At 38.9% G+C, this 121,896-nt stretch overlaps 1 protein-coding gene across 1 annotated transcript; it reads left to right on the top strand.

Annotated features, from left to right (window-relative positions):
- Positions 1-5,579: 5,579 nt before the first annotated feature.
- Positions 5,580-96,532, top strand: OXSR1 (oxidative stress responsive kinase 1). The gene is made up of 18 exons (XM_034662234.1): positions 5,580-5,987; positions 19,214-19,326; positions 29,465-29,573; positions 37,420-37,561; positions 50,053-50,108; positions 63,186-63,295; positions 66,760-66,861; positions 68,344-68,477; positions 73,895-73,943; positions 74,595-74,660; positions 77,461-77,583; positions 82,249-82,284; positions 85,557-85,703; positions 87,095-87,159; positions 90,994-91,046; positions 92,472-92,540; positions 93,390-93,454; positions 93,859-96,532. Exons 1-18 carry the CDS (start codon positions 5,918-5,920, stop codon positions 93,931-93,933), a joined length of 1,584 nt encoding a protein of 527 aa, XP_034518125.1. The 5' UTR covers positions 5,580-5,917; the 3' UTR covers positions 93,934-96,532.
- Positions 96,533-121,896: the final 25,364 nt, after the last annotated feature.

The following is a 121,896-nucleotide window of genomic DNA, read 5'->3' as shown; positions in this document are numbered from 1 at the left end:
CATCTCCCAGAACTTATTCTATATATTCACATACACGTATGTTATAGACTTAACGTTTGTGCCTCCCCCAAATTCATATACTGAAATCCTAATCCTGGACGCGCTATTAGGATTACCGCTGGAAGGTAACTGAGTTATAAGGGTGGAGCCCTTGTAAATGGGATTAAGGCTTTCTCCTGCTCTCTGCTCTGTGCCATATGAGGAAACAATGAAAAGACAACCATCCACAAGCCAGGAAGCAGGCTCTCACCAGACACCAGATCTGCCAGCACCTTGATCTTGGACTTCCCAGACTCCACTCCAGAACTGTGAGAAAAAGATGTTTGTTGTTTAAACAAGCAGTCAACGGTAATTTGTTATAGTAGCCCAAACTAAGCAACGCTGAAATCTAATTTATCCACAACTTGCTTGTTTACCTTATTGAAGATCATCCCATTCCAATACGCATAGACGTACTTCACTCTTTCTAACTGCTGTCTAATAGTCCACGGTATGGATGACCCATAATTTCAGTCTCCTCTTTAATTAATTTTTGAACAGGTAATATTTGGATTTATAAAATACAATGTGTACAAAAGCATATTCTTTCTACTCCTCTTCCTCAACAAGTCAGTAGCACTGGCCTGGAGACAACGAAAGTTAGCAGCTGCGGTAGAAGATTGGCCAGATGCTCACCACTCTTATTTCTTCTTCCTGAGCACAGGGGAAGCCATGTCCCAGTTTCCTTGACTTTGGTTGGGGTCAGACAACCCGGTCTGACCAACAAAACATGGGAGGAAGTAACAGACACAAGTTCCAGTGTCCGCTACCTTTCGTGGTTTTCTCTCTCTTAGCTAACCAGCTGGCTGAATGCAGAGTCCAGTGGAGGACTCCAAGGAGGCCCTAGTAGGTGGCTCCAAGGAGGCCCTAGTAGATGGCTCCACAGACATTAGAATCCAACATCTCTGATTCTCTGCTTGGAGGAGAAGAACTAAGAATATCTGCATTGGACTTTACGTGAGAAATAAGCTTTTGGGTTAAACCAGTCAACTTTTGGGGCTGTAATTTCAGCTAGCATTAATTATAACGACACACACATTTCTTATGTACCCTGAAATGTTTCAAGTAATATATACAAACAATTGCCAGTCCTCTGTCAACAGACATGTAGATTATTTCCAGTTTTTCCCTATTACAATGATGCTACAATAAGCACCCTAATGAGGTAGGTTTTCAGACATAGTAAACTTAAGAGTAGTGTTTGAAATGGAGCAGGCACCTAGCAACCTGCTTTACCTCAGTGAGGTATTTCCCATCTTTTCCTTAACTCGGCTTGAGCTCATCAAGTTGGCAGCAAGGTGCCAGTCTGAGGTGAACCTCAAGCTACTCCCTGGCTCAGAATCCAGCGTGATGCTGAGATTCTCCTTCCTACACAGACTGATTATTTTCCTACAGTAACCTTCGCACCTACCTATTTCTTACACGCTCTGAGTGCCTGTCCCCTTGGACATTCATTTCCTGGGTTTGCCAAGATATCAGCTTCTCACCAGGCTCCACTCTCCTAGTTTGTGCATGTCTCCTATAGTCTCATGCTCCATCTATTTATTCACCACAACACCTGAATATGTGCCTGTATGGGGTACTGTTCCAGGCACAAGGGGGGAAGCACACCTACGTAAGGTATGGGTGTTGTCCCCTTTCATAACAAGAGATGATATTATACCACATGTGACATGTGATAGGGACTGATGAGGTGGGGGGCAGACTCTAGCAATCTACAGCTGGTCCTGGCACTGACATTGGAAGTGCTGAGAAAACTGGTTTATAACAAAGACATAAAATTGTGCTTTTCTTTATTCAGGTTACTTATATAGGATACACATCGATTTCTATACTTCAAAAATTTTCTTTCATTAAAGGAGCCTAAAAAACTTGAATTATTACAACTGTAATTACCACTTGAAAGCATCACTAGTCCTGAAATCAGTCCTTTTTCCTCTATCCTGCAGGTGCTAAAAGCAGAACACAATGCAGGTAAGCTGCTTAAAGGCAACAAAAAAAGGTGAAGCCTGAATATACTTTCCCTCTGGGTTTCTCAGTCCAGGCAGTGATTCTCGACTTTTGGGTTATACACTGTAGTAGATGCTGTCTATACCTTTTGGGCTTACTCTGGAGTTTGCTTTCAGAGCATTCCAGTACATGAGGAAGACTGCCTGTGTCTGTAGCCCGAGTGCATTCTCTGACTTCAGGAGCATGTTTTTCCCAGCACTGAGCTGGACAGAAGTACAGGAGCATTAATAACCTAAAGAGGGAAAGGAGGTGGTGGGTAAGTACCTCAGCTACCTTGCTTCTTCGTGGGACAATTCTGGGGCGTGTTCCTGTTTCTCAGGCAGTTCACCGCATGATTGAGCCCACACAGTAACCCCTCATTAATTCATCCTTTAATGACTTTCCTTCCTGTCTCACTTCTCCACTCTGTCAGAGTGCCTCTTGGGGACACCTCCTAAATAAACTATTTGCATCCAAATCCTGGTTTCAGTGCCTGATTTTGGGAGAAACCCAAACTAACACAAACACTTTTTTGAAAATGTGAGGGAAAAACAAGGTCTCTCTCCCCAGGAAAATACGTCATACTTTCAAGAAACCTAGGTAGGATTTAGTAAAATTTTGAAATTAGGGCCAGGCTTCCAGAATCACCCTAACTTCTCTCCCTCCTCCCACTTCCATCTTCCAAAACATTACTGAGGGAGCCATATACAAGGACCAGCAGCCTAAGAGGAATGAAAGTATCACTTTAATAGATTCAAAAGTGCCTAAAACCCCTTTTACCTGTTTAAAATATTCTCTGTATGAATGGCGTCCTCTACAGTTTTCTCATAGAGGGTGTTTGCCAAACTCCTTAAGTATTTTCTAGCACGGTATACAGATGGTCCCCAATTTACAATGGGTCAACTTATAATTTTTAGACTTAATGATGGTACATTCTACATTTGGTAGAAACTGTACTTCAAATTTTGAATTTGGATCTCTTCCCAGGCTAGTGCTATGTGGGACAACCCTCTCCCGTGAAGCTGGCCAGGGGCAGCTGTTGCAGCTCCCAGTCAGCCACGCAATTACCAGGGTAAACAACCATACACTTACAACCATCCTGTACCCATATGGCCATTCTGTTTTTTACTTTCAATACAGTATTCAATTAATTACATGAGATATTCAATACTTAATTATAAAACAGGCTTTGTATTAGATGATTTTGCCCAACTGTAGGTGAATGCAAGTGTTCTGAGCATGTTTAAGGTAGGCCAGGCTAAACTATGATGTTTGGGGGTTAGGTGTATTAAGTGCCTTTTCACTTACAATATTCAACTTACGATGGGTTTATTGGGACATAACCCAATCATTAGTTGAAGAAGATCTGTGCCGGCCTTTTCCGCATGATGCCTTATGACATAACTATTTATCTACGTATATGCTTAGTTGTTTGCTGTTTCTCTACTAGACATATATGCTCCATGAAAACAGGAACTATGCCACTTTGTTTACCACTGTATACCCGGTGTTTATGACAATGTTCTCACATGGAAGATACTCCATAACCAGAGAAAGAGGTTGAGGTTTGGGCTCCCGGGCTCCAATAGACACCAATTCCTTGCTCATTAAAAACACGGACTCTTAACCTCTTCAGGCCACATGGAGAAAGCCCCAGAGCAGGCAAAATAAAATGATCAGACCTGCAGAGCAGATTCGGCTCAACTACACCATCAAGCTATGTGTGTGGAGGAGGGAGACAAGAACTCATTGATGAATGTATAGTGACCCTCCCCACCCATCAAGAATGTGGGTCAATTAATATACTAATTTTCACTATTAGGTTAGTAGCTCTTTTCCTTGGGGAAGGGGGAGAAAGGAAGGTGGTCAAAATCTCACCCTGAAGTATATACTATTCTGCATGTAATTTCAAGGGAGTAAAACAAAACTTACACAAACTTCTGAAGTCTGTCCACGGTCCATGCAGGCCAACAATCCCAGGTTAACAATCTCTATGGATTTGTTTTTAACCAGTACAAACCTTGAGATCTCTAATCTTTACCAACAGATTTAGCTCCTATCTGATATATTTGATCCTCATCCCTCTTCTCCCTGCAAAAAGAAAGGCAGCACATGGCTGTAAAGGTGTCAGTGGTAATGGCTGAAATCAATTCCTGCAGCAAGGCCTGTGTTCTGCTTTCAAACTTGGGAAATGGCCCTTTGGCTGCGACTGGAATATTCTATCTTCTAAATTTCCCACCTGTTGAAATCATGTTACCTTTGCAGGGCCTGGTACAAATGCCACGTCTTCCACAAGAAACGTTCTCCAATCCCACCAACCAGGTGGAAACCTAACAGTTCCATTCTCGCAGCTCCTAGTTGACTACTTTTGTTTTATGGTCAGTGGCACTCCTATAGCAGACCTCAGCACAGGACTTCCAGGGCCTGGCAGGAAGGTCTCAGCGAAGGTCTCTCTTCCTTAATAACTACTGTCATTAACGTCTGAAAGGTGCTCGAGGGAACAGTTTTGGACCAGGCACAACTCATGCCGATACTCTTTCTTCCATTTTACCAAACGCGTTCAATTTTCACCTCAGGAATTTCCCCAATGGACTTAAGTGGTCAACCTGAGAAAACTCAGGTTCAGGGAGGTCACACAAAAGTCAAGGCCCTTGCAACGACGCTGAACCACATGGACAGAATATCACTTCTTTAATGGCCCAAGCCGCGGCAAGACAAAAAGCTCAACTTTTCGAGGGCCCCAAGACAGGTTTGAGCTCTGGACCCAAAGTTGAAAATGGACAAGAACTCCCTCCGTGCCCAATAAGGTGACAGAGAGGGCGGCGATAAACGCTGAAGAGAGCACTTCCGCCTTGAGAAAAGTGTCGTCAAGGGGCAAGCCTCCAGTTCCATTCCGGGCCCACAGCTCAAGGCCTTTCATCCTAGCAGGCAGTTGTCCACACCCCAAGGCTACCCCACCCAGCTGCGCCCTCCAGCTTCTCCACACCCTGCCAAACCGTTTGCACGTCTCGAGGGTGTGACGGTTACGCAGTGACATCACTCCGGGAAAAGGGCAAAGCTAGCAAGGTACTGGCGATCTTCACGCGGTCCTGGCGCTGAGAAGCGTGCGGAGAGTCTAGAGGCGGGACTAACTTTGACTGACGTCCACACCCACCCATTGCCTTTCTGATTCCTTCTCAAACAAACCAATAAATGAGACGACGGAGACGGCAACGTGCCCCTGACCCAAGGAGTGGCTCCGCCCCCTCCACTTGAGCATCCTTTGGTCTCCATGATTAGTGTGGCTACCCCCTTTTGGCTACTTTAGGCCCTCTTCTGGCCTTCCGATACCCTCTCTGAACTCCTTCCTAAGCATTTGTTCCCTTCCACTGTCAACTTCCACCTTCTCGGGATTCTTGCAGGCTCGGTGCCTATACAGCCACACTTGAGATGGCGGCCGGAGGCGGGACCAAGGCGGGGCCTGCCCGGCGCGGTGACGTCAGCGCGCTGCGTGTCGGCAGGTGGAGGGAGAAGGGAAAGTTTGGCCCGTGCGTGGGGCTGGGGTGGAGGGCGGGACAGAGGGGTTGGGCCCAGGCGAATACCCTGTCGCTTCTGCAGCGGAGGCCGAGGCCGGGACTTGGGCCGGGCGGGGAGTGCCGAACGCGGAGGAGCAGCAGGCGAGGTCCGCCGGAGCTTCGAGTCCCCGCCGCAGCTTCGAGTCCCCGCCGCTTTGCCGCGCGGTGACCCCGCGCCCAGACGCCGTCCGACCCGAGGCTGTTCCCAAGGCGGTTGGTGGGGGCTCGGCGGCGGCGGCGGCGGCGGCGGCGGCGGTTGGGGGTGGGGAGAGGCGCGGCGAGGAGACGAGAGAGGTCAGCGAGTTTGAGGGAGGATCGCGATCCGTGCGGCCGTCATGTCCGAGGACTCGAGCGCCCTGCCCTGGTCCATCAACAGGGACGATTACGAGCTGCAGGAGGTGATCGGTGAGAGCTGGCGCCGCTGAGGGGGGAGGCGCCGCGTGGGGCGGCGGGTGACACGCTGGAACGTGGGGACCCGCGGGAGCTCGGGGAGCGCAGGACTCACAGATAACTCGTGGGCGCTCGTGGGGTCCGGGGTTTGTAGGGTGCGTGGGTGAGCCTCCGGGTTTGTGCAGCGCGTGCGAGGCGGGGAGGGGATTATGTGGCGAGCCTGTGAGGCTGGTGGGGTGGGGTTTGAGGGGCTCGTGAGCGATTTGGGTAGTGACAGATATTTGAACCTGAGCGATAGATGGGTCTGGGAGGGGAAGAAAAGTGCAGGCACTGGATAGGCCTTTAGGAGGCTGTATGAGGCTGTTGAGTTGTGGGCACAGCCACCTATTTTGGGGATTGTGGGATAGGGGGTTTTAGTTCAATCCCGCGCGGGTGTGAGAACACTAGAGTGCCCACGAAGTGCCAAACATTGCTGGCGTGGAGCTGAGGATCCTCTCCAGATGAAGCTGAAGGTACCGGGCACCGAGGCAACGTGGACACAACTTCCTACTGTTCGGGAGTGACATTGTAGTCAGGGAGGTAGACATTGAATAAGTAGACAAATGAAAAGAATTTCAAGGTTTGGCAAGTGCTAGGAGGGAAATAAACAAGATGTTTTGATAGTGAGTGACCTGGAGACCTAGTTAGGGTGATTTAAAGGAAAATTCTTTTTCTGAGGCGTTGACATTTAAGTTGAACGCTGAAGGATGAGGACTCTTAGGATTCCAGGGAAGATTTTTCCCTACTGAGGGATGAGGAAGTGCAAAGGACCTGAGGAGGGAAAGAGCTTGATGGGTTTCAGGACCTGAAGGAAAACTGGCAAGGATAGAAAGGGGATCTTCTCAGGCTTGGTAAGGTTTTTGGAATTTTGTTCTAAGTGTATTGGAGGGCTTCAAGCAGAGACAGGTCATGATCTGAGGGATCTGGCTGCTGTGCGTGGAGTGGATTTGAGGTCCAGGAATACCAGTTGGCAGAGACCAAAACTTGCACAAACGTGGATTGTAATTCTCAGGCACAGTGACTGGGGGAGGGTGGGGACTTGGGATGAGGGGAGTATTTGTTGGACAACAATAATCCAATGACTTTAAAAATCAAAAGGGGGTGGGTTTAGCTGCACAGAAGCTCAATCTCACTGACGTGAGCAGACCCCTCTGTATTGGAGGAAGGAGATTGTCTCCTTTGCTAGATCAGCATCCTGTCCTAAAATTAGTTATAACAAAGACTGGCTGAAAACTCTTTAGCTGCCTTAAGAGTTGTGTTTATTGCAATGTGTCTGTATTTTAGACTTTATCATATTTCTTTTTTTTTTCTTTTTTCCTTTTTTTTGCCTCTTGTTTCAAAACAAATCTGGGCTAAGTTTTATCTGAAAGAAATCATATCTTTTTCCTTAAGCCACGTCATGGATGTCCTTGCTGGGTATTTGACATATACTGGTTGGTTCTAAAGACAGCTAGCTAGGTCTCTGTCTTGATTGATTGCTTCTGTGTGCCTCAGTCAGTTTCATATTGAAGAAAGAAATTAAGTGAGAGATTTGAAAATGATGTCTGAAAAGTAAGGGAAGGGGATCCTTTTCATTGTTTTGGAAGAGGAATTTTGCTTTCCTTTCTGGTAAGGTATACATCTTTCTGTGGTCATTTTTTATGCCCAGCTGTTAAAGGTGGCATAGGGTTCTAGACACTTAGAAACTTATTGATTTGGTATCCTCGTGCCAATAGGGGGGTCTGTGAGTGGGCAAAAGGGAGTCTTAGTCCTCTGGGTTAAGGTTAGTCTTCATCTCATTCTTAAAGTGGGTCCTGGGTAAAAGGTTAAGAACTCCAATGTGATTTGACCATTTTATTTTTAAAAATAACTTTACTGAGGTATAATTTAATGCTATTCACCCATTTTTAGGTACAAAATCCAGTGGTTTGTAGTAGGTTTACTGTGCTGTGCACCAGCCAGCATAATTCAGTTTTAGAGTATTTTCATCACCCAGTAAGATCCTTGTGCCTGTTTACAGTTAATCCCTGTTCCCACCCCCAACCCCAGGAACCGCAAATCTTTCTGTCTCTATAGGTTTGCCTTTTCTGGACATTTTCTGTAAATGAGGTCATAACAACATATTGTCTTTTGTGTTGGGCTTATTTCACTTAGCAAATATTTTTTCATTTGTAAAAACAGTTTTACTGGGTTATAATTTATATACCACAGAATCCACCTGTATAAGTTTACAATTCTGTAATTTTTTAGTAAATTTACAGAGTTGTTCAGTCATCCCCACAGTCCAATTTTAGAACATTTCCATCATTCCAGAAAGATGCCTCATGTCCATTTGCAGTCACTCCCTGTTCCCACCCCCTGCCGCAGGCAACCACAAATCTACTTTCTGCCTCTATAGATTTGCCTTTTCTGTATATTTCATGTAAATATAATCATATAATATGTGATCCTTTATGTTGATTTCTTTTTTTTTTTTAAAGATTTTATTTATTTGACAGAGATAGAGACAGCCAGCGAGAGAGGGAACACAAGCAGGGGGAGAGGGAGAGGAAGAAGCAGGCTCACAGCAGAGGAGCCCGACATGGGGCTCGATCCCATAACACCAGGATCACGCCCTGAGCCGAAGGCAGACGCTTAACCGCTGTGCCACCCAGGCGCCCCCTTTATGTTGATTTCTTTGACTTACTGTAATGTTTTCCGAAGTTCATTGATGTTGTGGCCTGTATCAGTGCATTTATTCCTTTTTATTGGACACCGCATGATGAACATTGGGTTGTTTCTGCTTTTTGGCGATTTGGGATAATGCTGTTATGAGTATTCACTCATCAAATCTTCATGTGAACATGTTTCATTTTCCTTGAGTGGAATTACTGGGTCATATGGTAAATTTATGGTTAACTTTTTAAGAAACTGATAAAACCTTTTCAGAATGACTGGATCATTTTTCATTCCCACCAGCCATGTATGAGGGTTCCTATTTATCATTGTCAGCATTTGTTGTCTTTGATTATAGCCATCCTGGTGGGTATGAAGTGGTATCTAGTGGTTCTGTTTTGCATTTCTTAAATGGCTAGTGAGGGTGAGTATCTTTTCATGTGTTTATTTACTAGCTTTTCATATATCTCCTTTGGTGAAATGTCTATTCAGATGTTTTGCCCATTTGGGTTGCACTTGGTTTATTTTCCTATTGAGTTATAGGGTGTGTGTGTATGTGTTCATTTGGTTGTCAGTCCTTCACCTGATACATGATTTCAAGTATTTTTCCCCTGGTCTTTAGCTTGTCTTTTCATTTTCTTAATGGTGCCTTTTAAGGCAAAAAAGTTTTGAATTTCGATAAGGTTTTATTTATCACTTTTTCTTTTATTGATTATACTTTTAGTGGCGTAGCTAAGAAATTTTTACTAATCCAACATTACAAAGACTTTCTTTCCTGTGTTTTCTTCTAAGTGTTATAGTTTTAGCCCTTACATTTAGACCTCCAGTACATTTCGAGTTAATTTTTTAAGGTATGGTGTGAGGTAAGATGAACCATCTGTTTCACAGATGAGGACATTGGGCCATAAAAAGGTAAAATGACCGTCTAAAGTCATAGAGCTAATTAGTGCACAGCTAACACCTGTGTCCAACTCTCCTGTTGCCTAATTCAGCATCCTTGTTTCTGTGTAGGAATTTGATTGGTTTTTGTATATAAAATGGAAGATAATAGTCATAGTCTGATGAAGGGAAATTTTGAGGGTTTAAGTGAAATTAATTAAAGGAAATATTCTTACAATGAAGGATTAAGGGAAATACTATTACAATGAAAAATTAATAGGAGCAGATACTTTGAAGGTGACCCTTTTGGATATAGTAGAATTTTTCTTTTGTGTGTCCTATTTTGTAAGTTTTAAATGTCTCCCCCTCATTTATAAATTCCCAAAAGTTCCCAACAGGGAGGGGAAAAAGATTCTTTTCCTTGAACTATAGCTTATTACAAGTAGTCAGCCTCAACAAAGTGGTGTATTCTTATTCTGAATTTGCTTCCATGCTGAAATGTTCGGAATACAATATTTTGTAATAAGCAATAATCTTCAAAATGAATCTTTGTGATTTCTTCAGACTACACTTAATTTTTTCAGGAAACAAATGATTAGAGTTCAGAAAAAGAAGTTTGAGGGATCATTTGAATTTTCTGTTTTCAAAGAATTGTATTTTAAGGTAGTGGTTAAGTGATGTTTCCTTTCTGATCAAAGCACATGCATTTATTTGAAATGTAATTGTTTTTTTACACTTTCTACTTAGCCTATAATATTTGTAGGGTTGGGGTGCCTGGGTGCCACAGTCGGTTGAGTGTTGGACTCTTGGTTTTGGCTCAGGTCTGATACTAGCGTCATGGGATTGAGCGCCTCTTCAGGCTCTGTGCTCAGAGCAGAGTCTGCTTGGGTTTCTCTCTCCCTCAGGTGCCTCCTCACCCCCTGCCTCTCACAAATAAACTTTTTTAAAGATTTTATTTATTTGAGAGAGAGAGAGAGATTGAGCAAGAGCATAAGCCAGCGGGAAGAGGCATAGGGAGAAGCAGACTCCCCCACTGAGCAAATGAGCCCTATGTGGGGCTCAATCCCAGGACCTTGGGATCATGACCTGAGCCGAAGGCAGATGCTTAACCAACTAAGCCACCCAGGTGCCCCCTTAAGGTCTGTTTTTAATAAGGTATGATTTCTCTAGCTTCAGTACTTTGGTGAGGGCAACTCATTAGCTTTATTCTCTACTTTCTCCTCTCCTTTTTTATTTTCATTATTGTTCACTAGCCACACATTTTGGTATCTGAAAGTAGTGGTTGTCACCTACAGATTCCAGGATCCTACCTCTAGCCCCTCCATAAATGTGAAAGACATCATGCTTTATCAATAGAATGATAAGCATCATTCTATTGATAAAGCATGATGGCTTAATGGTTAGTGTATTTTCTCCCCCTGATTGGGAGACTTAGCTATGGTGATACAGTCAATAAAGGCCAGCATTGGGCCAACAACCTCATAAGGCTATATCAGATAGGGATTGCATTGGCTGCATGTAATGGAAAACAAATAATAATAGCTTAGTAAAGTACCTTTTCCGCCTTCTGTAACTGGAGTGGCAGCCTCTGTGCCCTAATTAAGCACCCAGGCTCCTAGTTTTTACTCCACCGCACTTAGCATGTAACTCTCATTCTCATAGTTGTAGCGTAGTTGTTCTACTCCTAGCCTCATGCTTGTGTTCTAGGCTGGAAGAACATGGCAAAAGGACAAAGGCATGTGATGCCTGAGTTGGCTCCCTTTCAAAGAACTTTCTCTCCTGGAAGCCTTACCCAGTGACTTCCATTTCTAGTTTATTGGCCAGAACCATGTAATTTGGCCATTTGCAAGGGAGGCTAAGAAATAAAGCTTTTTAGCTGGGCACATTATTACTTCAAACAAAATAGGTCAAGGTTCTCTTATTAAAGAAGGGAAAATTTTGTGTTGAATAGGCAACTAAAAATGTTGGCTTTGGTGTTGTTTTTTTTTTTTAATTAAAATAGTTGAATACATTATGAGTAAGTAATTTAACCATAGTAATCAGTTAATAAGTGTTAGCTTTACTCTAAAGCGGCAGTTGCTAACCAGTTAAGATCATGGTATTGAGTCATCCTGTAGTTATGGTTTCTAGACCCTACTCTGCCTCTTACTAGTTTATGACCTAAGTCTTATTTTTGTAATTATTATTATTATTATTATTGCATTAGATGAAAAAGTGAAGTGCAAGTAAAAAAAAGTGCTCAGCGTGGCACACAGAATAAATGTTCGATAGATGTTAATGCTCCTGATGGTAATAATGAGCTCATGCCCATGAAGACTGGGCCATTTTTATGTTTGCTCTGCCTTAAGTGAGTAATTTTTTCCCTTGAACTTCTATTACGTGGCAGGTACTGTTCTGGATGTTAGGGATACAGCAGTGAAGCAGACAGAAATCCGTGCTTTTATGGAGTTTATAATCTAGTGGTGATAAAAGACAAAAATAAAGCAGAGAAAGGGGTTGGAGACTGCTAGGGATAGAGGTGAGTTTTTTTTTTTTTTTAAAGATTTGTTTATTTTAGAGAGAGCAGTGGGAGGGGCAGAGGGAGAGAGAGTCTCAAGCGGACTCCGCACTGAGCGAGCGCGGAGCCCAACACAGGGCTCAGTCCCAGGACTCTGAGACCATGACCTGAACCTAAATCAAGAGTCCAAAGCCCAACCCACTGAGCTACCCAGGCGCCCCTAGAGGTGAGTTTTAACTAGGTCAGGGAAAGCCTCACTGAGAAGATGATATTTGAGAAAAGACCTGAAGGAGGTGAGGAAGTGAATATTGTGGTTATCTGCAGAAAGCTTGTTCCAGGCAGAGGGAGCAGCAGGAGTGAAGGCCCTGACGTGGAATGGAAGCATGCTCATGTGACTAAGGAATAGGAGGCAAGAGTGGCTGGAGCAGAGTGAGATGTGCTCAGGAGGCAGACAGGGGAAGAGATCAGAAGAGAAAGGAGGTAGGGTTGTGTGGTCCTGACCATAAGATGAGGTGAAACCTTGTAAGTCATTGTGGGTACCTGGCTTTTGCTTTGAGTAAGAATGAAAATCATTGCAGGGTTTTGAGCAGAGGATGAATATAACTGTGTATTAAAAGGATAATTCAAATCTGCTGTGTAGAGAAAGTTTTGTAAGGGTGAAAGGGTGGGAAGAAGAGTTTATCCAGTGGGGAGAGGTAGTATTAGAGGTGGTGAGAAGTAATCAGATGCTGGATATAACATAGTTTGGAGTTAGAGAGTTGCCATTGGATTAGATGTGAAAAGATTCTAAGAGTTTTGGCTGGAGCATCCAGAAGGATGGAGTTACCATCCGTTGAGATGAGAGATTACCAGAGTGAATAGGGGACAGAAAGATGATTCATTACAAAACCATCAGGCTGTGTGAATAATCACTCAAAGCATATGGCAGTGTGTCTTTATTTTCATCTTTGTATGGAGAGAATAGCACGATTTTTATGATGATGACTATTCTTACAGCTGTTTTACCAGTTCTAGGAGCTTTAATTTGCAACATGACGCTGACAAGAGAAAAGGGTTTTCAAAATTGTAATTTCCTTATATTTCCCTTGATTCAGGTGACAGTGCCTTAATCTTTCAGAATGAAGAGTCTGGGCTAGCTCTTTAGTTGAATGCAAAACCTTACTAAAGAACACTTAAAATCTTTAGAATATGTATCTGTTATAATGATGGCTGGCCAAGATTTGGAGGAAATTATCTTCAGCTGATTTCCTTTATTTTTTCCCTCACAGTTAGGAATAATATCCATTTTTAACTTTCTTTCTTAAATTTCTATGTCTAGTAAAGTGGCCAGAGACTAAACATTTTTTTAGTCCTCCTCATGCCTTTGGGCATCTCCTTTTCTGTCTTGAGGGATATAGTTACCCAGTTTGAAGAATTTTAGGAGAAAGCTCATTCATATTTTCATATACTTTATCCATTCTGTATGTAATGTATGTTAAGACTGCAGTTTAAGAGCTCACTAGGAGGGACGCTTGGGTGTCTCAGTTAAGTGTCTGTCTTTTGCTGGGATTGAGTCCCACATCAGGCTCCCTGCTCAGTGGGGAGTCTGCTTCTCCCTCTGCCTGCCCCCCCCCTTGTGCTCTCTCTCACTCACTCTCCCTCAAATAAATTAAATCTTAAAAAAAAAAAAGCTCACTAGGAGAGGACAGAACAGTGGTTTTTCTTTCTTTCTTTCCCTGTGTTCTCATTTTCCAACATTTGGATAAAAATTGCTATTTGGGAAGGGGATGGGAAAAAGTAGAGAAAGGAGGAAAAATTTAATGATTGCTCATTTTTCCTTTTTTAGTATTTACAATTCAGTTTTGTTCAAGGCTGAGTATTTGTACAGGACGGTCTTTAGTCTCTGGTCATACCAGTGATTAAAACGGTGAAAAAAACCAATGTTAATGGAATGGGTATAGATGGGGAGTTGGTGAGGGTGATTTTTCCTCATGCATTTTGCTTAAGATTCAAGTACCTCAGAAGTATAAAACCTGCCCTGTGCCAAATACTTGAGACACAGCAATGTCTTTTAACAGTTTAAACATTTAACAAGAAGATAAAGGGTAAAGAAATGAACAGTAGTGATAATTATTGAGCATTTATGTGTCCCTGGCACATAGGCAGGAAATGAAGACTTACTCTGCTAACAGTAGTGGGGCTGAAGTTTGACTCTAAGTATGTTTTGCATGAAGCTTCCTGAAGTTGGCTGAGTTGTGTGTTGGGCTTTCAAAGGAGGGGCAGGTATGGATTAATACGTAGAAAGCAGGGTAAATGGCGTCTGCAGAGGCCTGGAGATGGGGATAAATAAATTGCACCTGGAATGTGGGAAACAAGTTGTTCAGTTATCAGGTGGTACAGTGTCAAGTAGCTGCTGTGGTTTACTGATCTGATGAGTGACATTGTGCAAATGGTGTTTGAAGATTATGTTGTTAATGGCAGAGGATGGGTTGAAGCCTCAGCTTTTTTTTCTCTCAAACCACAGAATTTACTCAGATTTTTTTGGTTATATGTATACTGTACTTATTTGTGTGTGTGTATCTATATAGTTCTATGCAGTTTTGTTACACGTGTGCTTTTGTGGAACTACCAGTAAACTCAAGATACAGAACTTTATCCCACCAAAGAGTTCCCTCAGACCAGTGATAGCCGGGCTAGTGATAGCCGTACTTAACCCCTCTCTCCACATCCCTATTCCCTGACAAGCACTCATCCGTTCTCCATCTTTGTTGTTATTTCAAGAGTGTTATATACAGGGGCGCCTGGGTGGCACAGCGGTTAAGCTGGCTGTCTCTATCTCTGTCAAATAAATAAATAAATAAATAAATAAATAAATAAATAAATAAATAAAATCTTTAAAAAAAAAGAGTGTTATATACAAATGGAATCCTAAAAAAGTGTAACTTTTTGAGATTGGCTTTTTTTACTCAGCATAATGCCCTTGTGGTTCATCCAAGTATTTGTGCATATTAATCGTTTGTTCATTTTTCTTGCTGAATAGTATTTCTCTGTATGGATGGTTCTGTTCTTCTGCCAATACCATATTGTCTTGATTACTCTAACTATATCATAAATCTTTTTTAAAAAAATTAATCAGTCAGCATTTATTTTTTGAGAACCTAATATGTATTTTTTTAATTGAAGTATAATTGTCAAGCAGTAGCCTGTTTCAGGTGTACATCATAGTGATTTGATTTTTGATCTTTTTGAAATGATCCTCGTGATAAGTCCAGTTACTGTCTGTTACCATATAAAGTTATTACAGTTTCATCGACTATATTCCCTATGCTGTACTTTATATCCCCATGAGTTACCTTTTTTATAACTGGAAGTTTGAACCTATAATAAGTCTTGAAGTTAGATAGTATGAATCCTTCAGCTTTGTTTTTCATAAAAAGAACTTCATATAAACTTTAGAATGAGCTTGTCTATGTACAAAATACCTTGCTGGGGTTTTGAAAGGAATTGCATTAAACCTATATATAGTCATTTTGGGGAGTATTGACATCTTCAGTATGTTGAGTTTTCTAATCCATGAACGTGGTAAGTTTCTCCCAATTTTTAGATCTTCTTTGCTTTCTTTCATCAGTATTTTATAATTTTCAGGATACGTATCCTCTTCATATTTTATTGGATTTATACCTAAGTATTTCATTTGGGGGGAGCAATTGTAAATGATACTGCATTTTAAAATTTTGGTTTCTACTTGTGTTTGCATATGGAAATGAAGTTGATTTTCATATGTTGATCTTGTATCTTGCAACCTTGCAAAACTGTCTTACAAATTCTGGGAGCTTTTCTTGTACATTCCTTGGGATTTTCTTTATAAACAACCATGCCATCTAAAATAAGGACAGTTTTGTTTTCTTCTTTTCCAACCTGTGTGCCTCTTATTTCTTTTGCTTTATAATGAAGGCTAGGATTTCCAGTACTCTGTTGCTTATGAGTGATGAGAATGGACATCCTTGCCTTTTTCCCACTCTTAGAAGGAGGTATTGGGTCATTCACCATTGAGTATGTTGTTTGCTATAAGTTTTTTTGTAGGTGTTCTTTATGAAGTTGAAGAAATTCCCCTCATTTCCTAGTTTGCTGAGAGCTTTTCATTATGAATGGTGTTGAATTTTTTTTTTAATGATTTTCTGTGTCAATGACATGATCATATGATTTTTTTCTTTAGCTTATTGATATATATTGCATTGATTTTTTTTTTTTTTCATATTGTACCAGCCTTGCATGCTTGGAATGCATGTTACTTGGTTGTGGTGTATTAGCTATTTTGGATTCAATTTGCTAATTTGTTAAGGATTTTGCAGCTAAATTCATGAGAGAGATTGGTCTGTAATTTTCTGAATTCTTGTGATGTCTTTGTCTGCTTTTGGTATTGGTAATAATCGGTTTCATAAAATGAGTTGGGATGTGTTCCCACTTCTTGCATTTCTGGAAAACGTGTAAAATGGCTATTAATTCTTCTGTCAGTGTTTGGTAAAATTCTCCAGTGAAACCATCTGGGCCTGGGGATTTTTTCAAGAATTTTTAAATTACAAATTTGATTTCTTTAATAGTGTTAGTATTATTCAGGTTATCTGTTTTATCTTTTTTTTTTTTAAAGATTTTATTTATTTATTTGACAGAGATAGAGACAGCCAGCGAGAGAGGGAACACAAGCAGGGGGAGTGGGAGAGGAAGAAGCAGGCTCATAGCGAAGGAGCCTGATGTGGGGCTTCGATCCCATAACGCCGGGATCACGCCCTGAGCCGAAGGCAGACGCTTAACCGCTGTGCCACCCAGGCGCCCCAGGTTATCTGTTTTATCTTGACTGAGTTTTGATAGTTATTTTGAAAGAATTGGCCCATTTTTTCCTAAATTGTGTAATTATGAGCTAAAGTTTTTTTGTTTGTTTTGGTTTTTTTGAAGATTTTATTTTCAAGTAATCTCTACACCCAACGTGGGGCTCAAACTTAAAACCCTGATATCAAGAGTTTTATGCTCTACCGCCTGAGCCAGCCAGGCGCCCCGAGCTAAAGTTGTTTGTAGTATTCTTTTATCTTTTTTAAGAAATTGGGGTAGAAGTTGTATAACATAAACCCCACCATTTTAAAAGTGTACATTTCAGTGGTTTTTTAGTATATTCATGCTATTTTGCAACCGCTGTCTAATTCCAGAACATTTTCATCACCCCAGAAAGAAATCCTTTTCCCATTAAGCAGTAACTTCCCATTGTCTTCTCTTCCTAGCTCCTGGAAATTAGTAATGTATTTTCTGAATGGATTTTCCTGATTTGGACATTTCATATAAATGGAGTCATACAGTTTGTGATTGGTTTATTTCGCACAGCATAATGTATTCGTGGTTATCCATGTTGTTGAGTATATCAGTACTTGTTCTTTGGTTCATGGTCCCATCACTCTGACCTCTGCTTTCATTATGTCATCTTCTTCTCAGACTCTCCTCCCTTTCTCTTTATAAGACCTTTATAATTACCTTGGGCCCACCCAGATTATCCAGGGTAATCTTCTCATCCTTAGTTTAACTGAAAAACACATGCAAAATATATTTTGCAATACAAGGTAATGTTCACAGGTTTCAAGGATTAAGACATGGATACTTTGTGGGAGGCCATTATTTTACCTACCACATGGACTTTAGATTTTTTATTATTATTCACTGCTCCCTGAGGCTCTGTTCTTTATTTTTCAGTCCATTTTCTCTCTGTTGTTTAGATCCAGTAAACTGTTGCTCTTGTCCTCAGGACCGAATTTATCCTGTCATCTCTACTGTTGAGCCTGTCTAACACATTTTTATTTTGGAAATTGCATATTTCAGTTGTATACATAGTTTCCATTTGGTAGTTTTTAAAAAAATAACCTCTGTTTCTTTGCTGAAATTTTCTATTTTTTATCTAAGAGAATTCTTAATTGTTTATTGAAGTATTTTTATGATGACAGCTTTAAAATTCTTGTCAGATAATTCCAGATTGTGGTTCATTTTGGTGTTGGCATCAACATGGTTCTCTTTCTTATTCATGTGTGTTTTTCCTAATTCTTGGTGTGTGAGTTTTAAAAAATTTTATCCTGGAATCTAAGACATTAATGTCAGGAGAGTCTTTATCCTGTTTAAATCTTCTATTTTTGTAGGCAAATAACTCTATTTAGGTTTAGTGTGTAGGTCCTGGACTGCTTTTGGGAGCTGTGTATTTCCTATGATAATTTAGTTTTCAGAGCTCTTGCAGTGCTATTCTCTTCTTTATTATTCTGGCATCACAGGAACTCCTTGATCTCTACAGGTGTTGCACGGGCTGACTGGTAGGTGTGGGTCCCCATCTCTGCTACTGCTAAGGGCAGATTAGCTGGACGTTGCCCCAAGTGTGGCAAATACGGCCTACTGCTGTCTGGGGATGGGGTGGAGGCCCTGCTAATGGCAATGTTGTAGTGAATTGGGGTCTCCTGCTATCCTGGATAGGGACTGGGGAGTCCTGGGGAGGGTCTGTCTCCCCTTTAGGTCTCTGCTAAGCTTCCCCTTTTACAGTCCTTTGGCCAGAAAGCAAGATTTTTCTCATTTGTTTGTCTGTCTGTGTTGGTGGTTCTGGGTTGCAGGCTTTTCCTCACATCCCAAGGCCCCTAGCTCATCTACCTTCTTTCCACCTGTCAGGGTCATTATATGATTGTTAAATTATTTCTAGGGTATTCAGTTGTATTTAGAGGAGAGGAACAGGGAAATGTGAGCCTGTGCCATCATGCGCTAGAACTGGAACTGTAGCCCTTCTGATTCTTCCTCCCAGCTGGTATTTATTAGCAATTCTATGAAATGGTCAAGGCTTTGGCTTTTATTGACACCCTACTTTTTAGAGTGTTATCTGTTGTTGAGTGTAGGAACAAGATAAGAACTATTCTCTTGTTAATTTTATTTTATTATTTATTTTTCTTTTTAGAGAGAGAGAGAGCATGTCCCCAAGCTGGGGGTGAGGGAGAGAGAAAATCTTAAGTGGAGCCCAGTGCAGGGCTCAGTCTCACAACTCTGAGATCAGGATCTGAGCTGAAATTAAGAGTCAGGCGCTTAATTGACTGAGCCATCCAGGCACCCCAAATTATTTTCTTGTTTAATTGTGTGGGAATTAGAAATGTCATGTTCTTACCTATTCATCTATTTATTTACTCATTTATGTATTTATTTTTAGGGAGTGGAGCAACAGCTGTGGTCCAAGCAGCATATTGTGCCCCTAAGAAGGAGAAAGTGGCAATCAAACGGATAAACCTTGAGAAATGTCAGACTAGCATGGATGAACTCCTGGTATGCATATTTCATATTTTTTATGTGAAGAAATATACTCGTATGTGTATTCATGTTGGAGTGGGAAATAACTTGAAATTTTTGATTACTTTTCCAAAAAAAAAGGTGGTGTGATTTGCTCATTAAGCAATGCTTATTGTAAATTTATAAAAATCCAGGTAAGTAGAAAAAATTAGTTCTAATCCTCTCATTCTGAGATTAACACTTGCTATATAGTCTTTTAGACTGTGCACATTTAAATCTTTGTATTTCTATGTTAATGTAATCATTTATTTATTCTTTTCATTGAAAAATTTATCAAATTCTTTCTGTATGTATAAATATGAATTAATATGCCTTTCAGTATGTGTGTAATGTTCCACTGCATAGGTAGACCACATTTTATTTAACCTGTTTCTCATATTGGACAATTACCTTTTTCCTCTTTTTTATTGTTTTAAACAATGCTTGTTTACTTCTCCCTTTCCTTAAAATAGTATCACGCAATCATGATACCTGCTCAAATGGAATATGCTTTAAAAGGCTTTGGCCTCCTAGGAACATGGTACCAATCTGCATTCTGACCATCGATGCAAGATGAGAGGTAGAAGGTGGCATTGCCTTCTCCAAAGTCTAGGGGAAAAGAGAAGAAAAGGAGTCTCAGGGATTAATAGCTGCAAGACATGTTCTGTGACATTAAAAGCTAGACGCACAGGGATTGTTTTATACTACTTTTATGAACCGTGACACCCAGAGTTGTTTTGAGTATATAGTAAGTGCTCAGTAAAGGACATGAGATAGATTTTCAAATCATTTAACTTTGTAAATCCTCAGTTTCTTTGGCTTAAAATGGAAGTAATAACATCTGCTTTGTGTACCTCCTGAGGTTTTCCTTCCTTTTTTTAAAAAAATTTTTAAAAAGATGTTTATTTATTTATTTATTTAGAGAGTGGGGTGAGGGGCAGAGGAAGAGAGAATCTCAAGCAGACTCCATGCTAAGTGTGGAGCCTGATGCGGGGCTTGATCTCACAACCCTGAGATCATGACCTGACCCAAAATCAAGAGTTGGATGCTTAATTGACTGAGCCACCCAGGCTCTCCCTTCATGAGGTTTTTCTTGAGGATCAAATGATCCAGCACTTGAAGACTATAAGCTGCCGTACGAATAGGGACTAATGTTATTTTATTAAGTATTTCTCTAAGGTCACGTACAGCTAGTGATAGAGAGGCAGGAGTTAGCACTGGGATGATCTAACACTCCAGAAGTCTTTCTGCTCCCAGGTTGGATTTAATTTCTGTTGGAGCCTGTGCTGAGTATTAAGGAATATTGGAATAAAAGGAAAAGAGATAATAGAATTACATATTGAACTTTTAGCAGATTAAAGAAATACATTTCTTCAGAGGTTGGTAATGTGTGAGCAGAAGCTAAAAAAGAAAAGTGCTAGAGTGATCTTGAGCCTCGTTGGTGAGAGAACATTACATACACTGGGAAAGAGATGCTGATGGAAATCCTGGGTAGTGATCTTGGATTTACAGGTGGCCACAACCCCTTAGAGCATCATTTGGGTATTTGAACTGCAGTGATCAGAAAAGAAGTCTGTAAATTGTAAACTCATTGTTTTGAGGAAAAACAGAATTTTTTTTTTTTTAAGATTTTATTTATGTATTCGACAGAGAGATAGAGACAGCCAGCGAGAGAGAGAACACAAGCAGGGGGAGTGGGAGAGGAAGAAGCAGGCTCACAGCGGAGGAGCCTGATGCGGGGCTCGATCCCATAACGCCGGGATCACGCCCTGAGTCGAAGGCAGACGCTTAACCATTGTGCCACTCAGGCGCCCCCGGAAAAATAGAATTTTTAACCTACATATTAAGACTGGAATTTGAGAAGCCCAGTATGAATTTGTATCATTTGCCAGTTATTTTACATAACCCATAAGGATAGCATAAAGGTGAATGAAAGTCTTATTTATTCCCTCATGATTAAAGAAATGGAGGTTCAAAGTTTACATAACTTGACTGTGCCCACATGATGGTAACAGCAAACATCTGTTTAGTGATAGGCACTTAAGTGTACTTTACCCTCATAAACGCCTCCATGGGACAGGTGGTAGCTCCAGTTTCGATGAAGGAAGTAAATCATACAATAAGTGACAGTCTGGATTAAAAATCAGGTCTTTCTGAGTGAAGTCTAGTATTTTCTACTTCATGTAATGGTAACTAATTATAGTCTTCGTTCAAAAGTAGAGAGACCATCTATTCTTGGATATTTGACATCTTATATTTGTGTTATAACACTAGGGCCTTACTTATAGAGGGATGCAAATTTGGTATAGCTTAGTAAAAGAAAAAAAATAAATTAGACCTCCATAATTTTGCCCACATAGTCCAGTAAGCTTTACATTACAAATATAGTATTTATATATTTAGCAAATAAGGAGGGGGAGAAGTGACTTTTATTTATTTGAGATAGAGAGAGCATGAATGGTGGGGAGGGACTGAGGAGAGGGACAAGCAGACTCCGTGCTGAGCACAGAGCCCCAGGTGGAACTCTATTCCAGGACCCTGCCATCATGACCTGCGCTGAAGGTAGATGCTTAACTGACTGAGCCACCCAGATGCCCCTTAATAAAACAAATTTAAAATAATAGTCCTTTTTGGAGGGCAAACAAGTTAAGATACCACTAAAGTCTGAAGAAGCATTGAGAATATAAAGAGGGTTGAATTTATATGTGGTGTTTGTAGTGTCAGGGACCTGAGATTTGAGTGAGAAGGGCTCCATTTCTAAGAGATAAGAAGCCCTTTAGTCTTAGAAAATCTATTAGATCCGCATACCAAACTTGTGGTATCGTGATTTTAAATTTGTTTTCAAAATGGTCTCTACTGTAATATAGAAAGGGTGCTGATGTGAACCAGGTTCTAGGTGTGTATCCTGTGTGACAGTTACTAGTGAGGAGGCAGTATATTGTTCCTTTCTCTTGTCAAAATGTTTTCTTGTCTGACAACCTTTGCTAAATGTGATGGGAAAATCGGCTGTCAAATCTTACTACGTTTATTTTTTCCAGAGATGTTACTCACAGGCAAACTAAGCAGTGTTTTGAGCTTTTTCTCTTCTCTGGTAGATGCTAGGACTAGACTCATTGGCCAGACAGCTGAGGGTAACATGAAGAGGCTTAAAATGTCTTTCCTTCTACTGGGAGGCTCACAGTCCAGTTGAATGAAGAGGTAAGGCTCTTGCCTCTTGTACAAGGCTGAGCATGATAGACTCCTAGGAGAGGTGTTAAGTACTGTGAAGTAAGAGGAGGAGGCTTGCGGGGCGCCTGGGTGGCACAGCGGTTAAGCGTCTGCCTTCAGTTCAGGGCGTGATCCCGGCGTTATGGGATTGAGCCCCACATCAGGCTCTTCCACTATGAGCCTGCTTCTTCCTCTCCCACTCCCTGTTGTGTTCCCTCTCTCACTGGCTGTCTCTATCTCTGTCGAATAAATAAATAAAATCTTAAAAAAAAAAAAAAAAAAAAAGAGGAGGAGGAGGCTTGCTTCTTGTATACCCAGGGCTGCTTTAGGTATGCTTTGAACAGACAGAGATAGAAACCCTACCAGGCAGGGGTTTAGAATTAGGAAAGAATTCGTTTTTATGTATATATTCATAAATATTAATATAACTGAAACAACATTTTCATAAAACAGTTCTTAATTCTGTGGAATGCACTCTGATTTTCTATTTCTTTTTTATTTCTAACTTTATCTACTTAGTTTGTGTCGTGGCCCATGTGGGTTGCAACCCTTGGTTTGCGGTACACAGGGCCACACAAAGAGGTATGAAGACTCTAAACTGAGGCAGTAACAGTGATAAGGGAAAGGAAAACACATTCCATAGACATTTTATAGATAGAAGAATTGTTAGTTTTATTTATTTATTATTATTTTATTTTTTGGTGGGCAGCAAAGCAAGGTTTGTTGAGCAATAGCAAAGTGATAGCACAAAGCTCCCGAGGAGGGAGGGGACCTGAGAGGGTTGCCCCAATTGTTAGTTTTAGAATGAACATTCCATGAGGGTAGGAACTTTATTGTGTTCAGTCAGTATGAATGAATGAGTAAATTAACATTACTTGAGGACTGACTGAATGGTGTGAAGTGGAGGAAAACTGCTTGCATTGGGGTAGTAAAAAACCAGGAGTAGGGGCGCCTGGGTGGCTCAGTCGGTTAAGCGGCTGCCTTCAGCTCAGGTCATGATCCCAGGGTCCTGCGATCGAGTCCTGCATTGGGCTCCCTGCTTTGTGGGGAGCCAGCTTTTCCCTCTCCCTCTGCCTGCCATTCCCCCTGTTTGTGCTCTCTCTCTCTTGCTTTTTCTCTCTTGCCCTCTCTCTCTGTCATATAAATAAATAAAATCTTTAAAAAAAAAAAAGAAAGAGGGGCTCCTGGGTGGCACAGCGGTTAGGCGTCTGCCTTCGGCTCAGGGCGTGATCCCGGCGTTGTGGGGTCGAGCCCCACATCAGGCTCCTCCGCTGTGAGCCTGCTTCTTCCTCTCCCACTCCCCCTGCTTGTGTTCCCTCTCTCGCTGGCTGTCTCTATCTCTGTCGAATGAATAAATGAATAAAATCTATAAAAAAAAAATTAAAAAAAAATAAAAAAGAAAAAAAAAGAAAGAAAGAAAGAAAACCAGGAGTAAATGTTAGAAATCAAGATGAGTGAGTTCCAGGAAAGAATGAAAGTCATCGTTAAGCAATGCTTGAGAAAGCTTCATGTGGGGGCGCCTGGGTGGCACAGCGGTTAAGCGTCTGCCTTCGGCTCAGGGCGTGATCCCGGCGTTACGGGATCGAGCCCCACGTCAGGCTCCTCTGCTGGGAGCCTGCTTCTTCCTCTCCCACTCCCCCTGCTTGTGTTCCCTTCTCTCACTGACTGTCTCTATCTCTGTCAAATAAATAAATAAAATCTTTAAAAAAAAAAAAAGAAAGCTTCATGTGGAGAACAGAGAAGTCCACACAAAAGCTCTGGCAGCAGCAGGTAACAGGACTTTCAAGAAGGCACTTTCAGTAGGAGGGGTGGAATTCACTTCCATGTGGAAGGGAGCTACTGAGAAATTTGAGTCAGAGTGAATATAGCACTCCTGCAAAGCACTTAGATATTTATTTTTGCTTGAAAGGAGAGGGAAAAGGATTACTCCAATGGGAGTTAAAATAAAGGAACCCCCCCCACACACACCCCACCTTTGAAGGAATAGAAGAGAAGGAAAGAAATATTTAAGGCCTTTTCAGTTTGAATTTGATGGTTCTCTGATAGTCTCCTGTTAGAGGACCTTTTGTGGTTCCCCCTCTCAGGGTAGAGCTGAAAATCCTTAGCTTCACTTTTAAAATTTCACCCCAATTCTGCGTGCGTGAATTGTTACCTTCTCTCTCCCCTCCCCCATTCAGTTGGTCACCAAGTCCTGTGATTTATACCTCTTCAGTATACCTCTTGACTCCTTCCTTTCTTTCCATTCATATTGCCATGTATTTATTTATTTATTTTTAAGATTTTTATTATTTATTTGACAGCATAAGCAGGGGGAGCGAGCAGGGAGAGGGAGAGGGAGAAGCAGGCTCCCCACTGAGCAGGAAGCCTGATGTGGGACTCAATCCCAGGACCCTGGGATCATGACCAGAGCCGAAGGCAGATGCTTAACCAACTGAGCCACCCAGGCGCCCTGCCTAGTATTTTTTAAAAACTATTTTGAGGTAGTTTTAAACTTCTAAAAGAGTTACAAAAGAAGTACAGAAAGTTCCCATATGCTGTCCACCCATCTTTTCCTAACAGTAACATGACCACAGTGTTTATCCATGATTATCCAAACTGAGTAGCTAGTTCTTTATCGATTTTCAGGCTACTGTTCATCTCTCACGCAGGTCATAGCAACAGTGTTCAGCAGTGTCGTTGCCTCTAGTCGTGCCTTCTCTCATTTATTTTCCATATTGCAGCCATAGTGATTTTTATGAAACGGTACATATAGTTGTTTTTTTTTTTTTTTTTAAAGATTTTATTTTTATTTATTTGACACAGAGAGAGAGACAGCCAGGGAGAGAGGGAACATAAGCAGGGGGAGTGGGAGAGGAAGAAGCAGGCTCCCAGCAGAGGAGCCTGATGTGGGGCTCGATCCCAGGACTCTGGGATCACTCCCTGAGCCGAAGGCAGACGCTTAACGACTGAGCCACCCAGGCGCCCCGGTACATATAGTTAAACCTTTGATGCCTTCCCTTTGCTGTTAGGATGAAGCCTAAATTCTTGAACACAGTTACATGGTCCTTTTGATATGGTCCCATGTAATTAAACAGTCAAACCCATAAAGTCTAGTTATCTTTCTTGTGTCAGTGTAGTAAAACTTCTTACAGGAAGCCTTCCCTGATTATCATTCCTATTTTCTGATAATTTGCCTCTCCAGTGAAATCATGTAGCATCTGGTACTTCTCCTATCCAACTGTTTATCATTGTGTGTTGTTAAATTAATATTTGTGTAACATCTTCACCAGTAGTCATTGTAGTCAAGCAGCTAGCACTGTGCCTGGCACATAGTAGGCACTTGGTAGATATCTGTTGAAAGCATGAACCACTTACCCTAGACAGGCTTACTCATTGTGTCCTAAAATATGTTTTGCATATTTTATCTTTTTTTTTTTTTTGTAATTATGTGTGCCTTTCACCTTACACTGCTGTAATTTCCCCATATCCTGCGAACTAAACCTGGTTCCCACCTCTCTTGAGAGGACTTCTTGCCTACCTTCACTGTTCTTTCCAATGGATTCTTGTAATATTTACTATCTTTACTACTCATTGGCAATATATGTTGTCATATATTTGTTCTCATATGTACTTCTCTTATCTCTTTTAATCTTGTATAACTATGTCAACAGGGAGGTGCTTACTTTAGTTTTACTTAGTTTTTAGTACAGAAGACTATGCTGGTGACTTTCGAGGTTGCAGAAATGTATATGACAAGATCCTTGCTATAAAGGAATTTACATTCAAGTAGAGAAGATGAGAAAGGAAAAACTAATGTTCATGGAGCAGTGCTTTTGAATCAGATTATGGGCAACTTTTACACAATTGATTTTTACTTAACAAATACCAAGGTCATAGGGCAAGTACAGTACTTGAATAAGTAAAAAGTTATATAAAGTACTATAGGATTTAATTCATTCAGTGAATATTTATTGAAGGTGTACTGTGTGCCAGGCACAGTGGTAAGTGCCATGAATACAGTCTTAGCTTTCACTGAGCTTAAAGTTTTGTGAAGGATACAGAAAAATAAGCAGTTATAGGATAATATAAGTTCTGCAGTGTTTAGGGAATCTACTTTTTTTCATGGATTTTTTAAATTCAAGTATAGTTAACATACGGTGTTATATTAGTTTCAGGTGTACAGTATAATGATTCAACAATTCTGTGCATTACTTAGTGCTCATCACGATAAATGTACTCTTTAATTCCCTTTATCTGTTTTACCATCCCCCCCCCCCNCCCCCCCCCCCCCGCATTTCCCCTCTGGCAACCACCAATTTGTTCTCTGTATTTAAGAGTCTGGTTTTTTGGTCTCTTTCTTTGTTTTTTTTTTCTTTTTTTTTTTTTTTTAAAGATTTTATTTGTTTATTTGACAGAGACAGCCAGCGAGAGAGGGGAACACAAGCAGGGGGAGTGGGAGAGGAAGAAGCAGGCTCCCAGTGGAGGAGCCTGATGTGGGGCTCAATCCCAGAGCGCTGGGATCACGCCCTGAGCCGAAGGCAGACGTTTAACGACTGTGCCACCCAGGCGCCCCTGTTTGTTTTGTTTCTTAAATTCCACATATGAGTGAAATCATATGGTATTTGTCTTCCTCTGACTTACTTCACTTAACATTATACCATCTAGGTCCATCCATGTTGTTACATATGACAAGATGTCATTCTTTTTTTATGACTGAATAATAGTTCAGTGTGTGCGTGCATGCGTGTGTGTGTGTGTGTAATATGCATCGGCTTACATTTAAGGATCCACTTTTAAGTACTTGCTTTATGGAGTTCTCAGTCCACCAGGGAGGGACAGGTAAATAAGTACCCAAGGTACTGTCCAGTACATATGTGCCATGATATAAAGAGATACACAAGGAGTTTGGAAGCCAAGAGACACCTAACTCAGCTTGGGAAGCTGGTGGAATTGATAGTTTGGCTAGATCAGAAGGAAGAATTAGCATTTTTTGCCAGGGTAAAATAATGAGGGATGTACATTTGAGGTAGAGGGAACAGTGGCATTAAATATCCATGGTTAGAAGAAGCATGCTCACCTGGGGTTTACTATGGCTGGATTATAGAGGGTGTGCTGGAGTAGAGGTCAGTGAGGGAGTAGGATTGAGACTAGAGAGGTGAGCAGGGCCCGGATCACTCAGGGCTCTATAAGTCCTTTTGTCACACCCAAGCTAGTCTAAATTCATAACCTGAGGTAGAATAAGCTTAGAGGGAGCTCAGGTTTCTACTTTGGACTTAGTTTCTGACCTTTCCATTTCAGTATATTTCTCATTAGGGTTAGAATGGTTAATCATTTCACCAAAATGGGAAGAAACTATTTTCAAAATAAAGTAAAACCCACAAACTAAAAAGCACCCTCTACCTGAATAGACATTTTTCCAAAGAAGACTTCCAGATGGCCAACACATGAAAAGATCCTCAACATCACTCATCATGAGGGAAATGCAAATCAAAACCACAATAACATATCACCTCACATCTGTTAGAATGGCTAAAATAAAAAAGACAAATAACAAGTGTTGGCGAGGATGTGGAGAAAAGGGAACCTTCATGCACTATTGGTAGGAATGTAAATTGTTGCAACCACTATGGAAAACAGTGTGACGGCACCTCAAAAAATTAAAAATAGAACTACCATATGATCCAGTGATTAATTCTGCTGCTGGGTATTTACCCAAAGAAAATGAAAATGCTAATTTGAAAAGATATTTGCACCCCTATGTTTATTGCCATAGCCAAGATACTGAGGCAACCCAAGTGTCCACCTGTATAGATGAATAGATAAAAAAGATGTAATTTTACACACACACACACACAGAGACAGACACACACACAGTAGAATAGTACTCAGCCATAAAAAGAATGGCATCTTGTCATTTGTGACAACGTGGATGGGCCTAGAGGGTATTATGCTAAGTGAAGCAAAACAGACAAAGACAAATAACATACGATTTCTCTTACGTGTGGAATCTAAGAAACGAAACAAGTGAACAAATGAAAAACAGGCTATTAAATACAGAGAACAGTCTCGCTGCCATGGGCCAGGGAGATTGGTGAGAGAGATAAAGGGGGTTAAGAGATATAAACTGACAGTTATAAAATAAGTAAGTCACAAAGATGGAAAGAAAGTACAGCATGGGAATATAGTCAGTAGTATCATAATGTTGTATGGTGACAGATGGTGACTACATTTGTGGTGAGCAGTGAGTACTATATAGAATTGTCAAATCACTATGTTGTATTCCTAAAACTAATACAACATTGTATGTCAACTGTACTTCATTAATAAAAGTAAATTAAAAAATAAAGTGGAGCACCTGGATGGCTGTGTTGGTTAAGTGTCCGACTTGATTTCGGCTCAGGTCATGATCTCAGGGTTGTGAGTTCGAGTCCCACGTCTGGCTTCCCATTCAGCATGGAGTCCGCTGGAGATTCTCTATTCCTATCCCTTTGCCCCTCCCCCTGCTCGTGTGTGTGCATGCCCTCTTTCTCTCACTCTGTCTGTCTCTGAAATAAAATTTAAAAAGAAAATAAAGACACTTTAAGACAAGCAAGATAAAACAAAAACCACCCTCTATTTATTAGTAATTATCCACTGTGGCTGCAAAACCAGATTTCCCAAGAGAGTTTTTCAAGGGCACCTTGAAGAAAAACGTGTCCTAGTGGAGGCCTCTGTGGTGCTATGTAATGCTGTGATTAATAGTGCATGTTTCTAGTTTCAAAGATTATGAATGGAATTAGCAGTCAGAATGGACTAAGGGAAACGGAGGGGTTTTTTGGTTTAACTGTTCTCGAAAAGGTCAGAGCCATGGCTCACAAAGGTTGTAATATAGTCTTGGGATTTTCAAATCTGAATTCACTAACTTGAAGGCTTGCATCTAATAAATTATCATGTTTTCTCTTCTTTGTAGAAAGAAATTCAAGCCATGAGTCAGTGCCATCATCCTAATATTGTGTCTTACTACACGTCTTTTGTGGTAAAAGATGAGCTGTGGCTAGTCATGAAGCTGCTCAGTGGAGGTGAGTAGAGTACAACGAAATGCTAACTTCCACTGCTTGGAAAATCACTAAAAATACTATTTTTTATCCTCGTTTGGTGTTCATGGACATTTGCATTTGAGGAAATACTGAAAATATAGTATCCGCTAAAGATGCTAGTTATGAGCAAGACAGTTTTCACACATGGCATTTGGTTGCCATGCCTCTTAAATCTCTCTTAATCTGTGATGATACCCTCCAGCTTCCTCTATTCCATGACAGAAACTTACTGAAGGTTCTGGTCTGGAGGGTTTGAGAATAACTATCTTGTAGAATGACCCACATTTTGGATTTATCTGCTCATTTCTTCCTGGTGATATTTCACTTGATTTGTATTCCTCTCTTTCTTGCAAATTGAAGATTGGACCTAAAGGCTTGATTAGATTTAAGTTAAAATTTTTTGACGATATTTTGTGAGTAATGCTGTGTGTTCATAGCGCATCATACTGGGAAGTATTTGTACCCTTGTTATATATTTAATGGTGATGTTACTTTTGATTGCTTCAGGTTTTGACAGCTAGGCCTCAGCATGGAAAGGTTAACTTTATTTCCCTTTGCAGCTAGCAAGTAATCTGTGAGGTGATACTTGGGCACTGTGAGTATCGAGTTCCCCACCTCAGGCTTTTTCTTTTTTTTTTTTAAGATTTTATTTATTTATTTGAGAGCAAGAGAGCGCACGAGCAGGGGGGAGGAGCAGAGGGAAAGGGAGCAGCAGACTTCCTGCTGAGCAGGGAGCCAGACGCAGGGCTAGATCCCAGGACTCTGGGATCATGACCAGAGCAGAAAGCAGATGCTTAACCAGCGGAGCCACCCAGGCGCCCCCTCGCCACCTAATAAGTCTTTCATTTAATGATTTTAGCATCTACTCATAATCCTTGTTTGAATCAATTATTCTGTCAGGGGTTGCACAATGGTAACTTATGGTATCCTTTCTTTTACACTTAAAAACTAGCATTCTTCTGTGTAAAGGAACTTTACCTCATTTACTGGGACTCTTTGATTTAGTAGTTCCTACTAAAAATGGAAGATATATAATTGATTCTTTTTTTAAGAATCAATTTTCAGAGTAAAAATTTGGTTTAATATTCACCTCCAACAGTAACAAATGAGAGGGTTTTCTTCCCCCCCCTTTTTCCTGTTGGGTAAGGCTTTTATTTTTTTTGAATATCATTATAATAAAGACACAAAGAATTTTATGTATTTAGTGATTTTCAGTCAGTTTTACTCTATTTTTTTTGATGCTTAGATTGTCCAAAATTTTGTCAGTGAGTCTCACTTTAAGCTTACTCTTGTGTCCTTTTGACATGAATCCATTAGTCTTTGGTTACTTCCTAGTTTTTTGGTTCAAGATTTCCTAGGGTCACATTTATATTGCTTTTACCAGACCCAGAAGCAGCCAGTATTCTAAGGGTTTTTTTTTTTTTTTTTAAGATTTTTTTATTTATTTGACACAGAGAGACAGCCAGCGAGAGAGGGAACACAAGCAGAGGGAGTGAGAAAGGAAGAAGCAGGCTCCTAGCAGAGGAGCCTGATGTGGGGCTCGATCCCAGAATGCTGGGATCATGCCCTGAGCCGGAGGCAGACGCTTAACGACTGTGCCACCCAGGCGCCCCATAAGGGGTTCTGATCTTTGTTAGGAGAAAGGTATTCAGAGAGCATAACTGGGATGTTGGGGATGTTCATTGCTACTACGTTGTCATCATTTCAAGTTGTAAGAACTTGGAAATATAGTGTATTAAAAATTATGATTTGAAATTAGTGTTTCCAATTCATTTAACATTATAGACTTTTAAGGCTTCTTTTTTAAATTATACTTGAGTCTCTTCTCTTACACAGAAAATTTTGATCCCCAATATTTAATATAATTAATTATGGTGCTTTATCCTGCAGTATGTATACAATTATTTCTGCTCAGGCCCTTAGAATAAAATGTAAGTATTGCCACTTGCCAACAGCGGGCCATCATCGTGTATAGATTTAAATGTTTTGTTATGGTTACCTGAATGCCCAAGTCACCTAGTAAATTAGACATTTTGCCAAGGCATGGATTTGGATCATGTGGCAAGATTGAGACAACCACCCAACCTCCCCATCACTATGCTTCTCGGTTTTTGTTTGCATATGAATTTTGTGTGGGAGCATGATTTTCCATTTTAGATTTGATAATATTGTACCTCATTGAAAGCCGTAAAGGAAAGAGCACAGGCTTTAGAATTAAATTCCACTTTTCCTACTTAGTAGGTTTATGTCATTGGGCAAACTATTTAAACTCTTTGAACCTGTTACTTTTCTGTCACATGGAGATACCTTTCTGTATTTTAGGGTATTGGGGCGTAGTAAATGAGGTGACGTATGTCACCATCTGTCATTGTGCTGACATGTAGATGCACAAGAAATTTAACCATTAATAATAATCCCTTGTTATTTGATGCTTTTCAGTGTAGCCAGAATCACCTTTTTGTTTCAATCCCATTAGTGTCACACTGGAGAAACTGGATGGCTTTGTTAAAGGCCCTGTTCATATGATGGTTGGAATCCTTGCTAACACCAACCACCTTTCAAGATGGTGGTCAAGCATGGTTCTTTCAGTATGGACAGATATGGGAATATTAGGTAATACTGTATCTTTCATTATTGATCACCTATAGCATAATTTTCTTTATTTATAATTTACAAAAATGTATAATACAGTTTTTAATGTTTTGCTAAAAAGTCCTCTGATGAATAGGAGTACATTGTCTTGCTTAATTCCTTCATCCATACCTGTATGCCAGCCCATCCTTTCTGCTACTCCTAAGCAGAATGAATACGTATTTTTAAAGAATCCCTGTTTCTTTCTCAAGGAGTATATATTCTGATCTTAGAAGGGACAGGACATGTAACTGGGTGGGATGTCTTTTAGAGGTACCACTCTGTCCTTCCTGGTCTTAGGTTCCTGGGACAGTGCCCAATTTTTCCAGCCCTGGGACTCAGCAGATTTCCTGGAGGATAATTTTCAAACATATTCCAGCCATTAGCTCTCTTTTTAATTACTTATATTTTTATGAGTCAGCATAATCTTATATTTAAACTTTTTTTTTTTTTTTAAAGATTTTATTTATTTATTTGACAGAGACAGAGACAACCAGTGAGAGAGGGAACACAAGCAGGGGGAGTGGGAGAGGAAGAAGCAGGCTCACAGCAGAGGAGCCTGATGTGGGGCTCGATCCCATAACGCCAGGATCACGCCCTGAGACGAAGGCAGATGCTCAACCGCTGTGCCACCCAGGCGCCCCTAAACTTTTAAGATATTAAAGAATTGACATCTCTTTTTAGGAAAATGAAGTCTTGCTTTTTTAGTTACAAAGCAAGTAAACATTTAAACCGAAGAGGTACATTAAACACTTTTTAGAAAACAAAAGATAGAACTAAGCACAACTTTAAAATGTTTTCAAAATACAGAGAAACTGTGCCAAGATTTAGAGCTCAGTTAAAATTCCATTCATCAAATACTTACTGATGACCAATATATTGGTGAATCATACTGTTAGTTCCTTGCTCTTAGGGGCCTCATAGCTAATAAGGAAAAGTTACAATTAAATAATTATAAGTATGTAGAGGACCAGGAAGAAGTATCAGGTGCCAGGGGTACAGGTACCAGGAGAACGTGACCTTACTGAGGGAGAATGGATGCGGTGGGGTTAACAAAGACTTCCCTCAGGAGGTGATGTTTAGCTGAGACCTAGAAAATTGGTGATAATTAGCAACGTGAAGTGGGAGGTAGAGGTGGTATCAAGGGAAAGATGGGGGAAGTGATCCACATAGAGGGAACATCGTGCAGAGAAGGTTCTGGAGGCAGGATGGAGGTGTATGTTGTGAACTGATGGAGACCTACAGTTGGAGCCGAGAGAGTGAGAGAAGACCATTGATAAGCAGGGGCTCCCTTTGAATAATTAAATAATATAAATAACCAGAGTTAACAAAAGTATCTTTAGACTACCTTCTTTCACATCAACTTTTTTAGCCAAAATATTTAAAACAAAAGCATATTTTTCATTTAGCAACATTGCCCTGATGTAGAATTTATTAAGCTAATTAAATCATAAACTGAATTGCAGCTATCACTTTTAAACCTATCAAGCAGGTGGACATTATGGTTAAAGTAAGTTTAGATTCAGTGTGTCAATATTATAGTCATTTCTTACTGCTTCCTTGTAACTGATACTCCTCTGTGAATTAAACTCTGATGTTGAATATTGGAATATATTAGCATAGGAAGTAAATCTTCAGAAATTGGAAGCAGTTCTGATCTAAATAGCTATTTCTGCAATTTACTAGTACCAAACTGCAATTTAAGAGTTTTAGAAATCAAAGTAATTAAGAAAGCTTAATTGCCAATTAAGAAGAGAGAGAATGCATTGTGGCATTGAAGAAACCTAATTTAAATTCACTATCTTAGTGAATTATTTTGTTGTTTAGAGATGCTCTCAAGTTTGTCATCTTCCAAGACATAAAAAGTATGGGAACTTCTTTAATCTAAGCAGGACCCAGGTAAAATACCTGGTATTAATAAGAGTGACCAGCTTTGGTTGTTAAAGCAACAGTAAAGTGGCATGTCTGTTTGAAGTGGAATACTTAGCCCAAGCAAATTTTGTCACCTTTGAAATCTTCCATGGCTTAGGAAGACACAAACAAAACCCAGTGGTTAAATAGTGGTTGAAGCTTCTTGGCAGAAATTCTAGTAACCAAAATGAGTGAATTTTGGATTCAAAGAGTGTTTTTTCATAAAAGTAAACTGAGGAAATGAACATGTTGACTGAGTAATTTGAGCTGTAATCATGAGACTTAAAACAGGTGTCTAAACCAACAGCTGTTCTGTCACTTTTTCAATATTATTTTAATATTTAGTAATGATTTTCTTGGGCAGTTTAAGTATTGCATTGCTTTTTAAATGTTCTATGCCATGGGCTAGGAAAGCAGACATGAGATGGATTTTTTGGAATAGGTGTCTACGTTTTGGCTTTTTGCTTTGTTACCAAATTTGTACCCATTCCCGCTTGTTTTCTAGTCTCCTTGATTTTACTAATGCTTAGATTTCAGTGGACACTGTTCATCAGGTAGCCAAGTTTGTTAAAATACATCTTCTAGGGCCCACTGTGGATCTCTTGAATGACAGTCTGCAAGATCTGGAAATCTGCATTTTTAACTAGTTTGCCAGCTAATCCCTTCATGTGTTAAAGTTCGAGAACTGATTATCCCTGCAGAATATTTCTTTCAGATTGTGCCCAAGGACATAAGATGGTGTGTGCTGTTATAACCTTCCCTCGTTATTACTGCTTTTCCTTAAGCGCTAATTGAATCATCCAGTGATAATATACAGTCTTCTTTTGGTTAACGTATTTTACCTTCACTTTTCTTAGTTGATATGAAGAGTTCTATGTAATTTCGATATTTGAGGAAGGAGAATTATAAGCAACATCATCATGTTAGATGCTGCAAGATGCTGAAGAAATAATTCAGGAAAAAATGGATACCTTCCAGGACCAAGATTTGTCAGTTAAAGATCAACGTCTTCCTGATATAATTATCCCTCCACCTGTAAGGGAAGACTGAAATGGAAAAGAAACTGTATATAAGAAGAGGGGATTTCTTGGGGTACCTGGGTGGCTCAGTTGGTTAAGTGTCTGTCTTTGGCCTAGGTCATGATCCCAGGGTCCTGCCCACATCAGGCTCCCTGCTCGGCGGGGAGTCTGCTTCTCCCTCTCCCACTCCCCCTGCTGGTGTTCCCTCTTTCGCTGTGTCTCTCTCTGTCCAATAAATAAATAAAATCTTAAAAAAAAAATCTTTTAAGATTTTAAAAAGGAGTTCCTGCTTCAAACTCTTTAAAAAATACAGATCTAATTTTCTGTATGCCCCAAGTCTCTCTTGCTCCATTTTTTTGATCCCTCAAACTGGAAGTTCCCAGAAAGTCAGCAGTTATACCATGTGTATCTTGACATAGTTTGTGGCATCCAGATCTAGTCTTGCATCTAATATGGCCAAATTTTTGAATAGATAAATTGTGTTAATTTTTAATTCCTAGTAGGAATTTCTTCCTTTGCATTCCTTATTTTAGATACTCTTTACATTACAAATGTGTAATTCAGTTGGCATTTATTTATACAACTGTCTTCTTACTAGGCAGTTCCTATGTGGCCTGGATTTCTCAGAAGAATGAAACATATAGCCTGTTGGTATAGTTACTTTGCTTTGGGGACTAATATGTGATTGATTAAACTAAGCAGAACAAAATGTCTCCTTTAGGCCTCTCCCTGTGTGAGTCATAGTCTTGTGAATCCCAGCAATAAAGAGGGGAAAGTATGTAATAATGTATTTGAAAATGCCACCTGGAATCTGGAGCCTTCTTAGTTCATTGTCTCTAGAGTAAACTGCCTGTCTCCTGGGGAGTGGCAGTGGCCTGGCTTCCAGAGAGGGGGGAGGAATTTGGGCATCTTCTTCCTGGATAAATGAACTTTCAACCAGTTTTCCTTTTTTCAGCCTTTTCTTCAGTCTCCTCTCATTTCCCCTTAGGTAAGACCTTGCTGTATGTGCTCTACAGGGATATGTTGTTTCCTGATTGGCACACTCTCCTCCACAGGCATCGCAGTTCCAGATAGCTCTGCTCTGCTTAGTTAACTTGTTCTGTGTTCCTTCCTCCAAAAAATGATTGTTGTTTCTCTTCCTTATCTTCTTTGTTTTCTTTTTCATCCTGGATTTATGCCCCCCTTTTTTTTTTCTATTGAGTTTATCAAGTTAGTGGATTTCAAGTGGGAGCTAAAGTAAATGTGTGTGTTTTGAAGGACTTCATCTAGACCTTTCCATCTATTTGGAAGTACTTTTTTTCTTTTTTTTCTTGTAAGGGTGTGAAATAAAAGCACACACTAGGGCAAGTTTTCACCATAAGTGTGTGTTTTAATTTTAGTCTTGATCATGGAGGTCTTGAGCCAAGAAATGGAAATCTAGTCTTTTCTGTTCTATTTACGTTATATTCTACTTCTTAGCACAATTTCTGAGATCAGAGATTGTTTTGTTTTGGTTCTGTGATCTTTATGGGCCATTGTAGTGTCAGAAATCGTGTGAATCTCTAGCAAACTTTTTTTGATTATAATAATTAGTTATGGTAGTCAACATTCTATGATTTTAATTACTACGTAGGTGTCTTTTCCCTGTCTCCCCCCAGTTTTTAGTCGGAGCATTATTTCTGATCTGGGGAAGAATAAGAGTGAAAATACATCTGGGCTATTATCCTTTTTTTTATCCTTTTCATTTTTTCTTGCCTAACCTATTTTATTATTATTTATTAATCTGAAGAATAATTTTAACCCTTAGGTTAGTTTGCATATACATGTGATCTTTACTTGCTAAGCATTTCTTCTGTAATTTGACCTGCATTGCTATTGTATTTTTGTATATTTATTCGTACAATGTTGCATAATCTGATCCATTGTTGGAAACCTAAAGTAGTCGATGATATCTTACCACTAAAGTGTTATTGATGGGTATGGTTTAGCTGGGTATTCTTCAGATGTGGTTAAAAATCCTCTTACCTTTTCCAAATTCTTATTTTAAAAGTCTAAAGGAGATGCTGGTGTAACACTGCTATTTGGATATTAGGGTGCTTTCTGTTTTAGATTGCAATCAAGAATAAGTTACTAATATTAAACTTCTGTATTTCCTTGTATTTGCTATTTTTTCCTTTCCTACACAGTTAAATTTATGAAAAGGCTTACATGTGGTTTGATTTCAAAATGGCTCTGAATTACACTGAATGAGTCAAAAATTTATGGCAAATTTTGTCTTCTGTTTTCAGGTTCTGTTCTAGATATTATTAAGCACATTGTGGCAAAGGGGGAGCACAAAAGTGGAGTCCTAGATGAACCTACCATTGCTACAATACTCAGAGAAGTGCTGGAAGGGTTGGAATACCTGCATAAAAATGGACAGATTCACAGGTATGTAAAAGACAACACTGCTGTTTTGGAAAACGTAGTAGTTGTGCTGTATCATTTTGTTAAGACTATTCCCCATTCTTCTGCAGAATATCTCTGAGTGTTATGGCTTTTTGTATCACTAGTTTTAGCACATTGTGGTTAGGGTTTTAATTACACAGCTAGCAAGTATTTAAAAAATAACATATTTTAGTCAAATTGGAAAATACAAAAACAGGAAAAATTCATCATTTCCTGTTGGGAGGCAATCATTGCAATCACTGATGACATTTCGTGATATTTCTTTCCAGTTTCTTTTATATGCTTAAAAGATACTTAAGACAAAACTATGTATAGGTTTTATTGTTTGTTTGTTTTTTTTACCTTGAGTATTTTCTCAAATTATTAAAAGCTCTTTGTAAAATAACTTTTTATTAAGACTTTTTTTTTTTAATGTAAAAAGATATGTATCATTTCATAGTCCAAGTATTCCTAGCTGTCTCTATCTAGTCAGTCCCTGGGTAGGGATAATAAGAATCCAAATGGTGATGGATGGTATGTTACCCAAATCTGTTTAATCCCTGGATTTAGTTTTCCTTCACATCAGGCAATCTTTTCAGTCATTCTTAAGGATAGTCTCACTGGATATAAGAATTTGCCGTTGGCATGGCTTTTCTCTCAGCAATTGAGAGATGCTGTACTACTTAATTCTGGCCTCCAGAGTTTCAGATGAGAAGTCTGTCGTTTGAATTGATGTTCTAATATGTTATTTTTCCCTGGCTTCTTTCAAGATTTTTTTGTCTTTGGTTTTCTGAAGTTTAATTATGATTTCTCGGTGTGGATTTCTTCAGGTTTATTCTGTGTGTGGTTCCCAAACTTCTCGAATCCGTAGGATTTTGCCTTTTACCAAGTCTGGGGAGTTTTTAGCCATTATCATCTTTGGGTAGTTTTTCAACCCATTTTTTTCCTCCTCTTTTTTATGGGGCTCTGATAATGCAAATGTTAGCTGTTCTGTTATTGTACTGTAAACCCGAGGCTCAGCTTAATTTTTGTCATCCTGTTTCTTTTCTCTGTTCAGATTGAATAAATTCTCTTGATTTGTTCTCAAGTTCTGATTCTGTCCTCCGTATTCTGCTCTAAAACCCATTGAGTTTTCTATTTGTTATTGTAATTTTTTAGATAATTTGGGTTTTTTTATAGCTTTTCTTTGCTGATATTTTCTGTTTTTTCATTTGTTTTGATAATCCCAAACTGCATGTTGAAGCATTTTTATAATGGCTGCTTTAAAATTCTTGTCAGATAATTCCAAGATCTGATTCATTTCAGTGTTGATGTCAGTTAATTGTCTTCACTTATTAAAGTTCTTCCTGGTTCTGGATATGATGAGTGATTTTTTAATTGTACCCTGGATATTTTGGATATATGTTAGGAGACTCTTGATCCCATTTAAATATATATGCTAGCAGATATTTACCCTGTTTGGGGTTAGTATATAAGTCTTGGTCTACTTTTGTGGGCTGTAGTTCCAGTGACAGTCCTTATGGTGCTGTTCTGGTTTGTTTTATTACCTGGCACTGCTGGGACTCTCTACTCAATCCGTGCTGATACAACCGTTGAGAGCAAAAATGCACGACCCCAGCCCTGGTGCTGCTAGGTGGAAGGTGGAAGATAGATGCTATACCTGTGGGTCTGTGAGCACTTTTATGGGCCTACTCTATGGGCCAGGCCACTTGGTGCTAGTGGGGCTCCCATTCATTCTCTGATGGTATTGTCTGTGGGGATGAAGGCATTTGCCTGAGCCACCTTTTGCTGCTGGATAGAGAGTTGGGAGATACTGGGCCTGGGTTGTCCTTTGCCACTGTGTGGAGGGCCAGGAAGTGCCGGGCCTGGCTTGTTCTCTGCAGCTGGATAGAGGCTGGGGGTTGCTGCGGGTGTGGGCAGTATGGGCCTACCTGCTGCAGTGGATGTGGGGTGGAGAATGGAGTTTCCCATTTGGTTCTTCATTTAAACATCTGGTTCTGGCATAGTGAGCCAGCCTGCAACTCCAGCTATGTGGTCCTTTGCTAGGTTTGTGCTAGGTTGCCCCTTTCTTGCTCCTTTGGCCACAGAGAGCAGGCTTGGAGGGTTTTTTTCTGTTTTTTTTTGTTTTTGTTTTTGTTTGTTTGTCATCTATGCCTGTTGATACTAGTGCCAGTCCAGGATATGTGAGATTAAAAGAAAAGTCAGAGAAGCCTTTGAAAGTGGACTTGGATTAGTGTAAATGTTTATAGCAAACTCTAGTGCAGCCACTAAAAAAAAAAAAAAAAAGAATTGATATTGCAGAGAGGAGAGGAAAATGGAATCATGTAAAATGCTTAGTTAAAATCAAGGCAGAAAAAAGTTGGAAGACACAACAAGATTGTAATCTTAAAAATCACCTACCTTTAAGGAACTAGAAAAGAAAACTAAGAACAAGCTAGCCCAAAATTAGCAGAAGGAAGTAAATAAAAAGATCGGAATAGAAATATATGAAATACAGATGTTTTGGATGTGACACTAATAGCAAAAGCAACAAAAGAAAAATTAAACAACTGGGACTACACCAAACTAAAAAGCTTCTTCATGGCAAAGCAAAACCATCAACAAAACGAAAGGGCAACCTAGGAATGGGAGAAAATATTTATTTATAAACCGCATTATCCAGATAGTAAGGGATTAATATCCAAAAATATACAAGGAACTCCTACAACTTAGAGACAAAAACGATAAATAACCTAACTAAAAAGGGGGGGGAGAGGCTCCAAATAGACATTTTCTCAAAAAACTATATGCAAGAAAAAGTACTCTATATCACTAGTCTTTGGGGAAATGTAGTTAGAACCACAATAAGATACCATCTCACTTCTGTTAGGATATCTGTTTTCAGAAAGACAGATAGCAGATGCTGGATGAGGATGTGGAGAAAAGGGACCTTTAGTGCACCAGTGGTGGCTATGTAAACTAGTACAGCCACTATAGGAAACAGTAGGGAAGTTCCTTATAGAACTACCATATGATCCAGCATTTCCACTTCTGGGTATATACCCAAAGGAAGTGTAAAATCACTGTGTCGGAGCCAATTTGAAAACAACCTAAGTATCCATCGAAGGGATAAAGATGTGGATTATTATTCAGCCATAAAAAAAAAAAGAAGGAAATCTTGCAGTTTGTGACAACACGGATGAACCTGGAACACATTATGCTAAGTGAATTGAGCCAGACAGAGAAAGACAAATACTGCATGGTATCACTTATAAGTAGAATCTTAAAAAAAAAAAAAAAAGTCAAATTCATAGAAACAGATAGTAGAAAAGTGGTGTCCAGGGACTGGGGATTTGGGGATATAGGGAGACATTGGTAAAAGAGTACAAACTCAGTTATAAGATGAGTAAGTTCTGCTAAGAGAGTAGAACTTAAATGTTCTCACCAAAACGTAAATATGTGAGGTGACAGATGTGTTAATTAACTCAATGGTGAGAATCCTTTCCCAGTGTATACATCTATCAGACCATCACCTTGTAACACTTTAAATTTAATCTTACAATTTTATTTGTCAGTTATACCTCAGTTTTTAAAAAATCACCTAATTAACTCTAATCCTTCAGCAAATAGATAAGCAAAGGCCCAGAAAAGTAACTGATTAAAGATCAGGCAACTGGGACTCCTGGGTGGCTCAGTTGGTTAAGCGTCTGCCTTCAGCTCAGGTCGCGATCCCAGGGCCCTGGGGTCGAGCCGCATGGGTCTGCCTGCTCCCCCTGCTTGTGTGCTCTCTCTTGCTCTCTCGCTTTCTCTGACAAATAAGTAAAATCTTAAAAAAAAAAAAAAAAGATCAGACAACTATCAAGTGCTGAAACTGAGGTTTTAAGGAATAGAATATGGAGGGGAAAAAAAGCAAGGTATCTCCCCACCCCCACCACACACACACCTACAAACTTTTAATTAGGTTATTCTGAGAATAGCACCATTTTAAAGAAATTATGTCAGTGAAATCAGCCCATTTATAAAAGTATCTTAGTCTAGGAAAAAAATAATGCCTCTAGTTGTGTAAATTTTCCAACCAGCTTACATCTTAACAAAGAAAGGTGAACTCTTTTTATGGTAATGAAGCAGAACAGTTGACTCTAGGGAATAATATATAAACTAGAAATCTTGGAAACATTGAAGGCATATTCTTCAGACAGTAGGATTTTTCATCTCAAATTATATCCATTTGTTTCGTACCTAGTTAAAATAATGTGTTAACAGATAACTGAAAAAGGGCATGACCAAAGATGAAACATTTGGGAATATATTTCCTGTGCTGTCAAGAGGAAAAGGTGCCCTGAAAAACAGGATTCCCGTCCTCTGGACAGTGATAACCCTATGGATATATACCTTGATACTAGCAATAAACATAATTCAGTTACTACCTCAGTTCTGATTTCATGTTCATCAAGCAACCTTCTAGAAAAAAAAATGTGCCAGAAACTGCTAATTGGCCCCTAGCGTGTCTCCTTCTTTTTGAATTATAAAAACATGACATTTTTACAGGGCATATGACCATCCAGAAGAAAGGCAACATTTCATGGTCTCCCATGAGGACCAGATACAACTGTGTAAATTAGTGTCTAGCCACTGTGATGAGAACAAAAATGTATATACTACTTCAGAGTTGTTCCCATAACAGGTTTTGTCAACCCCCAGCCCTAGTGACATTAGGGCTGGACAGTGCTTTGTTGCAGGGGCTGTCCTGTGCATTGTAGTATATATTTAGCAACATCCCTGGCTTCTACCCATTACATGCCAGTAGCACCTCCCCCGCCCCAATCCAGTATAACAACCAAAGATGTCTCCAGACATTGCCAAATGTCCTGAGAACCACCGCTAATAGAAAGTGGCATAATCTCTATTTCGCCTTTCCTTCCTTCCTTTGAAATGTGGATGTGGTGATAAGCCATCTTGGACACCGTAACAGGAACTTAGGGATGGTAGAACAATGTGATAGAAGGAGCCTGAGTCCCTGATTCTGTGGAGTCACCATGCTGGACCAATGTCACTTATGCCTAGACTATTATATGAGAGAAAAAAAAGCAATCTTCTACAGCCATGTAGATCATCAGGGATTGATAAACTATAGCCCACCAGTTAAATCCAGCCTGATGTCTGTTTTTTGTAAAAGCAGCAACAAAGCAGTCAATGCCCATTCATTTACAGATCGCCTGTGGCTGCTTTAGCACTATGAAAACAAAATAATGGTGGCAGAGAACATCTGGCCCATAAAGCCTAAAATATTTACTCTCTGGCCCTTTAAGAAAGTTTGTTGACCTCTGGTGTAGATAATAACAAGCATTCACTGAAACTTGTGTGCCATATAGTATTCTGAGTAAATCGTGTATATTACCTCATTTAATCTTTACAGTTAATTGATGAGGTAAGCTACTCTCTCATCCCCATTTTACAGATGAGGAAACTATGGCAAAGAGAGGTAAGTAATTAGCCAGAAGTCACCTACCTAGTGACATAGCTGGGACCCGAATTTAGGCAGTGTGCTTCTAAAACCTGCTAGGAAGGAAAGACTATGCTAATCCATGAAGCTGGGTATACATTAATATCAGTTACATTTTTTTAGTTACTAAATAGAATTTAGATCTGTCGCTGGAGTTATTTTCTTTAAATACACTATGTGTTGTCTCTTTTATTTAATATATCCAGTCCCTATTTTAAAAGTCGAAATCTTCACTTCGGAACACAGGAAAAAGTATGTTTTTTATCCTAAAACTTTACATATACAGACTTTATATAGTTAAAGGAATACACATTAAGGTCACTGTCTTTTTTAGAAAGCAGTGGATAGATTCACATCAAGTTGAGGCAAAAATTCAATCTGTGTTCAGTTTTGTATGATTATAACATCTACTTTGAATATTTATCAGCCCTCATTTAGCTAAATGAGTAAAAGAGCCAGAAAAAATACTGGAAGAAAATAATGGCCCAAAATTTCCAAATCATGAACCATGATGAGGATGAATACAAAGAGATCTGAGTAGACACACTGTAGTTACACAGTATCTTGAAAACAGCAAGATTTGGAAAACAACTCATCATGTAGGGAGAGTGGGAAAGACTGAATGCTTGTGTCTCCTCAGAATTCGTATGTTGAAACCTTATCAGTATTGTGATGGTATCTGGAGGTGGGGGCCTTTGGAATGTGATTAAGTTATAAGGGTGGTGTGCCCCCATGAATGGGATTGTCCTTATAAAAGAGACCCTAGAGAATGCCCTTGCTCCTTCTGCCATGTGAAGACATAGTGAAAAGATGGTCACCTATTGTTAGAAGGTGGAAGAGGGTCAGTAATCTGTCCTTCACACTGAGAAGGCATTTGGAGACCGAAAAATGACATGCATCACTCCATACTGTTTACACAGTTTTATTTGGAGTAACTTCCTGATAGGGGATTGCATGGACTGGCAGTCCAGGCAGTGGTGTGACTGTTCTCTGCCCCCATTCTCTGTCTAGTTCAGATCTTAACCAACAGTTTTTATAGTGTGAGGGGCATGGGGGTGATATCAAAGGGTAGTTACCTAAATTGGCGCCTTCTCTGTGTGTCACTTTAGGGAAGATCAGAACGAGCCTTCCCATAATCCGGTCAGGGCATTCATTAACCTCCACGGGGCCTGGAACACGTGGCTCCACGGGAGGTCATTGTGCAGGCATGGACAAAAATGGAGGGCCAAAGATGGAGTCAGTGTTGTCAGCACTCCTATGCCTATGAACCAGGAAGTGGATCCTCAGCAGACACCAAATCTGCCACTGCCTTGATCTTGGACTTCCCAGCCCCAAACGTGACAAATAAATGTTCGTTGTTGAAGTCACCCAGTCTGTGGTATTTTTGTTGTAGCAGCCTGAACAGAACAAGCTAAGACAATAGCAATATGATTGACAGCTGACCTATCAGAACAGTGGAGGCCAGAGATTAGTGAGAAGGGGCCCAACAACCCAACAACCCCTTCAGGATTCTTATCTTCCTGGGGAATTATTCCTATTTTTTAAAATTATATAATGGCCCTTTCCATTCCTAGAAATGCTTTTGTATTAAAGACAATTACATCTTATTTTAATATGACTGTACTGGCTTACTTTGCTAAGCATGTCTTTCACTGTGGCTCATTTTTTCGTAGGGTCCTGATTTTATGAAGAGGTCTCAGTTCTACTCTCAACCTTAAACTAGTCCAGTGCCATGTGTTCTGTTTAGGGGGTGGGTTTTAAAACCTGAGGTTTTAGCCATTTCTTCTCTCTCCCAAGGCTTACTCCTCTGGCTCCTAAGTGTCCCTTTCATTTTTGAAACTTGAGGATTTCCTTGTCTTTATTTCCTGTTCAGCTATGTGACAGTTTCCCTTCCTAATTTATCCAGCATTTCTTTGTAGCAGGGAAATGGTGGGTTTTGCAGCAAAGCCCTGGGCAGTAATGATGAAAGACTGTTTGCCATGTTACCGGAATGGATTCTCTATCTCATTCTTTAAATCAGAGACTCTCAACCTTGGCTGCATATTGGAATCATCTGGGAAACTTCAGCGAGTACTGATTTCCTGGATCCATTGCAAGACGTTCATTTAATTGGTCTGACATGAGGCATTGGCATTCGGGCTTTTAAAAGCTCCCCAAGTGATTCTAAGGCAGCTGAGGTGGAGAACCCCTGCTTATATTTCAGTAGGAACCACTCTGAGCTGTGAGCTTCACTGAGACTTCAGCACACTTGGGAGATGTTGGTCTTACTGGGAAACAGACGGACCTATTTAGTAGGTTTCTCTTGCTACTCCTCATCTTTATTTCTGGTCCATTTGTGTGTTAGCCTGGTGGCTTGGGTCAGATAATTTTCCTTCGTCTTCTCTATGATCCCCGCTGACCCTCTAGGCTTTAGAGGTTTTGACTAGGGTGAACAGGTCTCTGAATTAGACTTCTGCTTTTCTCTCTGTATCTACCTGCTCCAATATTTTTCCTGTTACAGAGATTAGCTCTAACAGAAATGTTGGCTAGTTTAAGATGCCTAAATGTAGTATATTTTCCAGCTTTAATTTTGATTCATTGCTTGTCTTGACTTTTTTCAAATTTTCCACAAACTGTGCCTATTGATGAGTCATAAAAATGTCCTGGGCAGTAACTTTTGCTGTGTGCTAATGAAAAAGTCAAGCATGTCTATGATACTCCTTTTAATTTTACAAGGAATTTGTAACTTTGGTGCAATAGCGACACATGAGAAATGGCATTAAGCTGTGAAAAACAAAACTCACTGTTCTTATTTAAGAGTGGATGGTAGATTTAACTGGTGGGGGTGCTGGGTTGCTTGATATTCTTTGTGGCAGAGTAAAAAAATGGTTTTTAAGGACTCTGTTGCTTTCCAGATATTTAGTTACAAATCTTTTCCTTGAAAGGTCAGTCGTCCTGTTGGGTAGGAGGGCAGACTGTTGTGTTTGATTGTCCAGTGAGCCATTTAGCTTCGTGATATTCCTCTGCTTTTATTCCTGGAAGCTGTGCTACAGATTGCACTTTGGTTTCTTTCTTTTTCTTTTCTTTTCTTTTCTTTTCTTTTCTTTTCTTTTCTTTTCTTTTCTTTTCTTTTCTTTTCGATTTATATATTTGAGAGAGAGAGTGAGTGCAAGTGTGAGTGGGGGGAGGATCAGAGGGAGAGAATCTCAAGCAAACTCCCTGCTCACCGATCTCATGACCCTGAGATCATGACCTGAGCCAAAGTGAAGAGTTGGATGCTTAACCAACTGAGCCACCCAGGAGCCCCTGCACTTTGGTTTTAAATGGGAAACAAGAATTGATTATCTGAGGAGTTGATCAGGAAAAGTAGTCACCCAAAGTGCAGGCTCTACTGAAAATGGATTACTCCCTCTTTGCTTATGAAAGACAAAAGCTTATGAAACATTTGAATAGGTAATACATATATGTGGCTTAAAAATTGAAAAAGCACAAAATGGTATATGATAATAAACAAGTCCTGTCAATATCAGCTGTGCTAAGTCATGTTGATACTATGTACTCTTGATATGATGTGATGAAAGTGGCACTTTACTTCTCTGGCCTTCCTTCCAAAAACTCCTAACACCAGTCTCATCATGAGGAAAATTCCATTAGAGGGGGCATCTTACAAAATACTTGGCCATTACTCCTCAAAACTGTCAAGGTCATCAAAAACAAGGAAAGTCAAAGAAACTGTCACAGACAAGAGGAACCTAAGAAGACAGTAATTAAATTTAATATGGAATCCTGAATGGAATCCTGGGACAGAAAAAGGACATTAGGTAAAAATTTTTAAAAATATGAGTAAATTGAGGATTTGAATAGTGGTGCATCAATACTGGTCTCATTAAATGTACCATACAAATGTAAGATGTTAACAATGGCAGAAACTGTAAGGTGTAGGGAACTCCTCTGCACTATCTTCTCATTTTCTGTGTAAATCTGAAACTGTTCTAAAAACTAAAGTATTCTTTAGGGGCGCCTGGTGGCACAGCGGTTAAGCGCCTGCCTTTGGCTCAGGGCGTGATCCCGGCGTTATGGGATCGAGCCCCACATCAGGCTCTTCTGCTATGAGCCTGCTTCTTCCTCTCCCACTCCCCCTGCTTGTGTTCCCTCTCTCGCTGGCTGTCTCTGTCTCTGTTGAATAAATAAATAAAATCTTTAAAAAAAAAAAAGTTTAAAAAAAAAATAAAAAATAAAGTATTCTTTAAAAAGTCTTCTTCCTTTCCTGAACCTCTAGTACCCTGGTCTAAAGGGAACCACTTCTTGCCATTTTTCTTGTGTCTCCTTTGAGAGAGATTTTATGCCAATATAAACATAACATGTATATTCTTCTTTCTCCTTAAAAAAAAAAAAGACAGTGGCAATGTACATGCATAGTATTATTTCACTTCTTATTTGTTGATTTTTCCATATAATCTCATATATTCATTACCATTCGTAGTATTTCATTATAAAGATATACCACAGTTTAACTGGTCTCCTGTTGTTGGATAGTTAAGTTGTCTTGTTTGACTGCCGGCGTATTAGTTTATAACCCTATCATTTGGAACAGAGTTGGGAGGTGGGAATTGGAGTTGGGGATGACGGGAAGGGGATAGGATAGTCAAGTTTTATTTTGGTATTTAGCTGGATTCATTCATTCATTCATTTTTTTAATTTAATACTCCACTTATATCTGGGAGAGGATTTGAGGGAGATTGTTTAGTTATTTAAATCTGTTTGATGCATATCTTGGAGATGCCTCCTGTGCACTAATCATAAGTGCAGGTGATACAGAAATCTGTTAAGGTATAGGTCCAGATCTTTTTTTTTTTTTTAAGATTTTTATTTATTTGAGAGAGAGATTGAACGAGAGAGAAAGAGAGCAGAGAGCGAGCATAAGTGGGGGAGGAGCAGAGGGAGAAGAAGAAGCAGACTTCCCCATTGAGCAGGGAGCCTGATGCAGGGCTCAATCCCTGGACTCCAGGATCATGACTTGAACTGAAGGCAGATGCTAGGTGCCTCAGTACAGGTCCAGATCTTAGCTCATGGTGAAAGAGACAGCCCCAAGAATATAATGATATTTTTATAGTCTCCGCTAACACTGTGCTGCAGAAACACAAACGAGGAAGTAACTAAACTATACATTTTGAGTTTCAGATGTCATTCCAGATGAGCTCAAAAGGCAGTTGAAGGTTCATGGTTGACTCAGTTGGATGGTTTTTGTCATCAAAGGAAGGGAAGGTCCTCAATTTTCTCCTGTTTGTAGTATCTGGAGTCAGAGACTTTATGTTTGTAGAACAGACTTAGCCTGCCTCCACTCTAAGTTGGCCTCTGGGAGAATGTCCTGTAAATTGCTTAGATGCATAAGCAGTGAAGAATACTCAGTAGCATGATTTCCTTATGCTTCAGTAGGCATTTAGGAAAAGTACTGTATACTGTGGTTTGGTGAAGCTGCTACACACAGTTGTGAAACTATTGTTAATTTTTTCCCAACGACTGGTTATATCTAAAGATGCAGGAGGGGATGCCTGGGTGGCTCAGTTGGTTAAGCTGCTGCCTTCAGCTCAGGTCATGATTCCAGGATCCTGGGATCAAGTCCTGCATCAGGCTCCTTGCTCAGCGGGGAGCCTGCTTCTCCCTCTGCCTGCTCTGCCTACTGCTCCCCCTGATTGTGCTCTCTCTCTGACAAATAAATAAAATCTTTAAAAAAAAAATAAAGATGCAGGAGAACACAGGGACAGGGAAAAGGATGAAGTGTTGTGCTTTTCACTGGTTCTTTTTTGTGGTAGAGCTTTCCTCCATGAGCTAGTCTTGTTCTTCTTTCTTGTCTAGCTTCAAAGACTGACTCTCTTTTGTTTATTTAATTATATATTTATTTTTAATTACAAAATAAATACGTGATTGCATTTCCACAAGATATTTAAACACTGTTTCTCTTGACTCCAATTCCATTCTTTTCCACAGAAGGAACCATTTCTTGCTCTCATTTGGTATATATGAAAAGTGTGTGTGTGTATGTGTTAATGTTTTACATTAACAGTGTCCTACAGAATGCACTGTCCTCTTATTTGATATGTTCACTTCGTAGGATGTATTAGACGATATTTCAAGGCATAACATGTTGATTGACCTTACTCCATTTTTATGGCTATAACAAAATTAGTTCAATATTTCTGCTATTGTTGGCCTTCTGGGTTGTTACCATTTTTGCTTTGTTATTACAAACAACGTTGTAGTGACCCCCCCTTGTACATTTGGGGGTTTCTCCGGGTTATTAAGAAGTGAATTTGCTGCTCTTAAGATACTTCTAACACATTGTTACACGGGAAAAACAAGTTGTAGATTTGAATGGCTAGTGTCCTATCATTTATGTTGGAAGAAAAGCCCAGATACGTCACAGGAACATATTCTGTTGACTAGACTGGTAATAGTTGGAAACTTTGATACTAGACTTGAGAATGGTGGTCAGAGGGACTTTGGGCTTTTCAGTGATGTTTAGGTTTTTATAACAAGACTGTGTGCATGTCCTATTTGAATTATAGCTACCAATAAAAATATAAAGATGTTTGAATAATTTATATCCATCTTTATGCCTCAGACATAGAATAGACCCTGTTTTCAACCACATACTGACCATTTAAAAATTTTCATCACGTATTAGGCTGTGGGAAAACAAATCACTATATTTCAAAAAGTAGAATTAGGTGATGGTAGGTGAGGGTCACATTCTTTAGCCATTGTTATCCCAGTCAAGTATTTAATCATCTTGGGTTTTCTGAATTTTACAGTAAAAAGCTATCTGTTATTGTAGCTTTCAGTTTATAATATTTAGATTCTAGTACAAGTGACTGAAATTTAAAAATTTTTTACTATAGACCTTAATATTCTTTATGTAAAATAAGAGTATTTAAATATTACCATTGTTGTGTGAATACAGTAAACAATTGCTTAAATTATGTGACTCCAAAGAATAGGTGTTTTTTAATATGTAACTTTTTTTTTCTTAAAGAGATGTGAAAGCTGGAAATATTCTTCTTGGAGAAGATGGCTCAGTACAGATTGCAGGTAATGATTAGTATTTCTTTTTATTTTGATTTAATGGTCAGTAGAACCACCTTACTTTTCTTTTGTGTTTTCAGAGCCAGTTTTCTCTTCTAGTCCCTGGACTGTCTCTAGTCAAGCAGACTATGTTGGCATACCCCTGCTGTCTCTCAAGATATCCTACACTATTCATCTTTCATTTTTGATCTCAGACATTTTTCTGTCCATTAGTCATTACCTTCCAGTTATCACTCCTCATCCCCATGGAGTCATCTTCTATGAGTTCTCATAGCATTCTGTGCTTTCCTTTGAAGGAGAGATACTCAAGAAACCTCACTGTATTTATGAATTAATATGCTGTAGAGGGGTGATACAGAGCTGCTTCTGTCTGGAGATGATTGGGGTATTTGCTAGTGAGGAGAAGGCGTCTGAGAGGTGGAAGTGCACTTTTTGCAGCTTCAGAGCTGAAGAGATAAGAGCTGGAGTCCAGGGCCTGCCAGAGGTGGCCATGCTGGTGAAATACCCCTCCTCCAGGCTGAGACTCCAGAGTGACTGTACTGCAGGATTGTTGAGCAAGCCACTCATCTGAGGCCTCCGCTTGGTCCCACCCTGCTGGGTAGTCAGGTGTTTGACAGGAGGAAGATAATCGCCCAGACCATAAATTATTTCTTAAGCTTTAGAGGATAATTTAGGTGCACATTTTCCTTCATGCCCCAACCTAAGGAAATATTTTAACGAAGCCACATAATGCTTCAGATAAAAGAAAATATTGATAAATTTGACTCCTTTAAAATTCACAGCTATTTATTGAAAGAGGAACAAATAGTTTATTATCACTAATAAGCAAAAAGGCAAACAGAGTAAGAAGATATTTGCAGCATAATAACTGAGATAGGGCTCAGATTTAGAATACATAAAGAACTCATTAAGAAAAATCAGATAAGGTTGGTTAAGCATCTGCCTTTGGGTCAGGTTATGATGCCAGGGTCCCGGGATTGAGTCCCGCATTGGGCTCCACCTGCTCTGCGGGAAGCCTCCTCCGCGCTCTCTCTCTCTCTGTTTGCCGCTCCCCCTGCTTGTGCTCTCTCTTTCTCTCTGTCAAATAAATAAATAAAATCTTTAAAAAAAAAGAAAAACAGATAAAAAAAATGGGCAGACAACTTCCCAAAGGAAGACATCAAAACATAAATGTAATAAAAGATGTTCAACCTCACTATAATCAGTTAAATGCCTATATTATGGGCATGCCTTGTAGATATTGTGGGTTTGGGTCCAGACCACCAGAGTAAAGCAAATATTGCAATAAGGCAAATCAGATGAATTTGTTGGTTTCCCACTGTGTATAAAAGTTAAGTTTACACTCTACTATAGCTATTAAATGTGCAGTACAGTGTTTCTAAAAAAAACCGTGCATACCTTAATTAAAAATACTTTATTGCTAAACATGCTAACCATCCTTTGAGCTTTCAGTGAGTCATAATCTTTTTGCTGGTAGAGGGTCTTGTCTCCATGTTGATGGCTGCTGGCTGATCAAGGTGGTAGCTGCTGAAGGCTGGGGTGGCTGTGACAGTTTCCTAAAACAAGACAACAATGACATTTGCTACAGCAGTTGACTCTTCACAGATGATTTCTCTGTAGCGTGCAGTGCTGTTTTACCCACAGAAGAACTTCTTTCAAAATTTGAGTCAGTCCTCTCAAACCTTGCTTTATCAACTAAGTTTATGTAATATTCTAAATCCTTTGTTGTCATTTCAACAATCTTCACAGCATCTTTACCAGGAATAGATTCCATCTTGAGAAACCATTTTCTTTGCTCAGCTATAAGAAGCAATTCCTCATTCGCTCAAGTTTTATCATGAGATGCAGCAATTCAGTCCCATATTCAGGCACCACTTCTCATTCTAGTTCTCTTGCTGTTTCCACTACATCTGCAGCTATGTCCTCCACTAAAGTCTTGAACCCCTCAGAGTCGTCCATGAGGGTTGGAATCAACTTCTTCCAGATTCCTGTTAATGTTGTTATTTTGACCTCTTCCCATGGATCATGAATGTTCTTAATGGCATCTAGAATAGTGAATTCTTTTCCAGAAGGTTTTCAGTTTACTTTTCCCAGACCCAGTAGAGGATTCACTAGCTGTATAGAATGTATTCAATAATAAGACTTGAAAGTCAAAATTACTCCTTGCTCCAAGGGTGCAGAATGGATGTTGTGTTAGCAGGCATGAAAACAATATTAATCTCATTGTACGACTCCATTGGAGCTCTTGGGTGACCAGGTGCATTGTCAATGAGCAGTAGTATATATTTTTTAAAAGATTTTATTTATTTTAGAGAGTGTGCATGTGAACAGGGGGAGGGGCAGGGGGAAAGGGAGAGAATCTCAAGCAGATTTTGGACTGAGTGTGGAGCCCAACATGGGTCTTGATCTCATAACCCTGAGATATGACCTGAGTCAAAACCAAGAGTCAGTTGGATGCTTAACCAGCTGAGCCACCCAGGCGCCCCAATGAGCAATAATATTTTGAAAGGAATCTTTTTTCCTGAGTGGTAGGTCTCAACTTAAAATATTTAGTAAACCTTGTAAACAGATGTGCTGTCATCCGGGCTTTATTCTTCCATTTACAGAGCACAAGAAGAGTAGATTGAGCCTCATTCTTAAGGGCCCTAGCATTTGTGGACTGGTAAATGCATATTGGTTTCAACTTAAAAGTCAGCAGCTGCATTAGCCCCTAACTCTTAAGAGAGTCAGCTTGTCCTTTGAAGCTTTGAAGCTAGGCATTGACCTCTCTAGCTAATAAGTCCAATTTCTTCCAATAGAAGTCTGTTTTGTCTTCAGGGAAAATCTGTTGTTTAGTGTAGCCATCTTCACGAATTAACTTAGCTAGATCTTCTGGATAACTTGTTGTTGTACTTGCTGCTCCACCTTGCACTTCTGTGTTATGGAGATGACTTCTTTCCTTAAACCTAATGAATCAACCTCTGCTAGCTTTGAGCTTTTCTTCTGCAGCTTCCTCACCTCTCTCAGCCTTCCTATAATTGAAGAGAGTTAGGGTCTTGCTCTGGATTAGGCTTTGGCATAAGGGAATGTTGGGGCTGGTTTGATCTTCTGTCCAGACCACTAAGACTTCATATCAGCAATAAGGCTGTCTTGCTTTTCTTATTTGCGTGTTCACTGGAGTAGCACTTTTAATTTCCTTTGAGAACTTTTCTTTTGTATTCACACCTTCCCTAACTGGCACAAGAGACCTAGTTTTTTGCATATTTCGGCTTTCAACATGCCTTCCTTACTGAGCTTAATCATTTCCAGCTTTTGATTTAAAGAGAGAGACTGTGTGACTCTTCCTTCACATGAACACTTAAAGGCCCTTGTAGGGCCTAATAATTTAATTGGCCTAATTTAAATATTATTGTGTCTCAGGGAATAGGGAGGCCTAAGGAGACAGAGAAGGATAGGGGAATGGCTGGTCAGTGGAGCATTCAAAACACACACATTTATTAAGTTCTCTATCTTATAAGGACCTGGTTTGTGGTACCCCCAAAGTAATGACAATAGTAACATCAAAAATCACTAACACAGATTACCATAGCAAATACAGTGATAATGAAAATCTTTGGAATAGTGCAAGAATTATCAAAATGTGACAGAGACAAGAAGTAAGCAAATGTTGTTGGAAAAATTGTGCCAATAGACTTGCTCAATGCAGGGTTGCCGTAGACCTTAAGTTTGTTAAAAAAAAAAAAAACCCAAAAAACAAAAAAACCACAGTATTTGTGAAGCATCGTAAGGCAAAGCATTAAAAAACGAGGTATGCCTATAAAATAACAGCCAGTTATACTGGCTGACCTGGCAAAAACATCTGACACTACAGTTGTTGGTGTCATTATAAAGCAAGGAAAAATCTCATTCCAGTGGTGGGAGAATTAAATACATGAAGTATGCATACCCTGAAACTTTGGCTTCTAGGTGTATGGCCTAGAGAAGATCATGCTTATGTGTGCCACAGTGCTCATAAGCATTGAAAGGTTGAAACAGTCCCAATACCCTTCAATAGTAGAATGGATAAATATGAATAAATTGTGGTTAATTTGCACTCTTGAACTACAACTACATTCAAAAGCTTTAATAAGTTATACAAAGATAAGGTGAAAGAAAACAGTTGAAATAGAATATATAGCATATGATTTCATTTATATAGGTTCAAAACCAAGTACAATTATGCTGTATTGTTTAGAAAGGTAAAACCAAGTGGTAGAAAACTAAAGAAGAGAGGATTCTGGGAAGATGGTGAAGTAGGAAACACCAGGAATCTCTCCACATCTAGACAACAACTGAACCAGCAGAAATCTATCTGATGTAACTGTTTTATAATTCTGCAGTTCCTTTGAAGGTTCGTAAGTTCTAGGGGAAGGTTTGGAAGGTAAATTGTGGTTAATTTCAGTCAATTTCAGAGCTACCTATTCCTTAGCCATCAGCCTCCTGGCAGGCCCTGTGCACCTGTTTTAGGAGCAACTTGCACACAGGTTGTGGGACCCACAGTGGGGAAAGTGGACCCTGTCTTCCAAATATGGATCTGTGCTCTGATCACTGATTGCTGCTCCTGATCACATTGGTGCAGATAAAGAGGCAGACAGCCATTGTTGTGACACCCCCTCCCCTCCAGATGACTTCCAGGGACTTAAAGGAACAGCACCTTTTTTTCCTTCCCTTCGTTTTTTTTCCCATTTTTGGAGCCAGACATTTAAAAACAATTACATTGGTGGGGAAAATTGGAAAATGACTGCACATGCCAGGAAAAGGTACAGAAAAGTCCTGAGAAGAGCTTGTTTATACTTAAGGCTGATGCTTGACACAGAAATAGTCTATAACAACCAAAATAAAAACAGCAACAAAATTTAAGCATCAAACCTTGGGAAAGGGAGATGCTCTGATTTCCAGAATAACTATATCATTAAACTCAAATGTCCAGTTTTAAACAAAAACAAATCACAAGGCATTCAATGAAACAGTAAAGTATAACCCATTCAAAGGAAATAAATAATAGAAACTGTCACTGAAAAAGCCCTGACGGCAGATATACTAGGCAAAGAAAACTAAAGGAAGATGTGAATAAACGCAAGAAAACAATGTGTGCATAAAACGGAGCTACCAATAAGGAGAAAGAACCAAAAAACAAAAAAATTCTGGAGCTAAAAAGTACAGTAGCTTGTATTATGAAATGAAAAGCCCACTAGAAGGGTTCAAATGCAGATGCAGATTTGAACTGGCTGAAAAAAGAATTGATGAATTTGAAGACAGGAAAGTGGAAATAATAGTGTCTAAGGAACAGGAAGGAAAAAGATTGAAGATAAGTGAACAGAGCTGAAGGGACCTGTTTGACACCATCAAGCAGACCAACACACCTGTGGAAAGTTCCAGGAGGAGAGAGAAATGGGCAGAGAGATATTTGAATAAATAATGGTTGTAAACTTTCCAAACTTGATGGAAACGTGAATATAAACATCCAAGAAGCTTAGTGATCTCCAAGTAAGATGAACTCTGAAAGACCTACACATTATAATCAAACTTATGAAAGCCAAAGGAAAAGAATTTTGAAAGGAGGAAGATAAAAGTGACTCGACACATACGAGGGATCCTCAATATGGCTGTCAGCAGATGTCTCATCAGAAACTTTGGAGGCCAGAAGACAGGAGGCCAATATTTTCAAAGTGGTTAAAGAAAAAAAATTGTCAATCAAGAATCCTATATCTGGTAAAACTATCCTTCAGATTGAGGGATAAATCTCAAGACATTGCCAGATAAACAAAAGCTGAAGAAATTTGTTTCTGATAGATCTGCCTTCAAGAAATGCTCATGGGAGTCCTGCAAGGTGGAATGAAAGGACACTAGACAGTAACTCGATGCAGTATGAAGAAATAAAGATCTCATAAAGGTAAATACATGGGCAAGTATACAAGCTAGTATTATTGTAACAGTGGTTTGTGACTTCACTTTTTTTTTCTACATAATAACATTACTAAAAACAATTAATGGTCTAAAAGTTAATATTACTGTAACTGGTTTGTGAATCCAAAACATGTTTTCTCCTTAAGAGACCAGTGTATTTAAAAGAATTATCAGTTCATGTTTTTGAGCATACAGTATGTTAAGATATAATTTTGTGACAGTAACCAGCAGGGGTGGGGATAGTACTATAAAGAAGAGATTTTGTGTTATTGAAGTTAGGCTGGTATAAATTCAAGATTTTAAAAAAAATTTTTTTCTTTTTTAATTAAGTAATCTCTATGCCCAACATGAGGCTCAAACTCATGTTGCATGCTCTACTGACTGAGCCAGCCAGTGCCCTAGGCTGGTATAAATTCATATTCGAGTATGATAACTTTAGAATGTTAAATGTAATCTCTATGGTAATCAAAAAATAGTTACAGACTATAAACAAAAGGAAATGAGAAAAAAATTGTTTCACAACAAAAAGTCAACAGAAAAGCAACACAGGAAATGAGGGACAAAAAAGCTATAAGACATATGGAAAACAAATAGGACAATGACAGAAGTCAGTCCTTCCTTATTGGTAATTGCCTCAAATGTAAATGGATTAACTCTCCAATCAAAAGACAGAGATTGGTAGAACAGATGAAAATACTTGAATCCAACTATATACTGTCTGTAAGGGACTCATTTTAGATCCCAGACACAAATACATTGAAAGTGAAAGGATAGAAAAATGATGTTCCATACAAATAGTATCCAAGAGAACAGAGGTGGCTATTCTAGTATCAGAGAAAATAAACTTTAAGTCAAAAAGGGTTACCAAAAAAAAAATCCCAAAACACAAAAAGGGTTACAAAACAAATAAGGACTTTACCTATTAACAAAAGATTCAGTACAGCAAAAGGATATAACAGTTATAAATATTCATACACATAATAACATACTAACAAAATATATGAAGGAAATACTACTGACAGAACTGAGGAGAGCTTCACATTAGCAGTTGGAAACTTCCATACTCCATTCACAATAATGGATACAACAGGAGATAAGGAAATGAAAGACTTAATACCATATAGTACACCACCTAGAACTAACAGACATACAGAACTCAATAGGATCAGAATATACATTCTTCTCAAGTGCACATGGGGCATTTTCTGGGGTAGACCATGTTAGACCACATATTAAGTCCCAATAGATTTTACTTTATTTATTAAGATTTATTTATTTATAGAGAAAGAGTATGCATTAGTGGGGGGGGCGAGAGGGAGAGAGAATCCTCAAGCAGACTCCTCCCTGCTGAGCATGGAGCCCGACTCAGGGCTCTATCCCAGGAACGTGAGATCATGACTTGAGCTAAAACCTAGAGTTGGCTGCTTAACCAGCTGAGCCACCCAGGTGTCCCAAGTCCCAAAAGATTTTAAAAGATATTATACAAAATACTTTCTCTGACCACTGTGGATAGTGAGAAATCAATAGCAGAAGACTAAAAAATTCACAAATTTGCAGAAATTAAGCAACACATATTCAAATAAGGAATGGAAAAAGGAAAGCTTCACAACAGAAATTAAAAAATACTTAGGAATGAAAACAAAATCACAATATATCAAAACTGTGGGTCATAGCAAAAGTATTGCTAGGGGGCAAGTTTATAGCTATAGACATTTTATTTAAAAAATAAGATAGCAAACCAACAACCTTACTTTATACCTTAAGGAACTAGAAAATGAAGAAACTGAACCCAGTGCTAGCAGAAGGAAGAAAATAATAAAATTTAGAGAAGAGATGAAGGAAATAAAGAATAGAAAAGCTGTAGAGGTGATTCTTTGGAAAGATCACCAAAATTGACAAACCTTTAGCTTGATGGACTAGGAAAGAAGGAGAGAAGACTCAAATGACAAAAATTGCAAGTGAAGTAGATACATCAGACAAAGCAGACTTTAGAACAAAGATCATAATAAGAGATAAAGAAGGGCATTACATGGGATGCCTGAGTGGCTCAATTGGTTAAGCATCTGCCTTCAGCTCAGGTCATGGTCCCAGAGTCCTGGGATGGAGTCCTGCATTGGGGTCCTTGTTCAGTGGGGAGCCTGCTTCTCCCTCTGCCTGCCGCTTCCCCTGCTTGTGCTCTCTTTCTCTGTGTGTCTCTCTAACAAATAAATAAATCTTAAAAAAAAAAAAAAGGAAGGGCATTACATAATGATAAAGGGGTCAATCGAAAAAAGGATAAAACATCTGTAAATATTTATGCACCCAACATTAGAAGCATCTAATTATAAAAAGTAAATATTAATAGACCTAAAGGGAGAAATAGACAGTAATACAATAAGATTAGGGGGCTTAAATACCCCCACTTAAATCAGTGGATAGATCATCCAAACAGAAAATCAAGAAGGAAACTTCAGCCTTAAATGATACATTAGGCCAGAAATAGACTTAATATACATTTACAAAACATTCCATCCTCAAACAGTAGAATACACATTCTTCTCAAGTACACATGGAGCATTTTTCAAGACAGATCATATGTTAGGCCACAAAATAAGTCTTAATAAATTTAAGAGGCCTGGAATCAAATCAAGCATTTTTTCCAACCATGCTTGGTTGGAAACTAGAAATTCATGTGAAGAAAATGGGAAAATTTACAAATACCTGGAGCTTAAACAACATGCTACTGAACAACCAATGGGTCAACAATGAAACTTAAAAAAACCTTGTGACAAATGAAAATGGAAATGTAACATGCTACATTTATTGGATGCAGCAAAAGCAGGTCTTCCCACCCGAATCACCAGTCTCTTTGTTCTGAAAACAAAAGCAGTTCTAAAAGGGAAGTTCATAGTGATACATGCCTACCCCAAGAAATAAAATATCAAACAACTTTATACCTCAAGGAACTAGAAAAAGAAGAACAAATGAAACCCAGTTAGCAGAAGGAAGGAAATAACAAAGACTAGAACAGAAATAAATGACATAGAGACTATAATGACAATAGAAGAGATCATTGAAATAAGAACTAGTTCTTTGAAAAGATAAACAAAATTGGCAAACCTCTAGCTAAGATTCACCAAGAGAAGGAGGATTCAAGTAAATAAAATGAGAAATGAAAAGAATATGAAAGAGAAGCTACAACTGATATTAGAGAAAGGATTGTAAGCAACTACTGTGAACAATCATATGCTAACAAATTGGGTAATTTAGAAGAAATGGGTAAATTTCTGGAAACATACAACCTACCAAGACTGAATCATGATGAAATAGAAAACCTAAGCAGACTAATTCAGTTACTGAATTCAAGAGATTGAATCAGTAGTCAAAAACCTCCCAACAAACAAAAGTCCAGTACCAGACAGCTTCACTGGTGAATTCTACCAAACATTGAAAGAATTAATACCAATCCCTGTCAAACTCTTCCAAAAAATAGTAGGAGGTGGAAACTCTTTTAAATATATTTCATGAGGCCAGCCTTACTCTGATACCAAAACCAGACAGGAATGCCACAAGAAAAGAAAATTACAGGCCAATATTCTGATGGATATAGATACAAAAATCTTCAACAAAATATTAGTAAACTCAGTTTAGCAATACATTAAAAGGACCATATACCTTGATGTAGTAGTGGGTCTTATTCCAGGGATGCAAGGATTGTTCAACACCTGCAAATTAGTCAGTGTGATGTACCACATTAACAAAATGAAGGATAAAAATTATATAATCTCAACAGATGTGGTAAAAGCATTTAACAAAATTCAGCATCCGTCTCTGATTCTCTATAAAGCCAGTATAGAGGGAGCTACCTCAACATAACAAAGGTCATGCATGACAAGCCCACAGCTAACATTATACTTAGTGGTAGAAAGCTGAAAGTGTTTCTTGTAAGATCATGAACCAAGACAAGGATGCCCACTCTCGCCACTTTTATTCAGTTTAGTACTAGCCAAAGCAGTTAGGCAAGAAAAGGAAATTAAAGGCACCCAAATTAGAAAGCAAGAAGTAAAACTGAAACTGTGCAAATGACATGATATTAAATACAGAAAATCCTAAAGGCTCCATCAGAAAACTGTTATAATGATAAAATTTAGTAAAGTTGCAGGATACAAAATCTGTAAATGCAAATCTGTTGCATTTCTGTACATTAATAACAAACTATCAGAAATTAAGAAAACAGTCATTTATAGTTGCATCAAAAAAAGTAAAATACCTAGTAATAAATTTAACCAAAGAGGTAAAAGACCAATGTGTGGAGAACTATAAGACATTAAAGAAAGATGTTGGAGACATAAATAGATACTCTGTGCTTATGAGTTGGAAGAGTTTATATTGTTAAAATGTCTATACTGCCTGAAACAAAATACAGATTCATTGTAATTCCAATCAAAATTATAATGGCATTTTTCCAATCCTAAAATTTATTTGGAACCATAAAAAACCTCAAATAGCCAAAGCAGTTTTGAGAAAGAACAAAGCTGGAGGCATGATGCTTCCTGATTTCAAAGTATAGTGTGAATCTATAATAATTAAACAGTGTGTTACTGGTGTAAAATGGACACATAGATCAATGGTACAGAAAGCCCAGAAATAAACCCCCCCACACATATGGCAATTAATTTATCCTAAAGGAGTCAAGAGTATACAGTGGGGAGAGGATAGTCTCTTCAATAAATGGTGTTGGGAAAATCAAACAGCCAGATGTAAAAGAATGAAGCCAGAGCACCATCTAAGATCATATGCAAAAATTAACTCAAATGAAGGACTTGAATGTAAGATATGAAACCATAAAATACCTAGAAAACATGGATGGCAGTCTCCTTGATATAGGTCTTGGTGATGATTTTTTGAATCTGACACCAAAAGCAACTAAGGTAAAAATGAACGAATAGGAATATCAGACTAAAAATCTGCACAGCAAAAGAGATCAACAAAATGAAAAGGCATCCTACTGAATGGGAGAAAATATTTGCAAATCATATATCTGGTAAGGGACTAATATCCAGGGACACCTGGGTGGCTCAGTTGGTTAAGCATCTGCCTTCGGCTCAGGTCATGATCCTGGGGTCCTGGGATCGAGTCCTGCATCGGGTTCCCTGCTCAGCGGGGATCCTGCTTATCCCTCTTCCTGTAGCTCCCCCTGCACTTGCGCATGCCCTCTCTCTCTCTCTCTCTGACAAATAAATAAAATCTTTTTTAAAAAGGGACTAATATCCAAAATACATCAAGAATTGGTACAACTCAGTATCAAAACTGAACAATCTGATCAAGAAATGGGCAGAAAATTTGAATAGACATTTTTCCAAAGAAGACATACAGATTGCCAACAGATAAATTGAAAAGATCCTCCATGTCAATAATTACTAGGGAAATGCAAATCAGAGCCTCACACACATCGAGATACTGTCTTACACCTGTTAGAATGGTTATTATCAAAAAGACTGAAAACAACAAGCATTGGCAAGGATGTAGAAAAACCAGAACCCTTATGCAGTGTTGGTGGGAATGTAAATTGGTACAGCCAGTGGAAAACAGCATGGAGATTCCTCAGAAATTAAAAATAGAACTGTTATATGACCTAGTAATTCCACTTCTGGGTACTTATCTGAGGAAAGTGAAAACACTAACTCAAAAAGAAATATGCATGTTCATTGTGGTATTATTTACAGTAGCGAAGAATACACAATGGGGAAAAGGACAGTATCTTCAGTAAAGTGGTATTGGGAAAATTGGACAGCCTCCTGCAAAAGAGTGAAGCTGGATTGGATCACTCTCTTACACTGTAGATAAAAATTAACTCAAAATAGATTAAAGACTTGAATATAAGACCTGAAACCATAAAGCTCTTAGAAGGAAACATAGGTAGTAAGCTCATTGATGTAGGTCTCAGAATGGATAGAGAAATTGTGGTGTATACATACGGTGGAATATCATTCAGTCATAAAAAATAATGAAATCTTGTCATTTGTGCCATTGTGTGTATAAGACCTTGAGGGCTTTGTGCTATGTGTAGTAAGACAGTGAAAGACTAATCTTTTTTATATATGGAGTCTATTATATATATTAGACACTGAGCTCATAGATACAGAGAATGGATTGGTGGTTGCCAGAGGCAGGGGTGGGGGATAGCAAAAATGGGTGAACTGGTTTTTAGTTTAAGTTGTATTTTTTTGAGACTATGGGCTTAAGTAGACTTTTCTCCAGAGAGGACATACAAATTGCTAATAAGCACGTGAAAAGATGTTCAACATCACTAATCATTAGGGAAATGCAAATCAGAACTACAGTGAGATCCCACCTTGCATACATCAGGATGGCTACTATCAAAAAACCCCACAAAACTAGAAAATACAGGGGATGTGGAGAAATTGGAATCTTAGTTCACTCTAGGTGGCCGTGTAAAATGGTACAGCTGCTGTGGAAAATAGTATGGCAGTTCCTCAAAGAATGAAAAACAAAATTACTGTGTAATCCAGCAATTCCACTTCTGGGTATAGAATCCCAAAGAACTGAGAGCAGGGACTCAAACAATTATTAGGACACCCATTTTCACAGCAGCATTTCTCCATGGCTAAAATGGGGAAGCAGCCCAAGTGTCCATTAACAGATGAAAGAATACACAAAATGTGCTATATACATACAATGGGATATTATTCAGCCTATAAAGGAAGGAAATTCTGTAATACGCTACAAAAGTGGATAAACGTTGAGGACATTATGCTAAGTAAAATAGCCCAGCTACAGAAAACAAATACTATATGACTTGACTTATATGAAGTCCATGGAGTATTCAGAATCACAGAGGCAGAAAGTTAGAATGATGGTTGCCAATGACTGGGGAGAAGAAGATTGAGGAGTTATTGTGTAATGGGTACAGATTTTTTGTCTGGGAAGGATGCTAATAGAATGGATTGACACAGGGAGGAAAATCTGTTGAGATGGTGATGTGTGAGGGTAGAGAGTGGAATGAGGGACCCGTTAAGCTATGTCTTAATTTAGTCAAGAATTTCAGTGGAAAGAAGAGAAAGTGTCATGTTGTTTGTATGTAGGACTGTATTATTTTCCTGTCCACCTATGTTAGTTATTGTACTCCTAAATACTTTGCTCTTGTATCTATTTCAGACTTTGGGGTTAGTGCTTTTTTAGCAACTGGTGGTGATATTACCCGAAATAAAGTGAGAAAGACCTTTGTTGGAACTCCTTGCTGGATGGCACCTGAAGTTATGGAACAGGTACTTTGTCTTTCGTTTTTTTAAAAATGGTTTATGGTTTTGTACAGAACGGAAAAAAAAAACAGTAGCGTTTGCTTTTGTTTGGTGTACAGGTTTCCCCCACTAATGGAAAGTAGTTCTGTGAAACCTTTTGTAAGCTGAAATGGCACAAAGCAAAGAAACAGTTACCCCTAATTTATTTGTAAAAAATTTTCAGCATTTCCAGACCCAAAGAATAACCTCTTTTAGGCCTTTCTGATACCATAGAACACCTCTTGCTACTGGATACACAAAATAAATTGAAATAAAGCACAGATGCTCACACAGTTCAAAGCTCTGGTGGCCTGAGCTGAGTGTGGTTCCCTGAGAAAGAGCTGAGCGGCAGCAGTCTCGCTGCTCGGCCTGGGGCTGCCTCCATGAGGGCTGGCTGCAAAGCAGTTGCTCAACATCATTTTCACTTTTTTCGTAAAAGCGAAAATCCTCTTCTGATTTCTTTCAATAGCGTAAACAGGAACTACTGTAGGTCTTTCGTATAAGCCAAATGGCTTAATGGGAACTTTGAAACAGTAGGGGATACGTGTGCTAGGTTAGCTTTGGGAAATGCATGTTTCTGTTTCTTGGTTAAGATAGCGATCCACCCTTAACAACAACAGACCTCTAGATCTTTACAAATGATACATGAAACTCAGGATTTATACCACATACAACCTAAGGAACAATATAATGAAGATTGGTATTAAACCAATACCATTAGTAATAGTTTCCTTGTTTACAAATTACATGACCTAATCTTTGTACACGTAGATTCACTGCTGTGGTTCTTGAAGGACTGGTTTTGCCCACAACCCCATTTCCCATTTGCTTTCAAACAGCTACAGTCAGAAGTTGCTCATCTAGTCATCTTATGGAAACTCTGCTAATTCTCAAATCAGTGCTTATTTCTTATTCCTTGCCTTACTTGTTCTCTTGTCATTTGAAACAGTTGATCATTTCCACCTTTACTTACATCTTCAGCTTCCCTAGTATAGTTTCCTTATTCTTCCCCTGTCGGTCCAGGCTGTGTCTCTGACTTCTTTTCTGCCTTCCTTCTACTTCCCAGGACCTTGTTCTTGAATTCTTCTCTCACTAGTTAGTCTCATCTCCACTTCCCATCTGTTATATTTTCTTTTTAGTTTTTTTTTTAAGATTGATTGATTTGATTTGATTTGATTTGATTTTTTAAGTAGGCTCCACACCCACTGTGGAGCTTGAGCTCAGCAACCCTGAGTTTGAGAGTTTCATGCTCTACTGACTGAGCCAGCCAGGTGCCCCTAAAGACTTTTTTAAAGGTTTTATTTATTTGAGAGAGAGAGAGCATGCACGTGAGCTAGGGGAGGGGCAGAGGGAGGGGGAGAGGGACAAGTAGACTCCACACTGAGTGCAGAGCCCAATGCAGGGTTTGATCTCATGACCCTGAGATCATGACCTGAGCTGAAATCAAGAGTGGGATGCTTAACCACCCAGGTACCCCCCCAAAGATTTTATTTTAAGTGATCTCTGTACCCAATGTGGGGCTCGAACCCACAATCCCAAGATCAAGAATCATATGCTCTACTGATTGAGTCAGCCAGGCGCCCCCCACCTATTATATTTTCTAAAGTATATCCATGCATAGTCTTATTTCCTAAGCTCCGAGGTAGAGGTTTCCAGCTTCCTATAGATGTTTTACATAAATGTCTTTTAAGTTTATCAAAGTCAGTATGTAGAACTGAATTCACTTTTAACTCTGTTATAATGCCTGTATTCACCCTGTTGGTGAGGGAAGCATTCCCACCTTAGGGTTATGCAGTTGCTGAACACCTGACACTGGACTGGTGGGACTGACAGCAGTTTATTAGTCATGTACACACAGAGCTGCAGGGAGGAGGACACTACACGTCACATGTGACTCCACTCAGGAAGAGAGTGAATGAACAGTTGCTGTGGGAAACAGGCTTTGTAGTATCAAGAGAGTGAGGCGCCCCTCAATTTCCTTGCAAGGGTGATTGGCTCATTTGAATAATTCTGAGGGCTGGTGGGGAGCTGAAACCTGCTACTCAAGGCTGAGCAGCAACTTTGCCTGATCCAGTTGATAAGCAGGGTTGTTGGGATAGGGAATCTTACCCTTAGGAGCAGACTGGGGAGGGGAACTTACACTTAGCTCATTAGAGGCCCACCTTCTTTTACCAAATGTCAAGGCAGCACATTATATGGAACTTCAATTTCTGGTCCCAAACCACACATTCCCCCCACCTACTTCTTCTCCTGTGTTGCTTAGGATAGAAAATGAAAATATTTAATTTTATATTGTGCTCATGACAGTATAAAAGGACAGAAATTTGGCCAGTTGTTCATATCAACAACTTGGAAAATATTCAAACCCCTTGTATCTTTTTTCATTATAAAAATTAAGGTGATAAAACAAGATCATAACATAGAAAATTTGGAAAACCAAAGACTTAGCACTACTGCCTAACAATTTTGTTCTAGTTCTTTCCTTTTTCTAAAAAAAAAAAGATTATATACTTTCATAATAAGTATCAAAACTTGTGAAGAATTTTGTATTTTTTCTTTATAAATGCTTTATCACAAGTGGTTTTCCATATTTTCATATAGAATTCATTTACATTGCTTTTAGTTGACTATATAACATTTTTTTTAAGTGAGTATTCCATACTTAACAATTTTCCTATTGTTGGGGAACATTCATTCAGATTGCTTTTTCTTTTTTCTTTTTTTTTTTTTTTAAGATTTTTATTTGTTTATTCGACAGAGAGAGACAGCCAGCGAGAGAGGGAACACAAGCAGGGGGAGTGGGAGAGGAAGAAGCAGGCTTATAGCAGAGGAGCCTAATGTGGGGCTTGATCCCATAACGCCCCATTAACGCCGGGATCACGCCCTGAGCCGAAGGCAGACGCTTAACCGCTGTGCCACCCAGGCGCCCCAGATTGCTTTTTCTTTTTTCTTCAGTTACCAAGTATATTTATTTAGCTTTTGCCTACTGTAGATTACTTTATTGGTTTAAAGCTCATGAACACTTCATGGTTCTTGATACATATTGGAAGCTACCTTTTAAAAGTGCTTTTAGGGGGCGCCTGGGTGGCACAGCGGTTAAGCGTCTGCCTTCGGCTCAGGGCGTGATCCCAGCGTTATGGGATCGAGCCCCACGTCAGGCTCCTCCGCTGTGAGCCTGCTTCTTCCTCTCCCACTCCCCCTGCTTGTGTTCCCTCTCTCACTGGCTGTCTCTATCTCTGTCAAATAAATAAATAAAATCTTAAAAAAATAAAATAAAATAAAAGTGCTTTTAGGGGTGCCTGGCTGGCTCAGTCAGAAGAGCATGCTACACTTGATTTCAGGGTCATGGGTTCAAGCCCCACACTGGGTGTAGAGATTGCTAAAAAAAAATATTAATTAAAGTGCTTTTAGGATGTTAAAAATAATCATGTACATCTTTATGTTCTTTACAGGTCCGAGGCTATGATTTCAAAGCTGACATCTGGAGTTTTGGGATCACAGCAATTGAACTGGCCACAGGGGCAGCTCCATATCATAAGTATCCACCAATGAAGGTGAGATTTATAGTCAAGATACTACCCCAGCCCCATGTCCCAGTTTCTTTTCAGAGCCTACTCCTAGGAAATAAATGGATTTGAAAAGGATGAGTTTTTAGAACTGTAAAGTGGGAAGCTATTTTGAGGCCAAAGGAATGGTTTATTTTTTAAAAAGAGGTGGGGGAGATGAGACTTATTTTTCATCCACCACAGGCAGTGAGTACTGTAATTGTAGCCAGACATACACCTTAGCCTATTTGCTCAGAATGAGAAATACCTACATCCTTTAGTAATTCCATTTCAGTAAATATAAATTGAATCTGAAAAGCAAGTATTAATTCTGACTACAGCCCCCTTTATTCTTTAGTGTTGACATTGTGTTTAGAAAGTGGCTTATGGGGCACCTGGGTAGCGCAGTCGTTAAGCATCTGCCTTCGGCTCAGGGCGTGATCCCGGCGTTCTGGGATCGAGCCCCACATTGGGCTCCTCTGCTGGGAGCCTGCTTCCTCCTCTCCCACTCCCCCTGCTTGTGTTCCCTCTCTCGCTGGCTGTCTCTCTGTCAAATGAATAAATAAAATCTTAAAAAAAAAAAAAGTATCTTATGCTTTTATAAAAAAGTCACACAATATGGAAAAATCACCCCAGATCTCACTATATAAACATGACCTTCCTTATTAACACTTCTGTGCATCAAGCTAGTATGTTGCCATGAAAGTCAAAGAAGGAGGCAGAATAATCAAAATTGTCAGTTACTTCAGAGAAGGTAGGAGGAGTGAAAACTGAAAAAGGCTGCAGCTCTGTTAACTAGGCATCGTCAATGGTTTCTCAGAAGTGGCTGAGAAGTTCTGGGAAGAGAAGGCCAGATTACAAGGGGTCATGTTAAAACAGAGCCATGGATAGGTAAAATCAGCAAGATCACATTTTTAATTGTGCTGTGGTTTTATTTATTTATTTATTTATTTATTTATTGTATTTTATTTTTAAATTTGCTATGCTTTTAATTTTTTTATAAAGATTTTTTTAAGATAAGGGCTCTTTTTTTTTTTTTAAGATTTTATTTATTTATTTGTGCGAGAGAGAGAGTACAAGCAGGGGGAGCAGCATGCAGAGCAGGCAGAGGGAGAAGCAGGCTCCCCACTGAGCAAGGAGCCTGATGCAGAGCTCGATCCCAGGACCCTTAACTGATGGAGCCACCCAGGCTTCCCTGATTTTAATTTTTTTTAAAGGTAGTTTGGCAGTATAAGAATGGGGACAGAGGACATGAAGAAAGGACATTTAGTGCTGATACAGTTGAGCCCTTGCAGGCACTTTACCTGGGAAGCCAACTATCTGTAGGGTATTATTTGTGTGGAAAACACCTAAATAACTCTGTGTTCCAAATAACTGAGCTAAAGTGAACTGCTTATGTATTGGGAGGTTGTCTGTATTGAAGAATTTTGGGCACAATACTCAACTTTACTGAGTCATCAGAAGTTTATATTATATTGAAAATTCTTCCAGGTTTTAATGCTGACACTACAAAATGATCCTCCTTCTTTGGAAACTGGTGTTCAAGATAAAGAAATGCTGAAAAAATACGGAAAATCGTTTAGGAAAATGATTTCATTGTGCCTTCAGAAGGATCCAGAAAAAAGGTAAAATATGAGATCAAGCTTACGTTTCTCTTCATCTAATATTGTAACCATTGTGGGAAGTCTTAAGTATCACATATATGCATTCATGTGCAGGAAATTATTTGTGCATATTCAAATATATTTATTTAAATATAAACTTTAGAAAAAATATACAAAGACTATTACACTAGATTGGAAATGAATGAATTACTTTCTCCCTTCTTAAATTGTTCAGCTATTTCCTGGTTAATTTTTTTATAAATTTGTATGTTAAGAATTCTGTGTTAGTAAAATACCATGTTAGTGGGATGGCTTGTTTTCAAATGTATTTAAAAGTCATAAGCAAATATATTTTGATGCTGTTTACAGTTTTAATAACAAAAGAAATACACACAGCAAATGTTATATCTAATGCCAAATAATCATATATATTTCCTTATTGGAAAGATATTTTTTAATGAGTAAACCAAAAATGCAGAGTGCTTCCTTGTTAACACTAGACAATTAGAAGGCCAGTAAGTGAATAAACATGATCATCTAATGTCTGTATCTTTATGAATTGAACAGAATCAAATGATGTTGGAAGTCATTGAGTACAACCTTTTATCTTTGAGGTCAACCAGCTACCTAGTCATTGAGGTCGGACTTGAATCCAAAACTTCTGATTCCTTACCTAGGGCTCTGTTTCCACTGTATCTCATTTTTCTGTTTCACATATATATTCCACTCAGTTTTTTAGCACTAAGAGTTTTTAAATTTTGATTTCTCTAACAATCAACAAAAGTAAAAGATTTTAATTGATATCCTTAGTCATTTCTTTAGTATATTTCGTGGAATTTACTGTTGGAAATATTGGAAAGTGTAAGAAAAACAGGTAGCAAAGTTCAAACCTGTGCTATTAGAACTTTTTTTCTGTTTCTGAATAAATTGGTATAAAAGATAAGGAATACTTTTGCTTCTGCTTAATTGACTAAAATAACATTTTTTTTGTTACAAATACCCAGAAATGCTGAGTGAATTTATCAAACTTAAAAATCCAAATCCAGGGATAAGCTTGCAATAAAGGGAGATGCTCAGGTGCTAGAAATAATGAGGATGACCTAAATTAGAGAAGAAATATCACGAACTAATCCTGTGGCTACCCTCAGTGAGACACTGTTCATTTCAATGACATACTTAGTTAGATTTCTGATTTCCACATGGGGACTGGAAATGAGATACTGGGTCCAGCCACTGGGCATTCTGAACTGAGATCCCTGCTTATGGCTAGGACCTTTACAAGTCTGCCTTCTGAGTAAAAGGACAGACCAGAAAACAAAATATGGTTCATCATCACAAAGACAAAACAAAATTTCTCCTGAATAATCCATTCCCCTGACCTGGACATTCTGTAAGTTGACAGTCTGAATTTATATGACCCATATTATCCAGGAACCCACAAGATTAGAGAATAAAAAAATATTGCCAAGCCAGTTTTATTTCTGGCAGAAGCAATTAGAAAACTGTATCATTCAAATTGTTCCAAACTCCAGATCTGTGAGATTCCTGCAAATAATGCCCCACTGAAGAGATCAGAAGCTGAAATTATAAAACACACAGTAAAATACTACACGGCAGACTGGAGTCAGCAGATACAGGAAGCAGAAGGATTAGTGCTCTGAGAACTTTGGATAATGCAAAGATGCCTCAAAAAACTATAAAATAAGTATATTTAAAATAATTAAAATGCTAATGGAGGAAATTAAAACCATAAGATCTTGGTCACCATTTTGACCAAGAAAACAAACAAATGGAGCTGCTAGAAATGAAAAATACAGTAACTCAGCTTTCCCTTGAGTATAGGCTAGACTTAGTGTCTTGCTTCTGATAAATAGAATATGAAAAAGGAAAAATAGCAGCTTTAGAGTGGAGAAACCTGGTGGACACCTCCTTCACAAGTGATCCAGGTTAACATTAGCAGTAATAAGACATACGGATTATTACATACTCCCGGATATGATACAAGGCAAAGGGCATATCACTTCTGAGGTATTCCTTCCCCAAATCTTTCACTTTAGTCTGTAATGAGAAAACATAAGACAAAGCCAGTTTGAGGAATATGCTATTAACTCCCTGACCAGCACTCTGCGGGAGTGAGGAAAGGGATGACTGAGAAAGTGGCACAGATTGGAGATTAAGGAGACATGAAGACTAAAAGCAACATGGTGTCCTGGGTTAGATCCTGGAGCAGAGAAAGGATGTTAGTGCAAAAACTGGGGAAACCTGAATAAAGTCTATAATATAATGTACCACTATTAATATTTTAAAGTCTGTAGCAATGTTAATATTTTTAGTTATTTCTTGATAATTATGTCACAGTTATGCAAAATGTTAACATTGGGGGGAACTGGTGACAGGCATGTAGGAACTCTGTACTATCTTTGCATCTCTTCTGTAAGCCTAAAATTATTTCAAAAGAAAAAGGAGCTGTAGAATATCTTATTTCCAGTTCCTAAACCAAAATTATACCTTGTTTAGAACACTTCTAAGTTAAAAAAGAAACAAAACTTCAGTGGAGTGGTTAAACAAAACAGCCAATAAAATAAAAAAGAGATAATTATTTATTGGGGCGCCTGGGTGGCACAGCGGTTAAGCGTCTGCCTTCGGCTCAGGGCGTGATCCCGGCGTTATGGGATCGAGCCCCACATCAGGCTCCTCTATGAGCCTGCTTCTTCCTCTTCTACTCCCCCTGCTTGTGTTCCCTCTCTCGCTGGCTGTCTCTGTCTCTGTCGAATAAATAAATAAAATCTTAAAAAAAAAAAAGATATTTATTGACTGCTCATCAAGTTACTGGGTACTTTTGTAAACACAGCGTACATATCATCTCATTTAATTTTTACAGTGATCGTATGAGGGTGGTGCTGTTATTTTCTCTTTTACAAATGAAGAAACTGACTCAGAGTGGTTAAGTAACATTGCCCAAAGTCACACAGTTAATACATGTTGGAGCTAGAATTCCAACCCATACAATTTGACTATGGAGTTTTTGCTCTTACTTGATCACACTACATACAGTATACTGAGGAAGTTGCTCAGAATGCAGCATAGAAAGATTTTTTTTTTTTAAAGATTTTATTTATTTATTTTACAGAGAGAGAGACAGCCAGTGAGAGAGGGAACACAAGCAGGGGGAGCAGGAAAGGAAGAAGCAGGCTCCCAGCCGAGGAGCCTGATGTGGGGCTCGAACCCAGAACACTGGGATCACGCCCTAAGCCGAAAGCAGACGCTTAACAACTGTGCCACCCAGGAGCCCCAGAAAGATTTTTTAAAAATGGAAATATAAAAGAAAGATGACTATTCGGGGGATTGAATGGGAAGGTTCAGTGTGTGTGCGCACGCACATGTACATACACATATACATGGATATGTTTATGTAGACTTTCCAGGAGAGACTAGAGAGAATGGGAGAAGCAATATTCAAAGAAATAATGGCTGAGAATTTTCTAGAATTGATGAAATGCCTATATCCTCAGATTAAAGAACCATCGCCCCTAATTCCAAGCAGTATTCCCCTTTCCCCATTTGTACACAAGTGATGAAACTGCTGTATTCAAAGGCAAAGAGAATCTGTTAAATGCAAGCTAAGGGGGCAAATTACCTACTGAGGAATAGTAGGTAGACTGACAGCCACTTTCCTTTTTTTTTTTTTTTTTTAAGATTTTATTTACTTATTTTGACAGAGACAGCCAGCGAGAGAGGGAACACAAGCAGGGGGAGTGGGAGAGGAAGAAGCAGGCTCCTAGCGGAGAAGCCTGATGTGGGGCTTGATCCCAGAACGCCGGGATCATGCCCTGAGCCGAAGGCAGACGCTTAACTACTGCGCCACCCAGGCGCCCCTGACAGCCACTTTCCTAATAATAACAACAGTTGAGGCCAGAATATACTGGGACAATGCTGAGAGAAAATAGCTGTTAACACAGAATTCCCCATCTAGTGAAACTATTACCCAAGAATAAGCATGAAATTAAGATTTTTTCAGGCAGAAATTGAGTTTCCAATCATTTTTATCACTTAAAGAACTAGAAATTGTACTCTAGGAAGAAGAACGTGAACCCAAAGAAAAGGATGAATCATAAGAAACAATGTTGTGCAAACTGTTGAACATACTGAAATCTTGACTGGATGAAAAAATAGGAAGGATAATGTCTACTTTCAGTTTGCATAGCACTTTTACATCTCTTCTCTTAATCTGTACAGTAATCCTCCGAGGCCCTAGTTCTTAAGTGTGAGTGCACGTTAGAATCTCCCGGGGAGTTTTAAAAACTGCCAATAAACAGAAGGGGAAATGAACCATGAGAGACTATGGACTCTGGGAAACAAACTGAGGGCTTCAGAGGGGAGGGGGGTGGGGGAATGGGATAGGCTGGTGTTGGGTGGTGGGGAGGGCATGTATTGCATGGTGCACTGGGTGTTATACGCAACTAATGAATCATGGAACTTTACATCAAAAACCAGGGATGTACTGTATGGTGACTAACATAATATAATAAATATTATTTAAAAAAACAAAAACAAAAAACTACCGATGCGTTTCTCCCCCTCCCCCCCCCAGATTCTGCTTTAATTGGTATGGGGTACAGCCTGGGCATTGGGGTTTGTTTTGAAAGTCCCAGCTATTATAATGCACAGTAATGTTTAAGAACCACTGCCTTCGGGGGCTTGAGCAGGTAATACAGAACCTTAGAGAAGAGATTTGCTTAGGGTTACCTGGTAGGTGTGTGATATAATCAGGTCCAGTCTCTTAAAGTGTAGTATGTTTATTCTTTCTTCCCAGTCATACTATTTAAAAGTTTGTAAAATTGACAATGATAATACCTTTATTCAAACAAAGAAAGACTGTCCAGCTGAGTTAAGAACTGAGTGTAGATTCAATTTGGGGAATATATACATTACTTTTAGAATCTTCAGTTTTTAAAAGAAAATTGTTAGACCTATTTTTAAGAATATGTAGTTTCCTAAGTTGAAGGCTGGCAGGCAGGCATATGTCAAGAGGCACAGGACTTGATTTGGTTCATTTCCTCTTTGTGAGGTTAAATGTATTTTTATGCCTTGTTAAAGTAGATATTGTCTACTCTTCTTGGGAAATGATATTCTTGGGAAAATAATAGCAAATATTTTGGAAGCCACTAAGGAGTCATGATTCCAGAAAAAACATTTCACTAATGAATATTGCGGAGGACCTATGATAATTATCAGAACATTTCTGTTTGAGTTTTCTTCTCTACTCAGTGTCTTATACCGAGTTAGTTTATCCTGCTTTTTGCTTTTTAGCCCGTTAAGGAAAGTGGAGAACACTGAGATTTTATCTTGCTGCTCAAGAAATCCTTTTCTCATTTTTGAAGATGGAAACCCACAATTACACTTGAATTAACTGTTAAAACGTTCTTTTCTGGTTTTAGACCAACAGCAGCAGAACTGTTAAGGCACAAATTTTTCCAAAAAGCAAAGGTAGGAAACTTAATTTTGATTTTGTGTGTTCATGTGATCCTCCTCAGTTACCTAAATTAGATTTACTGCTCAGAAGTTGCTTTTGCTTAATATGATAATGTTTGGAAAAGTGGTGGTAGATCAAATAATTGCTGGGGGCATTATCTGTACAACCTTTTGTAATTAAGACACATGCTTTAGAATTAGTAAGTGTATTTTTCATATAAATTAATTTAAACATAAGTTTAAATTTATAACAGGAACAATGAATATTAAATTTTGCCATTAGTAGTATAATCTGTGAAAAATACTCAACTCTCATTTCAGGGTTCACTACTGAGTTAGTAAACATCTCATTTCCCAAAGAGAACAGATAAGTGGGATGTTACTGTAGTTGGAAATTTGGGACCATGATCCCAAAAGACGTATGGTAAAGCAAACTTCTCATAGATAGTGGTTCATACAGAACACCAAAGCTCTGTCTCAGTTTGTGAAAGTGTGGTAGTAATGTACTAAAGGAGCTTCAGAATTTAAAAAAAAAAGAATGGAAGCTTTCCTCAAACTTCTTTATAAAACAGTTACTATATCACATTTTAATTGTAGTGACTATTTCTGTGTGTTTCTTTGGTTCAATAAAAACTTGTAAGAAGAAAACTTATTTTTCCTCTCCAGAATAAAGAATTTCTTCAAGAAAAAATACTGCAGAGAGCACCAACTATTTCTGAAAGAGCTAAGAAGGTAAATGAAGATTTAACTCCGGTTTCCTAGGAAATTGGTTAAATTTACTTCTGCATTTTGAAAGTATATGTTAAGTAATGCTTTGTTAATGGTCGTATTACTCATTTTTCCCCAACCCTTTCTTTAGCATTCTTTGATATATTCATTCAGTAAATATTATTAGTCTATAGTATGTCTAGGTGTGCTATCTACTAGAATGAAAAGGTATGTTACACAATTGATTAATTAATTCTAGACTCTGTTATATCACTGTTTTTAGCTACCAGAGTGAGTTGTGAAGTTTGGCCCTTTCTTCACACTACACAGAAAACAATGAAGACCCATTAGGATGACTATAATAAAAAAGACAGACAGTAGCAAGTGTGATAAAGATGTAAGGGACTTGGAACCTTCACACGCTAATGATGAAAATGTGAAATGGTACAGTCACTTTAGAAGGTAGTCTGGCAGTTTCTAAAAAGACTAATAAACAAAGCTGCCATCCGACGCAGCAATTCCACTCCTATGCATACTTGGGAGAATTGAACACATGTACACACAAAGGTACGTACATGGATGTTCCCAGCAGCATTATTCATAATAACTAAAAAGTGGAAACAGCCTGATTATCCATCTATGGATGAATGGATATATAAAATGTCATGTGTCCATAAGATAGAATATTATTCAGCAATAAAAAGGAATGAAGTACTGATATATGTCATAACGTGGATGAACCTTTAAAACATTATGCTTAATTGTGGAAGCTGGTTACAAAAGGCCACATATTATATGATTCTTTTTATGTGAAATGTCCAGAATAGGCAAATGTGTAGAGACAGAAAGTAGATTCGAGGTTACCCAGGACTGGGATTATACAGAAATGGGCAGTGACTACTAATGGGTCTGGAGTGGTTTTTTTGCCATGTGGAGGAGTGATGAAAGTGATCTAGATTTAATTATGGAGATAGTTTCACAACTTGGAATATACTAAAAAGAATTGAATTGTGTACCTTAAATGGGTTAATTATATGATACATGAATATATCTTATTAAAGCTGTTACATAAAAGGAGCATTTCGACACTGACACCACCATGGACAAAACGCTCTTGGAAATGGAAAACATTATAGAAGAAATGAAAATAGTTAATACACAAGTTGTATGGTAAAGCTGAGAAAATTTCCCAGAGAATATTCCTAAAGGCCAAGAGAGAGATAACAGGAGAAAAAAGATAGCAGCATTAGAGGATCATTTAAGAAGGTTCAGTCTTTGAATAAAGAGTTCAGAAAAGCAGAACGGTGAAAAGTAGAAGAAAGAAAATCACTGAAGAAATAATTCAAGAAAAATTTCCAAAATGGATAGTCATGAATTTCCAGATTGGAAGAGCCCAAGTACGGAGCAGAATGAATGGAAATAAACCAGCACTAAGACACATTGCTGGAATACTAGAGGCAAAAAGAAGATCGTGTAGCTTCCAGAGAAGGGGGAAAGATGATGGACAGGTTTGGAAATCATAATGACATTAGTAGCTCCCCTGCAAGCCAGGTCACAACAAAACAGTTGTATACAGCGTTATGAAAGAAAATGATTTCTACTAAGCTGAACTTTTTTTTTTTTTCTTTAACCAGGCCAACTAATAAGTGTGGGGATGGAATCAAGAAAGTTGAGAAATGCATGGCTTTAATTAGCGTGGCATGCTAATAATGGAGGAAGTGCTTAAACTGAGAAAGAGGAAGTCATATGACAGGTGATAGAGGGAGATCTGAAGTCCAGACTTGGTGTGAAACCAGTCTAGGGTAGAGCAGATGAGGAGGCTCGGTGAGGGTCTTCCTCTAGAAGGTGACCCTGAGGAGTACCTGATGTGTATGAACATAGCTGAGAGACAATTTGGGGGTAAATATGACAAGTACATAGAAATAAGCAAATGTTATTATTCCAAGGAAATAAAAAAGTTACACAGGAGAGAAAAGTAATTGTAATATACAGTAAGGCTTAACTGTCTCAATATAATCATGTGGTGGAAATGCTGATTTAACCAAAATTTCACTGTATCTTGAGAAAAGAGTTATGGGGGTTGATAACAGGGTTAAATTCTCATCTTTCATAGTGGGAGGTCCAGTAGATAATTCCTACAACCAAAAAATCAAGGGATAATAATAACACATTACTTAGAGGAATATAAATTTAAAAAGGATATGCTAGAATGAGTTGAAAGTGATTCCCTGTAAGAGGATAAAAGTTAGAGGGTTGCTGTTTTTCTTAACAAAACTTGCACATATACAGTATTCTTGAAACTGCAGGTATAATTATGACTTTTAAAATTAAAAAAAAAAGAATCTTCTCTATCTTGGGTTTATTTTGAGGCTGAAAAAAAAATTTTTTTTTTAAAGATTTTATTTATTTATTTGACAGAGAGAGACAGCCAGTGAGAGAGGGAACACAAGCAGGGGGAGTGGGAGAGGAAGAAGCAGGCTCCCAGTGGAGGAGCCTGATGTGGGGCTCGATCCCAGAACGCCGGGATCATGCCCTGAGCCGAAGGCAGACGCTTAACGACTGTGCCACCCAGATGCCCCTGAAAAAAAATTTTTTTAGACCTCTCAGAACATGAAACTATTTATAAGATTTAGTCTGTGACTTCGCATAAGAAGGATTTGGATGGTGTTTGGGCCCACAAGTGTAGAGGTATAGGGAAAGTCAGTGGTTGGAGTAAAGACAGGTAATAGAGTACAGAGAGCAAATGAGGAGTGCAAGATATGTATAGTATATATAGTAAATACCAAACACTATCATAATCCTTGTCTCTCTTCCCAATGTGCAGGTTCGGAGAGTACCAGGTTCCAGTGGCCGCCTCCATAAAACAGAAGATGGCGGCTGGGAGTGGAGTGATGATGAATTTGATGAAGAAAGTGAGGAAGGGAAAGCAGCAATTTCACAACTCAGGGTAAGTCTTGTTAAACTCTATGCTTAAGATAGAGCTCTATATTTTTGTCCGAAGCCTCTGAGATAATACTATATACTCTGGTTCTGTCTGGCTTAACCGCCTAAAATATAAAAAATACAAGTAACTGTTAGTGACAGAATTTCCTTGAACAAGTTATTAACAGTAGGAGCCCATTTAATCCTACATGGAAAAGTGGACTGACACATCTGTTTGAATATGATATTTAGGGTATATAAAAATGGCCAAAATCTAGAGGTGTAAACTGTGTCTGAGATGAGAATACACTGGATAGGATTGATGACTGATTAGACATTGCAGAAGAAGAGATCACTGACCTAAAAAACCTATCAAAACTTTGTCCCTGAAGTCTGCTAACTTTCTACCTGAAGAGGAACAGTATGCCTTTCTTTAGTTGCTATATCCTAGGTGGCGTGTATTTGTGTGTGTGTGTGTTTACTAGAAGCAGTAAAGACAAAGGTCTTGTATTGTTTTGTTTTGTTTTCCCATCACTCTTTCCTAAAGTTAATGCCTCAAGTTGATTGTTTGGACTCATTCCCAGGAGTAGAAATGTGTATGGGACATATTAATGTTTGAGATTCATTAAGCCTTCACTGCCTAAAACTTTTTTGTGGTAATAGTGGTGGGTAGGTGGTGTATCTCTGCCGCTTGTAAGATCTGCTCTGCCATAGCACTTACGACTTCTGATAAACACTATTTGTTGATCTTGTAAAAGGAAGTCTTTGAGTCTAGTCTTTTCACAGAGCAAAGTTTGTAAAGACCTTGCCAATGAAAATTGGCAAAAATTTTTTACATTCTAACCTTGGAAAGTTCTTCAGAAAATAACAAATATAAACATTTGTTTATGTACAATTGTGAGTTTATTAAAATGTGAGACTGGTTTCTTTTCTCCTTATTTTTTCATATGATTCCTCCTTAAATTGGTATTGTTTTATAATGTTACATTAAAGTGATCAGAGGAAGCCAGAGGCACATGAATCTTGTAGTTCTAGCTTCCTGTGAAAGAGATTTTCATAGGAATTTTTCCTCTGACTAACAAATTATATTTGGGAAGATAAATTACAGTGTTTCAGTGTCTGATTATTACCCCCTAGCTATCTGCAAGAGAAATTTATTTAAAATTTTGTAGTTCTGAAATACTTACAGTAGCTTTTTTATAACCTAATACACTGGTATATAAATAGCATAGAAAATTATATACTTTGTTATCTGAATAAATAACTTTCTGTATTTCTCATGTTATCTTATAACCATTTCTGAGGACATGAATTCTTTTGTAAAAGAAAAGTCTTTTAAAACTAAATTGAATTACCTTGAAAATACACACCATGATCCAGTGGGGTGGTCTGCAAGGATGGTTCAATATTAGGAAATCTTACAATATTAATAGGCCTAAAGATAGATGAAAAAACTTTGACAAAATCTAATAGGCCTAACGAGAAGACAAATCATATTCTTACTTTCACATTTTCTGAAAAAACTTTAACGAGACTCAGCACATGTTCACAATAAAGTCTCTTGTGTACATCCAAATTTCCATCTTTATATCATTTTCTTTCTCCTGAAGAACTTTCCTTAACATTTCTTGTGGTATGGATCTGCTGGTGATGATTTCTTTGAGGTTTTTTTGTCTGAAAATGTCTATATTTCACTTTTGTTTTGAAAAGATATGTTTGCTAGGTATGGACTTTTAGACTGATAGGCTTTTTCTTTCATTATTTTAAAGATGTTGTTTCACTGTATTCTTGTTTTTATTGTTTCTGTTGAGAAATCTGTGGTATCCTTGTCTTGTTCTTTTATAAGTTTTTGTCTTTTTACTCTGGCTACTTTTAAGATTTTTTTTTTCTTTTTGAATGGTATTGAGCAATTTAATTATGATATGCCTGGGGTTTTTTTTGTTTTCATGTTGTGTTTGGGGTTTACTGAGCTTGTATCTGTCAGGGTTGATAGGTTTCTATCAAGTTGGGAAAATTTTCAGCTATTATATTTTCAAATAGTTTTTTCTGCCCTTCATGCCCCTTGGAGACTCCAGTAACATGTATATGAGGCTGCTTAAAATTGCCAGCTCACTGATTTTCTTTTCATTTTTAAAAAATTCCCTTTTTACTCAGTCTCATTTTTCACAGTTTTTATTTCTGGCTTTCAGTTCTGCAGTGCCTAATTGCTGCTAATCCCATTCAATCTATTTTATATCACAGACATTAAATATTTTAGAAGTTTGATTTTGTGTTCATTTTTACACCTTCATGTCTCTGCTTTTTGAAGATAATGTGAGATGTAATAACTCTAGTATAGTTATAATAACCATTTTAATGTCCTTCTCTGCTCATTCTAACACTTACGTCAGTTCTGGAGCAGTTTTGTTTGATTGATTATTCCCTTCATTATAGCTTGAAGAGTGTTTTCTTGAGTTAAGGAAATAGGGCTAAGAGTCCAGGGAGACCAAGGCAGATGAAATCGATAAGGTAGAGTACCAGGGAGGAGAGAGCTGTGCAGAGAGAGAAGCTTGGAAGTCTACAGAGCTTCCTTTTTGAGTGTTCAGCAGAACACTCTTCAAGAAATACACGTGAGAAAACCACCTGAGACTGGATAACAGCACCCAGCATTCACAGAGAGCCAGGAACAGTGCCTCTTCCCACCAGCCAGAGTGGAGAAGCCTGTAATTCACAAGGCTTTGGGTAGAGTTCTTAGAAAGGTCTTGTCTAAGTAGTGGGGAGCATATGGCCCTAGACTGAACACTGCTGCAGATCCAACTAACAACTCATAAAGCAAGATCCAGAAGGATTAAACCATTTCCAAGTAACAAAGCTCGAGAAGATTTATAGCAGTACAAAATTATCAGCTTGCAACAAGGTAAAATTCATAGTATTTGGCATCCACTCAAAGATTACCAGTAGGCAAAGAGTCAGGAAGACAATAACAGTGAGCACAATTTATACCCAGATCTTGGTCTTTAATGTCATTCTTTACCAAAAGAATGAGGGCTTCTTGGAGAAATAGCTGATTCTGGGGATTACATGGGAAAAATACAGGATGAATCTGGAATATCTTCTTTTGTCAAAAAGAAGAGTTTTTTATTAAAAGGAAAGGTCATAATTTGATAACACAAGGGCCAGGTTGAATGAGCTCCCACTGACCAAATTAGAGAGAATTTGACTATCAAAATCATTAAGTGCAATAATAAATTGCTAACCATTTTAAAAATAGGAATCCGTGAGTCCATGCCAATAATGAATAGGTGGATAAATAAGTGGGGGTGGCTAGTTCTTCATTACAGTAATTGCCAATGCTAACTAGTAAATGTGGAGGAGTATTGGAGGGGAAAATCATTTTATAACCATGGTAAAGCAGTCGTAAAGACTAGGTCAAAGATCATCAGTGGTTGCTAAGTATAGGGGAAATTTTTGATGACCAGGTTATTTACAGGGTCTTGAAGTGTCCCTCCACAGATTGCCTATTAGTTGCAAGGAGAAAAATAATTACTGCGTCCTGGAGAACTTAGAAAATGTCTTTTACATTATTATGAAATTTACCGAAGTTGGTAACTTCAGTAGTGTGAAGTTCTATGAGAGAATATCCCTATTAAGAAATACACAGTGACTGTTCAGTGGTAAACAGCTAGGATATATGCAACTTATTCTCAAATTTGATTGGTTAAATATATATATTTAAAAAGAGAGAAAGTGAACATCTAAATAGGAAAGCAGATAAGGAGAAAAGGTTAATGATGGGTGAATCTGGTATACTTCTGTTCTTTGTACTATTCTTATTCTAATAACTTTTCTGTAAGTGTGAAATTTTTTCCAAATACTAAGTTTGAAAAAAAAAAAAAAAGGTTTTGTTTTGGCCATATACTTGCTGTGATATATTAGCTATCACCTGAACCTTGATTCTCCTTAATAAAGTGGTGATGAAAATTCACGGAAACCTAAGCTGACTTTTTAAGTAGTCTAAATTTATGCTTGGTAGAATTGACCATAAACTGATACTTGTTTAGAGATAGGGTAAAGGGGTTTTTTTTGTATTCTCCAGTTGCTTGTATCCAGAATCACTGCTGTTACAATTTACTAAAATAAATTTAGCTTAGATGTTCATATGACAGATTACAACTGGTTTTTCAATTTTGGCTCAAGAGTTTTCTCCATTGAAGTGCATAACCTGAATTACTCTGCTTTGAAGATACGTTGGGTAATTAGCTTGAAGGCTTACATTTGTTCATGATTACACTGGGTGTTATACGCAACTGATGAATTATTGAACTCTACATCTGAAACTAATGATGTACTATATGTTGGCTAATTGAATTTAAATAAAAAAATAATATGTTCATGGTTAGTAGAAAGAATTGTACTTTGAAGAATGTGACCTCCTACTGCCTTAGAACTCAGTCCCATTATGTTTGCTTATAAACCTCAAGTTGTGAACTCTTGAAATACCATAGGGCATTGATGTTTTAAAGGCTACCTAGAGGAAGGAATGCAATAGTATCATGATATTTTCTTTTTCCAGAAAACTTTTGCTAGAGTTACCAGTGACTTAACTTATGGATCACAATGAAATGGAGTTTACTTGCATTTCAACATTCTGTGCAGTTTGGAACTGACTCTAAGTTTTGAGTTAATAATCCTTTTTTTGTATTTCTTTTAGTCTCCCCGAGTGAAAGAATCAATATCAAATTCTGAGGTAAGTAGCTGTGGTTTTTGAATCATTAAAAATCAATCATTTTGTTTTGTTTTGGTTTTAATGTTAAGCATGTTTTTTTATATGTGCTTAAATGGGAATGAGAATTTACAGCATTCAGATTTCATCAGAGGTATTGATTCTGGGGGCGCCTGGGTGGCACAGTGGTTAAGTGTCTGCCTTCAGCTCAGGGCCTGATCCCGGAGTCCTGGGGTGAGCCCCACATTAGGCTCCTCTGCTGGGAGCCTGCTTCTTCCTCTCCCACTCCCCCTGCTTGTGTTCCCTCTCTCGCTGGCTCTCTCTCTCTCTCTCAAATAAATAAATAAAATCTTAAAAAAAAAAAAAGAGGTATTGATTCTGAGTTTAAAAGGACTTCTGCAGTAAGTTGGTGCCATTGTGCTATTTTTAAAAGTTGACCTAAAAGGCCAGAAAGTTGTTACTTCCTTACTTGCCTGACTTTATGATTTACTTTTCTGACTTGGGTAGCTTGAAGTGGAAAGTAGTTTTTTTGCATTAATCTGTCCAGGAATTTGTCATATGCTACCTTTTCTTTCTGTTTTTTTCCCCACCTGTTGTCTTCTCTTGTCATGTAGATTCTGTTATCTTTAGTTATTGCCTCATGGTGATAGGGAACCCTACTGAACAGAGTCCTGTTAGGCTGGCCTGCCTTATGCTCATTTCTTGAAGGTAACAATTATTTCAGGAGATATATTCTGTCATACATTCTTCCTTCTAGCAGCTTGCATTCCAAGCTCAGTATTTGGTTTAATGATACATGTCTTGCCCCCTTAAAAATCAGTTTGTTTTTGCCCCTGTGCTTAAAAGTACCTATTTTTCTACTTGATTTGTGTGTATAGCATACGATTTTTGCACACCATTATGTACAGGATTTGTGTACATAGTATTGCGTTAAGACTGAAAATAAATACTGTACTTCAGCATATTTACAGGCCAGTGTCTGACAATTTATATCAGAACTGCGGTTCACTAAGATTTCTGCTTCTCTGAGTCTTGCTGCGTGGTAGAATTGCATCTCCCCACCCCTTGAAGTTACTCATGGCCGTGGCAGTTGCTTTGGGCAATGAAGCGTGAGCAGAAAGAAGAGCCCTGGGTTGTCATTCCCTGGGTCCCCTGGTCCCTGCCACCACAGCCTGTATCCCCAAATGAGGATGATCCCAAACAGCCTCTGCTGGCCAGAGGTAGATGTGAAGTGTGAAGAAATAACTTCTCTTCTTGTAATCTCTGAGAATTTAAGATTATTTCTTACTCTAACTTTATCTTGACTAGTTATTAGTTTCTCCACAGTTGAGAGGAGAAGGCATGTTACAGATAATCCAGAGTTGTTCTTGTGGCCTTCTCCTTGTCCCTTTGCCTCAGTAGCTTCCCCACATGGACTCTCAGGCGTTCATCCTCACACTTCTGTGCTCGTTACTTTGTGGCTGTGCTTGAAATCCATGGTGAAGTACACATAACATAAAAGTTACCATCTTAACCTTGTTGAAGGGTACAGTTCAGTGGCGTTTAGTACATTCACACTGTTGTGCGGCCATCATCACCACCATCCATCTCCAGATGAGCAATCACCCCATTTTTTCCTCCCCCCCAGCCCCTGGCAGCCGCCATTCTACCTTCTCTGAATTCTACTATTGTATATATACCTCATGTAAGTGGAATCACGTAGTATTTGTCCTTTGTGACTGGCTTATCTTACCCAGCATAATGCCCTCTGGGTTCATCCATGTAATATGTGTCAGAATTTCCTTGCTTTCTTCCTTTTTGAGGCTGGATAATATTCCATTGTATGTATCTACCACATTTGTTTATCCGTTTGACTGGGCAGACACTTGGGTTGCTTTCACCTTTGGGCTGTTGCAAATAATTCCACTGTGAACATGGCTACATAATAAATATTTGTTTTAGTTCCTGCTTTCAAGTCTTTGGGGTCTGTACCCAGAAGGGAATCACTCTATTTTTAATTTTTTGAGGAATCACCTTATTGTTTTCCGTAGTGGCTGCACTATTCTACACTCTCACCTCAGTGCACAAGGATCCAGTTTCTCCCTATCAGCTCATTGCTTGGTTTTGTCTAACCTTTCTGTTCTTATTACAGGTAAACACATGTGTGTGCAATTTGGAAACTCCTTTTGAAATAATGCTAATACTTAACATTAACATCTTCAAAAATCTTAATGTTCTGTTTTTATATCAAAACCCAGAACCAGAGTTGCTTTTAATTTCCTCTGTATGAAATAAAATGAACACAAAATTGTACTACTCTGTCTCTTGATTTTGTTTATGTAATATCAGCTGTTAGACCTCTCTTGTTGCCCTTCCAGTTTTTTCTCTATCAATTCTAAATTTTAGCCAATTTTAGCATTTTTTCACCAACTTGTAATTTTGAATGTGTAAGTTGATTTTCTACTCACATCAGTCTTTTCTCCCCATGTTATATAATTAAAATTTATAAAATATTTGAAACACGCAAAATTATGTATATTTATAATGTCTGTGTTGGTTATAAAGCTTCACATCTGTTTTGAAAAGCATTTCAGATGTTAGTGAATCACTGATTGTCTTTCTTTTTAAATAATGGAAGGTTCCCAGACCTAGAAAAATGTAGCTTCTGTAATTTAGTATTACTACTTAATTCTGTGCCTTGGAGGTGCTGTTTTTATTGGGCAAAGGGAATAGAATAGATGTAGTTAAAAATAAATGCGATACAATGAAATGTTATTCTGAAGGAAAAAAGCGAACTATAGGCTATAACATGGCTGAACCTCAAAACACTGTGCCAAGTGAAATAAGCCAGACACAACGGAGTGCTTGCATTTTGTTTATATGAAAGATCCAGAAAGGGCAAACTGATGGAGACCGAAAGTAGATCAGTGGTCACCTAGGGCCGAGTGTGGGAGCAGGAATTAAATGTAAACGGGCACAAGAGAACTTTCTGAGTTGATGAAAATGTTCTAAAACTAGATTGTAGTGATGTTTGCACAAATATAAATTTTCTAGAAATCATTGAATTGTATACCTACAGTGGGTGCATTTAGTGGGATGTGAATTACACCTCAAAAAAGTTGTCATAAACAATAAAAGCCTCGTAGAACTATTTGACTCCATTTGAAATAGGTGTATTGAAGAGAGGTAGTGTTGTGGCCGTACACTACACAAAACCACTTTGAAGATGTCACCCCGTGAGGCTCTGCTTGCCCATCAGTACACCTGCCCCCTTTCCCCTCAACTAAAGCAGGCCTGTGTGGATGTTTTTGTTACAGCTATTTCCAACCACTGATCCCGTGGGTACTTTACTTCAAGTTCCAGAACAGATCACTGCTCATCTACCTCAGCCAGCTGGGCACATGCCGGCACAGCCAGCTCAAGTCTCTCCCCCAGCCCCCGCAGAGCCGGCAAAAACAGCTCAGGTAAAGCAGGCGTGCACGTTAATGGCCGGCCTTCTGGGTCGATGAAGAAAGCAGAAACTGATGCGGAACACGACGTTATGTAATAAAGTTGCTATTGTGGTAGATTTTAAAGTAAGTTAGAAATTGTATTTTCACAGTTTTCAATGTATGCAGATAAGAGAACTTTTCAAGGATCACATAGGTTTTTTAAGCAGCAAAATAAGTTAACAGTGGAAACGTTCCAAATATCAGAAATTTGGGGGATAATTTTTCATCAGCTTTTTATGAGATCATTATTGTGTCTGTAGCTGACAGAGTTCATCTTGGCACTAGGATTGTTAGCAGTTCTGTTTCCTTTCATTCGCTTATGCTTGTATTATTAATACATCTCAATCCATGATTTCCTTGTATCACTCTTTTTTAAACTATTTGTCAGTTTTGTGAGGGTTGATTTTATTGAAGTGATGTAATCTAACCTGTGCACATCCTCAGTCACACACAAACGTCACTAAATCCTCATGCGCTGAAAGCGGTTGAGGGAAGGAGGGCCCCACTGTGAATCACCCCCTCTCTTCCCTCAGGAAGCTCCAGATACTTTGCGCAACACATGATCTTATGCTCCCTGGTTGGAGTGAGGTTTTCAGAGTTTGTTCATTTATTAAATATTAGAGACTTCATTTTTTTTTCTAGCATTTTAGACTGAGAGAGGTAAAGATGGAAGTTCTGATTTTTTTTCTTTTGCATCCTGGTGGTGGTCTGCCTTTGAAGGCCACTGCTCTGAGAGCTTCCTGTTAGTCATGTAATCTTTTCATCAAACCCAAGCTTTCCATTTCTTTCCATCATATCCAAAAAGATACAGTTGTCTTATGAAAACTGATGGAAAGATTGGATTTGCTTTATAAACAACTTAAATAGAATATGTATTCTCTAGTAAGCAAGGGATAACTTACAATTCAGAGAGGATTAGTTTCCCCATTAAAAGACCAGGAATCTTGGGCTGGGTGGCTTCCTAAGGGGCAGCCAGTTTAGATCCTACCTTGTATATTGCTGTATGATACACTGGCAGATTTTTTTAAAGGGAAAAACCCAGCTATAGTGTCTTTCACTCTTGTGGAGGGAAAGAGGGATCTGAATAATACAAAATGTAAATGTGGCTATGTATGGAATTTCATGTGGGTTTGAGAATTCTCTTTTTAATTGTGCTTGACTCAGGCTGACGTTCAGCTCTTGTTGCTGCCTTGGAGTGCATGTCCTACCATAGCGGGGACTGTCCCAGCAGCTGGTCTGGGTCTGGCCTCACCCAGAACCGAAGGAAATTGCTGCCATGTGGACATTTCCTCTGCTGATGGCCATTAGTCACCTTCATGCTTCGTAGTCCAGACATTGACTTTATGCCTTTCAATGCTTTTTAGGCTCTGCCTTCAGGAGCAGGCTCACAAGAAACCAAGATCCCAATCAGCCTAGTACTCAGATTAAGGTGAGTAAACATCTTGTTTGTTTCCTGAATACGCTAAGCTGTTTTCTATTTGAAAGTGACTCTTCTTTCTAATAGTCTGTGCCTGAGAGTAACTGAATGAGATTGTGTGCCCTCCAGTGTTAAGCACTGGGCGTTGCAGGGGTACTGTTGCCCTCAGATGTAATAATAGCAACAGGGCGTCTGGGTGGCATAGTCGGTTGAGCGTCCAACTCTTGGTTTCATCTCAGGGTTGTGAGATTGAGCCCCGTCAGGCTTCACGCTGAGCATGGAGTCTGCTTAACATTCTCTCCTGCCCCTCTCTGCTCCCTCTCCTCTAAAATAAATAAAATCTTAAAAAAAAAAAAAAAAAGAAGAAGAAGAAGAATAGCAACATTGCAAGGACGCAACATAACCTGGACGTTAACTAACACACACATTCTCTTAGCAGTTTTTCCGTTAGTGGTTTTTTCAATATAGCTAGTTTAGGTTCTGTAATGGAGTATGGTCTGTAATTGAGGAACAGTTTTTATGGGAACAGCACTGCTTGGCTTATCTGAAGATTAGGCTTGTAATTTTGACCATATATCGTGGACTCTGAAGTCAACTGACCCAAGAGTGGAGTGCTTTCTGATTGTGATAGATCATATTAAGGCCTTGTTCTTAAAAGATGAAAGGAAAACCCTCTAAGGATATATTTGGTCTCTTTCTCTGTTTTACAGCAGGTGTTCTGAATCAGTGGTTTTTTGTGGCATCTTATAGACAGGCTCTGACAGATTGCTCACAGGAAGTGCCATAGGTGGTAATCTATTCATTCTAACCCTCTCCTTTGTCAGGCAGTTGTATTAGGATTGCAGAGCTTTCTTGTTAGAATAGCAATGGCTGTTGCATTGTTCTAATTGGGTCTCATTCTATTTGTAAAACTAGAAGTATTGCCTGAGACAACTCAGACCTTCTTTAGCTACCACTAACATTTTGTGAAAGGATTTCATTGAATTACCATGGACTCATTCCTCTTCCCACATATGATTTCCTACTCTTCTTCTCAGTATAACCATAGTTAGAGATAGAAGCAGCAAGACCTGTTTTGAGAATGTTTTTGATTCTACCACTGGGAGCAATGAAACTGTGCCATAAATGTGAAGAAAGCAGATTTGGTTACCTTTCCTTTACAAAAACCTATTCATCTTGAACAGTTTTGAACTCATTAGAATGTCTTGATAATCTTGTCCAATTTTGATTGTACAAAAAGAATACCACTTGTCTCTTTTAAAAGCATGTTTTTGAAATCATATAGCAGCTAATAGTACAAAAATTATATTTGACGTGTGCTTCAGGAAGGTAGAGAAGATACTTGTAAGTGATGTAGCCAGCTTTTTGAGAGGGTGGTTTTTTGATGTGCTGTGTTCAGACTTGTTATGGAAGAAGAGGCTGTGTTCTCACTCTCACTGGTGAAGACTTTGAAGTGAAACGACTAGAAGAGATGGTAGACATATTTAGTCCAGCTTAGTGTCTTGTTGTCTTTGAAGGCATTTGTGCATGCCAGTTAAATCACTGAAATGATGCTCAGCATTCGGTCTTCCTTTTATTCAGCGTTCAGACAGATGGATTGAACAATTACATATCAAGCAGGCTGTATATCACACTGTTGCTTATTGTGGCAGCCTACCAAGTAAAGAGCTAATAAAACGCCTCACTTGTTAATCAAGTCTAGGTTGGAAGCCAGTTTGTATTACGTACTTAGCATAGGTTAAAGACGTGTCAGGTGGTACACATGCAGAAGTACAAATCTGTATACAGGTGCAAAGAGAAGGCAATGCGCCATTTGGGGGCAGGTGTTAGAGATGGGTAGGTACATTCTAAACACAACTTCAGTAACACCCTCAAGTACCTGTCAGGTAGACTAAGCCTGTGCGTTGTTTAGGTAAGGTGGATTTGGGTCCTTAGTGATCAAGCATGTCTGCCTTTACACACAATATTCTAAATTCTCCACCTTTAACCAGAACCTCCAGGGAGCCTGGTTAATCTCAGTATGTGGTTTGCTGAGTGATCACTGTAAGTATCCCTCATCAGTCACATTTAAATCTCTGGAGCCATGTATGAACTGCTGCCTGTATGGTCCCACTCCTTTTCTCATCTTCTCTTCCTTCCCCCTCATCCTCTCACCTCCTGTGGAATTTGGGAGATCATGATGTATTTCATTTTGTGAATCTGCCAAGACTGAGCACCTGTGGTGGGCAAGGCACTCTTCTAGGCATAGAGAGCCCAGGGGTGGGAGTGAGGAGGAAAAGGGTATCCTGTATCTTTTTTTTTTTAATGCTGCTACATTTTTTAAAAAAATTTTAATTCCAGTATTAAAATAATTTAATTCCAGTTAACATATGGTGTTAGTTTCAGGTATATAATGTAGTGATTCAGCAATTCTGTTTATATTACTCAGTGCTCATCAAGGTAAATGTACTCTTAATCCCCATCCCCTATTTCACCTGTCCTCCTTCCCACCTCCCCTCTGGTAACCAGTATAGTTAAGAGTTTGTTTTTTGGTCTGTCTCTTTTTTTCCTTTGTTCATTTGTTTTGTTTCTTAAATTCCACACATGAGTGAAATCATATTTGTCCTTCTCTGACTGACTTATTTCCCTTAGCATTATACTCTCTAGTTCCATTCATTTTGTTGCAAATGGCAAGATCTCATTCTTTTTTATGGCTGAGCAGTATTCCATTGTATGTATACAAATCTTCTTATCCGTCCCTCAATTGATGGACACTTGAGTTGCTTCCATATCTTGGCTCTTGTAAATAATGCAACAGTAAACATATGGGTGCATGTATTCCTTTCAATCAGTGTGTTTCTGTTCTTTGGGTAAATACCCAGTAGTGTAATTACTGGATTATATGGTAGTTCTATCTTTAACTTTTTGAGGAATTTCCACACTGTTTTCCACAGAGGCTGTACCAGTTGGCATTCCCACCAACAGTGCACAAGGGTTCTATTTCTCCACATCCTCACCAGCGCATGTTGTTTCTTGTGTTGTTGGTTCTGCCATTCTGACAAGAGTGAGATGATGTCTCATTGTGGTTTTGATTTGTATTCCCTGATGGTGAGTGATGTTGAGCTTCTTCTCATGTGTCTGTTGGCCATCTGGATGTCTTTGGGAAAATGTCTGTTTCTGTCCTTTGCCCGTTTTTTAATTGGATTATTTGGGGTTTTTTGGTGTTGAGTTGTGTAAGTCTTTTGTATTATTTTGGATACTAATCCTTTCATCCCGTATCATTTTAATTATACCTTCCTGTGCACATACATTTTCCTCTTAGTTTATATGATATCTTAGTGGGACTAAGGATGGGAATAGGCATATAAGAATCTCCTCAAAAGCATGAGGGCTTTTTGTTTTTGTTTTGTTTTTTCTTACTTTGTGCTTGGGTGGTTTTTTCCCCTCATTTATTAATTTCCAGTATAATTAAAGTACAGTGAGATATTAGTTTCGGGTATAGAATATAATGATTCAGCGGTTCTATGCATTACTTGGTGTTCCTCACAACAAGTGTACTCTTAATCCCTTTCACCTATTAGCATGAGGTTTTTATATTGATTAATGGAGGAAATAAATCAAGACTAACATAATATAATAAAAAAACATTAAAAATAAAATAAAATAAAAGGGTTGTAGGACAGTTAGTTGTTGGTCACTCTGAGTAGTTTGCTCTGAGCCCTGCAGTGTGAGCTCATTAGGATAGATCATAGCATCTGTGAGAATAGAATGATCTTTTTTTGAGGCACAGCTTTCCTGTTATATGTTAGCAGAGTCAGTATGCATAAATCCTGAAATTTATTTTACCCATTCCCTTTTCTTTTGTAGGAATTCAAAAAAAGAACTAAATGATATTCGATTCGAGTTTACTCCCGGGAGAGGTGAGAAATGTGTTATGATGTTTTTGTTCTTTAGATATATTTTGCTTTTAAAAGATAATGAAAGTATTCCTGGTTTAAAGGGTTTGGGCAGCATATGAATAAAATAAAAATTCAATTTATTTACTACTAACCTAATTTATAAAACCTAGTATAATACAAACAGTAACGAATGTAGCTCTAATTTACTGCCTACTATAATAGGCCAGGCATTATGCTAAGCTTTCTGTCTCATTAAATTCTTAGAACAGACCCCTAAGGAAGATTATTGTTCCCATTGCACAGGTGATGAAATCCAGGCTTAGAGAGAGGGGAGGTAACTTGTCATTTCCACAGCTGGGAATAGGTGCAGCTGAAATTCATATCCACCCTTGTCAGGGTGCAGAGTTCTCACTCTCGTTACTGAACATGGTTGTCCTCCATGACAGTAAAGAAGAAACAAGGCTTCCAGGCTCCTCTTTCCGCAGGCTGAAGCTGAGTCCTGTCAGGCATAGTTTCTGGCCATGAACTTCTCCCTGGGATGAGGCTTGTTTCTTTTTTGCCTTTGTTACTCAAGGGTTCAGACTGGGGAGGTGGCCAGCAGCCAACACTTTCGTCCTGTGTGCCGTGCTCATTCTTCCTGCTGTCTTGGTATCATCAGCAGCTAGGTATGAAAGAGAAGAAGCAGGTGTGCAGAGGTGTTATCTGTTTCACTGTTTAAAACCAGGAACAGTCCCATTTTAAGGAACTAATTCAAGTCACTGGTCATCAGCACAAATGTGTCCCCACTCACTCCCCAGTGGTCCACCTGTTCCTCTCAGGGGCTCAGTGTTCAGCCCTCAAAAAGCAGCAGCACTGACTCAGTTGGAGATGAGATCAATTAGGGACGCTGTGTCCTTGTCTTTTCGTTTCTGTTACAACCATTGATCAGAGTGTATGATCTAAAATCACTAGATATGAAGAAAAGCCCACCAGAATAAAAAAGAAAATGACTTTAGCAAAAAACCTGGGGTGTGATCTCCAAAGAGAAGAGATTACAATTTGTTCTTTCAAGATGTATTTGAAAAGAAATCGTTGCATTGTACTAGCCCTGGAGATGTTGCACACACGTCATCACATCTCAGAGCTGATGGGACTTGGAGCCAGGGCTGCCCTCAGAAAGGGACTTAGCTCTGCAGCATCACTGTCAGCTACAAATTACTTTACCCTGAGTTGATACTGGCCATCTGGTTGGTAGAGATTCTGCCCTCTAGCTAGACCTAAGAGAACCTCCCACTTGCGATGAGCCCAGTGGTGAGAAACCTTTGTGTGGGAGGAAGACCCCACCTGCCTCCTTGGTTCTGTGAATTTAGCAGCTAGCTTGGGCCTGGCAATGCCAACATCCGCTCTAAGAGTTAGCAGTGACATGCATGCACAAGAAACGGAGCACTTTCTTTTTTTTCCTTGCAGATACAGCAGAGGGTGTCTCTCAGGAACTCATTTCTGCTGGCCTGGTCGATGGAAGGGATTTAGTAATAGGTAACTACTTTGTGCTCTGCCCTTTGCCCTGGTGTCTCTGTCTGTGTACTAAGGACCTAGAAAACACACTTTAATTCCATTGGGAAGGTCTTATGGGTCTTGGAATGGTCTTGGCGTTGCTGAAATGCAGGTATTGGGAACAGTTCCTCACAAAAAAGAAAATCTCATTTCTGAGTTCACTTCGTGACTTCCACGACAGTAAGTGAAAGCTGGGAGACTCTAGTAGAATTGATGATGTAAGTCACAAGTTAAAGTAAACTTAGCCATATCTAGTTCATTTTGGAGGGTGAAACTCTGCCCTTATAGAGCTAAGAAAGAGGTAAGCAAAACGCTTTTGAAGTTTTTTTCTAGAAAGTAAGAAAAGGTACAGTCGGCCCATGTGTACAATGTTATTGAAGAAGAAGCCCATTGTCTGGGGCTAGTCAGCAAAGTTTTCCTGTAAAGGACCATTTAGTAAATAGTTTAGGCTTTGTGGGTCATGCACTGTCTCCATCCTCTTTAAACCATTCTTAGCCCACAGCCAGACTAGAAGCACGGTGCAGGCCAGAGTTTGCCAACTGCCAGTGTAGGGCTTTCTGGCCCATGAGTAGGCAGATCCTTCCTCTTTCACCTGTGTGTCTTGCTCCAATTAATACAACATCTTAAAGAAAGCTATTTTGACCATGATTTCAAGATTTATTTGTGCTTAGAGTTGAGTTTAAAAGATAACTTTTGTTTGGGGAGTGATTTATCTTTCTGCTTCCATGTTGGTTGAACATAGAAGATTCTGAGCTATCATTTAAGTTTTTAAAATATGGTAGAAAGTGAATTTAGTTAGCTTCTCATTACTTTCTGTTTGTATGATTACAGTGGCAGCGAATTTGCAGAAAATCGTGGAAGAACCCCAGTCGAATCGATCTGTCACTTTCAAACTGGTACTCATCTTATCTTCCTCTTTATTAAACTGTTCTTACATAGCAGCTGCCTCTGCAGACCAGCTTCTATATTCCCTGAGTGATGAGAATATTAAAATATGGTGGATTGTGTTCATTTACCCTCCCCAAGGCCCTAGGCTATTGTCTCCTCTGAGTGGCCTCCCTCTGCTCTCCCTCCCAGGAAGTCTCCTATCCCAGGCCCTTGACTCTTCTTAAGAGAAAGCGTTAGCCGGTCTGACTCCAGCTTTGTACTCAGACCCCACCTTTTCTGGAATGTATCCTGTTTGTATCCCAGGGACCTGTACCCCACTGTCTTCCTTCCTATAGTCCTTATATCAGTTTTAATTGCTACCTGCAATTTTGTTCACAAATAACCACAGCTTCTCAATTTTTTTGGTTCTTAGGCATCTGGTGTCGAAGGGTCGGATATTCCTGATGATGGTAAACTAATAGGATTTGCCCAGCTCAGCATCAGCTAAACCACATCCCTGGAAGAGGCGGCCTAAGGAGATTCCACACATGCGTATCTCTGTTGCTTCTGTTGGCCTAAACCCACTACTGCCAAAGAACCCAGCAACAAACCTCCCGGCTAGGAGCTTTAGAGGTCTTTCTTTATGTTCTTCCTGCCATCATTCCCCCTTTTTCCCACAGGGAAAGAAAAGTTGGATCACCAGTGGCCAGCATCCCTTTAAAGAGTTCCGTTAGTAAACATACTGCACATGTCCCCTATCTTCCTCCATCTGAGAAGGGGACTGTGCCTCAAGGCTCAGGAGGGAGATCTGTCAGCTCATCTTGCCTTACTCCAATGATGGCGCTGGGTGGAAAGTAGCAGCTATATTGGGCTTCCTCATTCTGCCTGTTCTCCCACACCTGACAGGATGTGGGCATCTTGGGATATCTCTTTACCACTGAAGTAGCAATTAAAAGTTGATTGTTTATCTGGAGCCCAGAGAATTTAATTTAGTGATTTCTTTTTTTTAAATCTGATGTGAATTCTAGCAACCTTTGTTAGGAAAAAGCACAGCCTCAGAAAGAGGCAGCCTAAACTGTGTTCTTGTTTTGTTCATGTTTCTAAGCGTTTTGCTGAAGCTGCTCTCAGGCACCCCTCTTCATCACTCCCTCCAGAAAGGGTTGCTAGCCTTAACTTCAGCTGGTGCAAAACATCTGACTGTAGTCGAACTTCAGCCGTCAGATCCTTCAAAGTGGAACTTTGGACTGTTTTTAGCAAAAACATCAAGTAATGGCTTGTAAAAGTGAATTTCCCCAGCAGTGGTTTTGAACAGGAAAAATCATAACTCATATCATTGTGGAAGTATTTATTTTCAAATCTTAAAAAATTCAGTTGAAGAAAAACTGCTCCTCAATCCTCCCATGAAAATTTGCCTGGCCTCCATGTCATGAGGAAATGCAAGGCTGAGCTTTCTACAGCAATAAAGGAGACTCACAGGCCAGCGAAGCCTGCCTTCCGCCCCTCTCCTGCACTGACCCTTTGGAGGGGGTCCACACTTCCGTGCGCTGAACCTGACCCAGGATGGAAAGTGAAACCACATGTGCCGTGACTTTTAGGATTCATGAGTAGACAGTGTTCATTTGATTTTCTATAGAAATAATATAAATTATTCTTTAGGTTTAAAAAAGAGCACTCATAATGCAATATGTGAGTAATCGGTGGGGCCGATTTTCTTTCCTACTGTTTCACAGTCAGCCTCTGTCAAACTGCAAGTAGCCCTAACAGTTTTTGTATAAGAAAGGGACACTCAATCTGGCCTTAAAACGACACACAAAGGTGGGCTTTGGCCCCACGGAAAGGGGAGGACTGCCTCTTACAGAATCGCCCGAGCCCTTTCCAGCACTGTTGGTCTGTGAATAACAAGGTCGCTTCACCTAGTTTTCTCTTGGAGTATCTCTGGAAGCTTTCCCCACAACTGAGTTGTCGCAGCTGTTTCGTTCTGAGCTTGTTGTTTTAGTCATGGGCTTTCTTCCCCTGCCCTGGGTGCAAAGGCATACTTGGAAACGAGTGATGTTGGGGAGAGGGAGGGGGGCATGGTTTTGGGGTGGCCGTTTGGAGGAAAGTAGATGAGAGGATTGGACACCAAAGTCCAGGGTCCCAGCGGGATTGGTGAAAAGTGGGAGCCTGCCAAGCCTTGAGAGGGAAAAGATTGATCAGCTTGCTGGAAAAATATTTAGCTTTTCTTTTTCTTTTCTTTTTTTTTTTCTTTTTTCTTTAAGGGGTTTGGAATAATATATGAAAAAGAGATAGTGTCCTCTTTGGCACAAGGCTAGTGACTTACCTTTGAGTCTGTATTTTGGTTTCAAGCAAACCATCATCTACTTATTGATAAATCCGATGGGTGGTGGACTCAGTCTGTTCTAGCATTCTGTTTGGAAGTGGTCTAGAGCCCAGGCTGGAGGTGAGCAGCAGCCATTCCCTTGTTCAGTTTCTCCAGCCAGCCATGACTTTTAAACTGCAGTAGGACAGGCATGCCAATAGAAGTGGGCTGTGGCTTTCTCTTTCTTTTCAGTTCATTTTTTGCCCTGCTGGGAATTAGGAGCCAGACACCAAGCCCCAGGACAGTGTTATTTCTTCTGCATGATGTATGGTGGACTCCCTTTGCTGACTTAAGCAGCGATGCTGAGAGAATACGTGAACGGAAACTTCCCAGGTTGGACAGCACGTGACCTAGTGAGCAACCTTCTCCTTTCCAGGAGCAGTGGTTGAGGGTACACCTCTGTCTCTAGGTCTCCAGGATCCCTTGGTCTCTGGGGGTAGGGACTAATTTAGCACAAGGTAACATGTGCCAATGCTATTTGTGAAATGTATGGTCTTATTCTAAATGACTAATGGATTTGTTTGGGTTTTTTTTTTTTTTTAAAGTTTTGAACCAAATCCTAGAGCCAGCTGATACTATTTAATAATCTGAGGATAGAATAATGGTGTATCAATAAACGGAGATTCCTCCTTATGACGTATGCTAGATTATGGAAGATGTAAAATATTTGACCTTCCCCCTCCCTTTTTTTGACTTTGTATTTTGCTGCATGTTTCCTTCATTTTTAATCAATAAAGAGTAAATTGTCTGTGGTGGTGTAAGGATTCTTTACTTCAGCGCTTGCTGGTGGGGAACTGTGAGGAACGGGTCAAGGAGTCACTACTAAATTTTTCACACGAATGGAGAAAAACCAGAGTGCACATAAACTTAAAAATGTGTGTGTTGATCTACAAATTATCTAGAACAGCTTAAAGCCATTGTAGAAATGGGGAAACTGAAATCCCAAAAGGGAGAGAGAAGATAATGGCCAGGGAAATTTCATAGCATAGGGCGCAAAACTTGTACTATCTTTTCTGTTCGATTCTGCTTCTGCTGTTGGATAGGGGAAAGAGGCCACCTTCAAGCCCTTACGAGTCCCTTTCGGAAAATTCAGAGCAGGGCTGAACTTGTTGCTGTTTGACTTTGATATTGAAATGGTGGGGTTACATGTGAGAGTCTAGGCTCCTCTGTATTCTTCCACCTCCCAGATAAGTAATCTCCTTGATCATAATACCTTCTCCAAGAAGGTGTCCTTCTGGGACAGGACTGCTTATGGATCCTCATAATTCCGAGCCCAGGCACTGACAGGATTGTATCTGAGTGAATTTGCTTTCAAGATAAGCAGGTTGTAAAAGTGGACGCTGAGGCACCTGGATGGCTAATAATCTCATTCACTTTAATTAAGTGAATTTAAGTTATTCAATTTTTCTTCTGAGAGCAGATTGTAAATAATAGCACAGAATTTCAGTTGGAGTAGATAAAATTGTTTGATTAATTAAAAGTTTGACTAATGTTCTTTTTGTGTGAAATATGCTTAGCAGTTCAAAGTGGAAAAAAAATCTAATCCTGGAGAGGATTGTCATAGAACCTGAAAGAAATATTGACTTGATAGTTTCCTATTTTATGCTCAATAGAAAATTCCATTTCATTTGATTTCTCAGGAATTTCATATATCCTTTAAACATGAAAGATGTGAGAAGAAAGATGTCTTATGACCAGAAACCTAAACTTGAACAAATTCTTTATAATTTCCAAGATGATAAGGGCCACTCCTAGTTTACTGAGCTCCATACTGTACAGATGGCATGCTTTTTGTCCCTTAATTAAAAGACTAAAATCTCAAAAAAAAGCTTGTAAAGTGGACCCTGAAGCACCTGGATGACTGTTGGTTAAGCATCCTGCTCTTGATTGCAGCTGAGGTCATGATCTCAGGGTCAGGAGATGGAGCTTCTTGGGGGGCCCTGTCAGGCTCTAGCCTCGGGGCAGAGTCTGCTTGAGATTCTTTCCCTCTCTGCCCCACCCCCCACTCATTCACACTCTCTCCGTCTCTCGAAAATATATAAAATCTTTTCTAAAAAGTGGACTCTGACTATTGTTGGGACAGAGGGGGTGCTAGTTACTCAAAAGTGACTGTGGTGTATGTGGGGGGAGGTGGCAGGGCAAGAATAAATAGAGCCTTTCTGTTGCCCGTTGTCTAACAAGATCCGATGTTGTCAAGAGGCCTGATTCCTTAGCTCTACCTCCTCATAGTAGCAATTCTCAGTGCAACGGTTCATGGATTTCTCCTTTACATCAGTTCATCTGCAACACACTTTCTGCCTTTTTTAAAAATTTGGCTTCACTTTTTTAGTGTAGTTTTAGTTTCACAGTGAAATTGAGCAGAAAGTACAGCGTTCCCGTATACCCTTTGACCCCACACAGTCACAGCTTGCCCCACTGTCAACAACCTGCGCCAGAGTGGTACACTTGTGACAATCAGTGAACCCACATTGACGTCATTATCACCCAAAGACAGTAGTTGACATTCAGGTTCACTCTTGGCTGTTGTATGTTCTATAAATTCAGACAAGTGTATAGCGACATATATCCATCATTATATAAAATAGCTTTACTACTCTAAAATCCCCTGTACGCCACCCGTCCATCTCTCCCTTCCCTCTAGTCCCTGGCAACCACTCATCTTTTTATGTCTCCATAGTTTTTTGCCTTTTCCAAAGTGTCATGTATTTAGAATCCTACAGTATGTCGCCTTTTCAGAATGGCCTCTTTTGCTCGGTAATATGCACTTACAAGTCTCCGCTGTGTGTGTGTGCGGTTAAATAGCTCTTTCTTAGTGCCGAATAAGATCCTATGTCTAGATGTACCACAGTTTATTAATCCATTTACCTATGGGTTGCTTTCAAGTTTTGACAATTATGAATAAAGCTGCGGTAAACATCGATATGGAGGTTTTGTGTGGATATGAGTTTTTAACTCCTTTTGGTAATTACTCAGGAGCCTGACTGTGGATTGTATGGTAAAGGAGTAGTTTCTTAGGAAACCACGGTGGCTGTGCTATTTTGCATTCGCGCCAAGAAATGAAAGAGTTTCTGTTGCTCTACATCCTTGCCACCACTTGGTGGTGTCCGTGTTTAAGACGCAGTTCTAATAGGCCTATGGTGATACCTTGTTTTAATTTGCAATTCTTTAATGAGATGGTGTGGAACATCCTTTCATATGTTTATTTGCCTTCTGTATACTTAAGTGAGGTGTCTGTCCAAGTCTTTTTTCCATTTTTTTAAAAATTTTAATGTTTTTTTATTATGTTATGTTAGTCACCATACAGTACATCCCTGGTTTCTGAATAAAGTTCCATGATTCATTAGTTGCGTATAACACCCAGCGCACCATGCAATACGTGCCCTCCTTACTACCCATCACCGGTCTATCCCATTCCCCCATCCCCTCCCCTCTGAAGCCCTCAGTTTGTTTCTCAGAGTCCATAGTCTCTCATGCTTCATTCCCCGTTCTGATTACCCCCCCTTTCTTTATCCCTTTCTTCCCCTACCGATCTTCCTTTTTAATAAGGTTGTTTTCTTATTAAGTTTTAAGAGTTCTTTGTGTATTTTATATAAAAGTCCTTTATTAGAAAGAAACATACCTCATTCTACTGCACTTTGCTTTATTGTGCTTTGCAGGTACTATGTTTTTTACAAGTTGAAAGTGTGTGGCAACCCTGCATTGAGCATGTCTCTCAGTGCCATTTTTCCAATAGCATTTGCTCACTTTATGTCTTTGTGTCAATAAAGTATTTTTTAATTAAGGCATGTATATGGTTATTTTAGACATAATGTTATCGCACACTTATTACACTACCACATAGTGTAAACATAACTTTTATATGCAGTGGGAAACCAGAAAAATCATTTGACTGCCTTTATTGCAATGTTGGCTTTCTTGCAGTGACCTTGAACCCAACCTGCATTATCTCCAAGGTCTGTCTTTTTATGTCTTTGCAAATATTTTCTCCAGTCTGTGGCTTTTCTTTCCCCCCCCCCCCCCCCCCCCCCCGGCAGAGCGGGAGGTTTTAATCCTAATGTAGTCTTATCTATCCTTCCTTAAATGGATCATATCTTCCTGCTCTATCTTAAAAAATGTTACCATACCCAAGGTCATCTAGATATTTGCTTATGTTATCTCCAGCCCTACAGGAGATAAAGTTTTGAATTTTACATTGGGATCTACGATCCACTTTGAATTAATTTTCTTGAAGAGTATAAAATCTGTATCTAGAGTTATTTTATGGCCTACGGGTGTTCAGTTGCATGTGGGTGTCCAGCACCATTTGTTGAAAAGACTATTTTTCCTCCATTGTATTAATCTTTGCTCTTTGGTCAAAGGGCAGTTGAATCTGAAAGTCTATTTTTAGTCCCTATATTCTGTTCCACTGATAATGTTTATTCTTTTGCCAATACTATACTTGCTTGATTACAATAGTTTTACCTAAGTCTTGAAGTCAGGTATTGTCAGTCCTTTGACTTTGTTCTTCTCCTTCAATATTGTTTTGGCTGTTCTTGGTCTTTCATGTCTCCATATAAACTCTAGAATGAGTTTCTCAATTTTCACAAAAACTTACGGGATTTTGATTGGAATTGTTCTCCGTCAACAGATCAAGTTGGGAAGAACTGACATCTTAACTATCCATGAACATAGAAATCTCTCCATTTTCAGTTCATTGGTTTTCTTCATCAGAATTTTCTAGTTTTCTTTATAAAGATCTTTTACATATTTGTTAGATACTATTTCATTTTGGGGATGCTAATGTAAATGGTATATTGTATTTTTTATTTCAAATTCCACTTGTTTGTTGTTGGTATATAGGAAGTGATTAGCATTTGTATCTTTTTTTTTTTTAAAGATTTTATTTATTTATTCGACAGAGATAGAAACAGCCAGCGAGAGAGGGAACACAAGCAGGGGGAGAGGGAGAGAGAAACAGGCTCATAGCAGAGGAGCCTGATGTGGGGCTCGATCCCATAACACCGGGATCATGCCCTGAGCCTAAGGCAGACGCTTAACTGCTGTGCCACCCAGGCGCCCCAGCATTTGTATCTTAACCTTATATCCTGAAAACTTACTATAAACACTTTGTTCCAGGAGTATTTTTGTCAATTCTTTTGGGTTTTCTAATAGATACTAGTATCTGGTGGATAATCATGTCATCTATAAGCAAAGACCATTTTCTTTCTTTCTAATCTATATATACCTTCATTTCCTTCTTGTTTTTTTTTAAGATTTATTTTATTTATCATTAGAGAACTCAAATGGGGGGAGGGGAAAAGGGCAAGGATCTCAAGCAGACTGCTCCAAGTGTGGAGCCCAACATGGGGCTCAATTTCAAGACCCTGAGATCCATGACCTAAGCCAAAATCAAGAGTCAGACTCTCGATTGAGTCACCCAGGTGCCCCTCATTTCCTTTTATATTGCATTAGCTGGGATATGTAATATGTTGTTGAAAAGCAGTGGTGAGAGAGGGTATTCTTGTCTTGGTCCTGATTTTAGTGGAAAAGCTTCTATTTTCTCATTAAGTATGATGTTATCTATAGGATTTTCATAGATGTTCTTTTTTTATAACATTTTAAAAATTTAAATTCAATTAACATATAATGTATTATTTGTTTCAGGGGTACTGGTCTGTGATTCATCAGTCTTCTATAATAACCAGTACTCATTACAACTCCCCAGTGTCCATCATCCAGTCACCCCATCCCTCCACTCCCCCTCCCCTCCAGCAACCCTCAGTTTGTTTCCTAAGATTAAGAGTCTCTTACGGTTTATATCTCCCTCTCTGGTTTTGTCTCCCTCTCTGGTTTCATCTTCTTCCATTTTTTCCTCTCTTCCCCTGTGATCCTCTGCCTTGTTTCTTAAATTCCACAAATCAGTGAGATCATATAATTGTCTTTCTCTGATTGACTTACTTTTAGCATAATACCCTCTAGTTCCGTCCACGTCATTGCAAATGACAAGATTTCATTTTTTTGATGGCTATGTAAAATTCCATTGTGTGTGTGTGTGTGTATACACACCACATCTTCTTTATCATTCATCTCTCGATGGACATCTGGGCTCTTTCCATAGTTTGGCTATTGTGGATATTGCTGCTATAAACATTGGGCTGCAGGTGCCCCTTCAGATCACTACATTTATATCTTTGGGGTAAATGCCCAGTAGTGTAATTGTTGGGTCACAGGGTAGCTCTATTTTCAACTTTTTGAGGAACCTCCATACTGTTTTCCAGAATGGCTGCACCAGCTTGCATTCCCACCATCAGCCATCTGTTCTTTCCTGACTTGTTAAATTCAGCCATTCTGACTGGTGTGAGGTGGTATCTCATTGTGATTTTGATCTGTATTTCCCTGATGCCAAGTGATATTGAACACTTTTTCATGTGTCTGTTGGCCATTTGGATGTCTTCTTTGCAGAAATGAATGTTCATGTCTTCTGCCCATTTCTTGATTGGATTATTTGTTCTTTGGGTGTTGAGTTTGATAAGTTATTTATAGATTTTGGATACTAGCCCTTTATCTGATATGTCATTTGCAAATATCGTCTCCCATTCTGTCGGTTGTCTTTTGGTTTTGTCAACTGTTTCATTTGCTATGCAAAAGCTTTTTATTTTGATGAAGTCCCAGTAGTTAATTTTTGCCTTTGTTTCCCTTGCCTTTGGAAATGTGTCTAGCAAGAAGTTGCTGGGGCTGAGGTTGAAAAGGTTGCTGCCTGTGTTCTCCTTAAGGATTTTGATGGATTCCTGTCTCACATTTAGGTCTTTCATCCATTTTGAGTCTATTTTTGTGTATGGTGTAAGGAAATGGTCCAGTTTCATTCTTCTGCATATGGCTGTCCACTTTCCCCAACACCATTTGTTGAAGAGACCTGTCTTTCTTCCATTGGATATTCTTTTGTCGAAGATTAGTTGACCATGAAGTTGAGGATCTGTGTCTGGGTTCTCTTTGCTGTTGCATTGATCTATGTGTCTGCTTTTATGCCAGTACCATACCGTCTTGATGATTACATCTTTGTGATAGAGCTTGAAGTCCAGAATTGTGATGCCACCAGTTTTGGTTTTCTTTTTCAACATTCCTTTGACTATTCAGGATCTTTTTTGGTTCCATACAAATTTTAGGAGTATTTGTTCCAGTTCTGTGAAAAAAGTTGATGGTATTTTGATAGGGATTGCATTGAATGTGTAGATTGTTCCAGATAGCATCAATGTTTTAACAATATTTTTTCTTCCAATTCATGAGCACGAAATGTTTTTCCATTTCTTTATGTCTTCCTACTTTCTTTCGTGAGTGTTTTATAGTTTTCTGAGTACAGATCCTTTGCCTCTTTGGTTAGGTTTATTCCTAAGTATCTTATGGTTTTGGGTGCAGTTGTAAATTTGTTCAACTCCTTAATTCCTCTTTCTTCTGTCTCACTGTTGGTGTATAGAGCTGTAGCTGATTTCTGTGCATTGATTTTATATCCTGCCACTTTACTGAATTCCTGTATGAGTTCTAGCCATTTTGGGGTAGAGTCTTTTGGGTTTTCTACATGGAGTATCATGTCATCTGCAAAGAGTGAGAGCTTGACTTCTTCTTTGTTGATTCGGATGCCTTTTATTTCTTTTTGTTGTCTGATTGCTGAGGCTAAGACTTCTAGTACTATGTTGAGCAACAGTGGTGATAGTGGACATCTCTGCCATGTTCCTGACCTTAGGGGAAAAGCTCTCAGTTTTTCCCCATTGAGAATGATATTCACTGTAGGTTTTCATAGATGTCTTTATGATATTGAGGTATGTACCCTTTATCCCTACACTGTGAAGAGTTTTAATCAAGAAAGGATGCTGTACTTTGTCAAATGCTTTTTCTGCATCTATTGAGAGGATCATATGGTTCTTGTCCTTTCTTTTATTTATGTAGTGTATCACATTCATTTGTGGATGTTGAGCCAAACTTGCAGTCCAGGAATAAATCCCACTTGGTCGTGGTGAATAATCCTTTTAATGTACTGTTGGATCCTATTGGCTAGTATTTTGGTGAGAATTTTTCATATATGTTCATCAGGGATATTGGTCTGGAATTCTCCTTCTTGATGGGGTCTTTGTCTGGTTTGGGGATCAAGGTAATGCTAGCCTCAGTTTGGAAATTTTCCTTCCGTTTCAATTTTTTTGGAACAGCTTTAGAAGAACAGGTATTAACTCTTCTTTAAATGTTTGGTAGAATTCCCCTGGGAAGCCATTTGGCCCTGGGCTCTTGTTTGTTGGGAGATGTTTGATTACTGCTTCAATTTCCTTGATGGTTATGGGTCTGTTCAGGTTTTCTATTTCTTCCTGGTTCAGCTTTGGTAGTTTATAGTCTCTAGGAATGCATCCATTTCTTCCAGATTGCCTAATTTGTTGCCATATAGTTGCTCATAATATGATCTTCTAATTGTTTGTATTTCTTTGGTGTTGGTTGTGATTATCTCCTCTTTCATTCATGATTTTATTTATTTGGGTCCTTTCTCTTTTCTTTTTGATAAGTCTGGCCAGGGGTTTATTGATCTTATTAATCCTTTAAAAGAACCAGCTCCTAGTTTCGTTGATCTGTTCTACTGTTCTTTTGGTTTCTATTTCATTGATTTCTGCTCTAATCGTTATTATTTCTCTTCTACTTTATTTGTTGTTCTTTTCCAGCTCCTTTAGGTGTAGGGTTAGGTTGTGTATTTGAGACATTTCTTGTTTCTTGAGAAAGGCTTATAGTGCTATATACTTCCCTCTTAGGACCACCTTTGATGCATCCCAAAGATTTTGAAGAGTTGTATTTTCATTTTCATTTGTTTCCATGATTTTTAAAAATTCTTCTTCAATTTCCTGGTTGACCCATTCATTATTTAGTAGGATGCTCTTTAGCCTCCATATATTTGAGTTCTTTCCAACTTTCCTCTTGTGATTGAGTTCCAGTTTCAAAGCATCATCGTCCAAAAATGTGCGGGAATAATCCCAATCTCTTGGTATTGATTGAGACCTGATTTGTGACCCAGGATGTGATCTATTCTGGAGCATGTTCCATGTGTACTCAAAAAGAATGTGCATTCTGTTGCTTTGGGATGGAAATTGCTGAATATATCTGTGAAGTCCATCTGGTCCAGTGTGTCATTCAAAGCCCTTATTTCCTTGTTGACCTTCTGCTTAGATGAGCTGTCCATTGCAGTGAGGGGGGTGTTAAAGTCCCCTACTATTATCATATTATTATTGGTGTGTTTCTTTGATTTTGTTATTAATTGGCTGCTCCCATGTTAGGGGCATAAATATTTACAATTGTTAGGTCTTCTAGTTGGATAGACCCTTAAATTATGGTAAAGGGCCTTCCTCATCTCTTATTATAGTCTTTGGTTTAAAGTCCAATTTGTCTGGGGCGCCTGGGTGGCACAGCGGTTAAGCGTCTGCCTTCGGCTCAGGGCGTGATCCCGGCGTTATGGGATCGAGCCCCACATCAGGCTCCTCCACTATGAGCCTGCTTCTTCCTCTCCCACTCACCCTGGTTGTGTTCCCTCTCTCGCTGGCTGTCTCTATCTCTGTCGAATAAATAAATAAAATCTTTAAAAATAAATAAATAAAATAAAATCCAATTTGTCTGATGTAAGGATTCCCACCTCAGCTTTCTTTTGATGTTCATTAGCATGATAAATGGTTCCCACCCCCTTTGTTGATGTTCTTTACCAAAATGAGAAAGTTATCTCTGTTCCTAGTTTGTTGAGAGTTTTTATTATAAATGGGTGTTGGATTTTATCAAGTGCTTTTCCTCATTATGTGATTTTTCTTTTTTAGCCTATAGATGCAATGGATTATATTAATTGGTATTTGCATTTTGAACCAGCCTCACCTATCTGGGATAAATTGTACTTGGTCATGGGATATAATTATTATTTTACACTGTTTGATTTGATTTACTAATATTTTGTTAAGGATTTTTGCAACTTTGCTCATAAAAATCTCTCTCTCCAGTTTTCTTGCAAGTCTTTTGCTTTGTTATTAGAATAATGGCTGGCCTCATAGAATGAGTTTGGAAGTATTCCCTCAGCTTCTATCTTCTGGAAGAGATTGTAGAGAATTGTTATAATTTCTTAAGTGTTTGGTAGAATTCGTCAGTGAACTCATTTGGGCCTGGTGATTTCTGTTTTAGAAGATAATTAGTTATTGATTCAATTTCTTTAATTGATACAGGCCTGTTCAGATTGTGTATTTCTTTATAACCAAATTGTCAGAAATGGAATTCAGAGTAACAATGGTCAAGATGATGTGTAGACTTGAAAAAAGTATTAACGAAAATGTTAATGAGAATATAGAATCTCTAAGGGAGGAAATGAGAGCGAATCTGGCAGAAATTAAAAATTCTATGAGCCACATGCAGTCAAAATTAGAGGCTCTGACGGCCAGGGTGAATGAGGCAGAAGAACGTATCAGCGAATTGGAGGATGGGTTAGTAGAAGAAAAAGCTAAAATAGAATCTGGGCTCAAAAAAATCCACGCTCAGGAATGTTGGTTACGGGAGATTACTGACTCAATGCAACGTCCCAATGTCAGAATCATCAGCATCCCCGAGGGGGTGGAGAAAAACAGAGGTCTAGAAGAGATATTTGAACAAATTGTAGATGAAAAATTCCCTAATCTACCAAGGGAAACGAACATTCATGTCCAAGAGGCAGAGAGGACCCCTCCCAAGCTCAACCATGACAAACCTACGCCTTGTCAGGTCATAGTGCAATTCGCAAATATTAGATCCAAGGATACAGTCTTGAAAGCGGCCAGGGCAAAGAAATTTCTCATGTACCAAGGAAGGTATCAGAATTACGTCAGACCTGTCTATACAGACCTGGAATGAGAGAAAGGGTTGGGGGCGGGGGCATTTTTAAAGCTCTTTCAGAGAAAAACATGCAGCCAAGGATCCTTTATCCAGCAAGGCTGTCATTCAGAATTGATGGAGAAATAAAGACGTTCCAGATTGTGTATTTCTTCTTGTTTAAGTTTTGGCTTGTGTCCTTCAAGAAGTTGGTCCATTTCCCCTAGGTTATCAAATCTGTAGGCATAGAGTTATTAATAGTATTACTTTGTTATCCTTTTAATGTGCATTGGATCTGTAGTGATGCCTCTCTCATTTCTGATGTTAGTAATTTTTGTCTTTTGTCTTTTTTTCTTAGCTAGCCTGACTAGAGGCTTATCAATTTTATTGATCTTTGCAAAGAATCAACTTTTGGTTTTATTGATTTTCTCTATTATTTTCACTGATTTCTCTAATTTTTACTTTTTCTCTTCTGCTTTCTTTGGACTTAATTTGCCCTTCTTTTTCTATTTTCCTAAGGCTTAGAAATACTGATTTTGTATCTTTCTTTTCAGTGCCATAAATTTCACTCTAAACACTGCTTTTGTGGCATCCCATTGATTTTAATATGTTGTATTTTCATTTTCATTTCATTCAAAATATTTTAAAATTTCTATTGAAATTACTTTTGGGGCCCATGTGTTGTTTAGAAGTATGTTGCTTAATCTCCAAGTTTTTGAGATTTCTCATCTATCTTCATTTTGTTGATTTCTAGATTAATTCCACTGTGGTCTGAGAGAAGATATATGATTTTTTTTTTTAAGTTTCAGGGTTTTTTTTAAGTGTAAGATGTGTGTTATGGCCAAGAATGTGGTCTGTTTTGGTAAGTGTTCTATGTGATCTTGAGAGGAATGTGTGTTCTGCTATTGATTGTAAGTAGTCTATAAATGTCAATTGTATTCAATTGATTCATGGTGCTTTCGACTGTGTCATTACTGATATTCTGCCTGCTGGATCTGTCCATTTTCTGATAGAGGGATGTTAAATCTCCAACTATAATAGTAGATTAATATATTTTCTCCTTGAAGTTCTATCAGTTTTTGCCTCATGTATTTTGATCATTTGTTTTTGGTGAATATACATTAAGAATTGTCCTCTTGGACTCAAAAAAATAAAATCAGAAATGAAAGAGAAGAAACAACAATCAATGCCACAAAAATACAAAGGATTATAAGAGAATGTCATAAAAATTATATATCAATAAATTGGACAAACTAGAATTATATAAATTCCTAGAAACATGTAACCTTCCAAAACCGAATCAGAAAGAAATAGAAAAGTTGTACAGACTGATGATTAGTTGTAATGAAATTGATTCAGTAATCAAAAAACTCCCAACAAACAAAAGTCCAGGACCAAATGGTTTCATGGGTGAGTTCTACCAAACATTTGAAGAGTTAATACCTGTTCTTCTCAAACTATTCCAACAAGAAGAGGAGGAAGAGCTTCCAAATTCATTCTGTGAGGCCAACATTACCCTGATATCAAAACCAGATAAAGACACTACAAACAATGAAAACTACCAGCCATTATCTCTGATGAACATAGATGTAGAAATCCTCAACAAAATGTTAGCAAGCCAAGTCCAACAATACATTAAAAATTCACCAGGATTAAGTGGGATTTATTCCTGGGATGCAAGGCTGGTTCAATATTTGCAAATCAGTGTGATACATCAGATTAACAAGAGAAAGGATAAAAACCATATGATCATCTCAGTAGATGTAGAAAAAGCATTTGACAAACTACAATATCCATTCATGATAAAAAAATTCTCAACAAAGTAGGTTTAGAGGAAACATGCTCAACATACTTAAGGCCATATATGAAAAACCCACAGCTAGCATCATACACAATGGTGATAAACTGTGAGCTTTTCCTCTAAGATCAGGAACAAGAAAAGGGTGTCCACTCTCACCACTTTTATTCAACATAGTATTGGAAGTCCTAGCCACAGCAATCAGACAAGAAAAAGAAATAAATTGGTAAGGAAGAAGTAAAACTGTCACTATTTGCAGATGACATGACACTGTATACATAAAACCCTAAAGACTCCACCAGAAAACTACTAGAACTGACAAATGAATTCAGTAAAGTCTCAGGATACAAAATTAATATACAGAAACCTGTTGTATTTCTTTACACTAATAATGAAGTAGCAGAAAGAGAAATTAAGAAAACAATCCCATTTACAATTGCACCAAAAATAATAAAATGCCTAGGAATAAATTTAACCAAGGAGGTGAAAGACCTGAACTCTGAAAACTATAAAACAGTGTTGAAAGAAATTGAATATGGCATAAGCAAATGGATAGGTATTCCATATTCATGGATTGGAAGAACCAATATTGTTAAAATGTCCATGAAACTCAAAGCAATCTATAGATTTAGTGCAATCCCTATCAAAATACCAAATTTTTCACAGAACTAGAATAAATAATCCTAAGATTTGTGTGGAATCACAAAAGACCCCCAAATAGCCAAAGCAAATAGCCAGATCTTGAAAAAGAAAAACAAAGCTGAAGGTGTTATAATCCCAAATTTCAAAATATACTACACAGCTGTAGTAATCAAAAGTATAGCTTTGGCAGAAAAATAGACACATAGATCAAAAGAACAGAATAGAAGCCCAGATACAAACCCACACTTATATGAGCAATTAATCTATGATAAAAGAGGCAAGACTATACAATGGGGAAATGACAGTCTCTTCAACAAATGGTGCTGTGAAAACTGGACAGCTCCATGCAAAAGAATGAAACCAGACCACCTCTTATACCAAACACAAAGTAAACTCAAAATGGATTAGAAACCTAAATGTGAGACCTGAAACCATGAAACTCCCAAAAGAAAACACAGGTAGTAATTTCCTCGACATCAGCCATGGAAACATTTTTCTAGATCTTTCTCCTCAAGCAAGGGAAACAAAAACAAAATTAGACTATTGGACTATAGTAAAATAAAAGGCTTTTCTAAAGCAAGGGAAACCATCGGCCAAACAAAAAGACAACCTACTGAATGGGAGAAGATATTTGCAAATGATATATTTGACGAAGGATTAATATCCAAAATAAATAATGTATACAACTCAACACTGAAAAAAAATCCTATTTTAAAATGGGCAGATGACCTGAATAGATATTTTTCCAAAGAAGACCTATCGATGGCCAACAGACACATGAGAAAAGATGCTCAACATCACTCATCATCAGGGTAATGCAAATCAAAACCACAATGAGGTATTACTTTACAACTGTCAGAATGGCTAAAATCAAAGAGATAAGAAATAACAAGTGTTGGTGAGGATGTGGAGGAAAAGGAACCCTCATGCACTGTTCGTGGGAGTCCAAACTAGTGCAGTCACCCTGGAAAATAGTACAGAGGTTCCTCAAAAAATTAAAAACAGAATTACCATATGATACAGTAACTCTACTAACTGGGTATTTATCCAAAGAAAATGGAAACACTAATTTGAAAAGATATGTGCACCCTTATGTTTATTGCAGCATTATTTACTAGCCAAGTTATGGAAACAACTCCAGTGTCTGTATAGATGAAAGTATAAAGAAGATGTGGTACATATATACAATAGACTGTCACTCAACCATAGAAAAGCATGAGATCTTTCCATTTACAGCAACGTAGATGGACCTATAGGATGTAATGCTGAGTGAAATAAGAGAAAGACAAATACAGTATCATTTCACTAATCTAGAATTTAAGACACAAAACAAATGAACAACAACAAAAAGACCACTTTCAAATACAGAGAACAAACTGGTGGCTGCCAGATGGGAGGTGGATGGGGGAAGGGGGTAAAAAAGTGAAGAGGATTAAAAGTAGATTTACCTTGGTGAGCACTGAGTAATGTATATAATTGTTGAATCAATATATTGTACACCTGAAACTAATATAACCCTGTATGTTGATTATACTTGAATTTTTAAAAAATTGTCCCCTTGCAGTATTGATCCCTTTATCATTATGTAATGCTTTCCTTAACCCTAATAACTTTCCTTGCTCTGGAGTCTGCTCTCTGAAATTGATATAGCTAGCCTTACTTTTTTGGGAGGTTTAGTATTAGCATGATATATCTTTTCCCATCCATTTACTTTTAATCTGTTTGTGTCTTTATATTTAAAGTAGTTTTCTTGTAGACAACATATAGTTGGGTCTTGTTTTGTTTCACTCTAACAATCTCTGTCTTTTACGTGATGTATTAGACCATTATTAGCATTTAAAGTGTTTATTAATACAGTTGGATTAACTATATTAACTATATAACCATATTTGTTTTCTATTCTTGCCCTTGTTCTTTGTTCCTATTTTTGTCTTCTTCCCTTTTACTGCTTTTTGTGGTTTTGATAATTTTATTTTTTAATATTCTTTTAAGATTTATTTATTTATTTTCAAGAGAGAGAGCACATGAGCAGAGAGAGAGAGAGTGAAAGAAAACCCTTAAGCAGACTTCCCACTGACTGGATGGGAGACCAATCCCAGGACCCTCTCTTCTCGCTTGCATGATTTCTAGAAGTCAATGTAATTCTTATATTTGCTCCTATATAGGTAAGGTGGGGGAGGGGGTTCCCTCACCTCTGTCTTCTTTCAAGATTTTTCTTTAACTTTGATTTTCTGCAGTTTGAATATGATATGCCTAGGTGTTGTTTTGGCATTTATCCTGCTTGGTGTGTTCTGTGATCTTTCTAGATCTGTGGTTTGGTGTCTGACACTAATTCGAGAAATTCTGTCATTATTGTTTCAAATATTTCTTTTCTTTCTTCTCCTTGCTGGTTTTTCCCAGTATGCCCATGTTATAACTTTTGTACTTGTTCCACAGTTCCTGTATATTCCGTCTGTCCCCCCTCCCCATCTTTTTTCCTCTTTTGTTTTTGAGTTTTGGAAGTTCCTACTGACATATTCTCAAGCTCAAAGATTCCTTCATTAGCTTTGTCCAGTCCACTAATGAGCCCATCAGAGGAATTCTTCATTTGATCGCTCATTTTTTTTCTTTGTTAGAATTTTCATTTTTCTCCTTACAGTACCTGTCTGCTATTGCATGTTGTCTACTTTTTCTATTAGAGTCCTTAGCATGTTTATATATTTTTTTAAATTTCCAATCTGATTATTCCAATATCCCTGCCATATCTGAGTCTGGTTCTGATGGCAGCTAGGTCTCTTCAAACTGTGCTTTTGCCTCTTAGGATGGCTCGTAACTCTTTTTTTTTTTAAAGATTTTATTTATTTATTTATTTGACAGAGATAGAGACAGCCAGCGAGAGAGGGAACACAAGCACGGGGATTGGGAGAGAAAGAAGCAGGCTCACAGCGGAGGAGCCTGATGTGGGGCTCGATCCCATAACGCCGGGATCACGCCCTGAGCCGAAGGCAGACGCTTAACCGCTGTGCCACCCAGGCGCCCCAACACTGTCTGTAACTCTTTTTTTTGAAAGCCAAACATGATGTGCTGGGTAAAAGGAATTCCAGTACACAGGCTTCTGTGATATGGTGATACACTGCATGGAAAGGAAAAGCAGTCGATAGTCCTGTGATTAGGTCTCAGTTTTTAATGAGCCCATGTCTCAGCTGTGAACTACACAAGTGCTTCTCAGTCTCCCTTGCTGCCTTAAACAGGAGAGGATGGCTAGAGGGACTGGAATTGGGTATTTCCCTTCCACCATGTGGAAGGCTGGTGGGTGTTAGAGTTGTGTAACCCCCAGGTGAGTTAAAGTCTGATAAGAACCCCGATAGTTTAGGCTCTGGAGGTTTCTCTTGAGGATAGGCCCTATTAAGAAGTATGGAATGCTTTCATATTTCAAAATGTTTACCCTTTCCCTCCACTGCTGGAAGCACAGGGGACTTTTCTGTGATATTCACTGTGAGAACCTGGTAGAACTCCTGGAGGTAACACTTACAAAAGTGTGGAGACTGTCCTCTTTGGAGTTTTTTGTTTTGTTTTGTTTTTTGTTTTTTTTAAGATCTTCTTTATTTGAGAGAGAGCAGACTCCCCCCTGAATGGGAAGTCCCATATAGGGCTCGATCCCAGGACCCTGATATCATGACCTGAGCTGAAGTCACATGCCTAACTGACTGAGCCACTCAGGTGCCCAGTCCCCTTTGGGGTTTCTAATTCTCAGACTTACCTACTCTGAACTTCCAGCAATTTGTCAATTATAGTTCAGGTTTTCCTACTCTGACACTGGTTACTGTAGAAGTTTCTGTTTGTGTATTTCTTTTCTAGTAAGTTATAATTCTCTGTGTTTACCCATCTCTCCAATTTTAGAGATAGCAGTTTGCCCTATGACCTTACTTCCCTGATGGATCTAAAAGAGCTGTTGATTTTTCAGTTTGTTCAGCTTTTTACTTGTTAGAACAAGACCAGAAACTGGAAGTCCTACCTCCCGTTTTTATTTACTAGCATCATTAATTCTCAAATTTGGAAGAGATTTGAAATATCGTCTAGTGCATTCCTATAGGGAATTTTCAAGGACCACCTCCCATTCCCATCCCCCTCCAATCCCCAAACACCACCTTCTACTCCATGGACAGATGATTGTCAGTGATTGTCCTGAATACTTCCTATAAGGAACGTGCGTTAAATGCTCCAGTGGCTCGAAAACTCTTGTTATACTCTCTTTGGTCTTAGTTGTGCACTTGAATGATTGCAGGTATAAGGAGAGGAGGAAGGAGACAGTCTATAGATTCTCCCTGAGGGGCCAGAGGCAACCCCAGTCTTATCCTGTGGTCTTCCATAAGGTGATGGGGGTGAGCAGACTGCATTGGGAAGTCAAAGGCCAGCAGTGCATGTGGCTATTGGACTTATACTCCCATGTTAGTGAGACCATGGGGTAAAGAAAGGTTGCTGGGGTGATGCTGATCCTGGGAGGGCTTCCTCCAAGAAGAGAGCTGATTGTGGGCCTTGAGGCTTCATGGGGACATTTGACATGCTGGTTAGGATTGGGGGTGGGGTTAAGAGGAGAAATAAGTTAACCAGAAACTTGAGATTCAAGGAATATAGAAGTGAAGCCAGTGGCATCCAGCATCTCAATACCAAGATTTAGGAATCATAGTTCTTACAGTGGAAGGTCTTTGGTTACGTCTCATTCATGTCAAGAGTCTCCCCATCATCTATTTTAGTATCACACATAAAGAAATAGAAGAATCCTTAGAGACCAACTAGTTCAAGCTTTCCCTTTACATAGATGGAGAAATTGAGGCCCAGAGGGGTAGTAGGGGTTAACAAATAAACAATAAGCCCAGAATGGAGTCAATTGTGCTGAGCCCTACATCAGCAAACCAAGGCAATACATAGTTAAGTTTCAGTCTCTCCCAGGAGTGTGACCCTTAACATGTGAGGTAGTCTGCCTGGCAGACCCCCACCTTCTCCCAAAGGAAGGTGATCTTGCCAGAAACAATCCAATCTTTGCTGGAAATTTCCTTTTTCTCCCCCCTTTCCATTTTGTACAGATTCTTGGAGCTCCTTTCTACAGGCGTACTTTGGAGATATGCAGGTTTGGTTCCAGACCACTGCAATAAAGTGAATATCATAATAAAGTGAGTCAAATGGATTTTTTGGTTTCCCAATGCATATAAAAGTTATGATTACACTATATTGTAGTCTATTAACTATGCAATAGCATTATGTCTTTTTGTTAAAAAGTACAATAAATAAATAGTACATATATAACCTTAATTTAAAAATATGGACACAGAAACATGAACAAATGCTGTTGGAAAAAATGGTGACAAAAGACATGCTCGATGCAGGGTTGCCACAGGCGAAGCACAATAAAATGAGGTATGCCGGTACTTGCTAGATGGGATGCTGTCCAATTCATGAATTGTTTACTAAAGCCAATTAGATCTTCAAACTTACTCAAATTTTTATTTTTTTAACAGATTTGGTAGAAATGGTGGGACCAGAGGCGACAGCTTCAGAGACAATGAGAAACACATGGTACTTGCAAACCCTTTGAGTTCTCTGTCTTTCTCGCCATTTCCAAAGGTTGTGTGTAGGTTCCTCTCAGTTCTGAGTTCTGCTCTTTGCATCCAGCTCCTGGTCAAAATGATTTTCCAGTCATTCCCACATTTGGAGCTGCTGGTAGTGTAGACCACAATTCCCCATTTGTATGGAAACCCCAGCCCTTGATTCTATCTGCAGATAACACACTGGTAACTGCTGGTGGTTCAGTCCACCGTTCCCCATTTGTTTGGAATCAGTCCACAGCGTCCATTCTTTGGGGTCTGCTGGTTCAATCCTTTCTTCAGTCCTCAGTTCCACTTTGGGAATTGGTGGTAGTGGACACAGGGCCTCTCTTGGCCACACTGCAGTAATTTCTCATAGTTACTGTTGGTGTGGTAAGGTGCACACATTTGTTTGTCTTGTTTTCTGTAGATAAAGGTTATTGCTAATGGGAATCTCAGAAGCCAAAATGCTATAAAAATTGTTGAGCATGAGTTGAGCCTTTAAAAGCTGTTAAAGCACTTACCATCTAACCCAAAGACTCCCATGTTAGGATGGATTGGTCACAGAATGGGTTACATTAACACTAGGTTGTCCTTCAACCTCAAGAAAATGTAAGGTGGTACACTAAAATATCACAATCCTTAGTGGTATTTAGTTTGGTTCTGAGAGACCCAAAGGCTTAGCTTTAATTAAAATAATAATAATACATAAATAAATATTTATGTAAGTATAAATATATATATATATAAATAAGTACATATATATATTTTTAAAGTTCCCAGCACCTTGACCAAAGCTGGCACACAGCAGGTACCCACCAGATACTAAAAAAGGAAAAAAAAAAAAAAGAAAGAAAGAAAGAAAAGAAAAACTTGCCAAGTCTGGCAGATACCAAAGCTATACTGTAAACCTATTCAGAGCCTGCAAGTGGGATCCTGGGAAAACTGACAAAAGCTGGCTAACACGAGAATTCTTAGTGGAGTCAGCTCCCTCTTATCTCTATGTGTACTACTTGGTAGAGAGACAAAAATAAAATTTCACATTGTCCCTTTCTAGATCAGTCCTTTGGTTTTGGTTCTTCGGGAGTGGCTCTAGTCTTGAGAAGACACTATCTTTTGTACCCTCCTCGTGTACATCTTTTGGGTCCCTGAGCTTGTTTAATGCTGCCAGAAATATTTACTGTTTATCTCAGTTGAAACCTGACGATATTTGAAAGGATTTAATAACTCTATGATTAGAAATTCGGCCAAATCCGGAAGGTAATATTCTGGGCTTGATGGGGTTTTTTAAAGTCCTATCTCCTAAGCTAAATGTACCCAGAGGGAAAGAACATTCCAACATTAGGTGTATGGGTGTGTCAGTCTTTCAATACAATTCAGACTACAACCCAATTATTTGAGGGATTAGAAGCAACTATACTTAACCTACAAATCTTTGCAAGACCAGAAGAGTAGCTCTACAAACAACTCAAGGTCCACTTGTCCTTTTTGACAATTAACTTCACCTACTCCTCTCCAAAAGCTCGTGGGTATTGTAAAATTCTGGCTTTCCAGAGCAAAAGTCCTTGGAGTAATTTGCATTCTTTCCATCTTTGAGAAGTAAAATTTCTACCTTGTCTTCTCTGAGAACTCTTACCTTCTTATCTGGGTCATCTATTGAAATGCAAACTTCAGGGAAGTAATTCTTAACTGGAGAAAAAAACTTTAAAAGGGAAGAGTCTTTAAAATGCAAACTGCTGGGGCACCTTGGCGGCTCAGTGAGTTAAGCGGCTGCCTTTGGCTCAGGTCATGATCCTAGTGTTCTGGAATCGAGTTGCACATCCGGCTCTCTGCTCAGCTGGGAGCCCGCTTCTCTCTCTCCCGGCCATTCCCCCTGCTTGTCCCGTCTCACTCTCTCTCTCTGTCGAATAAATAAATAAAATCTTAAAAAAAAAAACAAATACAAACTGCTATAGAAGCTCCCTTGCCCAGTACAGTCCACAGCTTCCTTGAGATTGTCAAGGACAAATACACATCTTAAGTGTCTTCTCCACAAATATCAACAGAAAGAGCTTTGACAATCTGAGCAGGTAATTATTCCAACTCTTCTTTTAAAAGCTAGTGAGTTTTGCATTATTATACCCATCTCATGGTTAAATTTTTTTAAAGTTTTTATTTTAATTCCAGTTAACATACAGTCATGGCTAAATTTTTAAATGAACATTTTAAGGCTTCTGTGTCTGTCTATATGTTTATGTAGATGTGTGGTATTTTCTACCTCTGGATGTCATTGCCACAATTAATTTGCAAAACTTTGTTTAATCAGCTTGAAGAAAATCAAGCACTTACATGAAATAAGGATTTCTAAAACTCTTAAAAATATAAAACTTAACCCAAATATTTTTCAAATTCTGTAATCTAGGATTAATCTTTAGCAAATAAAAGCTAGTTTAAGGCTGTTAGTTCAATTAAAACAGTTATGTCTCAGGCGCCTGGATGGCTCAGGTCGTGATCCCAGGGTCTCAAGGGTCGGCCTTCGGCTCAGGTCATGATCCCAGGGTCATTCCCTCCTACTTGTGTGCACGCTCTCTCTGTCAAATAAATAAATAAAATCTTTAATAATAATAATAATGAGGGAAACATCTCTGTGGGGCAACCAGATTGTGTGGCCAGGGGCTGGGCAGTGAAAGAATTCACCCAAGGCAGAACAAAGCAGATAGAAGTTTATTGAATATACCATAAGGAAGTAGGGGGCAGGACAGCAAAGGAGAGACCAACTGCCTGGAGGCAGTGGGGGGAGGAAGGCTATAGGTAAGGAGGAAGGTGAGAAGGTACGGGAAGGTATGGAATTTTCCCCTTTTTTGGTACCTGTGTCTGGGTATAAATAGCCCATTGGTCAGCTAGGGCTTGTGGCTGTCTTAAGGTGAGTCACCTAATGGGCCTGTCTGCATTCATCCAGGGGACTGGGGGTCACTGTGGGCCCTTCTACCTGACTCAGGTTTCCAGTGCTCAAGCCAGCTGCACAGAAGCAGCCTGTACAATCTCTGCATGCAGGGAAGGTAGGGTGTGTGTTTTTGCTAAGAGAAATTATGAGGAATGGAAATTCATTTTTGTTGAGGGAAAGGAAAATAATTTTGTCCTTATATTTAAGCCCCACCCCCCCGCCAGAATGGGAAAGAGAAAAAACACAGGACAAAATATGAAAAGAAAAAAAAAAAAGAATAAAAAGGTGGTAGAAGGCTTGTGGAAAAGGAATCTTGGGAAATAATTTCATATATGGTCAAACTGGCTAAGATTGGAATGGACCTAATTAAGTTTTTAAAAAGGATTGATGAATTTTAACATCAAAAGTATACTGGTATAAAATTAGAATTGGCTTCATCTGTGTTAAAAGGACAAAGTTTTCTTATACTCTTGGTCTTCTCTTTAAGAGATTATAAAAGTTTTTTTTAACCTTTTAAGTATCTTCCTAGAAAACAAAGATTTTTGTCTTGTTAGTATAATTTCTTGTGTTTCATATCAGATCTTTGATTACTTAAGAAAACAGTCTTCTCTATTAAAAGAACTAAGGGTTTTTGTTCGTTTTACAATTATTTAACTTTCTGTATTTGCTGGTGAAGTTTTAAATTATCACTATGGTTAGATAACCAAATATATTTTTACCTTGAACTATGATCCAATTTGACTGTTTTTAAAACCTTTTGATATTTTTGACAAACGTCCCAAAAATCAATGCTAAATGAAATCTTTTTTAAACTCAAACTTACTGTGGGATATTTCAGAGGTTCCCTGGAACATCTTAAAAGATTTGTTCTTGGGGTCCCTGGCTGGTTCAGTCAGTGGAGTGTGTGACTCTTGATCTCAGGGTCATGAGTTCAAGCCCCTCATTGGTGAGCTTACAGAAAGAAAGAAAGAAAGAAAAGAAAGAAAGAAAGAAAGAAAGAAAGAAAGAAAGAAAGAAAGAAAGAAAGAAAGAAAGAAAGAAAGGAAAGAAAGAAAGAAAGAAAGAAAGAAAGAAAGAGAAAGAAAGAAAGAAAGAAAGAGAAAGAAAGAAAGAGAGAGAGAAAAAAGAGAGAGAGAAAGGAAGGGGAGGGGTGGGAAGGAAAGAAAGAAAGGGAAAGGAAAGGAGAAAGGTAAGGAGAGGAGAGAGGAAAGAGAAAGAAAGGAAGGAAGGAAGGAAGGAAGGAAGGAAGGAAGGGAGGGAGGGAGGGAGGGAGGGGAAGAGTGGGGAGGGGAGGGAAGGGAAGAAAGAAAGGGAAAGGAAAGGAGAAAGGTAAGGAGGAAAGAGGAAGGAGGAGGGAAGGAAGGAAGAAAGAAGAAAAGAAAAGAGAAAAGAAAAAAGAAAGAAAGAGAAAGAAAGAAAAGAAAGAAAGAAAGAAAAGATTTGTTCTACTTACAAGAGGGGAATTGTTAAACCAATTAGGCTTATTTAAATTACAGGGTAATTTAACACAGATAAAACCAATTACACTGTCAAATAAGAAGTCATATACTAAGCCCTCTTTATGTTGTATTTGTGTAGTTATAGATCTATAAGTGTTCCAGAAACTGTGTGAAATTCCTGGAAATCTGATATGTCCTGGGACAATGTTATCAGTCGTAATTTCAGTTACTATCTTAAAATGTTTCGTAAAGAAATAATCAAATTTCCTTATTGATCTATTATAATGAGCTCCCATCTGATCTTTAACTGCGGGCATTGTAAGTCTTTATCATTTACAGACAGTTGTCATTTCACTCAGATGTTTTGCCAGTGTTTCTGCAAAAGCGCTTCATCTTTAGGGCGCCTGGATGGCTCAGTTGGTTAAGCGTTGACTCTTGACTTTGGCTCAGGTCATGAATTCAGGGTTGCTGACTGTGAATCCTACTTAAGATTCTCTCTCTCCCCCTGCCTCTCTCTCTCCCGTACCTCTCGTCCACAGCGCGTGCTCTCCTTCTCTCTTAAACAAAAAAAAAAAGTGAAAGAAAAGTGCTTTGTCTTCAAGGAGATTCAGGGAAAGGACTTTGAAAGGTACAGGTTTCTGATAACTTTAAGATCATAAAACAGAACTGGGTAAGGATTTCCAGAACAAATGGAAAAACTAGATTCAAGCAAAATGGTATTAATTACATGGGTCTGAATGAATGGAGGTGATTGATTATTATTTTTTATGACTTTTTGTTTGAAACATTGCTGGTTCCTTAATGTTTTGTTTTTCCAGATTTAAGGAAACCTTTTCTCTTTAGCTATCTAAGACTTACTTGGTAAAGAACACCTTTGTAAACAAAGATGAAACATTTATTTTTTTCTTCTTGATCCTGATCCCTCCAGAATCCAGAGATTTTTTAGTATTCTTTACATGACAATATAATTATTTATTTGCATAAGTTAAATAGGAATCTGGTCTCCTTGTAACAGGACACAATTTGAAACATTGGCTATATTACCAAGGCTTTGACTGGAATGTCATATGTAAAGACTCAGATAGGACCAGACAGCTTTAAGGGAATAAAGTTGACTTTATGAGGCCAATGAAGACCCTTGGAAAAATCAGCCTGATACTCTGCCTACAGGGTTGCTGGCAGTCTTACCAGGTGAGTGAGGAAGGTTATCTCTTGACAGGCCCAGGAATCTCAAAATATTTTGGGGACCTTGAGAAAGGAGGAATTCACTCAAACCATAGGTATTGCATGTAAAAACCTAATGATGAGCCCTTGGCTTGGCTTTCTGGCCTCAGAAGCTTTGAAGAGTTCAATATATGAGATTCCCTATGAAAAGTTGAAGCAAAGCAAGCTCTAAAAGGAGCTTATATGCTCCATTGTTATTCTTACTACACTTATAGAAATAATCAGGCTGAGTTTAATGCATATTAATTTTACTGTGATTATCTCTGGTAAAAAAAAATGGAGGTAACTGTAGAGAGAAAAATTATGTATGTACCAGATAGATGTTAGAGTCTAGCCCTGTTAATTGTCTTTGAGGGATTGTTATACACCTGTAAACTAGACTAGATTCTGAATTCTAGTTTCCTCAATTATCTGGCTACAGCTCTCTAAACTAACATTTCCAATTTTTCTCCCACCCTTCTGATTTGGAGTCAACTAAGAACAAAGTCTGCCCTTGAACCTTCTTGGAAGGGACTATACAAGTCCTCCTCACTGCTCAGATGGCAGCCAAGCTTCAAGGACTTGGATCTTGGGTCCACGTCTCTCAATTAAAAAGGGCTACTTTAGAGTCCAGGAACTGGAATGTCAGTTCCAGCTGCAGTGCTCAAAATCAAACTGATGAGGAAGAGAAGCAGCTGATATCAATGCAGATTGCTTCCACCTAAGACACTGGATCAATACTTATTAATTAGTTTAATTAAATGTGAAATGCTTTTCCCTTCCCTTCCCTTCCATCTGGTATTGGCCTGGAAAGATAACACCGTCATCTGTATCTCCTAGGCCATTGCAAAGAAGGGTAACCCTGCAGACTGCTGGATGTGTCACCAAAAGCTCTGACCTGTCCACGAAGCTAGAAGGCGTGCCACCTTAGCAGGAGTGGTTTGTGCCCCGACAGGACTAATCTTTGGGTGGTTATCATCCTCCTTGGGGCTATGGATGCCCAGATAGCTGGCGTATTGCTGGGCAGTGCCCCTATGTTCATGAACAGACGCCTCACTGGTTGACTCCCCTGAATTTACATTGTCAAGTTAGAAAGGACCTATCTGGAGGCTTTCATCATTCAGGATACTTCCTGCCCTTTTCCCCAGTTAGGAGTGAATACAAGTGAGGCTGTGATAGGAAAACTCTCCTTAACTCTGGAAAGTATTGCAGAATCTGTGCCATAGCAATAGCAACCAATAAAAATCCTTAGACTAACCGGCCAAAGTTGTTCTTGCTAATAGGACAGACTTTGATTATCTTTTAGCTGAGCAATGAGGTGTCCGTGCAGTGGACAACACCCCAGGCTGTACCCGGATTAGCGCTTCTGGGGAAGTTGAAACTCAGCTAAATAAGATCACTGAACAAACCACTTGACAAGGGTCTTCCTTTGACTTATTTGATTTTGACTGGTTTGGGTCTTAGGGACCATGGCTCTGGAGTGCACTCCAGACATTGGAAATTATCCTGCTTACAATAATCATAGTAGTCTCCTTGGCATGCTGTATTCTCTCAAAAGCTTTAAATGCATGTTTGCAGCCACTACCCACCAAGCAAATGATCTCCCTAAGACTGTACTGTCAAAAAAGGACTAAGGAGAGAGTCCAAGTAAAAAATTGTGAACCTGAAATCGTGATCTGTGAACACCACAGAGATTCAGTGAAAAACATCATGACCTATGACTGT

The sequence above is a fragment of the Ailuropoda melanoleuca genome, chromosome 6, assembly GCF_002007445.2.
Source record: "Ailuropoda melanoleuca isolate Jingjing chromosome 6, ASM200744v2, whole genome shotgun sequence".
Classification (NCBI taxonomy): Eukaryota; Metazoa; Chordata; class Mammalia; order Carnivora; family Ursidae; genus Ailuropoda; species Ailuropoda melanoleuca.
This window is presented reverse-complemented; position numbering and strand designations above follow the sequence as displayed.

Bases quoted from the DNA above. Each gene is read 5' to 3' on its own strand.
- OXSR1 (XM_034662234.1), top strand. From the start codon at position 5,918: ATGTCCGAGGACTCGAGCGCCCTGCCCTGGTCCATCAACAGGGACGAT. The intron at 73,944-74,594 runs GTAGGAAACTTA...TTTCCTCTCCAG, and splicing joins AATTTTTCCAAAAAGCAAAG to AATAAAGAATTTCTTCAAGA. The intron at 74,661-77,460 runs GTAAATGAAGAT...CCCAATGTGCAG, and splicing joins TTTCTGAAAGAGCTAAGAAG to GTTCGGAGAGTACCAGGTTC.